Raw genomic sequence first — 144179 nt, forward strand, 5'->3', positions numbered from 1 at the left:
GACACTTGTTCAACACTACCGGCAAGTTGATTTTTGGAGGGTGCAAACAAAGCAAATGCCTTGTAAAGCAAAGCATTCTTCCCAGCAAACCCATTCCTTGGGCATGGGGAGAAAGACGAAAAATACAAGAAACTGGCAGGGATTTGAGTTGCGCTTAAACCTACAGAGGACCACTGTCTCCCTCTAATGTCCACCATCAGCCACAGTGGACAAAAGGATCTTTCACAGCAGCAGAGCCAGACCCCTAAGCACCCAAACTACTGCTCTGGGCTGTGCAGAAGATCCAGCGGAAGAACACTCACTTAATAGTCCATCCTATGTGTGGGGAATGGGAATTTAATTAATTTTCAGGGTCTAATTTTGGACACTGAGTTCTAGTTAGAAGTGCCTTAACAGAGTAATTCTCAATGCCAAAAATCATATTGACACAGGGTCTCTGACAGGACAAAATATCTCAAATTCCAGCTGAGCACACTGGGGAGGCCAAAGATACAGTAACTGTTTTGCAATAGGCCTGCCTCTCAATTTTAATTTTTAACCCTTAATACTACTGAGTCCTTGAATGTTTTCCAAGGAAGACTGCTCCAAATTTCCTATTTTGCCAGCCAGCATGGTAAAAGTGGATTTACATTTTTTGCTGACCTCTGGTAGGCTTGGATTGACTGTTTGCCCATCTAAAAACCTACCATCTCTTCAAAGTGCCATGCTAAATGCAAAGCTGTAGCTATATGTTGTAATTGCTGGTGTACTTTACCTACTGGAGTATCCCATATCTCCTGCTGGCAAAAACCAACCTCACTCCTGTGAAGGTGCTGTGGCTGTCTTGATTTTCCCCAGACAAGAAACAGATTCCCATCATTCTTTTTGACTCCTCACCACAGAGAAGTACATTTCTTTAACCTCTGTGCTTAATTTTGCACAATTTCACTTGCTTTCACCGAAATGGTGATGAGAGAACTCATGGATGCACATATTCTCCACAGGTTAAACTCTGCTATAGCAGGAACCCCAGTCACACTCTTCACACAGATTTATCGACCTGTCCAGCCTCAGGCTTCGAGGGGAAGAGGTAAACCTGTGATGTGTCTTTCTGTGTGTGTCAGGAGAGGCATCATTGCATTTTAAGCTGTTTGTCCATCTGTCTTTAATATGGCCACCAGTCACGACAGCCTGACTACAGGCTTGAAAATGCAACCATTTCAGCTTACCTCAACTGTCCCTGAGACAAGCTGTCAAAGGCCAAAACCACAAGTAAAAGCATTTCTTTGCTAATTTCTACAGTTTACTACTTAGGCCAATCAAAAGTAAAATCAAAAGGCATCTGAAATGGTGGAAAGAGCTGCAGGTTTTGTGTTGACTCATTCTGAGTTTGTTTGCACTTTAGTGATGTGCAAAGAGCACCAAGGTGCGTTGAGTGCCACAGGCCATTTTTGAGGCCTGTTTTTCTATGAATTATGTTTTCTCTATGTTGTATGTTGGCTTGTTAGAATTAGGATGCTTGTAAACCTGCTGACAAGGAAACGGCCAGGCTTAAATGAGAAAGACAGCTCTTAACAAAGGAATTGATGTGATAGGTTCTAACATATGGGTTGACTTAAATCCAAGGCTCACTGCGGTTTCAATAATGACAAACTGCCTTGAGAACAGAGACAAACCATCGTATGAGGGATGTTTTTGTAATGCAGCTGTAATTTTTCTAACTGCTGTGTGAACTGTAGCAGTTTTATATTAAATAGGTCCAAAATGCCTGAGGCCAGACCCTCAGCAGCTGTAAATAATTACTGTCATGCAAAGTGGTATTTTATACATGCCAGGATTTGGCCTGGCTCTAGACACACCACTGATTTCTCCTGCATGACGAGCATCGTATTTCATGTGTTACTGTATTGTGGCAGGGGACAAAACAGCTGCCTTGGGGAAACAGCTGTCTGTCCTCTTGTTCTTGTAATTACCAGTATCAACCCCTGTCTCCTCTGCTCTAGCTGCTCATGCCATGGAAATCATACCTTGCCTATGCTCCTGCTGCTGCTAAGCTCTCATGGGATCTGTGCCTATTGATTGCCCAGGAGATTGGAATCAGGGGGTTCTAAGAGCTCAGTGACAGTGTCTGAGTGATACCATTGTAGATGGGTGGCTTCTCAGCTCTGTGACCACCAGCCACTGCTGCTCCCTCCTGACATGATTTTCAGTATCTGTCCATACTCCAAATTGTCAGGAGTCAAGGTGTCTGGCTCTCTTTTAGGCCCCTGGGATACAAAGGCTTTCCACCTGCAGTGGTGAGGGCAAGAGGCAGCTCTAGCATTTGCAGTGACTGTATTCAAGCACTGTTTGTTGTTCCCTCTGCTTTGAATTTTTTTAGATATCACCCAGGCCATGCAAGACATTGCCAGTATAAAGCCCAGACAAAAAGGCCTGACAAAGAAAATTGCCAGAAAAAAGGAGCTGATGTCAAAAGACATAACCGACAGTCACTTGCCTGAAAGAATGTACGAAAGAACTTTGGAAGGTTTTGACCAAGATCAGATGGAATTTAGGCATGAAGGCTCAGTCAGGTGTGAACCTGAGCAAGAAGGATCAGAATTTGATGAAAAAGAAATGGGCCCAGAGGACGTACCTGATGGAGCCCAGATAAGTAAAGCCTTTGATAAATTGTGTAATATTATGAGGGAGAAAATAAGAGTCTACAAGAGACCAGAGGCTAAGTCTGATGCCCATCCCAAAGGGCGTTATGTGCTGGTGACAGGGGAGGAAGGCTATGAAGAACCATGCATCTTGGCCCCCTCTATCCCTGCTGGCGGGGGGATCACAGTTTCCACTGGCAATGGGAAGGTGATGAATGGGGATGATGTGGAGTCCATACCAGAGCTCCCAGAACCTGCGGAACCACCAGAAAAAGAGAAAGGGGAAATCTGTGAAAGGAGAGAAGATTTTGAACTCCCAGATAAACAGAGAGAGGAGGGGAAAGAAGATGTGCTTGAATGGGGGAAAAAAGCAAGAGGAAAAATTGAGCAAATCACAAAGTACCCAGACATCTCTGAGCCTGAGACAGTTACTTCCTCTGGTCTGATAAGCCCAACTGAGCCAGGACTCCTTCGAGAGACAGAATATGAGCGAGAAGATAAACAGGGCCTTTTGTTCAGGGAAGCAGCCTTACCTGGCTCTATGAGCTATGAGAAGGTGGAGGTGGTAGAGTCCATTGAGAAGTTTTCAGATGACAAAATTCAGACATATGAAGAGACAGCAATGATTGTTGAGACAATGATAGAGAAGACAAGCAAGAAGAAACTAGGTGACAAAGGCTCTTAAGTGACACATACCCTCTGATAGTCAATTTGTCTGGCATAGTTATTAAACGACTGTGTTTTTTTCCTGACCGAATGATACAGTAGTGAGATTTTTGCTGTTTGGTATGGAAGAGATTGAAACCTTGATGGCAATTCTGTCTGATGTAGGCTCACATTTGGTGCAACAACCATTAGCGCTCTCCAGGGCACATCCTATGCAACTCATTTTCATGATTAGAACACATGGGAAGAAATTATTATGACAGAGCTGCCTGGCTTTCCACAGTATCCAGGACAAATTTGCATATTCCTCTACTGCTCCTTCAACTGCTGTATGATCCCCCATCTTTGAGATAGCTGCAAATGTTAACTTGTGACATCTGGTTCATTTAATAAAAGTTTTGCCTTCTACCAAAGATACTCACTGTGGGTTTATTTTGCCTATAACGTTGACTCACAGACCCTACTTGTAAACAGATTCTACTTGTAAACATCACCTGACTGGTGTGCAGCAGTTTGTCCAGGGAAAGAGCTGGATACCTCTTAAATAACCTGTTCCAAAAATCTCCCTTTAAAGGTCTTTAAATAGCAATGAGCTTGGCAGACCTTTCTTTTTGGCAATAAAGACAAACTTCCTGTATTCAAGATAAGCTCTTACTGCAGATCTTCTCAGAATAAATCTCCCTGAAGGGAGATCTCCCTTACAAAAGCTATTATTTGTCCTTCACCAACACAACTGATGTACTTATGAATGCCAACAAGCTTTTGAGCAGACTGCAGGCAAATACTGAGTATTTAGGTATTTTCTTTTTAAGTATTTCCTTGGACTATAAAGTTTCATACTGCCACAGGATCTTGTCTCACTCCTGTCACCTGCAGTCACATGGAGCTCCACGGGATTGTTGGAATAAGCAGTGCCTTTCCACCTTCCCATGCCTGGGGAAGCAAAAAGAAACACTTGCAGCAACAACAGTCTTGCAGCTCCCAGAAACCTTCAGCTCAAGAAAATAAACAAAACCCCACAAATTAAAAATCAGAGAAATGTGTGTAAATGTGTGCGTATGTGTGTAAATAATGAGCTCTCTAATGTAAATAATGAGCTTGTATGTGTGTAAATAATGAGCTCTACCTAAAGTGCTCATACACCATTTAGGCCTCAGCTTTACCCTCAGCTTTACTCCAGGCACACGAACGATCACACTAAAGCCCAAGACTTACTGAAGGGTGGTACTAGATTAGTCTCTACAAATTTCTTGTTCAATACAATGCCAGTTCTCTAAGTTTTCATTTCAGCTTCCAGCATTGTTGTGCCTTTCTGCCTTTTAACTCCTGTCAGCTGCAAGAAAGTAAGGTTAAAAGCCATTTGAGCTGACAAGTCTGAGCTTCAGGAACTCCTCACAGCGCCCAAGGCTTTCCTTCAATAATATGTTGGGTTTTGTTATTTCATTCATGAGGTCCAGCACAGGTGTAGCATCTGATCTCCTGTGATTGTTATGTCTGGTAAAGTGTCACCTTATTCTTTGAAACAGGGAGAGGTGACTCTCACAGTCACAATTTTAGTCAGGACTTTTTGTTGATGCTGGCTTATTGGAATGCTGTGGGAGTTTATTCCAGACATGGCTTACTAGAGCATGTTCCTTTTCAGTTTAATATATTAGCAGTGTAAATAACTGCAGAGAAGGAATTTATCAATGCCTATGCAGGCTGGACTCTGGTCACCTGGCAGCAACTGCCCAGAATAATTGCTGCTGAAAGAATTTGACCGCTGAAGCTAAACAAAAAAACCCAAAAACCTATCCTCGTTGCAGCAATAGACAGTCTGTTTAATAATTCTGTCACAAAGCAGAGTATAAACAGGTTCAGGCAGTACCTGGTTGGAACTGGATATTCTTCCGCCTCTCCCAGTCCATCTGATTTCACTGCAATACAGTGAACCCAATGTTCAAAATACAAGAAGCCTCATTCAATAGCAAGAAGGCAATGTCAGGACAGCCTGGGTGAGGTGTCCAGTGTGTGAATACCTCCACCACCTTAATCCTTTTTGTGCAGTGGTGTCACCACTGGCTGCTGACCCAGACCTGGTTTATGATGGCTGTAACCCTTGCTCAGCATTTCAGTGTGGTGTAAGAACTGCTCCTAAAGCTGGTTTGATGGCACTTACTGCTGAAGGAAATTACATACTGCATTGCCTGGGTAGCAACCAGCAGAACTCAAGGACTAAGAAGAGGTGAGGGCCAGGTTCTGCTACAATCTGTAAACTTTCTGTATATTTGCATGAAATTTACATAGAAAACCATTAGTAGTATCTGGTTAATAGTGACCTTACTGAAGTGTATAGTAAATCTCGTAATTTTAGGGGCTAACCGCTACATTAAATGCAGATTCTCAATGAAGTGTTTAAATGCTAAAGTTTAATGGTAAAATAGTTGCAAACCATCTATTCAACAAGAGACTGGAATGAGAATCAGGTTTCTACAGGCACATTCTCACTTCTGAGGCAACCAGAACTAGATCAGGAGGTTCCCTGCCAGATTGTACTGCTGTAGACATGACAGAGTATTATAAAATGAAATGTACTTTCTGCCATGGAAACACAGGAGCTAAAAAGTACCCAAAAGTTATGAGGGGGGGAAGTAGAGATGAAAAGGGAAACAGGGGACTTAATGTGAATCAAAGTGCTCCAAACAGCAGAGGAAAAAAATCTGCTGTAGCATTTCCTTAGGACCAGAGCTGCTTATGAGCTGAAGTGCAAAACTAACAGCCTCTGTTCTTGATCATCCTCCTCCCAATGCAGCTCAGCACCTGCACTGCTGCTGCCTTTGCAACGCTGACCTTGGAGCCAATGGGTTTGAACCATGAAAATAATGCCAAGTAAATTTAAATAAAGCTCCTCCCAGCCTGTGGCATGAATCTTGTATGTGACAGAGTTTCACAGTTAACATAAAATACTTTATTTGTAATCTGCTTCTATCAAATCTTTATCTTCTCCATATCCAGTATGCAGGATACAAATTTCTTTACCCGTGTAAAAAGTAGAGAAGTAGGAAGTCATCACACTGAGAGCAGCATTTTACCTCCTGTGTACCTTCAGATAAGCAATGATGATAGGACCTGCCAGTTTATAACAGCTCTTTATTTTACTGATATTATAAAACATCACCTATTTTGCATCATGAGCTTAATTTTCCCTTTTATTATAAATACTAAAAAATTGACTTTCTTTTACATCAGCAATACCATAAAAACTCAGTCTACCTGGACATATTTTTGAGTGATCCCTTGAACCAAAAATCCCCAAGAATTTGAAGTAGATCTCTATATTGTATATAAATGTAATTTTATATATATAATTATATCAACATTCACCACTTTCACTCATTATTGTGATTTTTCAATTACTAAATTATGTCAGCATTATGAAAATATGGACAGCCATCTAGTTATTTTTCTGCTTTATATTTAATAATTTACCAGACAACTGAAAAATTACATGAATGCAATGGAAAATCATGTACATGTTCATTTATGAATTCCACATGGACTTTTCTTACTTCAAAACTTTTCCAGATTTTAGAAGTCCAGTAAAAACTTTCAGTAACCTCTTTGATCACATACACACAAAAAGTTACGATGTATGTGTATTATATCATACATAGCATATGTAATTCTAGACATATTTATATGCAAATATATGTAACGTACTCTGAATATATATATTGTATGATTTATATATATATTTAAAACACACAGAGAGTGATACCACAGGTGTGTATGTATTTAGTCATACAGGTGTGTACATAAATATATATATATGGTAAATTTTTCTGATGGGACTGCTACATGCAATGAGAAACCTGTGAGTAGTGTGAGGCTGCTTGGTTTGGCTTTAGAGTATAATTCACGTAGACTTTGAGTAGGTTGAGCTGTTTATTTTTCATTTGGAAAAGGAAAGAACAGAAAAATAAAAGATTGATAGTCTCTTGAATTAACATTATTCTATTAACATTATTCTCATACATTATTAAGTGAAACACATTCACCATAGAATCTTTGGGTTATGTTTTTAATTTGTTAGATAAATATTTACCTACTAAATGTGTTTCTACTACTATGCACCGGATCAACCAGAACAACTCCTATTAAAGCATCTTAGATTCATACTCTGCATATGAAAAATAACTTTAAAAAATCTGAAACTAGTCACTGCTAAAATGCAGATCTTGGATCCTGCAAAGATCTAAAATATCTGCTTAAAATTACCATTTAAGTAGGTCCACTGATGGGCTTTAGTGCAAGTGCCTAAATATTTGCAGAATCAAGACCCTTTATTTCTCAAAGGTTAAATTTGGGATGTCACACCTGAGAACATGTAGTGGTTGCTTCCATCAGTAATTCCAACCAGGGAGAATGTTATGTTTTGCAGCTATAGCCGGAGCATACTCTTGAGGGTGAGAGAAATGGACTTTAACTCATGTCCAAAAAGTCAAGGTGGGACTGACTTTAAACAGAAAAAACAATGACTGCCAGCAAATCTTCCCAAATGTACTACATTTTATTTCTCAAGAAGGCCAACATTGCATTACACTTTAATAACTTCAGCATATTTTTCTCCTTAAATATATTTGTATAACATAATACCAGCAAATATATAGCTTTAAAATGAAATTTAAATTAAAAATTGCTTTGGGACTGAAACTGTGTGCCTCAAATTTTCCCCACAGCAGTTTACTGGCAGCTGGGTTGCAAACCCCAGAAAACTGGTGTCTGTGATTGGTAATGCTGACACAGCCTCATTTTACAGTGCTGGAGAACATCTCAGTAGAGAGACCAGAAGATGCACACAAGCTGCCAGAAATCCAACAGCTCATTCCTATGTGCTTGCTCTGCTGTAAGATGGTAAATTGATTTAAACTGCTAAAATTACAGAACAAAACAAAAAACAACAACAACAACACAGGAAAAGAATCCCCAAAACAACCAAACTAAAAAAAAACTCTAGCAAAACTGGGATTTGTGCTTCTAGGAGGCCCTGACCCGGTTTGCAAATCACTTCTCCCTGCCACCCACCTTTGGCATTGCTTTGCGTTCCTTATTGTATATCTGTTGATCCGTACCTGAAGTGTGTATGTAGTGTAACTGTAGTATGAAATAAAACTCTCAAAAGAATTGGATTTCTGCCAGTGAGATTGGTGAATGTTCCTTATCTCTGGATTATTTCTTTTTGTGGGGTCTAGTGGTACTTTGGTTAAACCCAATGGAGGAAGTCCCACTCAAGTCAGTAATGCAGAAGGAGCATGTTCAAAGACCTCTCCAGACAATCTCTTTGTGATTCCCTCTCTCTGTCATTTTTTTAAAATGTGTTCAATTATCACCAACTTCCAGTGTAAAAATTAACTTTTTTAAAAATACAAACATATATCACAGAAATATGAAGGGAAAAGCCATTAATTTCTTTGCAGGTTATTACCTATTTGTATAACACAAAAAAAAGAAAAATCATCATTTACAGTCACAAACTGTACATACTATTTGGTGGGAGTACGTTTTTTGGCTTAGAGATAAAACATGGACTGCTTCAGTGGCAAGTAAAATAATTATTGACGAGATATATGACTTTAAAATCAAGAAAGGATGATAATTTGTCTAGAGAGACAATCATTGTAATACATCTAACACAGAGGTTTGGATAGCAGAACAGTGAGTAGAGGGGTCTGGGGAAGGAAAGACACTGTCATGCAACACAGCACTACTTCTTGCTCAGTATACTCTTCAGGCTTCTCTCCACTGCTTCATCTAACTCTTCTTCCAGCTCTTCCTTCTTGGACATGGCCAGCTTGGACTGATAATCTTTTACGATTTGGTCTATATATGGTGCACTCTGAGTCCCATGCAGCATCAGTGTCCACTCCTTCAGCACACCCCGCTGGGGCTGGCTGCCAACAAACCCAATCTCCAGAGCCCAGGTGCCTCGGGGGTCTTCTCCCCAAGTGTGAGTCGTCATGAAAGGCCATTTGTCAAAACCCACCTTGGAGTCATTATCCCTGGGGCGCCGGCTCAGCAAAATGGACTTTGTTCCCATTGGTGAGGTCATGTTGATGTTGAGGTCTCCTCGCCGAGTGGAATTCACAGTTATAACTGCCTGCACATGTTCAAGGTATCGGACAAAGTTCTCCTTCCCCTCACAAGCATCAGTTGTCAGTGTGAGGAACAGTTTGCCACTTGGTGGTATCTTTCTGTGCGTCAAAAGATAATTAAGCAAATTAAAACAGTACAATATGGCTTATGCTAAAAGTACTGGGCTTTAGTGCCTCACAGAAAAACACTGTATGATTTTCCTTATTAATACATGAAGAAGTAAGGAAATAATATAGTTGCAAACCTAGTCAGAAAGCAAATGTTCTCCTTTTAGAAAATTATACCAAAACCTTAATTTGAAAATAATTATGAAAGGTACACCTATAGAAAGAGAGAAGTAATAAAATTTTAGAAGCACATACTGCTTTTTAAGGACTAACATTAATGGTTGTCTTTACCTATCACTCCTATATTGGGCAATTGCATAATAATGTGCATACTCAGTAAAAGAACCACGAGTAGTCAGTCATGTCAGTTTCCTTAAATGACAGCAGCAAATGGCTCTCTGGTGTTGAAGAGAAAACTAAATTTCAGTGCAGTCATATTAAAGCCTATGTCCTTGTTCTGCTTTGGAAACCAGCATAAGCATGGGATGCTGGAGTTGGCTCATTTGAAAAATAGTTTTCCACAAAGATTTCCATCCTTGAACAGCTCCTGTACGTGAGTACATACACCAAGAAGCTGCACACGTTTACTCAGTTACCGAAGTGCTGTCTGGCCCGGGGGTGGGGAGACGAGCCTGTAAAGTGCCTTCTAAACTTGTTGGGGTCAGGATGCAACTTCAATTACCCACTGCCTCAGAAACTGGCTGGCAAAATACACTGAAAGTGTAAAAATGCTCTACATCTTCATGATCAGTGTTCTTTGAGCAGTGTGACATTTTTCTCTGTCTAAAAGAAATAATTGAAAGACAAGAATTACAGCAATCATTATGAAAGTGACCAAGTCACAAAAGAGTCCAGTCACCTTGTCATTATCTTGTCTTCCAGTGGCTTCTCCCTGACCTTAGTTGTGCAAAATGAGAATCTTTTTGAAGGGCATTGACTACCCTGTGGTAATGAATACCTTCTTTTCAAAAGAAATCAGCACCAGCTTTTTCCCTCTGCTAATGAAATACCACATTCTTTAAAGACCAGTGAAAGCATTTCATTCAAGCCTAGCTTCCATAAATTCTTTTCTTCTTGAGATGAGCTCCAGATATTACACTTACTATGTGGCTCAGGCCAGTCTCTGTCCCCCTTCCATAGAGTATTACCTTCTTGAAAGTACTTGCAGAGCAAAACATCATTTAGATCAAGATCCTCAAGGCATTTAAACACTTACCTTAACCTGAAAAACCTGTGTTGTTCTGAGTATTATGGAGCAGAAGTTGGCATAACATAAATATTGTATAGCTAAAACATTTGAGCATCTAATATAATATCCTTGAGATACTTATTTGACATGTCAAAGCACAAGAAAAATGCACTACATGCAGACAGATGTGAAGGGTTGTAATTTCACAGTTGCCATGTGCTTGCAGTTTCTCTGCATGGGAAGCCTCAATCTCAACTCAATCTGAATTCATGCTGTCTCACAGCCTTTTCACACAGTGGACAAAGCTTTGTCAAACATTGCTTCATTCCCAGAGATGTGACAATTATTTTATCTCCTTCAGTTAATGCGGAGGGACATCACAGTATGAGTCTTTTCTTCCTGTCCAGACTAAAGCCCAAAGAAGCAAGAGCAGTGTGTTCCCACTACATCTGCTCTGCAGAACGTTTGACAGCTGCAAAAAGCTTTTCTCTCCACATTCTCAAATACTGCAGTGCAAAAGCTCTCTCAGCTCTCTAAAAATACGAGAGTACACTTCTTCTCTTTCCCCCTTTCCTATTAACTAGGATCAAATAGTCTCTGCTTCACTAGACTAATTATTGTAGTCTAGGTGATTTTTTCTAAAGAAACAAAAAGAACCAGGGTTAATGGAAAAGCCTGACACAAAGGTGAAGAAGAGAAAGTGGATTTTCCACAGCCTTACCATGTGCCACTACCCAACTTGTGTATATACATATACATATACATATACATATACATATGCATATACATATACATATACATATAGTATGTCCATGGCATGGGAGCCAGTGGGAGATTATATATAGTATATTCACTTTTGCAGGTGTAGTACCTACTGGGAGATGAGCAGAGGGAACTCCTGTGTGCTCCTGTTCCTCAGTTAATGGACTATGTTTTCTTAAAATTTTGTATTTCCCTAAACCAGCCAGAACCCTTTTCAGGAAAAGTTCCTATTGCTAACAAATGTTTCTGTTTTAAATACTGGTTGTGTTCAGTACACAGTATATTATGTCTGTTAATTATTTCCTGACCTTTTGCTTAATTGACAATGCTGCTCTAAAACACACCTCTGTATCAACTACTCACCTTCATAAATCTATACCAAATACATACGTTATATATAAAAACATCTATACTTAAATAAAAATATAGAGAAAATACATAGAAAATGTTGCTTCAGCAAGCCAAACCAAAAGAACAACCCACTTATCTACAGCAAAAATGCAGAGTTTTAATTTCCAAAGAATCTCTGGAGATGCTGGGACTTAGCTAGCTATTTTTTTTACAGTGCAATTAAAAAAATGTACATGTTGCACTTCATAATGCTTCTCATCTCCTGTCAGTGACATTTTCATTGGGGAACACAAATATTACAACAGCACTGTTAATATATCGATGTGTCAGGCAATTGACAGCGAGACACCCTTACAGCCTACGGAAATAAATGTTCTTTCCTCCTCTAAGATGATCCCCATTTCAGTAAATAGAGCTACCTTAAGATAATGAGATTATTGTGCATTTAATTATTAATAAACTAGAGGTATCCTAAAACTAGCTTTGGTATTCTCATTTGTTTTTTACCTGTGAGTATGCATAGGACAGATAAATTAAAATTCAGAGCTCAGCTGCAGAACCTTGAATCATGCAAATTCAATTCAAGGTTGGGGGAAAACCCACTCTTTCCCTGGCTGAGCTATGTGCTAGGGTGGCATCCTAGTTTGTTTTCTTTTTCCAATAGAATAATGTTCACTTCAAAAATGGCACTGAAAAGTCAAATTTCAAATGGTATAGATATAATTCAAGCCATTATTAAGTTAGTATTTCAATTACTTAAATTAAAGTAATTACTAATTTAAGTAATTACTAATTTAGGTAATTACTTAAATTTAAGTAAATTCAATTACTTAAATTAAAGTAATTAAAGCTGTTGTAGTCAATTAGCATTCATTCATTCATTTGTTGACTCATTCACTTTAGCACATAAAGGTAAATCAGAAAATAACCTGACTACCTACCCTGAAATTAGAGAATTTAAGAGCTTAAAGCAAGCACAATTAAATGCTATAGTGCTCAGTGCTGGTACTTGCAGATGATTGCTTCAGTCTTCTGGAGATAAAATTGTCTGCTGAAGGATCTCAGAATGAGGTATGACCTGGCTGATAGATATTTCATGTGGCAGCAGTTTATGTAATTTACAGTGCCAGTCTCCCCAATTTTCATTTGGGGATTGGCTCTTTATTCACAGAAACTTTAGCACAAATATACCTGCGAGTGCCCAGGAGAAATAGATGTTGCTATTTACACTACTGGCACTAGCATACAGAATGGGCTATAGAATGTACTGCTCCAACAAGACAGGAACTGAAAAATCATATAGTTTCATCAAGCATTGTTAATAAAAAATGTTTTATCAACTCATTATTGGTAATGTTACGGTTTCTTAGGAAACAAAAAAAACCTCATTAAATTTCTTTAACTGTCTTTGTCAATATAATTTAATGCTTGTGGTCTCCCAGATGCCTGGAAGAAGCCAAACATATCCACCAGACTATTCACTTACTCAGGTTCCTGTATTGACCCTCCAACACAATGGAATCTCTCAGGAACAGTCTTCCAGTCTTTTGCCATCTTAACCATGGCTCCTGCATCTAGGACACCATAGCCAAACAAATGGTTGAACTCCAGTCCAACACCATTCCTACGCCACCTGTGAACCTCATCATGAAGCTGGTTCCTCTTGGAGGTGAGCACTGTCAGATGCTGCATGTCTCTCCATGTGAGATGCAAGCTGTGGAAGAGCAATATGAGAAACGAACATTACAGTATTTCCAAGCAGATATTAAAGAAAAACTGTGCTTGAGTAAGGCTTTGGGTAAAGTTTGCTTCCATGAATAACACTGAAATTGTAACTACACAAATATCAGTAACAAAGCTTCTATTGGTCCTTATATTGAGCTCAGTGGGAATAAGGTTTGAAGCATATAGTACTTTTCTAAATATGTTCTCCAAAATTGCAAAACCACTTCTGATTCAAACTATCAGCCTAAAAGAATGTGCTTTTCAGCTTTCAGTGCCCCAAGTAATAAGCATGTGTATGTGCTGAATGTACACCAGAACAGCCAATTACTGTCATTTGCCAAGGTGACACAAGACAGCTGAAAAGAAGATATGGCTTGCATCATTCTTATTGAGATCTTTTAAAAGCTTGCTCCATATCTTAAAGCTGTACTTTCTATTTCATAGATTGGTCTGGTTTGAGAGACATGTCAGTCTCTCAAACATGTGTATGAGCTGACAGACATAATGTAGGCAAGAACACGCTTCATGGGAGATTGTCAGTGACTCCTGGCAAGACTCATCCAGGGTGCACAATACAATTCAATACAGCCAGAAGGATATGGGAGACACTGACAGTTCCTTCTCTCTCCTGCTGCCTTCTCAGCAAAGCCTAGAAATTCTAGCGCAAGCCAGGGTTATTAAGTCTAATTCCTATTCATTATAATGGCAGAGTAATTCCAGTCTTTATGGGTAGCTCAAATGAAAAAGAATAATTATTACTGAGATATTTAGGTTGCAGTCCAGTTTAAATATTTAGTGGTCAAAAAATTCATTAAATTTAAATTAATAAAAATTTACATTTTTATGGCCATATTAATATTTTATATAGTGGCTGTCCCACTGAATGAATTTGATAGTAGAAGGAATGATCATCCAAAGCTTAACATTTGGCAGGTTTTTTACATGTATAAAACCTGAAAAATGAGACTTGGACCAAGTCATGTTCTGAGCACGATAGCCATTGCTCTGTTATTGTAAAATAACTCACAAATCTTCATTATTCTGCACTGTTGAAGGAAACTATGCACATAGTACTCACTTCATGCTGTGGTTACAGCAACTGAAGCTCTGTAACTAAGCAAATCTTGCCTCAGTTCATGAAAAAAAATTAACATATTGAAAGGAAAACTTTTCCTAATCAGTAGAGAAGAAGGTAATGATTTCAAGATATAAAAATGGTTCCAATGTCAGGAATACCATGGACATAGTAAACAGACAATGGATATTTATTCCTTCATGTAACAGAGCAATTACACAGCACAGAAGCAAGCTACCAGCAATGGGTTAAGGAAACAAAGAAAACATTCCACACCACCATTGCAGAAAAAAGTATTGAGGAACTGGTTGTTACTGTATGACCTAGGTGCCAAATACAGACAATCTGAAAAAGAGTTACACAACTCCAAAGAAGATCAATCTGCCTGTGGCTATTAAACAGACCCACTGCTGTCTCTACAAATCATGGATCAATAAAGCCCTTGTAAGATCATTTTAATCCTCACTTCTTGTCCTCTTCCTAAGCATCTGTCATTGCAGACAGTATCCTGGCACAAGATGAACTCCTGTCTCATATTACTGGGTCATTCTTATATTTTTATAGGCTGGGCATTTCACAGAGGACATGTGGAGAAATTAAAAAATCTCTTCCTCCAAACAGTGCTAGAGAAGTCTAATTCCCAGATGCAGAGGATGGGGAGGACACAGAGAGAGCCAGACAGCCAAAATACATCTGCCATGCAACTTTGGCAAGGCGGTTGCTCCATCTGCAAGTCACCATGCACGTCACTACTGTACAAGGTGGTTTTTGAGCTGGTTATTGCAGCCTCATGCCACAGATAGCAAACTGAAATGATGAACACCATTAAATAAACCACAGCCCCTCTCCTCTCTAGAGCCCATGAGGAATTTCTCAACAGCATACTTAGCCTCCAGGGCCAGGGCGAAGACTCCGGCTGCTTCAGGGGCAGCTGCAGATGTGCCTGAATGACGCAGGGTGCAGTTGCCATACAAATCTGTTGTAGCCTGCAATGACATTAGATGTAATTAATAAAACTAGATATCCTATTTTCACTGCAGCTACAGACTCAGAAAAATACAGAAAGTGGAGTTAGTGCCCTTGCTCTTTCATTGTATTTATGCCCATGCTCTGTTCTCTTTTCTAGAAAAGTGTATCAATTTAAAACCACAGTGAGACACATTTAGAGCATAAATGAAAGAGCAAGTCATCAGGTAGTAAACCAGTGGTCATTATCACTTAGAACCCATCTACTTCTAACAAACATGGCTTAACCAAAGGCCTTAAATTTGTTTCTGATTATCAAAAAGACTTGAAACTAGAATTGGTAACACTATTGAATTTATTAACATTTGTCCAACTCCGAGACCAGCAGCAGCACCAGGCTGCTGTCTTCTGTGCAGATTAGTCACTAGCAGAGACCAGAAAAAAACCCTCAGAAATGCATTTTATGGCAATAATTACGAAGATGCCACAGATCATTTTGGCTGGTATCATCACAGAGCTGACCGAAGACAGAAAATAGTGCTCTGTCTGCTACTGCATGTGGGCATTTAGGATTGCACAGTGTGTCTTGGGGATTTGAAACAGGGCCATGGAAAATGTACAACAGCTTTCTGCAAAAAATAACTTTGAGTCAGCATGCGTGCATTTTCCACTCTGTAAACTGAACTACTCTGAAGGTGCTGAAGAGTGATGATCATTAGTGGAAGAAAATCCCAAATACAATTGAACAGAACTTGCCTGTTTTCCAGCTGTAGGTATAGCCCTGCAGCAACGGCAGGCTCTGGTAATCTGAACCCCTATATATCCTCTGTGGGTGATTAAATGTCATTCTACTCTGTGCTGCTTGTACAGCAGAAGTCTGCCAGTACAAGAAAATATTATTTCAGATGTTAACTTAGATTTTTACAGAAACCTTCTGTCACACTGTCCTCCACAAAGAGGGCAACGGAACTTTGTAATCTGGTTTCTGATAAAGGAAAGCACCGCCTTTCCTTTGAAGCTCTAAAAGATGGAAGATCATTCTGTTCTCAGTAAAAATCCCACATCTTCTCAGCTGACAGTTTTGGCACCATCAGATACTGCAAATGAGAAAATATTCCTTGCAACAAAGAACCATCTGCTGCTCCAAAGTACACAGAGTTGCAATAGGTCATGCAGATAGATATACATCATGCACAAAGACAGCAACAGCAGCACAATAGTATCACGACTCACCACACCAGCCTCTGGATTTCTCTTTCTCCCATTACTAAAGGTGGAGGCTAAGGTTGAAGAGCAGCTTTCATCATACAGAGCTGTCCGTCCATCATTTATGGCAGAATTGATGGAGATTGTCCACATGCTCGATGCATAACCATCACAGTTACAGTCATCATAGCTGCCTCCATCTCCAGAGGCCCAGACATAGATGCTGCCTTTTCCACCCCGGCCCTGTGAGAGGAGAAAATCAACCCTCTGGAGTTAAACAGCAAATAGGAGATAGCAGCAACTTTAAACTTCTGAAGTGCTCAGGCCTGAACAACAGGCCCAAGCCAAAGTTGACTTTAGATGAATCCTGGAAATCGTGAACTGGATACTGTCTATGGTTAGCCATCTAACAAAAGAATCTTGCATACAGACTGACCAAGCTGCTTTAACATGAAACCGGCCGCTTTAAAAACTTTCACATGACCTTATGTAAGTATCTGCAAGATATGTTAATAAATGTATCATTTAAAGAAACCTTCCAAACTGACATCACCAGATGTTTTTTTGCAAGAAGCTCTATTTCCACCATGGCCTGCGCTCTGCCAAGCCCTGGTCCCTGTTGGTTGGGAAGTGTGTTATAAAAGCTGGAACACTTGATTTGCAGTGACTTTGGAGACCTCACTTAGGAGTGAACGGACTTCTAGGACCTCCCAGTTCCCTGGAAAGTTCTCCAAATAGCCACTGCAACAGACCCAATGGCTGTGGGTTCTGGATGATGGCAAAGTATTTAGGCAATTGGTGACGTATCTTTCTCAATCACTCTTCTCTGTCTCTCATACAGTAATTATTAGTTGCATTATCTTGCTTGTTTTGTTTGTTGCTGAAGCCAAATGCATAGTAAGCTTATTGTTTTATTAAATGTATTGTTTCACCTCTGTGTTGCCTCAGTATTAGTAGTAAAATAAGGCCATTCTTTATTGGTGTCCATGTCCTTTAAATCATCCCCATCAATTGGCAAAACAACTGCACATCTAATTGTAAACCTGAGCATCTATAAAGGAGAAATATGGCACAAATAAAACATATATGCAACTTCAGCTGTGATACACAGATCTATGCAGGTTATTAAATCCAGGTAAATGGCAGCCAAATCCAGTTCAGCAATCTTGTGTACACAAAGCACTTCCATTTATCACCTGGTTTGCTTCACACCCTGAAGGCTCCTGTGGTGCATGCCGAGACATTTTATGGATTCATTAGCATTTATGCCATGGTCTAAGTGCTATGAGGAAAAGTGTTTTAAAAGGGACATAGGTCATCTCACAGGCTGGGTTTGTAAGATCCAGTTTGGTTCAGACAATGGCTAAAAAGCTCTACCAGCACTATCTTCTCTCAATACATTTCTTTTTCCAAAGGTATGATTGGCTCAGAGTTGTTTTTCTGGCAAACCAGATTCTACTTTTAAGGAGGAAATAAAACTACAAGGCCTTACAAAAAATCTACAGAAAAACAGTCCCGCAATTATTCTGAGATGGATAGGACTGACTGAAGTTGAAGGGCTACTATAAAGGCTTGCCATTAATTAAACAAAAGAAATCCATACCCTCTCCCCAGCTTCTAGATAGGCAGGTAGTGGGAAAGGATCAACTCAGCTCCTTTTAATTCCATAATCAGAAAGAGGTAGGAGCTGTCTGAAAGAGAGTCAGATGTGAGAACTTCAACTCTCAGGGAAAGATCTGTGGTAAGGAACTCAAAGCTCAGATCTCCAACTGATTCCAGCACAGCCACCATTTCTCTCTATGTTTAGTTCAAGTAGTCCAACATTTACTTCCAAGATCACCAGAAGTCTGCAAGGCTAGAATTTAACACACTGTTTAGACGCACTGAGCAAAAGACTAAAAAATTTCTTCTGGTCTTCTCACTGCACAGCATGAAATGGAAGTTAATGAATATAAAAACGTAGTAACCTGCAGTAGCATTTTAATAGGGAACCTTTTCAGTCAGGATTTTAAATCAAATCTGAGCTCCCAGCAGTAGCTTCTATTTTTCATTGCACCCCACTGAACAGAGCAACCTCATTATTTCAAGCACGTTAGTGAGTTGCATTATAATCCACTGAATTGCACAGCAGGATTGCTGACACTGGGATATGTAACATCTCAGGACACAGATTTTCATAATAAAGATAATGACTATGAAAAAGCTCTCTGAAATCCATCTAAGAACTTCCACAAAGGCCTGCTATCAGTTGCATTTTAAGGGAGGAGGATACTGTTGCAAAAATATGTACTTTGAAGAACAAAATCATGCTAGCAATTTATTTTAAAAATAAAATTCAGTAGAACAAGACCAGTTGTGCCTTTTTTCTCTTGGACTTTTTCCATATCCCACCTTTTGCTCTGACTGCCATTAGTTTACAGGCCTAAACCTTGTCTTTGGACTGCTTTCAGAGGCTACATCCCAATCTTGCTGCCATCATGCCCACCTACATCACCACACCACTTTGCAACTCTGTACCTGCTTTGGACAGCCTCAGTCCCAAAAAACCAGGTGGCTGTCCAACACAGAAAGCAGGTGGCAGGAATAGGATGCTCGTCATATATGGACCCATTCTTAAACAATCTCCTTTCTTGTCATTTGAAAGGGAAACACTCCAATTTCATGTGAGAAATTCACTAAAGTGCTAACATGAATTTAACCTCAAAAGTGTCCAGCACACAGAAAAAAACTTAGCCATGCTCAGCAGGACTGTTTTGTGCTGCCAAGAATTTTACCCCATGAATGGGATTTGTAGCTGAATGGCAGAAAATGCATGTAACATATTGTGGGTGTGAAGCAAGAGGAAGTCACAGAGGAACTGAAACTCTGGGATGGGTTTTATGTATGCAATTACTGTAACTTTGAGAATGGCTTCACGATATTGCTTTCACAGGAGTCATATCCATAAGTGGTCTTAGTGTTAAAACCTACAACTCATCTCTTAATACTCTAATTTCAATTGCCTTTCCTTCCTAGCCAGGACTGGAAAGACAAGCCAACACTGCTGGAATAAACTGACAGCAGTCCAACTGCATTATTTGTAATGATGCTTAGGACTTATTGTTCACATGTCCCACAGTCAGATCCCACAGAGAGACTGCCTGCCCAGGCAAGCTGTTTGGTGGCTGTTCTCAGGAATCGTGTAGTTTACCAGGTAGAAATATACAGCTTCAGGAGAAGTAAATTTTCAGTTCTCTGGATAGTAGTAGTAATAAAACTGATCTAGTCTTCATCTAGTGGGCCGCATCTTTGCTCGTGGCACAGCAGGGGTTCAAGAATTAGATGGCCTTTAAGGTCCGTTCCTACTCAAAGTACTCTATGATTCTATGATAAGCAAGAAAAATAAAATCCAGTTGTATTAACTAAACATCATATTTAAAGTGAACTGAAAGCTCTTATTTGCATCTCAACCTTATGTGAACCTAAAAAAATATTACTGGTGTGACTCAGGCTGCTGTACATGTGGACCAAAAACGGGATGGAAGAAGGCAACAGTAACATACACTGTAACCACCAGAGGGAGCCTGAAGGAAGAGTCAGGAAGAACACAACACCAGGAAGGTTTTAAGATACATTTTAAAAGAGTATCTTTCCTCCATAATCTTGTAGAAACCTGCTAATTTCCTCCAAAAGTGATGCATGGCTTGGCACTCACCCTTCTGAGCCATCTGAAGATATATCTCACTCAGAGCTGAAAATGGATCATGGTGGATTTAATACCAGCCCAAGAGAGGCCCAGTTCTCAATTCAAGTTGAACCAGTTTTAAGTGTTTGGCAAGGCTATATGTTTAGTAATTCACAGACAGTTCCTGTGAAGCTCTCTTTAAGAAAAGAGCAGGTTTTCTATTTCCGGTGTCTTTAGTGGGAAGCTGCACCATGAGGAAACATTCCCTGAGAAATATTCTTACCCCTTTTTCTGATGTTCCATAAGTGCATAATCCTAGATAAATATCTTTTGTAAGCCACCTTGCAAAAGTGAGCTGGCAGAAGACTTCATCCTTTCTCACTTTATGTAACTAGAGGCATTACTTAAACTATGTTTTTCCCCTTTGTTGTTTTATTCATTCATTATGCCTGCTGGGCTAGTACCTGAGTCAGTGTTTCCTGAAGCTTTGATTGTGTGATTGTTGCATAGCCACCTATTGTTGCAGCCTGAATAGCTGCTAGTAAAGTCCAGGGTAAGGAAGCAAAAAGGCCCTTTGCATAATATCAACAGATGTTTAATTCAGCTGGCCAGTGAGATGTTCAGAGTCCCAGAGCACACACATGTGGAGGGTCCAGGTTCCCCTCTCTCAAGGAGCCCCCAGAGTGACCCTGGTCTCCGGGCAGTACTAAGATAAGGGCCAATCGGGGGATAGGGAGGGAGTGGCTCAGGGACACAGGAACAGACATAGGAGGAGCAGGGGAAGGAGCCAGTGGGGTCTTACGGGCTTTTGAGGGAAGCTTCTTGTGTTTCCCCAAGCCAGGGGATGCCCTCCAGGGTCTCCACAACTCCCCATTTTGAAATTATTAAGAAAGCTTCTCTGAAGGATCAACTGAATCAACACAAAATGACAAAAACACATAAAAGCACTCATAAGACAGTTTTCAAAATGCAAAAAACTCTGACTCCCCAATGTCCAAACAGATTTCTTAGAGCTGGCAGGAGGGATGCGGTGTGCGCTTAGTACGGTTTATCAGGAAACTGAGTCAGGAGAAGGTTTCTTCAGCAGGGAATGGTTCTCTGTCACCTGTGGCAGTGTTGTTGGCTGTTACAGACCCTGTATAAGGTAGTGTAAGTAGTGGTGTGCCTGTTGGAAACTCTAAATAGAAATCATTAACTTTTAAGAAAAAGATGGTTACTTTAGGGAAACTTTCCTTTCTTTCCCTCCCAATCACACTCCCTCTGGTATTACAAAGGAACTCTGTGGAAAAAGATTAGTGGAGTGAGACCATAGGTGAAGGGAAAGGGAGGTGGGAATTTGTGGGAACATAAAAAAAGAGTAACAGGACAATGGAAAGGAAAAGGGGAAAATGGGAGGGAGGTACAAATGCCACAGGAATTTTTTGGGTTCTATTTCCTTGGTAGGTGTGTGGAGGACTTCTATGATGTGGATAATATTTTGCAGGTTTGCAGTCTGGTGCATGTTTACTACCTTGCACTGGAACTCTACCAGGTCTTGCCACATCAGCTGCTTGGGGGCCATTTCTTCCTTGTATTATATTAAATTCCACAATTTCTACATCTCCTAGACTGCGGAGGTATTTCCTGGGGTTATTTTTTTTATAGCAGTCTTATGAACAAACACATCTTTGTTATCATTCCAGGTTATGAAACTGTATCTGTATTTGACATTGAACCATTTCACTGTCCCCAAAATGTTCATGGCAAGGACTTTTTTACCTTTGTCAGTGGGTTTGTGTTTGTGTTGGTGGTGCTAGACGCGTTGCTGGTGCTGGTGTGCCGCCGTGCAAAGTTCATCACACTCCCAGCGCTGGTGGCCACGCTGAGATTCAGCCTCTTCTCCTTCTCAGGGGTCTGTCTTGGTTGGTGCCTGCAGGCGCTGCTGGCATGGGGGCAGCAGTTTCGCTGCCAGGACTGCAGCTCTAAGCCATCCCCCGGTGGGGCTGTCTGCCTGCCCGGTGACAGCAGCACCCTGGGCCCGCCGGTCTTGCCCGCCTGCCCTTGACCCCCATGCAGCGGGCTGCCACGGGGCAGGCTGGGCAGCGAATATCAGCCAGCTCACTCTGGCCATGTGGAGCAGCAGTGGGGAGGCCGTGGGTTTTCTGCGGGAGCAGCTGTTCAGTGCGAGGGGGGATGGCTATCACCACCTGCTCCGTCTCGCAGTGCTATAGCAACCAAGGTAAACACATCTGTGGGAGGAAGCGTAAGTACCAGAGGGCAGAAGGGGGGACCCCACAGCTCCAGCCATGGGGTCTCTGCCATCTTGAGCACGTGAATGTGATCATGCGGCTGCGGCCATGTGGTGAGAGCCAACCTGGGCAGCAGGAGTAAACACGGGAGAACCTGGAGGAGTCTATCCTTGTGACAGGGGAGGAGGTGCAGGGGCACAAAGAGGGGAACACGGAGAAGGTGTTTTCAGCTGTTTTTTAAATGGTCCTCAAGATTCAGAATGCATTTCATCATAATATTAAATAAAGAACAGAATTCTCTCTTAGTTTTTAAATTTCCCAAATTACTTCCAAAAATTTATTGGTTTGGACTGACCTTGAGAAGTTGGGACAATAAAGAGAAAAAAACTGGGACAATTCCAGACAGGAAGTCTAAAATAGTGGTCTTATCTGTAAAATAATAAGGCTTAATTGGAACATAGTGCTTACTTACATAAAATAAAGCTTAATGCGCACACACCACCTGCCAGGTTATTCAGAGGACTTGCAACAACAGGAGAATGAGCTGCACAGTAGAGTGACGTAGATTTTGAGAATCTAAAATAGGAGGAGATTTATGGGAAAACATTGATGAATATGCATTAGCATACAGTATATAAGTTGTGTTTGGATCCTTTTGCCTCTTGTACGTGAGGCAGGGTGGGATGCCCTCCCCATATTCTGATTGCTCAATTTTTGCTTATGTTTTATCTGAGCCACTGCCAAATTTCTTTTTGTAACTACTGGATTATATTTGATTGTATTATAAAATGGCTGCTCAATTAAAAACTGCTGCTAAATTTTAAGTCTGTGAATTATTAAATTAGAAATATGGGACCTCATTTATAACAAGGTAAACTTCTTGTTCTGCATGGGTGAGTGCTGTTTCCATCTTAACCCAGTCTCTTCCCAACACCGGAGAGTAAAAGGAGGAAGGAACCAAAATTTCAAACTCACCACACTGGGGTAAAAAAAGCCCAAATTCTCAGGGTGGTCTAGTGCAGATGTTTGCTAGGAGAAGAGGTCTCTCCTAGAGACCTGCTCAGTGTGCCATTTGTGCAGTCTGAATAGCTGCTAGTAAAGTCCAGGGTAAGGAAGCAAAAAGGGTCTTTGCATAATATCCACAGAGGTTTAATTCAGCCACGTGGTGAGATATTTAACAGAGTCCCAAAGCACACACATGTGGAGGGTTTTTATTTGTTTTTGTCATTTTGTGTTGATTCAGTTGATCCTTCAGAGAAGCTTTCTTAATAATTTCAAAATGGGGAGTTGTGGAGACCCTGGAGGGCATCCCCTGGCTTGGGGAAACGCAAGAAGCTTCCCTCAAAAGCCCGTAAGACCCCACTGGCTCCTTCCCCTGCTCCTCCTATGTCTGTTCCTGTGTCCCTGGGCCACTCCCTCCCTATCCCCCGATTGGCCCTTATCTTAGTACTGCCCGGAGACCAGGGTCACTCTGGGGGCTCCTTGAGAGAGGGGAACCTGGACCCTCCACATGTGTGTGCTCTGGGACTCTGAACATCTCACTGGCCAGCTGAATTAAACATCTGTTGATATTATGCAAAGGGCCTTTTTGCTTCCTTACCCTGGACTTTACTAGCAGCTATTCAGGCTGCAACGACCTACTGCAGAGGTAGCTATACAGTACAAGTCAGCTGGAGGCAGCGACTCTTTGGCATCCCTGAACTGCTGCCCATTTTTTGTATTGCCAGGGTTTTCTGGAGCCTGCCTGCATGTTCCTGCATCCCTAACATCTCTCACTCCCCTGGCGCCTCCAGTTGCCAGGATGATTTGCCTAGAGCATTCTGGTAGCCTGTGACTTCTTGATCCCTTTGCTCCTTTCCTATACTGATGACTTGGGTACTTTTAAAAACCTAAAGCAAAATTTAGGCAGAAACACATTTCTGACAGCCAGCCAAGCAACCTTGATTTAACATCAGAGATACCTCAGAGAAAACATAGCAGGAAACATACTTGGATTGCCAAAGTTTGCCACCACACAGGTTTAGGCGCACAGCTACCCTGTTTGAGCTGAATGCCTTTGCACTTCTCCAGTTCCTTCCGAAAGCCTGGAGATGCTGAACTGTAACCCTGGAAAAGCCCAGCACAGCCACAAGCCATGCAGTTCAGGTGGGAAGAAACAGCAACAGGGTTATCCTCTCAAATTCACTACTGATGAAGGCCCTGTCCCTTCCCTGCTGGCCTAACCTTCTGGTATTCAACAGTGGAAGAGGAAAGGCTGTTTTAGCAGGAGCAAGAACTCAGTTCAACACTTGGCTACTGTGCAGAGGATAACTATCACTTGGAACCACACTTCCAACATACTTCTCCTTTTTGTGTCCCTTTCACATTTTGCTGCCTTTAATAACTGTCTGTCCAGTTTGTCCTAGCAGATTTCTGAAACTATTTGGGTCAAGTAATAACCACCAAACTCCAAGACTGCTGCATACAAGGCTCAAAAAATCTAAGACATATAATTCATAAACTCTAATAAAAAGGCTTTCTGTAACTTATTTTAGAATTGGTCACAGAAGAGTACTGAACTCACATATGCCAAACCATAATTAATTGCTTAATTGTTAATACCTCCTTTGGCTAAAAATAATGCTTGAGCCATTTTCTACATCTAAATTGCTGTTGAAATTGGATGGGCTTCTCTTAGCCAAGAGAAATACATGTAAAATTATATTTTTGGTGAAGAAAGGCAGCATTAGGTTTCAGGGAGGGTTCAGTCTAGCAGGGCAACGAGAAGGGAACTTGGAAAATCCTAAGGCAAAACCTTTTAATTAGCCATTTCTTTTTTGCTGGATGCTGGGCTGTGCACCACAAGTGATAATACAACAATTCTACAGGCCTAATTCTAGTATTGATAATATTTGCAAAAAAATCAATCTCATTCTCTTCTCATTATTTCTGAAGTAGATTATCACTCAGAAAGACTCTACACACCCAATTTACTCTTTAGCAGACAATGCTGGTCTCCCTTGCCAGCATTCCCAAGTGGTGTGATGAACTCTAGCATCATAGGTCCATCTGTGCTCCTGGAAGCATTGTGCAAATGTTGCCAGCTTGCATTACCATCCTTGCTGGGAAGCTAAAGCGTGTTATCTGCTGAGCTGTGGCACAGAGATTAGGCAAAAAAGCACTCCTGGGGGCAGAGTGATACAACAAAATCAGCATTTTCAGGCTACATTATTGTCTTGCCTCCTTAGAAAACATCCCTTTCAGATGACCAGGATTCAGAATTGCAAGCAGATACAACATGTGTGGGGTTTTAATAAGGTTTGATTTTATCTTAGATGAAAAAGACAAGGCATGGAATTATAATGCATATTTCAGACACAATGGCAATACGATAGTAAAGGGCTCCCAAGTTATAAAGGAGCTTGCTGGGCTTCCTCAAAAAGTGAGTAATCAGATGGTTGTCATATAACAAATTTTCCTGTCCTCACTTAGCTGTTGAACAATAAAATTATGTTAGAGGCATGTGGCATCTAACTGTATATACTTAATTAACATGATATTTTCAAAGAACAATAACACAATTTCTGTGCACTTGGAGAGAGGTAAATGAAAAATATTTCCTTTTGTTTTTTACACTGTCAATTCTTCCTTCATTGGTGAGCCCAGTTACAAAGCCATGATGTGACTATGAATTCCTAATACTGCTCCCTAGGTAATTTTTACTTGGGCATTGTTTTCTTAGGTAGAACTACACTAGGGTAGCAGTGATGTTTTCACCAGCACAAGCACAAATGGCTCATGTCTTATATATTCTGGCTGAGAAGGTGAAATTTCAAGGAATTCATTCAGTTCATGAGCAACCACTCACAACCTCCTAATATAAAAGTCTACATCTTAAAAATGCAATAGATAAGAGACCACTTTATTTGATTACTTCTTTTTGTTGCCTTAAATTCCAGTAACTGAAGCTGGAAAGAACTAGACTCATGAAATGGCAAATAAGAAGTGTTTACTGGACACTACACTACAACCAGGTTATACCATAAAATATAAGTGGAATTAGTCCTTAACCTAGGCTGCCTTTTGTGACTGTGGTCACAGGGGTTCTTGGGTGAGGGGAGAGACGATAATGTTGACTCCGTGTTCAGAAGGCTTGATTTATTATTTTATGATATACATTACATTAAGACTATATTAAAGAATAGAAGGAAAGGTTTTCCTCTCAGAATGCTAGCTAAAAATAGAATGGAATGAATAACAAAGGTCTGTGGCTCAGACAGAGAGTCCAAGCTATCTGGTCTGTGGTCGGCCATTAATTGTAAACATTCAAGATGGCCCAATCACAGACACACCTGATGCATTCCACAGCAGCAGATAACCATTGTTTACATTTTGTTGCTGTAGCTTCTCAGCTTCTCAGCAGGAAAAATCCTAAGAAAAGGATTTTCACAAAAGATGTCTGCAACAGCCTTTTCCTGTTTAAGATGACAGATGATACAATTCTGGATGCAAGATACTAAAGAACAGAAAGTCTCTATTTAAGAGAGATGTGTTGTCACAGGATTTCCATCATCTCTACCTCCTTCTCCAAGCCTTCTAACCCCCATAGTGGGTAAGCACAGCTCAGACAAGGGATATGTAAATCACACAGGATTGCTTTGTCCAGTCATACAATGCATACAATGAATGCAAGGCCCCCTCATTAGACAAGTACTGTAAACATACAACTTTCAGTCTAATCTTTGAAACCTAAAAGTTTTTAAAAGTCCTTTCCAGTTACATCCCAAATAAGTATTTTCTAGCAGCTCAAAGTTGCATCAGGTAAGAGTGTTCACCTGTGTCAGGCCAGTGCTGGTAATTGCCAAATACTTGTGGACCTTTGTGTGTATGAAACTCCTTTCAATCCCTATTCCCAAATTCTTGCTAATTCAACTGTGAGGTCACATATCCTTGCAGTGCAACCACCAATGTTCAGTGACCCAGCCATGCTGTTGACCACTGTCCTTGAACTAAAGCCATGAGATAACACAGGTGAAGCCAGATCACATTAAAAAAATATCTTAGCAACAAAAAGCAGCTTGAGTATCTTTCCCAATAACTTCTGATTCCATGGGTTATGCTGACACCCAGTTCATGCACACAATAATAATTTTGTGCTTAGCCTTGGATATAATAAGTAAGAGAGCCCATAAAGGAGTTGACAGTGTGATGACAGATTGTGTTGTCCTTAATTCAGAGCTGCCTCTATTAATGCTATTTACCTTCCAAGCGAACAGCCCACCAAAATGAAGGTATGATTAAGGCAAAGGCAAGAATGAGTTTAACACATGCCAAGAATGGATAATGGAAGAGGAAAGGTAGGAAAATAGAATCAGAGAATAGTTTGGGTTGGAAGGGCCCTTTTAAAGGCCATCCAGTCCAACTCCACTCTGCAATGAGCCAGGACATCTTCAGCTAGAAGAATATATATCAGAAATAGAAGACATGTTGGCCTTAGTCCAGCTGGTTATAGTTGGGTGGCTTCAAGACATAAAAATAGACATATAAACTTGAAGTTTCACAGTTTCTGCAGTTTTTATCATATTGTCATTATCAGGCGACTAGTTATCCCCAAATCTCAGTAGCTGTGGAAGGAGAAATTCTGAAGGATATGAAAGTGAGAATGGAGATTGTGGGAAGGATGAAATACTTGGCAGTGTCCTCTTTGAACTGGGCTCCCAAGTGTGGTGGCAGCAAGGCAAAGATAACCTGTGTTTGTCAACTCAATTAAATGCACATCCTGTGTAAGAATTCTGTATCGCTCTTACTTACTGATTTTTATTTTATTGCATTAGAAGCAAGGATATTAATCTTGCTCCATGCAAGAGCTCTTATTTTGCCTTCTAGGACATTTGGAAGTATTGCTTTTAGTTTAAGAATACATTTTTATTCTCAGCATGTTGCTTCCTCCCCACCAATATTTCAGCTTCGTCATTAAGTCATGAGCCATAACTGGTGAGAATCAGCTCTAGGCTGATAAAAAGAATTCCTACATTTTTTTGTTTCTCAGTTTACAAAAGATACTTTTTAATAAGATAGGAGGGTTACACTGAGAAATAATAATAAACTAGATTTACATTTTTAGTCAATAGAGAGTGTGATGCATATATTATAGACCTAAACTAGGTAAAAAGGTATTACTTCAAAGGCTTGTTAGTCTTCCTTTACATGCAGCCAGCTCTGTAGTGGGTTTTTCAGAGCATCATGGAGAATATCCAGCATCAACTGACAGCTTGAAATACCTCTAGAAAATCTGGCTCTTCAAAAAAACCAAATCAGAACAAACTATACCCGAAAAAACTGTTCTATTAGGAAATGTAATGAGCAAAAGAAGGGTAGATAAAGCTAAGATCATAACACAAAGGGAGTTATTTGGGGCAGAACTGTCCCATCTTCTGTGCACATACTGCCAGGAGATAGCTGGGATACTGCCACTACAAGGTTAAGTGTAATTGTCTCAAGACAGCAATATTTTTTTTTTGTAGAATCCAGTATAATTCCTCCTAATTCTCCAACGGCCGAGAGAACTGGTTTACTACTGCAGGCTCTCCTGTTAATTTTATGTCTCCTGATAAAAGAGACACATGTCTCCTCATAAAAGCAATCCTTGCCAGAGCACCGATCACTGTCACTCTCTCTTTCCTGAGACTTCAACGTAAGTGATCTCAGGGCCCCTTTTCATCTTAATACTGCAAATTATTTCTTGAAGAGAATCACAAACACTCCTGAAGGCAAGGTATTAAAAAGGTAATATGACCAACCCTCTGAGTATAGGACTCCAACCAAGCAATGAAACAGAGAAGAAAAATCCCTACTCTGATATTAAACATTGAAAGACAAGGTTAATTCCAGTGCAACTGCACAAATTAAAGCATAGGGCAATATGACAGCAAGTTAATTCAAAGGTATTTTTTATACCAAATTACAAAAAATCCCCATGATTATGATTTAAAAACTGCTTCGCTTGAAGGGTAAAATAACTCTAGTTCAGTTTTCAATCTTCCACTTTTTTTGCTACTTTTACACAAGTTCTCCATTGGATGAGGACAGCACAGAAATTACATGGAAACTTTTCTGTGTTCAAAGTTTGTATCTGCTACAACCAACATAAGTGGAAGAGAGATCAAGCAACAATAACACATCAAGGTGCTGCTAGAATTGTCATACAGTTAAGAAAGATTCTCCTCAAGACCAAAGTGTTTAAGGGGATCTTTATGGAAACACTAGATAAATGAAAATCACAAGAAACACAGCCTGTGTAAGGTGACTTCAGAGGGACTCAACTCATCAGAGGTTTGTACAGTTTATACTAAAAAACTGAGTAGACAGAAGGAATTTTTGACAAGTCTTCCAGTGTTCTTGCAGTACATTGCCAATTTTATGGGTGGAAGCATGAAGACAACTGTAATCCCTCTGTTACAGGCAAAACATCCGAGGGTCAGCATTTGAGAAAGCTTTAGATGCTTCACTACTTGTCACAGCGGTAGATTGAATTATCATGTCACAAAACATGGTAAACAGAATGTGCTGCTTACAGTGAGCTGGTGATGAAGAGTGGGAGAATCTGGCACAAGCAAAAGGAAGAAATAATTTGAATAGAAAAGTAATTGTGGAGCTCCCATAGAAAACCATCGCAGATGTTCTGGGTAATTTCAGGTCTTGTCAATACAGAAACCAATCTACAACCAGCCAAGGGGAGGAGGCTCATTCCCTAGAGCACCAGGGGGCACCCATGGTTGTCTTGGCTGCCTGACACTAAAGAGGTAGAGATAAAGCCATGCAAGGTTGGTTTGTCTGGGCTAATTTAATTTATTTTTGAGCTGTGGCACACGCATTTCCTCCAACCATCTTACAGTGTACCGGTTAAACAGATGACAGGCTGATATTGAGTGCCTTTTACAAAGACCACAGACTGCTCCTAGAAGGAGCTGGGAATGTGGGAATAAACAAGGAGTCTCCTGGATGATATTAGTCCAGGGACATCTGAATTGCTGCAGCTCAATCACAGCTATAATAATGACCATATAATGAGTAACCAAAGAGACACTCCAAATCCAAAAAATAATTAAATTGGTAACATGCCAAAACAGAAAATGCAGTGTCAGTGGCTCAGCTGACATATTTCAACCTGGGTTCAACAAGTTCAGGCTCTTCCATTTTGACTGCAATGGCCTATGAAAAGCATCAGTTAGCAGGCTAGAGATAAACACAGTATGCTGAGACTATACAATAAAATCAATACCAAAATATTGCAGAGTGAGCATCAAAGGAACCTTGAAATATGGCTAAAGTTTGATAATTTGTGCAAATGCATTGTGTTCCCAAGTCACTGTTTTCTGCACAAGCATGTACACACCATTCTGCCCCAGAACCCAGATTATTGAAACTGTTACCTTATTCACACCATCTGCCATTGCTTGCAGCGTTAACTCTCTAGGTCCATCCACAGTCTTCCCATTATCAGTTGGTCCCCAGCTGGCACTATATATATCTATGATTTGAGGCATATGACTGATGGAGGAAGCCTCAATAATGTCTGTCATAAACGGCTGGTCGAGCATTCGAATACCTGTAGTTTTAATCAACATAAGCATGAAATATGCACTACCCAGCACAAAATGTAATCTTGCAGACGGCCACCAGTTACAGATATTTTAAGTCACTGGCAGTTTTACCCATTCAGTAATTCTACACTTGACATTCCCATGTCACCAGGGTGTGCTTACCCAGCAGGATGCCAGTATTAAACACCCAGCCACCAAGGCAGCACAGCCCAGACAGAAAAAGAACTTTATTGTTAGCTTTCTAATTGCACCATATTTTCCATCTAATCTTTGAGAACACTATAAAAATGACAGAATTCAGCAGTCTTAGAAATTCAGTGCTTAAATAATATCAACGGCATTTAATATAAGATTCTGTAAGCTAGCAAAAAAGAGTAAGGTCCCCTCCCTCATCTAACTTACATTCAGTTTTGTGTTCACATGTCATTAGTTTTTCAAGTAATTTTTCTATTTATTTGGGTGCATCTCCAGAATTTAATCAGAGGAGGGAAACATGCTACACAGCAATTTCCTGGAAAAATATCATTCTGTCAACAAGCAGATGCAATAGCAAAATATGGCCAGCATGTGGAGGAAAAAAGCAAACTAAAACCCACTTCCTTTAACCTATATTGCAGCAGAAGTTAAAGAGTTTAAATGATACAATCTTAGGAGATGTCAACTTCATAAAACCTTAAAGTGTTGACTCTAAGTGAGCCAGAGTGCAACAGACAGCAGTGCAAGCCCTTACACCCATCGTACCTCACACATAGGACAATTCCAGTGACAGCCAACCTGTCACTTGGTCTCTGGATGAGACCTGAGTAACCAGGGATTCATTCCAAGCATTATTTATATCCCCAAGTTGAAGTTCAGCTTTTCCCAATGGCTTAGGACAGAGACTGGGCAGAAATCAGTGCCAAACAGTGTGAATGGCAATAAGGACCCTGATTTAGAAGCCAGTGACTTGACTATATTCAATAAAAAACCATTGTGTTTCAAATATAAGGCTAGAAAAAAGGTGGTATAAATTTCAAATAGAAATCAGACCAAAGCCAGATGTTCTTGATGGGCTAACTCAAGCTAACATGAAGTCAAACTCAATTGGTGAGAAATTGCTTCCCATACTTATAAAATGCAGATCTACAATCAACTACCCATTCATTCTGCAAACATGACTCCAAACCATGACAGAAGCAGACCCTCAGCTTTCATGGACTTCCAGTGCCATGGACCACACAGTGGTGTTGCCAATGCATATTGTCCTCAGGCAGGGAAGGCTGGCTGGCACTTCCAAAAACTTGAGGGGATTTTAATGCAAAGTGGACAAGCACAGAAGATTATCTGTTGGCTGTTGGTCACCAGAAATATTGTCAAACTTCTTGATTTTTAAGCAACCAGCTTGCAGTTGTAGAGTTATATGAATAATACAGACATGGTCCAGACAAAATCCCATGTCTCAATTCAGATTCCTCGAAGAGTAGCTCTTGAAAGAATGTAAATTTTGTGGAATGTCTCATCCCTGAAGGAGATGTTACCTTTCCTGAAGAAAGGAGATATTTATTAGACCTGCCCAGCCAGTTACTAACTCTCGCTGATATTTCTTGAGTAAGAGCTTAGCAAACATTGCTTGGTGCTCTTCTCTGGTGGAGATTCAGCTTTCAGTCATGTAGGTGACAGGTGAAATGTGGCCTTCCTCAGATTCTCCTGACACTACAGTAAAACAGGAACTGGCCAAGCAGAGCAGCACTGTCCAAGTACACACACTGTGGACCATCACCAAGAAGCAATGGGTGATGCTCTGGTGTGGATTAGGGAAAGTAAAGTGAAATTCATAGGTATCTATCTCTGCCTGCTGTACCTCAGTTCTCATCATGGAACTGTCTTAAGAGTGGGAAAAACAGGATTTCTTCAGATTCAACTAAACTGACACATGGTGTGGAGAGCCTAACTCACTCCAAGCACTGTATTCAGTATATATGTGCATAGAAGAACTTGTTAGAAGTAAAAATACCCAAGGTGTGGATGTTGAGTGCACCTGTTTCATTCTCCGCATCTGCTTCTATCACTTTGCATCACTGTTAAAACAGAGGAAAACTACAACCACAGAGATAGACAGCTCTGCAGGTCCTGCCCTGTGAGAGCCTAAAGAGTAAGAGCAGCATAAGATTGGCCTTTTCAAATGGTTTTTAAGTGCAGCAGAAATTGATACTTTACCTCCTGCAAAATGAGATTCGGCACAAACAATTCTATAGGTATGCAGGGAAGAAGCACTGAAAATCAGCATACAAACAGGAGCTGGTATATGAAGGAGCAGAGCTGCTCTTTAGCACTGTTATTGAAAAGCCTTTATTTATAAGGCCCTTGATTGAAAAGGCAAAGCCAGGGAGATATTTCTCTCTCCAGCTACTGTGAAAAGTAATAAATACATGGTCCAGCACCAATCTGCAACCCTTTTGTGAGCAACACCCTCTGTCTCTGCAGGAGGAGCTCTGCCTGAAGCACAGTGGGCTATTTGCACCCTGGATTGCTACCATACCTGCCACCTTGGAATTGTACGCAACTCCCACACCGCAGATGTTGTTGTTGGCAGCAGCAGACACCTCTCCTGCACACCTTGTCCCGTGGCTGTGAAAAGGAAGGCAGAGAGACCAGATGAACCCCAGCTAATGCACGTGCTGAGCTGAGCTGGATCACTGTGAGCTTGTTTTGCCTCAGTCAGCTCCCAGTGCTGCAGAGGAAAACCATTCAATGCAAAACTGTTGAGTGCTGAATACTGGCACGTGTTCATTCCTTGCTGAAGCAGGCAATATCCAGTTTCCCCTCCGCAGAATGAGTGAGGCTTGCTCTGAGGTTAACATGTATCTCTACACTGCATTTAACTGTAAAGTTATACAGGCCTTTTCATTTTAGCTTGTGAGACAGGTTCTGCCTCATTAACAAATCTTAGTAGAAACAGCTCCTGACAGAACACCATAAATACAAAAATCAGTATTAGTTCCTTTATTTTTGCATCTTGACACCGTGACACCCATTACTTTCAACCTTATGGAACAGTCTGGCTGCCTTTTTGCTGTCTGAACATGTACAAAGAGCATATCCCTGCCCACAAAAGAAATGCTACAGGAAGAGGTGGGTGCAATACCAAGCTGGAGTAGGAGAAGTGAGCCACAATGGTCACTGCACTCCTCAGCAGCAGAGCTGCACATGGCTGGCCAGGCGCAAAGCTGTGGGACCTAAGGCACATGCATCCCTCATCCAGTGCCTGATTCCCAAAAGAGCTGACAAGGTGCTCCATCTCACAGAGCAATTGCTTTCTGCTCAAGTGGGAAAAGTCTGCTCTGATACAGAGGTCCAGGTTTGGGGTGACACATGGTATTTCAATAATACCTGGTGTCTATGAAGTGCTTTACAGCTCTTAATAGAGACTCTTTAGCTGTAGTGGCATTTACTGGCACCACTGGCAGTGGCGCCTGCAGGAAGGGAAATTGCATTTTCCTTTCTCCTAATTCATCCTAGAAATTAAACTCAAAAGAAAAGAAATGCAGATAACATAACCTAGTTTTTTAAAAAAAGCATAGCAGCAGGGAAATTACTGAAACCTGTGCTGCTGTCAGGGTTTTTTTTTAGTCTAAGATGTTGAATCAATATATGACTCCATCCTATGCTCACATCAATCCACTCTGAGCATTGAAACTGGCACTGATTCTACAGCATACTAAGAATTCATGCAATTCAAAATGCTGTATTATAAAGGTTATACTGAGTATAGATGGACCATCCTGGGAGGCAGCAAAACTGTTTTAATCATCTTTTTTCCCTCTCTTTCCCTTTATGGGTGTCTGGCAAAGATAGTGTAACATTAATAAAAAGATAAGAAGCAAGACATACTTTTTCCTGCTCTACTTAGGAGAATATATTTTTAGAGGCAGTTCCATAAAGAGAGATGACAGAAGATCTCATCCGCTTCCTTTTACGAAGGGGGCAGAGAAGACAGAAATACAGATTTGTTATTCAGCTGCTACAGAAATTTCTATCAACAATCAAACAACAAGATTTTCCCTCATGATCTTGCTCAAGGAAGTGTGACAGAAGCACAACATTCATTGGTAGGTGCTAGCAATGCTAGGCATTCATTATCTAGTCATCTATGGGCCAACTACAAGGCACAGAGAAGAATAAATAGCTTTGTTCAAAATTGGTTTGACTAATGCTGGGGTGCAAAACATCACTGATGCTGCCAGATTACAGTGAGAAAAACTGTATTAGGACCTTCCTGACAAAAAGGTTTTACCAGAAGGTCCTCTCCAGAGCAGTGGCCCACATAATGGAGACTGTAAACAGGCCTATTCCAGCAGCTCAGAGTTTCAATATTGTGCTGCTGACTAGAGAGAAAAGAAAAAAATCACGAGTTCATGGAAATGCATTTGTTTGAATTATTAATGGCAAATAGCAGACTTTTCCAACTCAGACCTATTTGCTGTTCATGTATCATTGATAAATCTTTGTGGTTTCTATGAAGTGACTCATGTCAGAAGAACAAATCACAGCCTTTCTCTACAGTGTTCACCTCTTCTCTATTTCAGTATTTAACATCGGGGAATAAAACACAAAATATTTTCATCTGTGAACAAGCTACTTCAAAGGTAAACCATATATTCGCAAGTAGAGCAAGTCTTGCATAAACTTTATGTAAGTGAGCTTCACTGAAGCGCTTGAAGTTAGTCAGGGGCACCTGGGACCAGAAACAATAACCCCTGCCACATCTGGAATGTTTGAGGTCTATTCAAAGAGACTTTGGCATGTAACTCTCCCTCCAGGGAGAGTTTACTTTGCCAAACAGGTAAGGACAGCAAAATGGGCCCCACTATAAAATACTTGATAGCAGCAGAATCAGTGTTAATGGGACTTGGCAGAACATACCCAATTTTATGAAGTTCCACACTGAAAACAACAAAAGCTACCATTACACACTAAAGCTAATTTTAATTCTCTTCCTCTCCAGAGCTAAGTGGTATCTTTCTGCTAAAAAGATCCTTCACATAAATAAAGCAAGAAAGTCAGCAGACCTTCACAAATTAGAGCCCTAGTCTTTCTGTGACTTTCCATTCACTAACTGGATTCATACTGCTTTAAAAGTGTCAGAGGTCCTTTCACAAAATGAAGCAGAAGTCTCATTGAGATCTTGCTTTGGCCGAAAAATTGCAGGACTACAAAGAAGGATATCACAGCTCCTAACTCTTTTTAATCCATTCCAGGAGGCCGGTACCTGAGGTAGAAGCACAGCTGCTTCTTTGTTGTGTTACTCTGACAGAAATACAATTGATTTCTTTAGAAATAAAAACAAAAACCCCCATCCAAAACTAGGAGACCATCCAGTCACCCTAAATCAGAGATGAAAACCACATCAAATAGGCCTGAAATATTTTTTGATAAGCACTCAGTCTGAGCCCTGAAATCTTTAAAAAGTTTTCAACAAAAGTTTTTTAGCCATCACTTAGAGAACAATCTAAAAATATACTTTTCTGGAGCAGCAACATCATTTATAAACTATAAACCTAAAAAAATGACATTGTAAATAACCTCTAATTTTCAAGCAGCAGTGAGACTGCAGTGTCTGTTCTGTGATGATTGAATTTAGCAGAAAACAGACATTTCACAAAAATGCAGAATTTCTTACACAATCCAAAGTGAAGAGCAGGCTGCCCACAATCCATTTACCTGTTAAACCAGTCATCTGTATAGCGGGGATAGGGGTAGGGATCATTGCTGCTGAAGTCATAGCTGGCTTTGGCATTCTACAAAACACAAGGAACACAGAAAATCAGCGGAAGAACAGACACGAAGCGAAACACAAATTGAATGAAAAGCTGAGAATCAATAGCAAACTTCATCCTGGGAGATGTATCTGGACAGAAACCAGTCCCTACAGTGCTGTGGCATTTCCCATTTTCCACACCAGCAAGCCTAGGGAACAATGCTTTCTGGCATGCAAAGCCTCCTGTAGACAAGCATGGTCAATTGTGAGATGGTGTGAGAGATCAGGTTACTACTGGGCATCAACATCAACACTTACATGAGTATTCAGGTATTAAACTACTTGCTGTGGCAAAGCAAAGGTTAAATCCCATTTTCCAAATGGTGGTGGAAGTGACAAGACACCTGGGTCTTCCAGAAAAGAAGTATTCTTGAAAACCTCCTTTGTGACACTACAACAGTAAGATTTCTAAAAGCATTTCAATGCCTAAGAATGTACATTTCTCAAAATTCAACTGTGAAAACTGCATTAATGGCCAGCACATATACCCGAAAATCTCTTTGCATATTTTCTCATTCCTTTGTCTGAACAGCTTCACAAATGTGGCTTTCAGGCACTTCTCAAAATGTCATCCCATGTCTCTATATATTTTCTATATAAATCTAATTTATTCCTGACTTGTCCTATCAGCAGTTAAAGACACTCAGCAACTTTTTCAGATGAAGCAAATAGAAAGTTTCAGAAAGTCAAGTGCCATCTCCTTTTTTCTCTCTTGATGAAAAAATAAAGGGTGTCTGAAAATTAGGCTTTTAAAATATTTAGCAGTTTCCTCTCAAGTGTATGTTCATTGAGTTTATGTTTTAATAATCATCATACTCAAGAAACTGAATTATGTTAATTCTCAATTAATGTGTACTTGTATTCCATTTAAGATTTGGCTGAGCATGCTATTGAAGATAATTTGAGATTTTTGCATGAATAGCTTTGCTCCTAAAAACATTCCCTTTCATCTGAATTTCAGTTCCTGATATACAGGAATAGACATCCCATTGGTAGCGCCCAAGTTTTGGATTCAAACCCTTAAACTCCCAAAAACTTGTTCCAGGATGAAACGAGAATAACATTGCCTCTGATACTTAGAGGGCAAAATTAAGTGTCTTTCAAGTTATTGTACAGTGGCGTTTTTTGGGTGGTCGCTTCAAAGCCTGGTTGCTTATATACAGCACAGACAGTAAATATTTTGCAGCATTTGAATGGAGCAGAGATTTTCAGAGTGGCTCTCAAATGACTTAATGCTGTCTTCCAGCTCAGAGATTAATTTCTTCTTGAGATCCTTACAGATCTCTCCATATCTCCACGCTAAGGCCCTGATTTTTGGCCCGAAGATGCCTTCCAGTCATGTCAGCTATAGCTACAAATTCTCAGTGCTTCTAAGTCTTTGTGCCCAAGTGTCTGGGTAATTTGCTTATTTTAATTACCCCAACTGCTTATACAGCACTTCCAATGGCAGAGGTTTGCATGAGCTAAGAGTAAACAGAACATCACTTTTCAGCCAGGGAAAAAAGGGGAATTTGACATTTGTCTATAATTCATGACTAGTACTGAGAAGATGGACAAGCAGTTATTTTTTACTACTTCTCATAATTTAAGAAATTTACATTACTGAGAGGGAGATTTAAAAACATCAGAAAACAAGTACTTTTCCACAGAATATTTAATGAATTACAAAATTCACTGTCATAGATATCACACAGACATACTGCCAACTTCATATTCACTCAGAACTTCTGCTTCTGCTCTAAAAATATTGTACAAATGAAGATCTACACTCAGTCATGTGTCAACTGTGTTTTATTTTCCCATTTAGTAGAAATGCAGTCCCACTTACATACTCTAAGCTCAAAGGGGGTCTGGTAAGGTTGACTTTTCAGGACATCATCAAATACGCAAGCACCTTGTAGCAACCACTCTTGACTCTAGAATTCCCCTGTGCACAAATTAAGGCTGAAAAGTCCTTCTAGCTGTGCTGGTGTACCACTCATGTTCATAGCAGTAACAGACAAAGGGATTCCAGCCTGAACGATTCAGACACCCTACAGCAAACTGCAGCCCTACTGCAGACACCAGGTAAGGCAGCTTATGGAAAGATACCTTTAGGCAGGCCATCAACCAAGTTGTTTAGCCAGATCATTGAGCTCTCATTTGCTTCATTTTGGATCACAGCACTCATAGAAAAAAGATAACTAATGGAGGGGGAGCCATCAACAAAGGGCAAAATTAAGAAGTCTTGGAAAGAATGAGCAATTTATCTTCATTAGGGTCTTTGAGGAAAGACAGTGAGTTTCAGCATTGTAAAGGAGTATTTCACACACTATGGAAGCAGTGAAATGGATAATGAAACAGCAGAGAGAAATACAAATGGACTGCTTCAAGTTCCTAATTTAAAGATTAAATCCACAAATACCTAAGCCTCAGCTTTTGTTAATTATTTTTAAGCAAAACTAAGAAATTAAACAATTTTAGAATTGTACCACAAAGGGAACTGCTTGAGTGGACAGCTTAAATATTTCATTTTGTGTTTTGCGAAGTGAATATTAAAATCTGTGTTTTGCCATTGTCCTCCATAGGCTGGAGTCCCCAGTGGGCAGCAAGGGGGAGTTTATTGCTAACATGGAGAATTAATTAGCATAGGAATCTGTGAGGTTGCAATCAAACCCAGTGCAGATGAGGATCCACAATAGCATGCTGAAATGGGAAGACTTTGCTTTTCCACTCTGGTGATTCAGTGCCCTGTTTTCTTGCCAAACTAGTCTACTGGCAGTTCCTTCTCTTAGACTTGAAGTGTTTACCACTTGATTTTCAATATCCAAGGTAGTTCCCTGGTTTCCAGCCTTGGGGAGAACTTGAGCCTCCAACCTCAAGCACTGGTCTGGCCTTAGACCAGTCAATGGCACTGGGTGTTACAATGAGGTGAATCTAATCCCTCATGTTCAATCAAAATCAGTTCATTGCTGTAGAGTGATTTGATGTTTATCAGTCACTATCTATACACAACTAAATATAAATATTATCTATTATATAATAAAAATGCTATTACAGAGAGGAATGGGATTGCTCTTGAAGGAATATCTCTATTTTTGCTTTCTAACCTCTACACCAAACAAAATACTAACAGAAGAGTATCAGATCTAAGGATGAGACCCTTTCAATAATTTATTAAGTAATGGCTTGTATACCATGACAGAAATAGATTACTTTTGCCTCTGTATAAAATTCTGCTTTCCTTAAAAATAACCTTAGACTAAAATTTCCCAAAGAATTGTCTTGTACCTTTTCAAACACATACAGTAAAATCATCTGTGCAAATAATTCATAATGCATAATATGACACTAACAATAAATCAGTTGTCCCATGAGTTGCTCAGCACTGTAATAAAATTATGTACCTTGAATAATGCAGTAAGCCCATAAATTTTTGTCTTACTTCAAAAGCTTCTGCAGCGTAATTCACATACACTTTCCTTTTTCTCTGTAAGTCAAGAAATACGCCTATGCTCACATGCTAGTGCAGGAGACAAAGCCACATCCCACTGGTCACAGGCTGATTCTATTAATGACATTAAAGTCCTGCACTAGATCTGAGGCAGCAAGATACCTTTTTTTTTTGTTTGATTTCTTTACTGATCCAAAGAGAAAGCAAAGCCATGAAGTCCAATTGCAACATAAAACAACTCAGGGAAACTGTACTAAAAGAAGATCATATGGTGGCAAAACGAAATTCAGTTTTGTACACACAGGCTTAAATAAATGGAATATGCTCACCAAAAGGTGAAAGAGGAGACAACATATTTAACCTAGGAGAGATGCTGTAAGGCTAAAAGATCATTAACAAAAAACCAGAGACACTGCTGCTAATTCAGCCATTGTACAATAAGCCCTCTCCTCTCTGCCATGGGAAGAACACTTTTATTTTGGTTTGGTTTGTGGGGATTTTAAAATGGAAATGAAAAAAGCTCTGTAACTTTTTAAATGCCTCTGCCTCTTATGAACTAATGTACATGTCCTATATTTCTATCCAGCAAATTCAGTGCTGTTTTGAAGACCAGGTAAACACCAAGAATATATCCACAAAGTAATGGGTTTTGTTCAAAGATATTAATCTTAAAGAGCAAATTCACAACTGGTGACATTTGCCATGTCTCCCCAGAAATTGCAGCCTTTTACCCACTTCTTATAAGTACATCACAAAAGTAAAAATACTGAGCCAGACAACACAAGCCAGATATTGAATAAGACAGCAACACACTTCTCTGCTGTTCTTTTCAAAACAGCCACAGAATAATAAATCAGAACATCATTTGAAATTGATGGGAGTTGTGTCGGGTCCGGAATAGTATCTGAGGTGCCTGTAAGCGCTCCTGGTATTCCAGTTCCAGTTATTCAGTACAGGCTCTACTCAGTCACAGCATGAGCAAGTAAAGAGCTCACCACAACAGTGGTTTCATTTTGTAGTTATTTCTGAAAAAACCTTCAATTTCCTCAACAATCACCAAGCATCTGGGTTAGGCCAAAGGAAAAACTAGGGCAATTATAGTCAAAAGAAGTTAAACTGACTGCAAACAAGTTTCTACTGCTTCATTTACAACAGTTAAAATTGTTGAGCTTATAAAATGTAAGAATTCTAATAATCCAGCTTCAGAGTTTATAGGAAGACAGGTTGGCTGTCCCCCACTTCTTATCTAACAACATACTTTGCAAAGCTGGAAGTTTTTCAGTTCTTAGGTTTAAAAGCAAACAAACAAAAAGGCAGTTGAAAAAAAATGGAGTCTCACTTTAACATTTGCATTTCTCTTCATTAAGGTAGCATTATTTTTAAAGTTACAGTTATGAAGACAAATAGCTTTGCTGAGGTCATATCACATTGTATTCTTTTTCTATATTAAACAGATTTCTTTGTCAAGTAACTGATGATCCTTTCTACATATCACTTAGCACTAAAATGTCACACAATCACTTATTTTACTTTTACCAAAATAATGGCCTTCCTATTTCCCCCGCGGACAAAATGAGAAAACCAGCATTAGTTCCACTACTGGCTGATGCTACCCAGCATGTGAGCATCTTTAAAAAAAGGAGTGGAGTAAACACACTTTTTATTTCACACAGGGTAAAGCAAACAGGCAGTACAGCAGTGCTACAGATCTACCACCCAGGAAGATCTAAGCACAGCTATTTCCCAGCTCTGAAGAACTGGAAACAAATCAGAAATTAATTCTTAGGTACCAAGATTGTCAGGTGTTTTCCCAATCAACAAAATGAAAGTCCAAATGTATCCAGCTAATTGCCATCTAACCCTGTGGCTGTTTGCTAATGCTTAGCTCAGACATGTATAGTCAAACAGGACCAAAAAAATGGGAATCACAAAGACTCAGAGAAAATGTTACGTTGGGCAGAATTTTCAAGAGGTAGAGAATTTTTGCAATCAATTTTTAAAAATAAAACCAGCTTATTGAAATACCCTCCATTACTTTCCCCTGCATCTTTACCTGACATAGGGGAAAAAAACAAAGAAATTGAGGCAGACATGAGACTTTACTAAAAAGAAGCAGCCAAATTAATTTCTGTTTATAATAAAAACACTGCTTCATTATTCACCTCTTGGCATTCTTAGCCTGCTCCACAATTTTCAGATTGATGGGGAAAAAACCTGAAGCACATCACCAGTTGTTAATTGCTCAGAGCCAGAGCTCTGAAGGTAAAAGCAGGTTAGCCTACAGAACTGAAACCTATTTCTGCTCAGTCAAACATTCCTTAATTTTCAGAGGGGGTGCACAAAAACCTTTAAGCTGTACCTACAATACACAAAGGAGGTATGTTCTTAGGGAGTCATAAGGCCAAGGCAATAAAATTAGTAAAATAAAAATAAATTAGGCAACTAGTTGCTGTTAAAGATTTTCAGGGCAAGTAGCAAATTTAAAGCCTTGGGTTACAGAGTGAACTCCTTGGTTTCTTTAATTCAGGGGGAAATTAAAAAGGGGGGGGGGAAGGGCAAATAAGTTGTTAGAGACATGAGTCTTTGGATTATTTTAATAGGAAATACAAATTGTACAATGACTTCTACAGAAAAATACTCTGAACACACTTTTCATCTAGTTTTAGCATTCCATTTTATTAAAAACCTGGCCCACATTCCTCTTCCAATGAATAGTTTTCCTCTTCAGATACTTTGATTATGCATTAGTTTGACCTACTGAAGTTGAAAAAGTAATAGAGGTATAAAGCTGGCAGCAGAGAAATGAGGTCCAACTCCATTATTCTTAGTTGTGTCCCTGTAAGTAATAGCTGACAAGCCCATCGCTACATCAAATACGTGCTTGCTGGGCACTGAGCTGCAGTAAAGGTTGTGTTTGCAATGTTTTGATGGCAGCCAGCACTTAGAACCTCTTGGAAGGATAAGCAGGAAGGGATGGGGAGCTTAACCATCTTGCTCCTGCCCATGAGCCCAACATTAGCAAAATCTGCCATGGATTCTTCTCATCAAACATAGCAAGATCCAGATCACACCCAGCACCAAGGTCTCTTAAGCGGCATGTGGGGGATTAGGGGGATTTTTTTTTTTCATCACTGTAAGAAAACCTATAGCTCAGAGGCTGCAATACAAACTCAGCAGTCCTTCAAGTCAAGTAATTTAGCATGACATGGTCTAGCAAGAAGTGGTCACTTATGCTGGGAGAGCCAACCTTTCCCTGCTGCAGTGTGTGATCAGCAGGCACTGGCAGCCACACTGCAGAGTCCAAAAAAGCTGACAATTATCAGCAATGCTCACTGCAAAATGCAGCATTACTGGACTTGTGGTTGCAATGGCACTCAGAAAACAAATATGGCAGGTTGTTAAAGATGACCACTTATAGAGGCTACCAACCTATTGTTACAGAATGGCCAAACTGGAGCTTTGCAAAGAGGGAAATCAAAGCGGCTTAGGTGGTTTGGGGGGATGACTTACAACAGAGAGACCTGGTCCGTGTGGGTTATGGAGAGGGGAGGACAGGGAAAGCTAGTCTGGTGATGCAGAGGAACTGAAAATGAAAGCAGACAGGACAGAAAACTGGTTGGATATTTTCCTTCTCATGAAAGGCTTCTCAGCTGACAAGAGAACTGTTAACAACCACACAGCTGGTGTTTCACCTAAATTGCATGAATATGTGTCTTAGGGTGACGTTATGATGCTTTTATCCCCATTTGTGTGTTCTGTTTATGCTGGATATTATGTTCTGTGCCTTCAAGACTGGCTCTGGAGAAAGAGTGAAAGTTTTGTTTTGGTTTCTTATCAGCCTGCTCCCCCATGGCTGGCGGGACACAGAGAGGGGCAGTACATAGTGCCTCTTTTGCTTTTTGCTTTGCTCTTGCTTCTGCTTCGCTCCGGCTTTGCTCTTGCTTTTTGCTTCTGCTCATTAGTTAGTTTAGCTAAGCAGTCTGAATTTTCCCTGGACTTTTTTCTTTTGCTTTCTTGGAACCACTCGAGCCTGCTCTGGACTGTGACATGGGAAACACCAAGAGTTTGCACCTTGTGGCCTGCAGCAGCTGCCCCCACACCGGGTGGACTGATAACAGAGCTACCACCCCCAAGAGAGACTTTCTGAATTTGTCATCTTTTTCAGAGTAATGAAAAAGTTTTGTCATCTGATATTGTTCATTTTGTGTGTTGGGGAGTGCTGTGCCTGTTAAATAAACAGGTTCTTTCCACTTCTCTCCAAGGAATCTTTCCCGAATCAGTTGGGGGGAGGTGCTGTGTGGGTGGGCTTTCTGGAGGGGCCCCCTTTTGGAGGTTTCCTCCCAAATTTGCCCTAAACCAGGACAATATGGAAGATGAATGAAGACATAAAAGTGACATTGTAGATGAAGCAAAAGGAGGTGAAAATTTCAAAGAAGAGACTCAAAAAACATAATGCAAATGATTAGCTGCATTTCTTTTGTCACAAAAAGCAAACACAGGTTGATGTACAATCCTTAAGAGTTAAAAGATTTTGAAGACCTATTGTGTGTTATTTCGGTTTTAAGCTGACCTCATTAGTATCCCAGGGAAGAATTATAATGTGACTTAACACCTGTCAAGACATACTGGGCTCTCAGGAATTTTAATGCACCAATTTACATTTTCTGGCATTAAAGTTAGCATTGCTCATTCCATGTGGAAATAGTACATGATCATTCCAGGTTCTTCTGTTAAAGATTAGTATATTTGATCATAGCTAATGTATTCACAGCAATTTGCTGGATGTTAAAATTTAAAAAGTGTCCTAGACATTAGATGACTGACAGAAAGATCCTCAACTACATCTGTCAGACACAGTATCATGGTTGACTAATCCTGCAAATGAGTTAAGTGCCACTGAATTAAAGTGATTTCGTTTCTCATATGAAGGAATTCTAAAAATCATCTGCTAGCATTGAAATGATGAAGTCCTTGAACACAGCACAGTCTTCATCCTCATCTTTGTACATATTCAAAGATTCACCTCATTTAACAAAAATCGGAAAACGATTTGTCTGAAAAACATTTCCAAACATTCCCAATCTGCATCAATGTTTACAAGTAAGGACAGCACAGGGAACGTGTGACTGAGGTATCCTCTAGCATACACATTTAAGTTTCACCAAAAAAACAGCTATACAGTACTGGAAGTAGCCAAAGTTTCATCTAATACAAGCTCCCATTCCACAGGAAAACATGCTATCCCAGGCAGTTATGTTTCCTACGCCCTTGGTGTCTTTATTTGCTCTGCTGAAGTCTATGCCTCTCACTGCTATGGTTAAAAAATAAAGGCAATGCACAGTAGAACAAACTGCAATTTACATAATCTGTCAAATTGCTGATTTTAACACAAAAAACTACCATTGACTTCAATAGGGCCAGCATTTTATAAGACACTGTGCACTGCCATTCTGTTCTCTGGTAAGAGATGTTCATTAAGCATATTGCTTTCTGGAAAGAAAAAGAAATTGTGAACATTATACTTAAATCAAAGCAATCTGAAATAAGGCAGGGGTTTAAAAATATCTTAACTACCTACATAGCTGCCAAGAAATAAAATATTAACATGAAGAACATAAATGTAAATAAATAAAATCAAACAATGCAAAGCAAATAACCATGCCAAGATGAAGTGCCTGTAGGCATGATATTTTCTGAAAAATCCTTTCCTTAGGATTTTTTCTCCTGAGAAGCTGAGAAGCCTCAGGAACAAAATGTAAACAATGATTAGCTGCTGCTGTGGAATGCAACAGGTGGATCTGTGATTGATCTCATGTGGTTGTTTCTAATTAATGGCCAATCACAGTCCACCGGTCCAGAATGTCTCGGTCAGTCACAAGCCTTTGTTATAATTCTTCTTTTTCTACTCTTAGCTAGTCTTATGATGAAATATTTTCTTCTATTCTTTTAGTATAGTTTTAATATAATATATATCATAAAATAATAAATCAAGCCTTCTGAAACATGGAGTCAACATTCTCATCTCTTCCCTCATCCTAAGACCGCCACGAACACTACCACAAGTGCCAGGATGGAAAAGACCGAATTAATTTCAAATTAACCAAATTAATTTACAGGTAGAGTGAAGGAGAGGTGTTGAAAGTATTGGTGAATATCTGTAGCTTTATTTACTGTATCTAGGCCATTTTGATTTAAAAAAAAGGGCACGACTTGTAAATTCCAGGTCTCCTGCACTCTTTTACTTTGCAAGACTGGCTTATCCAGATGGTATTGGGGAAGATGAAACAGGAAAGCATCATAAATATGATTGCCTGGCAAAAGATTTTGAGAATATAGAAACTATAAGCAAGACTGAAATGAAAGCAAGCTTTGAGGTACCTTACTTACGGAACAACTGGAAACAATGGTGTGGCTGGCTGAAAGTAATCCCCTTTTGCCTGCAGATCTCTGCCTGCAGACAGGTCCAAGGGTCAGAGCAGACCTTAGTAGCTTAGCAGAAGGGGTCCAAAGAGTAGTTTTTAGGGTTTAAAATGAAACACAGTATGATAATGTAGTGATTCTTATAGGCGGTATGTAAATGCTATAGGATTTGTATATTGTACTAGATTGGTTAGTGAGAATTAGAATATTCAACACAGAGGAAGATTTATTGTATTGTAATGGGAACCTCTCTCTCTTACCCTTTTGCTCTTTTACGCTTTTGCTTTCTTGTCCTTTTACGCTCTTACCCCCTCATGCCCTCTATCCCTCTCTTCTCTCAGGCCTGCTCCAAGCAGCGGCTGGCAGCTCCCAGCAGAGCCCTGCACCCAGGGCCTTTGCAATAAACCACAAGTTCCACGACCTGGCTTCAGAGATCTCTCCTCTCCATCCTTCCCAACCGTCCTACCCCACGATGCTCCTACAAGAGGACTTGGCCAAAGCTCTCCTTTTAAAAGTTGAAAGTCCAGTAATTAAAAGTGGGATTGTGACTTTCCTTGTCAAAATCACCACTGGGCCCAAAAAACTCTCCCTAAACCCCATCAAATTTTGATGAAGCTTTGTGAGGGAACAGTGCTCCACATGCACCATCTAATTCAGACTTCCCTGGTGATACCTTGGTAACCAAAAATAACTACAGCATGAATTTTAATTAAGTTGCATCTAAATGTTGGTGGATATTCAGGGATTTCCACACCGGTTAGGGTCTTAAAAAATATCAGCACCTAAATAACTATTCTTTGAGAAACAGAAAATAAAGGCTTTCAAATGGAAAAATCTTTAAAAATTGTTTGGGCCATTTTCAATGCAAAATGTACTACTTTCATTTTGGGGAAAGGAAACCTCTTTTTTTCAATTTGTTGAACTTGACTTTAAAATTACATGGTGTTCACTGCCTCCAGGGACCATGTGACTGACCCTCTTCTCCCAAGTGCACCAAGCACCAGAGTGGGATTTGATTGCTGCTCTTTTAATTCAGCACATTCTGTCAAATATTTAAAATTATGTTGAACTGATTCAAAATAAAAATATTTCACTTTCAGTTTCCCATGGACACTTTAATTTTATAAAAAGGCTTACTTGGAGAAACCCTAGAGAGAGACACAAGCCAATTCCAAAAACATCATCTAGAACTGATGCAGAAATTTCATCTGCTCTTTCATCCTTGTGCATTTCTCATTTCAACAATCTTCATTTACTTTCCCTAGATGATGCTTTAAGTGAAAATTAATACTAGTGCTTTATGATTAAAGTGATTAGCCACCTTATACTTTCTCAGTGTGCAACTGATTAAGTGCATTGGTTATAGAGAAAAATAAACGCTGCAGACAATGAGTGCTTGTTAGCTTGCACAGTATGTATTTTTGGCACCATCTCACATTGCTTGCACACCAGGCATGTATTTAACTTGAAAATTATCCCTTTCAGGTGGTTCTAATATAGAATAAAGCAGGAAACTTTTTGCAGCATACATTGATCAGAAAATAATAATGGTCAAATGCAACTACAATACGTGAGTACTTTTTGATTCCAAAGAACAGTGTTTTGAGGCTATTTTATAGCCAGCATAAATCAGTGCATCCCCCTGGAGAGACCAACATCAGTGGCATGGTGCCGACACCAGCTGCCTGGATGGTACTAATCACAAAGCCCCAGGTCTTGTCAAGCATTCAGGGTCCAGATCTCTAAAAATGGGCTTCAGCAAAGCAATTCACATAACAACTTTCAGTGGAAGAGATACTGCTTTCAGCTGCAAACACAGCTCTGTGACACAAATCATCTCCCCTGAGGGCAATCACATCTCCCTCACAAGTCACAGCCTCTTTTGCAGAAAAAGCCTCTTTCTGTGCCCTCTGGCCACATGAAATAATCCAGAGGAGAAACAGCCTTTATGATAAAGCCCCGATCTTGGCCCTATCAACTGAGTGATGCAAGATGGTCCGGGAACTCAGTCCCTCTGGGAGACAGCGTCGGAATACCCAGTGAGCTCGCAGCCACCGCAGGCTACCCTTAGCAAGCTCAGTGATTGTCAGCTCTTTAGTGATTACCAGCTTTCTTAGGATTTCAACTCTTTGCTTGATCCCGAGGGCGTCTTGGCTGAGGCCGAAGCAGATGTGAGAGAGGAGAAGGAGAAGTCCTGGTGGTTCCACAGCGATGGTTTATTGGGGAGTCTGTGAAGGGTTCCAGCGACAGTTCTTCTTCTGTCAAATGGGCTAAAACAGCCCCTTTTTATAGGGTATAGGGGGATCCAAACTTGTCCAATAGTAGGGGTCAGGAAGAAGTGGCCTATGAGGTTACATAGATAAGCTATGGGGCGAGGGGTCAAAGACAGGAGCTTATTTTGCTGTCTCATTATGACTCAGCAGTTCCTACTGTTAAGTCTCAATCCTCCATGGAGCTCTCACCAACTCCATAGTTCTGCTACAAGCCTTTACATTCTTTCTGCCGTTCCATCTTTTTGATTAAGTGGAAAGCTAGAGATTACTATTACAGAAACTTTTTACCTTTCATTAAATAGGAAGACACTGACATCTCCTTTACACAGGCTTCACTCCCCCATTGGCAGTGCTCATGTTAAGCAGCACTAAGGTACAGAGCAGAGGAACTGTACAGTCATCTTATTTAGACTTCAATATACAAGCACCAATGACATGTCCCTTTAATAACAGTTACTGTTGGGAGCAGGCAAAGACTGTTTGTAGAAGCCCATTATGTTTTCCAAGATTTGAAGCATTTTCTGTATGTGACTAATTCAGGACACCCCTCCAGGTACACTGAGAACCTTATATGCCTGGCTGATATGATCAGAGAGGGCATCATCTCTTTTTTAGCCTTTATTATGTTCTGAGGAAAAAAACCAAAACAGATTGCACAGAGCATAGAAATGAGCCCAGAAGCTGATCCTGCACAGAATAACAGAAAAAAAAATAGCTACGTCTGAAAGAGAATTTAATTATTTTCCCGGTAACTTCTAATTTTTTCCAGTGAAGCTTTATTGTCACACATGTCCTGAGTAATCATATCTAAATTCTAAAATAAGCCCCTGAGCTGCCAGACACCACCTGAGCAGCATAAACAGCCCAACAGAAGGCTACCAGTTTTGACTGCTAAGGCATCAGTCAGCCTCGCATTTTAACACTTGATCCACCCTTCCATCCTGGCAAAAGAGAGGCTTCATTCTGTCTCAGCAATTTCTTGAAGCAGATTGTGGCAGAAATTTCATTAACAGCCTTCATCCATCAGTGTTCTAACTGAATCTTCAGTGCTAGCAGAAGGATATATTGTGAATTTAACCCAGGATTTGTTTGATCATTTTTAGGTTTTATGCTAGTGTTTATTTTAGAAAACCTATTAGCAAGACCCCAACTCCAAAGCAACACCAGAAAACCCAAAAGAAACCAACCAAGCCCAAATCTAATTAGTGATGTGCTGAAACAAGTTATTATATTTTTCTATAATAAATGCTTTTTTAACATTACAATTAAAAATAGATGCTAGCAATTACAGTCAGCACATAGAGTTTTCCCATAAAATACCTTTAATGTATCAGAAGTAAATGTTTATTGAAATGAAGTGTCTAGTGCATGTGCTGCATAGCCCTTTGAAATGCAGCAGGAAATGCAGTCTGTCTCAGAGTCTTTTGAAAATCATGCCACAGGAATCAGATTTCATAAAGTTGCCTGATACCATACACTAGGCCAGTAGGAACCTGACTCTCCCATGTTTACGATTCCTGAGGATTCCCTGGGTTCATATTAAGTGCAGAGACACTGGGAGCTTTTCAATCTCTTCAGAGTGTTTCCAACAAATTTTGCCCTGAGAAGGGACAACATTGTCCTCCCCACCAGTTACATGTGGACTCTACTGGACTCGAAAAAAATCAGCTGGGATTTAGGGGTGGGGGGGCGGTGAGTTACCAAGGCCAAAGCAGTGTGGATCAATAAATGTTAGTGCAGCTTTGTCAGCTCTACAAAATCCCACAACTATGCCCTAGAGATTTTTACTGGAGATACTAATGGTTTGTAATGGTAAATCATTGTGCTCAGGCTCATGGCTACCAGAACAGTTTGCTGGTTCTTTTTGTGTTGCGCAGGGAGGCCAAATCATACTCAGAAATTCATGGTAATGAAGGAAAAACAGACTTTCTAAAAGTAAGAAGATGCTTTGTGCTGTTGCTATGCTTTGCTGTACATATTGCAGTGCAAAATTTATTGCCTGTATTATTTCTTATTCGTTTTGTGGCTGTAAAGACTATCCAATGGTGTTTTTGTTCCTCTAGCAAACAATGGCAAATGCAGCTCAGAACAGAAGTGGAACATTTCCCTGCTTCACTGCTTATGTGATAAGATAATTATTCCAAAAATATGCTCCCACTGTCAGCAAGGCAAGGGGAGCTGTTGCGGTATTGGCTGGAGATAAGTTATCAAAAGTGATGAGAGAAAGACTGCTTTCTGTTTGGAGATGCTGACAAAGCAGGAAGAGAAGACAGGTAAGGCAATCTGCTGTTCATATCTAAATGAGAAATTATAGATGACGGAAAACTTTGACTAACCCTGAGGTAAATCCAAAAGTCTTCCCTCATTCCTTACATATGGCCTTTCCTGTGTACAGTTTGAGTGACAGTGACAAGGACCTTAGAAGATAAGACTGCACCATAAGGACTTGTAGTACAGACAAGAAAAGAGAGGAGGTTTGGGCAAGGCCAGCAATGAACCACTGCTCAGGTTGATGCTTGTTTGTACATGTTACATCTGTGAAATTCTACAGAATTCAAAATCTTTTCAATTCCTATCTATTACTAAGAATTGCTGCTTGATTCTCATTGTACATTTATCAATACTTGGTAAAAATGTTACCTATTCACATAGTCACCTCCAGTTTTCCTACAGTGTTTTTCTTGTTCTCTCTCTCTTCCTAGGTTTGTTGAACCAAGCTTTCAGCTTCAGGCAGAGTTCAGACACTGAAACCAGCAATTTTTCACTCCGAGCCCGAGTGTCTTGGTGGGATCCTGATTTTTCTAAGTTCTGCTAATCAGGGACAAACCCACTTATAGGAGATTATCAGCTCCCCACTACTCTAAGTGGGAAAATGCTGCTACACTGACCTTCACCAGCAGGCAGAGGCCAAGGATAAAATACTGCAATAAAAGCCTGGTATCAGAGAGAGCTTAGCTTATGTTTCTGTTTGTGGTACAAGAAATCTCCATTTGCTTAGTTCTTTCTTTAAAATAGTTTGCTATGTCCATCCCCAAAAGCTGCTTTTTTTCCCTTTTATTAGACATATCTCAGATGCAGCCCCTGTAACTTGACATTTCTTTCTCACTCAGATGCTGTATCTTGGAGAAATCAGTCCTGAAAATTGCTGGGTTTATATGTACATTATCATTTGAGAGCAAACCATGGTGTAGATTAGGCCCCAACTTTTTAATTATCAGTTCATAATGAAGAGCTCTCTTTGTGGTGAAAAAAATAGTTTCCTGAAGGTTTCCAAGGTTCCCTGCAGGGTTTCCAAGGCTTGGAAGAAAATACAGATCATTCGACAATGAGTGTCTCTGCATTCACAGTGTAGAATGGAAAATTCCAGCTTTGCCATAACTCCCTGATCCCAGAAAAGCAAGTAGATATACTGCAGCAAGCCAGGAGGCAATGGTGGGAGAGCAGTCCACCCACACAATGAGCAGGCACATGTCTTTCCATGTATATAAAGATCATTAAAACCAGAAATGGATGATTTAAGCAGTAAATCTTAAAAAACTACAAAGAAAATATGGATGGAAGTGCACTCCAAGTGCTAGGTGGAAATTCAACATCTTAAGAGAAAGTACAAAGTTTTCTTCCTCAGAAAGATCTTTTTCTTCCCTGACCCTGCATTTCATCTAAGTGCTAACCTCCATTAAACTATTCAAGCAAAAAACCAGAAAGTCAAAATCATAAAAGCCAAATTAAAATGAGGAGCCAAGGACAAGGTTTTACACTTGAAAATGCTCAACTGCCAAACCTACCACCTTTGAGAGACTTTCTAATTGCTCCCAATTTTCCAAGCAAGATGTACAGACACTGCCAGGGTATGCAGCAGGCTTTAATACAATTGAGAAGCTTTTTATTTGCTAAAAATAAACTATAGTAATTCAGAGAAAGCTGCCCCAAAGTGCAGACATAGTGAAACACCAAGAATGTGATACAGGAGTTTTACAAAGATGACTATAATTGCTATGTCAGCTTAAGAGACTCATTTCATTGCATTTTTACATCTAAACTGATATTTTCTTCAGTGGAATTTAAGTCCTCATCTTTAGTTCATGCCCAAATTACTACCTACTGGGAAAAAGACCCCCATGGCCTCTGAGAGACAGCAGAGGCTGCCAGAGCAGGAACTCCTGGGACTCAAGGAGGACCGTGCAGCCTTGCAGGAAGAGGCAAAGTACAGGCAAACCAAGCCCTGCACTTGCTCTGCTGTGGTTGGGCAAGGGAGATGATGGCAGGTTTTATCAGCAGTGTCCTCACTTGGACAAAGTCACTCCTGCACAAATCTTTTCAGATCCTTGTTTCAAGTCAGTTTTCTCACAAGTCTTCCATGACTGCCATTAAAGGTATGATGACCCCCATGTCCAGACAGCTTTTCTTTACAATTTTCATCCCAGTATCTCTTGACACTCAGATTTCTCTCCAGCTCCATTACTTCAGGATTTCCACCATCATGTCTGCGCACTGCCCTTCTCTGTGTCATTTTCCACTAATTTCCACAATATTCACTATTACCACTCTAAAACCAATATATTTCTGCTAAACCTGACAAATATTTATAATTAAACACAAAATATTTTGGACTATATTTATCATTAAACACAAAATATTTTGGAATTTAAAAAGAAAGCACTGTATTACAGCAGAATCTAGTTTTTGTTTGTGGGCATGATACTAATTTCACTGTTTACAACAGAACTCTTGTATCAGGTATATTGTGCAGACTTTTTGCTTGTGTACTTGAAACATGATTTTTAGAAACAGAATATCCCCGCATACTTTGTCTACACCTGCTGCTGAAAAGTCAATGTAGAGCATGTGCTTTGCCCACATCACACACTAGAACACACGCAGAGCACAATTTCTGAAAAAAAAAAAAGCCTGCTTTTTAAGAAATTAATTATTTCTATCAATTTATGGGAACATCCTACTGAGTTACTTCTCTTGGGAGAGAATTCTGCAGTCAGAGCACAGGGTTTAATTAGGTGGTATTAAAGCCAGTTCATAAGGAGTGAAACTGGCTAATCTGCATTCTGTGGTCAGCTGTTTCCCAAATGCCTTCTCCAAAGCATTCTATATCCACTTATTATCTACCAAATGTGCTTTGCTACTTGCAACACAAATAGATTTTCATCCTCTGTGTGTTACTATGTTCCAAACTGCCCGTATGCAAAAATAACTGTCTTCCTCATTTTGGAGCTGTTCTATCCAAGTGGCTGACATTTTTTTCCAAAATTTCCATCTCACCTTGTTCCTCTTTTCACTTAATTGCAATTGCAAACTAAACCACATTGTGCAGCTGAAGCAGCCTGGCCTTCCCTCAGGAAGGGACCTGAAGATAGGAGTGCTAGTACCAATGGAGTGTTGGAGGGAGACAAAGAGTTAAGAAATGCAGGAACACTCTAGTCCAAAGGTCTGAATTCTGAGGTAGATTTGAGGAACAATCAATTTGCATAGCATGTGCTGAGAATACACAATCTGCCCTGTACATGCTCTGAAGCACTGGATCAAAACACCTGGTATAAAGGAATTAAACTGCTCCTGGAGGTTTCAAAGGCTAATACATGCCTTGCCACAGCCCACAACGCCATGGCTCTCCAAGTGATAGGGGCATTCTGCATCTTAATAGCAGGACTTAGAGAACTCTAATTCACAGGTTACTCATTTCTGTCCTAAATCCAATATTGCAAGCTGCAGCTTATTTAATGTGACACAAGACTGTCATTTCTCCACAAAGAGCCTTGTCACATTTCCACTCCTTGCATAGGTAGCCCCATTTTTGGTCTGCTTCTTTCAATGGGAAATGTACCATCACTAAGATCAGGAGTCCAGCTGTACTGCTGTTCTACTCCCTATTTAAAATTTTGTAGCAGAGACTATAGTAATAAGAAAATCCACATCTTACAGAAAACATGAGCATGAACTTACGTAGTTTGATGCAAGATCTGGATGCAGATAATCAATTCCTGCAACAAGACAATGACAGAAGAGAAACCAAAGGTTAAGAGATTCAAAAAGGATTTTCTAATGATCACAGAATAAGATTCCTTTACAACCATAGGGAAATAATCATGGTGAATAATGCAACTGATTGAAGTGAGATTCCAGTTTTCAAATGTGGACTTCTCAATAATTTATGTCAAAATCCAGATGCCATTTGAAAAAGTGAGCTGAATGACAAACTTTACTGTTTTGTAGACTAGATCTTATTTATTTATAAGGTTTAAATCACAATTTATCTTTGTATGAGTTTGGTCATCTCAAGACATACCAAACTAATAAGATTAGTAAGCACTGGATCAGTACAGGATAGAAAAATGAGTATTTTTAACCAATGTAAATTAAGTAGAAAATTACCTAGAGTAGACTTGGGGTGATCACTAAGGCAAACATTTCAGATTATATGCATGAAAGGATTAATATTGGATTAAATAATTTTAGCAAATATCTGTGTATAGGCTCCACATTTTGGTAACGTGCTAAAGATTCTAAGTGTGTAATACTCATTCTATTGTAATAGAATGATAGAATGGCAATAGAATAATAGAATACTCGTTCTATTGCATGGCATCTTTCTATACATGGCAAATGTAAAAATCCCAGTGGATGGTGTAACAAAGGTGGCAGATCTACACTTAGCTGGGATACGATGACCTATTACAAAGCCAGTTAAAACATATAAAGCAAAAGCCACCAATCTCATGCTACATTTTCATCAGCACCACTCAATACTGTTTTTCTAATCACTTCCCTATTACATGATCTATTTCATTTGCAAGGAGAATGCCACATCATCACAGTTTTTCTGATGGAAAGATTACTTCTCATTCTGTAAGGTCCTTAGCATTAGATTTGCCTTAAGAGACCGTTGTTACTGATCCAAATGGCAGATGGACAATAAAAACCTCTATGAAGAATCCTGTTATCCAGGCCATCTTTTTTAGAGTTCCTAGAAACAAATTATAAGGCAAATTACTCCCTTCTGTGAAAGCTGTATCTGATGGACCATCAGTTTTATTGACGCAAAGTTCAAATAGTTTGCCATCATTCCCATGACAGTCATGCCTTGCTAATCTGAAAGCCAGGTCTCGCCTCTGTGAGATCAGTGAAATCATGACACAAGAGGTCATCTCTTGGATGAGATTGATCTTTCACCAATACATAAATCAAGTTGCTCAAGACTTAATCCAACCTGGCCCTGAACACCCCTACAACCTCCCTGGCATCCTGTTACAGTATCTCACCACCCTCATAGCAAAGAATTTCTTCCTAATATCCAGATGTCTGAGTCTACTTTCTTACTTCCACAAAAACCTTGCCACAGGAGTAAGCAAGTGAGGAACCGAAATAAGTAAGGACAGATCTCAGCTGACTCTAGAAAACATATGTTGATACAGACATTTTATTTATTTTTAATTTTATTCAGCCTCATTAAAGGAAAACATTCAAAGTTTATTCCAAAGAGTGTTGAGAGACTGCATGGAATTCCTTTACTTCAGCAAGAACCCATAAGTAGAAGAGCTGTAACTTCAACTGTACCTTTTATCTTCATCTTTCCTGAACTTAGTCTGAAACTAGCAATACATCTAATATGCAGATCTTCACTGATATTCAGTATGAAAGTGTTTAATTATTTCCGCTATCAATGATGACTGAAAATAATGTAATCCAAAAAACATTTTCTTTGGTATTTTTTGTACAGCAATTTCTTCCTCCAGTCAGTGCCTACAGAAATCAAGGGGAGTTTCTCCTTAGGTTTAATAGTCATTACAGCGTGACCTGGAAGATATCTGAATGATAATTGCAAACTATTTCTAATGCTTGGATATCCATTCCTCAGTACCCCTATCTTTGTATCATATTTTCCCTGAAGATCTCAAAGGATTTACAGAGGCTGGAAGTCTCACCACTACAAGTAATTGATTATTACTTTTTAATCTTTTTTTTTAACTTCAATTAAATGAAAAAAGTCTACCTAAAGGATTAAATTAGTACTCAGTCTTCACTTACCATCATCCATAATTCCTATGGTTACTCCCTTCCCTGTGTATCCCAGCTCCCATGCTTCAGCTACATTAAGGTCAAGTCCAGGAGTCCCATCTGCTTGACCAGTGTTAATCTAATACATCAGTGAAAAAAAAAAAAGCTTTTTTTACTTGACTGACATATTTCCACAATCACTGGTTCTTCCTTTATGCCTTTGCATGCATCTTTGGTACAGAAAACATATTCCATATGTTTTTGGAGTATGCATCTGTCCATAATCATATCTACTGCAATAATGCAGCTGTAAAAAAAACAACCAAGCAAACAAAAACAACAACAACAAAACAAAACAAAACAAAAAAAAACCAAACCAAACAAAAAACAATTAAAAACCACCCAACAACAAAAAATACCTGACAAAATCCAACACTGGCAAAATTCAATTTTTTGTGGTTTATAAGATTTGGTTAAACACAGAATCTTTTGGACCCCAAAAAACGAGTTTTCCATTTAATATGTCAGCCAGTGGATCAATCTAAGAAAAAAGTTAGAACAACTGATTTTACAGAGGACTTTTTTATGAGCAGGACATACTTTTTCTTGAAAGCAGAGATCTACTGTATAGCTTCCTAAATTTTTGTCATTTTTATCACTGCAACATTTTGATTAACTACCAGAAGGTAAGTGATTTAATCCTCACTTCAGTTTATCGACTCATCAAGGATAAAATCTCATCCATGCTAATGTGCCTCCAATTCATTTGATAACTATTGCCTCAGGAAGTAAAAAAAACCTGCAGCCATATTGGGTGGATTAATGAAACATAAGAAATGGATTAAGAGGAAGAAACATCACTCTTAAGCAAAAATACACTTCTTAAGTTAACAAGGCAGTACTGTATTTACTGAGTATTTAATCATAAATATGTTGCAACAATAAAACTGGCCAGAACTACTTTGTCAACTTTTTAAATTAAAAAATCATTTCAATTCCAAGTAAAAATAGAACTTTTCTTTCATGACTAAAGACTTCTCACTCTAAAAAAACTGACACAAAAACACCTGAAACAATTAAGCAAAATACAAATTTCCTTTGACATTAGCTTAAGCCAAAATTCACCCATTTTCAGCTCTTCTTTTTTTGCCAAATTATATTCAAATTTACATAAAAAAAGAAAAGCTTTAACTTTTGCTAGCAAATACATTTAAATTTTTTGTTATAATTCCATAACAATATTTTACCTAGCAACAACTCAAAGACATGATTCATATGCAGTTCTAGGGGTCACATCAGCACACCAGCAACGCCCACACGACATCAATACAGTTCTCTTTCAAGCCTTCTAAGGATCTTTCCATTGACTGAAAAGAAATTTATCTCTTGAAATGTGCTGGATCTTCCCAATATAAAAGGAGTACAATTAAAACCAACACAACAGAGCCTTGGATCCATTCCCAAGTCCTGCATTTGGAAAGAACTGTTGGAAAATAATGCAACTGCGTAGAATGACTTGAATGATTTAGTTATGATTACTGTGATTATTTCGTTATGATTACTGTGATTTTCTCTCAGAACTTACCAGGTACCACTGCTTTGTAAATAAAGGATCATTCATGTTGATGTCAATGTCATTGATGTCTCTATATCCTCGCTTCCTTCGGATGAATCCCTCCTGTTGCACAGCTTTTCTCACCTGGAAGGGTTAATTTTTACATCTTTACCTCAGCATTCTTGACACATGTAAAAAGCTTATTTTTGACTTGTTTTCGTGAGTGATAAGGGTTATGAAAACACACTATTTGTGTCATTCATTTGCAACTTCTAAACCAGGGATTGATTCCAGTCAGAATTTACAAAGAGGTAGAAAGCTCCAGGACTACTGCAACAGCTGTGAGGGGAAGAGACTCCCACAGAGTGACCTATCTGGAGAAAAACTCAGCTTGAACATGTTTTAGACACCAACCAATCAGCATAAGAGTGAGCCCCTCTCCAGGCATCATTATTATAATGAGTCCTCTTGTCACAGTTGTATTTTCCATTGCCACCAAAATAGAAGCTTAAATTATTTAACAAATTCCAAATATGTCACAGCTCCAAGCTGTAGACATTTGTCAGAGTGAGGAAGCAGGTCTCAACCACACTTCTACTTTTCCAGATTTTTCTCCAGGGCATTATAAGATCATTAGATAACCTTTCCTGGTTGATAGGGAGGAACAATCTGATTATTTATGCCACAACATTATACAGGAGGTGAAGGACTCCTATAGAGGCTGTACATGTGCTGGCAGTCTTGTAATTTTATTTTCATCCAAAAAAATCTATCAAAAAGAATCCCCCCGACTCGCCTTTTTATAGCAGGACTGGACACTGCCAAAGAAATTTTCTGGGAGAAAAAAATCCGGTCTTGTGAGCTTTCATCATACTTCTGAGGCTCTCAAAAATGTCTTGTAAAATGATCTACTTTCAAGGATTATCCTTGCACTAAACAAGTGATAAATAAATATGCTGGTAAGGAAAACTATACGGCAAAAAAGCCACTAAACTGACCACACTGGCTGAAGTATAGGATATGAAAACACAGGTTATAAAACACAAGTCATCACAGATTTTCAGAAGTCCTTTTCTTTATGCACCACAAATCCACAAGACATTTAAGGAAGCACTGTTGAAAATAAGAAAAGTTAAACATGCAAATATCTTTGGAGGCAGGAACTTCAAATGTCAGACCATAACCATCTTATTCGTACCCAAGTAAAAGAGCCTTCCTAAAGGAAACCACTCAGTGGGTGTAACTGGAGTTGTAATATTAGTAACATATTCACAGACCTTGCAAAGGTGCTGTCAACTTTGGCATACTTATTTTGCACTCTTTAGCCTAACACCTGACAACAAGACAGCATGAAGAGTACTAACATTTAATTGAAAAAAAAAAAAAAAGAAAAAAAAAAAAAAGAAAAAGAGAGAGAGAGAGAAAAAGAAAAAATCTGACCTAAGAGGAATTAAAATGAAAAATTATTAAAACCATTAAAATCATTAAATACAAGAAGGCAGTAAGACCCCCTAACAAATCTAATAACTCAGAGAACAACTTTTACATGTGCGACTTTGGCATTTCAGATTAAAAATACATACATATGAGTTACACTACTGTGTCATAGCAACCTTATATATATAGTGTCAGTCAAAATCAACACAGGAGAAATTCATCCAAAGGTTCAATCAGATCTTAGGACAGTTGAATCATTCTTGGAGGCATCTTTCTGTCTCAGTTAATTAAAGCATGAGCATAAGAGACAGTGCTCAGTGAGGTGTCTGTGACAGAGGTGAAACTGGAATCTAACTGATGGGGGCTAAAAGCTATTTTCCTCACATCTCTATTGTTTCACTATAACCCCGGAAACGTAATACTAATTCACAGAGAGTAGGATAGGGCACAGCATGGCCCTAGTGAAAAGGCAGTGTAAAAGGTTTCTACCAATATACTTGTATGAATTTTACCTCCTTAACTAAAGGCATCGTTATGCTTGCCCAATTATCCCATCATAAAAAAACCCAAACAATAATAACAGTAGTAGCAATTTTAATTGAATAGTTAAAATAAAAAATATGAAATTGGATACAATACAATTTGATTAAAATAAGGGAAAATTTAGTTCCAATAATAGTGCATAAGCAAAAGATAACCGCGGGGTACGGAGGGCAGGGTTCTGGGCCCCTTGCCACATCACGTACAAGCTTGCCAAGTAAAGATTCCCCCTTTTATGCCATGTGTAAATACCATCTCCTCCCATTTTCGGTTTGTCATATCTCTATCTCCGCCCTCATTACCACCTTTACCGCACATATGCCACCACTCGGTTTGGTGGTCGCACCAGTCTTTGGGGGGTCATCTGATCTTCATTTCGCAGTCTTCATCTGCGTCCTTTAATTCACCTTTGGGTTACACATGCGCACCAAGCCAGTACAATGTAAGCCAAGACTAACGTATCACTACATCTACAGATCAAGGCAATAAATCCCTTATAATTAGCATTTTCTGGGACCCAACCATGTTTTTGCTCATTTTTAGCAACTGCACCTTCGGCTTCTTTCCTGTGGTCCTCGAGAACATCTGCTGGGAAGGTGGGAGATGGAGCCCCTCCTCTCCCTCTCTTCTTTGGCATTACAACTTTAAACTATTTTATTATTCCCAAATATTAATTACAGTATCAATATTGACTACTGTTTCAATTTTTATCAGCATGAATCATCCCTATTTATCACAGCATCAAGTGGTAATATACTGAATCAGTTCTTTCACTTATATGTGTGCTCCCAATACTTGTGCAGGTTCATTAAAAGTGGAATGGATTGAAAGTAAAGAAAAAATCTAATATGAAATAACCTGGTAAGAGGACAGTGACTAAGCAGGACCCATACAAGGTGTACTTCATGGCACCAGGTCACTGTACACAGTAAAGAAAGCTATAAGCACAGTGTTTGACAGCTCTAAGACAAAGCTCAGTGATGCTATGGAGACAGAGCAACACGTGTCGCTCTGCCTCCCCGCTCCCAGCCTCTCCCCTGCCTCTCTGCTTGCCACTGCAAACCCCAAGCTGTCACCAGAGAACATAATTAGGAACAGAAGACAAGCCTCATGCAGAGGGATGCCAGAGAAAAAGATTTCAGTCGTTTGTGCTCCCATGTAAGCTTGCTGGCTCTGCAGGACCTGCCTGCATTAAGGCACTGAATTAGGATTAAGTACAAAAGGATTCCTACCAATTAAAAAGCAATGCTGGGGAGCCCTGGCTTGTCTTTTAAGACAATGGAGAGGAAGAGAGAGAGCAATTTGCAGAAATAGCACAGGCTGTTTTCCCTCTTCAGTATCATCTTTTTTGTCTGATTTGTTCCATCTTCACAATACAACATGGTGTATTTTTTGTATAACATTATAATTTTCTGAGACAAGGGAAATACACCCCTCAAAGAGGCATAATTTTCACTGAACTGAAACCACTCTGCAGGCTGTTTTCTAAATGTTTCACTTGGAGAAGGGGTAACAGGATGCCACCATCCACAGACAGAACACTCTCAGAAATTCTGGAACCTCCTTTTCTCCACAAAAACAAAGGGAGTTTCCTCATATTTGCAAATAACAGTAAGTAATAAAATTAAAACTAGAAAAGATGAGGCATTTTTGTGGAATAAAAAAAAAAGAGTTGAAATTTTTGGAAAAGGTCTTGGTAGCTTTTTCCATGAGCTACAAATTGCCTTAGTCAGCTGCCTCGCAGCATGATCTTAACCAGCACAAGGTAAGAATTAGCCTTTTTCCTTACAAAGATATGTTTAGAAAGCAATGAGCCCAAGAACAGGTAACATCCATATATTACAGAAAAAAAGATCCCTAAAAAACAAATTTGGAAAATGATCATGCAAATCCAGTGATCTGTGTGGAAAACTGCCCATTTAGGGCTGCACACAGCTGACTCAGTAAAATCTTTGTCTTCTTGCTAACTGGGCACCTGTGTTAGAAAAATGCACTTTTTTTTTCCCAAGAAGGAAATTTCTGCTTTCATATGTAGTTTAGATCAGGAGAGGGACTGCATCTGATTCTACTTCTGAAAGAAGAGTAGGCGTCCCCAGTAATACAAAGGCATTAAGTACCATACCAAGGTTTCATAAACACATGCACGAAAGAACACGTCTACATGTGTAACAGTAGCAAAGTGCTGGAAAACATTCTCATCTTGTAACATGCACAATCCCATCGGCTTGTGTGACATTCAGACTTGGAACCCAGCCCTCATTCCCACGCACAATGCAACATCAAACCAGCTTTTAAATCCTTATTTCTCTAACTGAAGCAGATAAAGCAGCATTTATAGGACAGGCTTTGGATAACAGCCACTAAATGATTCAAGCCTGTGAAGTATGATATTTATTAGAACCCAGTGAAACAAAAAGATTTTCTTACAAATATAGCATGAATTTTACCATCTCAAAATTAGGTTTATTTATCCACAGTAACAGCCTTTTGTTTATTTCATTCCTAAGTAATCTCTTCCTTTTTCATTAGGATACAAGTTTAAGTACAGATCAGAACCTGAGCATCTACTTTATTAGCATAAAATTAAATTATGAAAAATTTATTAGCTGTGTTGTAACCAGAATGAAGGTCATGTATCAAAGGTAGCCCATGGATGGCTTTATTTACAAGGGAAAAAAGGTTTCTAGTATTGATTTTCATTATACTTCTGCATGGTGCATACAGTCACTTGGATGATGATAAACCAGCAGGATACTGCATGCAAAACCAATTCACAAAATAATCAATTGACTGCAGTACTGCTCTGGAAGGGCAAGGAACTGCACCACTGTACTATGCTCTCCGCTCCCATGAATGCCAAGACAATCAGCTCCTCATTTTAAAGGAACAGGGTTAATTGCACCAATGAGATCCTGCAGTTAAATGACTCTGTTATATTGAGCATAAATGACAGATTTGCTAAATCATTCATACCAGTGGGTGTACAAAAGTGAAACAGTACCTACAGCTTGAACCTCTAACACCAAGAACTTCAAAACAGGAGAATTTGAGTCAAATTCCAGAGGAAGAAGGTGGTCCCAACTGATGACATCAAATAGCATGTTGGGGGATTTAAAAACCAACAAGCACATAGCAGTGAGTTGATGAATCAAAGGAAGTAATGGTTCCTTTTTCTCTAAAGCCTCAGGGTTAATACAGGTCTGTTACTGAGGGTGAAGTACAGAAACCAATAGCCTGTATTTTTTCAAGAAGTCAGGCTGGTGGCTGGAGTCAGGCCCTATAAACTGTACTAAAGATCAACATCCCTTGAAGGTGGTTTGGGACAGTGTGTCCAGATGCACAAAGGCATCACCAAACAAACCATCTTCAGATAGTGGAACGCTGTACTGACTGTTGGCAGCATTAATTTCTCATATCCAAAGAAACATGGTGGCAACAAAAGAGAGAAGCAGAAAAGTTCAATTGAGACAGTGATCAGCACATCCAACCTGTTGGAAAACATACCAGTTTAAAAATTTTTGTATAACTTTAGTCAAGGGATTTTGTTTGCCTTTCCCTGGGGAAAAATAATTTTAAGTTTCTTTCCAGGGCATTGTGCCTCTAGATAAGGTCTGATAAATTTAACATCTCAACAGACTGGGAATAGCCCAAAAAAGAAAGAGCCACCAGTGGCCATATATGAACATCTACCCAAGACTCTACCTCTGGCAGAGTTGAAGACATCTCCTCCAGAAAAGACTGGTATGAAAATCAAATAATGAAGATGTACTTAACATCAGAAGCAAAGAAATATAGATACAATAGGACACCAAGTACTAAGAACTACACAACTTTAGACCAATGAACACTGACCCAACTTGTTTCTATGAGTTTTGACTGTATAAAAAAATCTGAAAAATCTAGTATTTGTCATGTGTCATGGAATGATTCTCTCTGCAGAATCAGGCTATGCATGGATGATTTCTGTGATACATCTTGGCCAAATAATAAAGTAACACCTTGACTCTCTAACATTTAAAATGTTGTTAGACGGTTTTTGTTTTTCCCGCTATTTCAGTGACAAACCCTTTAGCAAGCTATGAGAATGGGACAGCATGTCCCATTCAGCATTCACAAGCTCTTAGGGGTGTTATTCATAAATGACATCCCTTTGTGGCTAAAGCCAATACTAAGTTACTGGGTGCATATTTTCACCTCTGATTTCTAAATTCTTAGACAAATATGTTTATTTTACTATCCATTCCATCTGTATCATGAGAGGTGTATATATTAGAGAAATACAATGTCAGAGAGGATCACCCATCTCGCATTCTACATCTCTGTTAAAGCTGCTAAGTAATCCATTTTTGTGTGACTCTCCACTACAAAATAAAAGTAGTAACACTGAAGCTCCTCACTAGCAAAAAGAAAAGATCTACTTGAACTGCAGCAAGTCAGATGAACAAAGCAAAACTGAATTACTTTCAAATGGCGATGGGGACAGCTCATTTCTATAAATGAAATGATAACCAGGGATAAAGAGGCTGCTAAACACTATTCAGACAGTGTACTGGGTTTGAATGGCCAGGTTTTAGCAGCAGTGCGGCTGCAGGGCTGGCTTCTGTGAGAAGCTGCTAGAAGCTTCCACCATGTCTGGCAGAGACAAGCCCTGGCAGCTCCAAAGACAGACTTGCCACTGGCAAGCCTAGGACAATCAGAAACTGTAGTAATGCCTCTGTGATAACACAATTAAGAAGAAAGAAAAAAAAGTTACTGTGCAGTTGCAATTGCCAGAAAAGAGTGGGGTGAGAACATATGGGAGGAAAAACTCTGCAAACACCAAGGTCAGTGGAGAAGGCAGGGCAGGAGGTACCCCAGGCACTAGAGCTGGGGGGATTCCTCTGCAGCCTGTGGTTCAGACCATGGTGAGGCAGCTGCGCCCTGCAGCCCATGGAGATCCATGGGGATGCAGAGATCCACCTGCAGCCTGTGGAGGAGCTGGGAGTGCCTGAGAAGAGGCTGTGACCCAGTGAGAGGCCCATGGAGAGAGGAGACCACGCTAGAGCAGCCTGTCCTTGAGGGACTGCATACCATGCAAGAGTGACCCCACTCTGCAGTGATTTGGGAGGACTGCTGCCCATGGGATGGACTCACACTGCAGCAGTTTTCAGCAGCTGCTTATGAGATGGACTCAGGCTGGAAGTTTGTGGAGAACTGTCTCCTGTGGGAAGGCCCCTAAAGTGGCATGGAGAAACAATTCCCCCCTGAGCAACCAAAGAAACCACAGGTGATTCACAGGAATGGGGTTATGGTCAGTGAAACTGACCAGTGACCGTCTTCCTGCACTGCTGGAGTAGAAGGTAGAGCTGGGAAGGAGGGAGGGGTGAGGGAAGGTGTTCTTAAGGGTTCATAATCCTGCTCTGATTTGGTTAGTGTAATAAATTCAACTCATATCTCTACCTACAGCCTGTATTGCCCATGATGTTTGATGAATGATCTCTCCCAATCCATATCTCAATACATGAACCCTTCATTATGTTGTATTTTCTCTCTCCTTTCCAGCTCTGGAGAGGAGTGAGCAGCTTTGGCACACACCTGGCATGTGACCAGGGTCAACCCATCATACACAGCAATGCAGAAAATTGATGCCATTTGTTGTGACAGATTTAGATCCATCTGCTCAAAGTTTTTGAGCCTGTTTCGTGGCCCAGAAAGCACAAGCAGGGATATTAGAGGGCTTGTGAGTGTCACTGACCATCCAATTCTTACTAATAAAAGGAGAACTGCTCCTCTCAAGCAAACTAATGACTTCAAAGGCTCGCATAAATCTCTCCATACCTAGCAACAAGACACTGTTGCTAAACGTAGATGTTTCTGGAGAATTATTCATAACAATTTCTCCAAATTTCTCCCCAGCTGCATCCTGGCAAGTGTTTTGTACAGGGACTTACCCTATAGCAAAGATGTAGCAGCTACTACAGCATAAATCCTGTGTTAGAGAAAAATCCTTAGAAATTTGGAAGTTTATCAACAGAACTTTCCCTACCACATCTAAGCAAAGGACACATGTGTCACAGACACATTTTATGAAAAATCCTTTAATTAGGAATTTTTCTCCTGAGAAGCTGAGAGGCCTCAGGAACAAAATGTAAACAATGATTATATGCTGCTGTAGAATGCAACAAGTGCATCTTTGATTGGTCTCATGTGGTTGTTTTTAATTAATGGCCAATCACAGTCCAGCTGTATCAGACTCTCTGAGAGTCACGAGCTTTTATTATCATTCTTTTCCTTTTCTTTTCTTCTGATGAAATCCTTTCTTCTAGTCTTTTAGTATAGTTTTAATATAATATATATCATAAAATAATAATTCAGTCTTCTGAAACATGAAGTCAGATTCTCATCTCTTCCCACATCCTGGGACCCCTGTGAACACCACCACACACAAGAACCTTTTTTTCTTCATTTCAAATATTTCATTAAAGGAAAAGTGCATCTCCTTCCATAAAATACTTGTATCACTCTTTATTTATAAATGGTTATTTTCACAATGATGAGCACAGACAACATGAGAATTGCTTTGATTTACAGAAGTAACACTCCCTGTAAAATAGCTCTTTTTCATTATTTTTAGGCATCCTTCTACGTTGCTTTTACTTTTTTGTTACTAGTTGAAACAATGTCACTGGATATCAAGGATCTCCTGGGTATTTTTATCATGACACTTGGATGTTCTGGACTAGTTCTAGTTTTACCCTTTCCGTAACTAGCCCCATTTGCCATCCCAAACATGTTTTAAGCTTACACAGATCATCAGCAGATATGTAAATGTGTGGACACTAATGCTGTCCCTCCAGTGATCCCTCTTGGCATGTCTCCTAATTTTTATTTGACTCCAGCTTATGTTCCCCGAATTTTTCCTCTGTCCCTCTAAACTTGGTATGACAATGTGTCACACTTGTGGGAGAACAAAATAGGAACAAAACACTGTACAAAAAACTCTAACAAAAGACTTACTGATTCATTCTGCATTAAAACCTGGCATAGCTGGGACTGCTTATTAACTTCTCTGCAAAAATCATGGATAATCCTAATATTAGAGGTAGAGCCGTTTAGGAAACCACCCCAAAAGTTCATTATTGATCAGACAATAGTAAAATATGAAGCTGAACAGCCTGAGTTCAAAGGTTTCATACAGGCAAATAACTTTTCTTGATGAAAACACAACTTACAGGACTCCAGTTTTAACCAAGTTCATATGTTTTTTAAAAAATACACAAAAACTTCCATTCTTCTGCCTTTTTTAATCTTTTGTTTTCCTGATATTAGTTCTGCTCTTGGTAAATAAGGAGCTTTTGAAAATAAAAGAAGAGGAAAGGAAATCAATATTTTTGTCCATTTAGCAGCCCTCTCACAGTTCAGAGACATTCAGGATACGGAGAGTAAAGAGACAAGGAATCAATGCATAAAAGGAGACTGTAGATCATAGTCAACCCGTTCAGCTAAGCAATCAATAGCTCCTCCAGCTTCTACTTTGAAATGCAAGTGAGCTGGTCAAGCTGCAATGTAAAATCAATGCTGAGTATGGATGGTCTACAATAGAAAATGCCAATTTGGTAAAACAAATTTTCATAGCATCATGCCCTCTTTGCCATTTTTTTTTTTTTTTGTTTTTTTTTTTGCCCGGGATACAATTTATTAAGTGGAAACACTGATACAGTGGAAAAAGCCCTGCATATCTTGATATTCTGTGCTCTGCCTCAAGAACAAGCAAACTGGTTCATACCTCTCCTTTCTCTTCAATTGGACAGGAGAAACATATCAGGATCTACACTATCACAGGTGCTGGCTATTCTCAGCAATCTGTTTCAAATTTTTTTCCCACTTCTTAGACAAGCCAGCATGAGAGCATTTCTGAAATCTTAAGAAGTTTCCAGAGGAATGTAAAACTTCTTCTTATTCTACATAATACCAAAAAAAGACAAAGTAAAGTATATTTTCTTCCACATTTTCTTGCAAGATAGCCATGATAGTCACTTCAGTTACAAAATCAAAGATCTCTGTAACAAAGAAATTCCCTGGAGTTGGGCTATAACTATACATTAGTCTTTCCAGTAAATTTGCAGAGACTGCAAACCACAAGGACACTTCATCGGCAGCTTATGGGTAAATTTTGCACTTTGCTGTCCCACCAGTTATATGGGTCAAAGAAATGGTCAGTCTTTCCAAATCAATCAGAGTAATCACCCCTTATGTGGGTATAAACAGCATGCCCAGTTGCAGAAAATAAAATTGGGCCTTTTGTATTTAGGTCATTATCAACTGCAGATCCTACCTAGCTGCAAAATTAGGAGAACTGCAACTTGCAGAAACTTTATCTTATATTCCTTTGCCAAGTACTGCAGATATGAGTTTCCTAAAACATTATGATTGGAAAAAACCAAACTTGCCTTCTTCTTCTTCCTCAACAGCAAAAGTCTTTTTTAGAGTGATTTTTACTTATTACAAAGAGGACCACCAATCTTTGAGGTGATAACCAGAGTAGGTCTAAGTTATATTTGCACCCTCTCTGCAGTATAAGAAGGGTTTTAGTTTAAATGGAAATCAGGCCCAGATCACATTTGACATTGCAAACCTTTTGGCTGTGTCTGTGCAAAGAAGAGAGATGCTCATATGATGCTGAATCTTCTAATTTAATTATTCACTCTGTCATCACTTGTAACTTTGGACCATTTCTTATACCCCAGGGTAGTCATCTAGCAATGGACTTCCCACCTACTCCAAAACTCAGTGGTCCTATAAGGAGATATATACTACACAATCCACCTTCATATAACCACCTTTTTAGTGATTCCCTTAGTACAGTAGCTACTTCCACACAAGCAATGAATATCTGATACATCTCAAGAAAACAGGAGTGCTCATAGGCTAAAGATTACTCTAACTGATGATTTTAAGTTAATTTATTTCACAAAGTAAGTCTTCAGATATGTAGGACTGTGAGAAAATACCACTTGGAGAAAAATCAGCTGAATTTGGTTTTTATGGGAAAACTCAACTAAAAGGTGAAGTTATTATTTTTGTAGAAATGTCCCCTTGACTCACCCAACACAGAAGAGACTTCTTGTAAATGTGTGAATATTTGTGCTAATGCCCAGACACATGTGGAGTCATAAAGCACGACTTGAAGCAGCTTCACCTCTAACTTCATGTATTTCCTTTGTAAAGATGCAAATTTGCTTTATAGACTTTGTTTCAATATATTCCATATGGATGGATTAGAAAGGCTTTGCAATACACCTGTGGAGGTAGTTTAGGGAAACTACCACTGCCCCTTCCATTTTCTTTAGCAAATCTCAACCTAGGCTTACTCTTCCTATTAGCTATGTCAAGCCTAGCAGTATACTTAGCAGGATGAAGTCTTAAAACTAAGTCTGCAGCATATGCTGAAAAATCACCCCTTGGTCACCAAAGTGATGCTCCAATTAAAAGTCAGCTTCTGACCTTACCTATAACTCATCATACTTTCACTTCATTCTCCAAGTGGGAGCTTCCTTCCCACTCAAATTTAATCTAAATAGCTCATCACTCACCTTGGACCATCGGCTTGGAAAATTATAATATGCATTTTCTCTCACACAACTACTGGCATGCACTACCCTTGCTTCTATGTTACAGCAAATCCTCCCTAATGTCTCATTGAAGAGCTGCCTGTTGCCCTGTCCTTTATTTTATTTGTTTCGCTCTTCATCTGTACTCCATTTCTAAACCACTTCTGAGTCAAAAACCCAGACACTTTTAAATAGCTGACCCCTAAATCAAAGGACAGCATTCAGTCATGGTTACCATAGCAGGACCTGTATGGGACTTCCCTTGTGCCTGGAGCTTAGAATAAAGGTTTACTTCAGCTTCATCTGCTCCTTCTGAGCAGCTTGTCCCCACTGGATCCAGAGGTAGGAAAATTGTTACCAGGATCTCAGCTGAAGAGCAGCTTCCAGACTTAAAACGGGATCACAGCCCTGGGAGAGAAGGCAGGCAGACTAGCGTCAGTGATGCTGTCCTACATGCAGTGCATGAACTCAGCTGAAAATCAATCTGATAAGAAAGTCTGAATTAAAATAATTATTTAAAACTAGCTGTCAGTCCTCAAACCTGGAGACAGGAGGCGTCAGTGAAGTAAAAGTTGGCTCCACCATGCAGAATCCAGGCTTTCTCAAAACTGGTTTCAAAAAGCACACAAAGTGCCTTCTGATTGTGTTTTCCTGACTACAACACTCAGAGTGTCCTGCAGAATGTAATTATTCTCTTTCGTAACCTCTTCTGCACTGTCACTGCTCAATACAATTTTTCTTTTCCCTGCTTTTCCTGCTCTGCGATCAAATGATGCAGCTTAAAGCTGAGAACAGCTGTTTTGGCTACCATGAAAGGGAGCACCTCTGCACAGACAGGACACCACACACCCCTCCTCCAGCAGCTCCTGGGGTCCCTGCCCTGATTTGGGTCCTCACTGTATCATGCTGACAGGTTGCTGGAGGGATTACAGCCCACTGCTGTCAACACTTTCCAACCAGGTGGTAATGACAACTGCAGAAGATCCATTTAGCTTTAACAAAGAACAAAGGCTATTTTTTTACAAAGCTGCCTGCCTGGAGTGATACAGCAACAACTGCCAAAAGAAGTCTCAGCTTATTCTAGTATTTAAAACCTGTAATACTTAAACTTCAATGTTCACATGAGTGGTAGTGATATATTAGTGAGCCTTTCTTGACCATCCGTAACATCTTCAGAGGTCTGCTGCTATTGCAGCGGAAACAAGATAAAAAACTGCAAACCACTGATTTTCCTAAAGAGCTGTCTAGTGGATAGTACATGGGCTGCACAATGTCTTCTCTGAGGAAATTTCATAACTAGAAGCCAGATACAAAACAGAAGCCAGTCAGTCTTTTGACAGAGGGAAAATGGCAATTATGCTGCTGCTGACATTCACACATCTGCTCATGCAACCAAAAGCAGAGCAGTTGCTCACAGCTACTTAATTACCATAATACACATGACAGAAAAGACATGGGAACTTGCTCCCATCCCTGCCTTTCCCAGCCAAGTAGGAAGCTACTGATGATTGAGCTGTGCAGGTTGCAATTGCACTATTTCAGTGCCTAGATTCAGAGGTTTATGGATCCCCATCACCAACCACATTAACAAAATCAGCAGAGGTTTATGTATCACTGCTGTACAGCACTGGGTTAGTAGAGCATACCTGCCAAGGACAGGCCATCTGCCACACATCAAAACAGAATCATTTCTAGAGAACACTTTCTGTAATAAGAGGAAAGGTGGGGGGAAATGACAAGTAAGGGATTGGCTTACAAAAAGGAAAGAAACAGCCAGAGTCCTATTGTTCTGGCCTTTATCCAAACTAGTTTTTGTTTTGATACTTTCAGAGGATTGTACTTGATCCTTGTCAAGACATGTACATCAGAATCCTGTCTTTTAACTGTCAAATGTTCTTTTTCAGTTCCAGCTGATGCCTCAGATTAAGCTTTTATATTGTTCAGATTCTGTACTGCTTTAGTGTGTGGGTCTGGGCTTCGTATTAGGGGATGGTAAGCTCTCTTCACAGAGTAGGTACATAAAACAATTCCTTCTCTAACTGGGAACCAAGGACAACTGATCCGGATTTCAGGTCCAAGAGCATAAAGAACACGGACTTAAGAGAGAAAAACAAGGATGGGACTTCATGGACTAAAGCTGCAAACAGACAATTAGTTCCAATATGCTAATGGACCAAAACTTATAAAAGTGTGAGACCTTGTGACCAGTCATCCATTTTGTGACCATTTTTAGGTTCCTCTTGGGTGTAGCCCTGGTCAGGCTCTTGTGCTGCCCAAAATGTATCCACTGAGGCCTTTAATAAATACCTACTTTATTCTTTAGCTCCATCTAGTCTGTGTTCTAGGTCAGCCTTCATAAGGCATCACAGCCTTGGAGCCTGCAGAGTGCAGTTGCAGGGCTTGCTGGTGCCCAGGGATATCCACATCAGTGCACTTTCCCTACCTCATCCCAGAATCCGGGATGAGGATTGGCATCAATTGGCACAACAGTACCATTCTGCACCTGAACTCCTGAGCTGTCCAGTGCTCAGCCTGAGCAGCATATAGAACCCATATGCCCCCAGCAAAAGCCTACAGTTCTTTCCTTGAGAAGAGAGACACCAGATGATGAATGACTTGGCAAAGGGATCACATCCCATATGAAACTGTAGGCAGGAGAGCCAACACAGTGAAGTGGTGAGGACACACGCAGCTGGCCCAAGCATAACAGAGCCCACAGGGAAAGAAAAAACCCGTGAAACTGAGACAAGCATTAATATGCTGAGTTCATCACAGAGGAAATTCTCCTCAGTGACAACACAGAGACAGGCAGCACAAGGCATCTCCATCACTGGAAGTGTTCAAGGCCAGGCTGGATGGGGTTTTGAGCAACCTAGTCTTCTGGAAGGTGTTACTGCCCAGCAGGGGGTTGGAACTAGATAGTCTTTAAGGTCCCTTCCAACCCAAACCACTCTTTGATACTAAGACAGAGAAATGTGGTCTGAATATTCTTAATGGGTTTTCTCAAAACCCGCTTCAGCAGAGAGGCTTTTTACATCCTTGCCCATGTTTTCCAGCAGCCTGTCCTACAGACTGCTGGCCAAGCCTCTCTCTAAAGCACATCTGCAGAATTAATTTTTTTTTCAAAAATCTTAGAGAGAAAGGGGTTTCTGCCTTGATTTTAAGGGATCAGGTCATCCAAGTGGTCTGAAGTTGTCACAAGCCTCTCTATTTATTCACTGCCTAGAGCAATGAAAAATGGTTCCTGAAGAACACAAAACTCATTATTAATTGCAGTTGCATGTGCAACAGCAGGGATTTTGGTACCAGAATTTTTCCTAGTTCCCACTGGGTCAGAGCAGAGGCTGGTTTAAATGAAGTGATAAAATTTTCATCCTGCTGAAAATTCTATGAATGATTGTTGCTTTTTTTTGCCAGGAATGAGGAAGTATCTTTTCAGTTCAATTACTAGCATAAAATAATTAGACTTTAGGGTATATTTTGCTCCCAGTACCCATACATAACTTGCATTAATATTAATGGGGACTCCTCTATTCACGCTCATTGAAAACAGCCCATACCTCAAAGGACTGAAAATAGCAAAAACATATTTAGGATTTAGTCTATCACCAAAGATTTCCACAGACTCCCATAAACTGCTGTCTTCATTGTATACTTCTTTCTCTTCCTAGTTTATTTCCAATGAGACAAATGTTTAGCAGTTCATAGAAGAAAATAATTTGCTCAGGATTCTCACTGCAGGCAATCAAAAATGGGCATGCAAATTCTATGGAAATTACTCAGTTCAGACTTTGAGACCAAATTCATGTTATGGTTTCCACAGAAAAAAATTTAACAGAAAAGCTTCCCTCATGAAATTGTACTTCTTTCATATGAGAAGTGATGAATCTCTGATTAATACTAACAGTGCCTGCTGCACACGCATTTAGGGGCTCTTCATATTTCCAAAAAGCCAGAATTAATTTGTGTTATGGCAAGCACTCAAGATGTATCTTCCCAGAGCAACAAAAAGGAGATTTAGGAAAATAGAGGATCTGCTCTAATCTTGGGTTTCATTTTGCTCCCACGGTTCTCATCTCAGTTTTCTTAATGCCCAGGTGTTGTAAACACTACAAATGGCTGTAAGCCAACTTCTGCTTTGTTGTTGTTGTCGCTGGGGTTTTTTTTCTTCCAGACAGCAGATTGGGCATCTCAGATCTACTCCTACTTACCTCTGCTTTGCTATATGACCTTTTGGAAAACTTAAGGTCCTCTTCTTCCCGCATTTATTTCCAGCATTTGTGAAATACATATAATCCATATTTGTAATGTGCTTTGAAACCTGTACTTAAATATTGTTTCATTAAATACTATAAAAGACTACAAATTATTTCAGATGGACAGATCATTTCAGTGGCAAGTGTTAAATCACTGAAGCAGTCCTTTTCTCACTTTTGTCTATTCTGTAGGAAGACAGAAAGTATTTGGGAAGATTCATTTGACTTTCTGGCTCCCACTGAATTATTCATTGTTCGCAAGTCAAGTAGGCAATTCACCTTGCACACACTTCTCAAGTGCAGTGCTAATAAAAAAAATCACACTGAGTTGATTTTTCTGACAAACAACATTTCACGTAACCAGCTGTCCTTAAAGAAATACATCCTCTCTCTATGTAAAAGTGTTCAACATTCTACAGTGAATAGCAGGACACCAAAAAATGTTAGATTGATTCAGACTCCTAAAAGCAATGTTCTTTTTTATACCTTTCCATTTCAATCTGAAACTTGCATTTCTTTTATACATTTAAACTTTCTTCCAAACCTTGCTGGCACATGAAAACAAAAACACTTTATCATTAAAATCCAAATTCACTTAGAGAGCATATGGCAACTCTGACATGAAACAAAAAAAAATTGTCCCTATGGGAAGTTGCTCGCTCCATACAAAGTCTTCATCCTTAGGGATAACAACCCAAACCCAATCATTTATATCCCCTTTTCCAGGTTTTTCATCATCTTCTCAAGTCTGGGCTTTTTAGTTTACAGTAAATTATAGACTATGAGTAAAACTCATTCTCCTTTGAGGGACGGCACCACTCAGCTTGCATCATCTCCTCAGAACAGGAAAGTCTGCTCTGACTGAACGAAATCTCAGCCTCCTTAGATGTTTTCAGAAAAGGCAGAGTGAGCTGAGTGCCCCTGGATTTGTTTGTGAGAAGCTCTAGTCCCTCACAGTGGCACTGCTGCCTCCAAGTTTGTTCTTAGCCATCCAGAACCAATTAAGAAGACAAGTGAAGTAAGCAGCAAGCTACCCAGGAGAAGGCTGGCTGGAGGAATCCTGGCTGATCATCAGATGCTTCTTTTGGAGGTTGTCTTCCACTAGCTATTCTTCCTTGAAACATGCATGAAACATACTTTTCACAATCTAGAAACTGGACTCAGACCAACAGAAGTCTGGGATTAGGATGTTCATTTGGAAAAAATAATGAAAATGAAGAAAACAGCCAAAAATGACCATGAAAAAAATCTGGAAGGTTCCAACCAGAAACTCTGAAACAAAATGAAACGTTTTTTTTTTTGCTAAATAAAATAATTTGGTGTTACATTTTTTTCTCCTGATAAAGTATTTCAAACATGAAAATGTAGATTCTACTTCCTTGTGACTCACTATCAACAATATGAGTTGAAGTCTTAAAGGTATTTTTTTCCTTGGGAAAACAGTAATTATAGTTAGCTGACTGTCCAATGGAAAAAATTCCGTAAGTTTTTCTTATAACATGCCCTGCACAACTTGGGGAAAGGCCCTTTAAAATTATAAGATATGTACATGGTTAGAGCTGGAAACAGGGAAATAAGTTTAACATGGATATTTCCCTTCCTGTTTTCAGAAAATAAACAGACCAATAGCAATGAAGGGAATCATTCCAAGAAAAGCTCAAGTTCCAAAAGAAGCAAAACATATTCCTGCAGTGTTACAGACTCCCCAGGGATCCCCAAACAAACTGCAACATATTCCAATGAATATTTTTCCAGGAGAGCATTCCAGTTGAGAAATGAAAATAGAGAAAGCACTGCATAATTACATTAGTATATCCTGGCCTAAGATATCCAGCATTTTTGTCCAAATTCTGCCAGTGATACTTCCTGGTCCAAGGGAGCAGGGCCAGGAGATAACTGAAGTTTTGAACACAAGTTCAGCTTGTTTTGAGTTGGAAAAAAGAACAGCTAAAATGGTGCTTATAAGGTTTATAGAAGGTATCTCATTTTTTTAAGTCACAGTGCAATCACTGACTACATTTGGTTTTTCCAAAGCATGAAGTAGCTACAGCCAATAGCTCCTCAAACTCCTTGTTTTGCTGGGAGAAAATGCCTCCAGACATAATAGCTCTGACTTTGATGGAACCGCAGGGAGGATGAAAGCAATCCAAAAGCTCTGCAGGGCAAGGCTGGGTGAGCACCAGAGAAAGCAACAGATTATGGGCTCTGCACTGAGTTTACCACATTTGCTGGATGACAAAGTCAAGTTAGATAGGAACAAATGTAATCAATCCCTCAGACTCCATGACAAAACACAGGGCACCTCCTCATCCCAGTGGCTTATTTTATTTTTCAGGTTCTTGATGCAGACACATTTAATGTATCTGTGCCTCCTCCAAAGAAAAGGAATAGGGGTGTGAAGAGCTGGCAAGGAAGAAGAGAACCAGATATTAAGGCTAACTGTAGCACTGCAGTGTTACATAACCTAAAGCTTGACAGTAATCAGCTCAGTGACATTGCTGTGAGACCAGGAACATAATAATAATTAGATCTGACAATTCTGGTTCTTCTGTGAAGACTTCATGTCTGCAAAGCTCAAGGATCCCTTACCATATATTCCTCTGTATGGAAATATAATGCTCAGAATCAAGTAAGATAAAGACTATGAAGACAGACAATTTACACTGATGACATATTAAATCTGTACCTACAATAAGGGCGTACTTCTTTTCAGCACTCAGAGAGTAGGAAGCTTGCAACGTAAAACACAAAGCTGTATTTTCACAGAAATGTGGTCATTCAGGTATCATTCCTTATAAGCAAAATTGCAATATTTAACAGAGTCCATTTATAATAGTATGGAATTGATACTTTACAAATAATTAGAGAAAATATGTACCATAGAGATGTTTAATATTTCTTAGTCTTTCCATGGTGTTTTGTTCTACCTAGGCCTGTTCTCTCCCTCAGTATGGAAGTTCCCAAGGCCAAGAAGCATTTATTCAACTTCACTAACCCATGACATACATATTAGCATTTTAATTATTATTGGTTATTTTGAGCTTTTAGAGGCTGAAAAAGCAGAAGTCCAATGCAGCATCAAATAACTACTGCAGCAAGCTACTACTAAAATAATTTAGAACTAAACCTTTCATTTATTTCCATTGTATCTCCAAATACTGCAATCAACTTTCAGTGACCTCAGTAAAACCCCTTTTTGTATTCATGGAGCACATCGTGCATACAAACAGTAAAGTAGGTTAAATGGCATGAGTGGATGAATTACATAATACATTTATTGTCTGATTCAGTAGCATATGCCATTAAAGAGACTCTTTTAACTTAAGTCTCTTAGAAGAAAGGGGGTGGGATTTTCAAAGCCACAGCCCTGTGACACAAGCCCTGGCACACCATGCTTAGATACCCCAAAACACAACACCAAAAAGTATTCCAGTCTTACATTGTTATTGATTTAACTGCACACCCTCAGTCGCACCACCTTTTATTTACTGCCAATGTCATATACATTAAATGGTTCTGGTCGTATAAGTGTACACACAAGAAACTCCATCAACTGTTTTAACATTTGATTTTAACACTGATTTTCTGACATCAATAAAGAATGGAAATAAACTTGTAGTTTTGCTCCATTCTAGACCTATCATCTCACAGTCTGGGTACCATATATAACAGATACAATATTTTACTAATTTTATAATCTTCTCAACTTGTATGTTAAACAGTATATTTAAAATCTTTTGAAAGGTAGTTTTCCAGCCTCTGTATTTTCTATTAGGCTTAGAGATTTGCCCAAAAGAAAACAGAGCCCAAAATGTTCAGTTGCATTGTTCCTGAGAAAGATTTCTTAGCATACTATTTACTTGTACAGGAGAAAAGGAAGTATAGCTGAGTAAGACACACTTCCTAAACTGGAAGAGAAGCCAACATTGAAGACAGAGCTGCACATGGCAGTCTGAATCCTATCACAGCTCTAATGTTGGTAATTTGGTCATTTTTGAACCCTCACGTATTTTGCACTCATCAAGCACCAGCAGTATGCCTATGGATTCCTGGATCCAGTGAATGCTGAGATATTCACAACCTTCAGTGACTAACAGCCATAACACAACATACAAACATTAAACTAATTAAAGTAATTAAATGAGTCATAACAGCTCAGCATACCAATGCACTGCATTCCTTTTTCAAAATCAAACCAAACTTGTCCTAAACCAAAGCAAAATTCTGCATCACAGTAGGTTCCATGTTAATGCAAAGCCACTGGCTCATTCTGTCCATTCTTCTCTACATTGTACTAAAAAGACCCTAAATCATACAGCCTCACCACTGCCACTGCATGTATTGTAATATTTAATGGACTCTTCTGAAAATCCTAGGCTGGAAACTGCACAGACAAATGACAAAAGCAAGGCCTGCACTATGAAACAGAGATTCTGCATCAGGCAGGAAACAAGAGGAAAACAGGAAAAGGCAGAGGGAGACAGGGGAGCGACACTGCAGTCAGGAGAAAAGACATCAACAATAAAGCAGAAACTTAACTAATGCAAATGCAGCAAATTACAGGCAGCAGAACAGAGGTCAGATGTGTACAGCTTGTAAAAGTACTGAACTTCCTCATGGTTACAAGCCTTTTTGAGAAATAAAGCTCATTCTATTGCCTCACCCCACGTATCCTGTTCAGCAACACGAAAAAATGATGCAATACGTGACACGAAGCAGCTTCAAGGGGTCACCTAAACCGTCCCAGAGCCACAGAGAGAAATTAGCCACATCCAGCTCAGCCATGGTCACTGTCTAATCTTGTCTTAAAACCACCAACCATGCAGACTCCCCAGATCCTGGTGGCACCAAGACTACAGTACATCACTGCTTTTATTTTTCTTTTATTTTTGGAAAATTCTACAATAATCTCCACAGTGATGCCTTTGACCAGCAGTCTATCACCCTACAGTACATTCACTTCCATTTTTTTCTAATAGAAATACTTCTAGCTTACCCTGTAATCTCAGTTATACAGTATTTTCATAAAAGACATTCCATGTTTGAGTTTGATGTCATTTTGATAGTCTGTTATTTCATTGTGTGCAGCTAATGGCACTTTTTCATATAACAGATATAAAAGATTTTCCACATTCTTTAATGTTGATGTTGATCAATTGGGTTATTTTCTCCATCTTTCTAGTTACAAATCGATATATAGATCAGTTAAGATTAGCTTTTACATTGTGCGGGACATAATTTTCTCCAGTTGAAACTGTTTGAAATACTCAATGGTGTTGTGATATTTTACTTTAGAATTGTATTGCATATCACAAATGCAATATACATATGCAGTCCAAAGATGGGCCAGTGATGCCACACAAGATCTGAGGAATTTAAACTTAGAAACTGTGAAATTCTTCAGCACATGCTCAACACCCTCACACTGCAGTTAAGAGGACTTCCCTATCATTCTAAGTGACAGCTTAAGTATCTGAATAACTCTAGGCCTCACCATTTTTTATTTTCAGAGAGTCCTTTTTCTGAAGACAGAAACCGATCATATAATAATTGTGATACCTGAATTAAAGAGCAGCTAGGTGCTTTACAGCTGGAACTCCCACTGGTCAACTACACAAAACAGAGCTGGATGGGGCTTTCCGTGAGCAGTTAAATCCAGCAACCCTCTCTGGGCAAGAACAGAGTATACAAAGGCCAGGGACAACAAAAATAGGACTCCCTCAGATTCAGTTTTCAACAGGCAATCACAGGGAATGCAGCAATCACTGTCTGCAGTGACAACAAGCATGCTACGTACATAGTAGTCACAAACCAAACTTGATGCCTCACTGAATTTCTGATACATTTCTTTTGACATTATCACAAAAGCAATTTAATGACCTAAAGACTAGCTTATCCTCTGCATTCTGGAGGCAGAGGAGTACCCCCGTACTTATATAAGCATTGCAAGAAGGGCAGAGTAGTAGGAAAACCTTTTTCCTCACTTAACAGACACTTAAATCTCCTCTTTGTAGCCCTGATGATTTCTCGTTTGGAATTACACAGTTCATACACCATATGTAGCATATTTCCTGCAATTATTTATCTGTGCCCTGCTGCCTGTATGACCCTTTCTCTTTCCATGTCTGAAGTGAGGTTGAATTCTACCTTCCCAGAAACGGACTCTGTGTCTGAGTTTTCTTGTTGTTTTTTTTTAAACACTGTGCTGTGACCTCTGCTCCTTCTTTCTTCTTGTGTTCTCAGATAATAAGCCCATATATTTCAATAACGACCCACCAATATCTGCAAAGGGTCCAATGACCATAGAAGAAAAATGCCCATTTAAGCATTAAATTTTCTCAGCGATAAGACACACACAAGATCAATTACCAGATGACATACAGATGACTCAAGTTCCCTCAAAAAATTTGTCGTTTTTTCTTGCAATGCTGGTGAGCTGGCTTAATTATGAATTAGAAACACAGAATTTTCAAAAACTGCCCTGAGCTGTGTGGGAAAGCAATATAAATACAGTACAAGATGGTATCAACCTGAAAAACAGTAACAGTAGCTGGTAACAGCACCAGAAGAGGCCCCCCACTGTGAACAGGTACAAACTCTTGGAAACTCTTCCTGAAACACACTGGATAAAGCATAAGACAACTTACATCAGAAATGATAACCCAGGGATCCATTCGTGGAAGTCACTGCCTGTTTTCTGCGCAACATGCTTCACTTCATCAGGACGGCTGAGACAAAACTTTCTTCAGTACTTGTGTGCAGTGCAGCTTCAATGAATAGTGTGTAGGTTTGAGGGTAGGTTGGGGTTTTTTTCAGTATTGGAAAGAAGACATTTCCTCCCATGAGTTTTCCTTGGCTGTTCAATATTTAATACAGATACTCAAGCAGAGCTTTTAGATTACCTAATGCTCTGTTTCATATCAAAAGGTAATACTGATGCAGGTGTAATGCTGCCCTGTAGACTCATAAAATTATGGCAGTTCCAAATTTCTCCTGAACATAATCCTACCAGAATACCAGCACCATGACAACAGATATCACAGCAAAATGCTAAATAGATTTTACTGGGAAGTCTGTCAACCTCTACCATCTGCAGCATGTATTTACATAAAAGAGACAAAAACATGAAGGGCTTTTTGTCCCGCCATTCTGCCATCTCTCTGTCATAACACACACAAACCTCCCTGCATGGCAGAGAACTGGATGATGAACCTGAAGCCTCCATCTAAGATTTGAGAGAGGATGGCAAGTCTTAGGCATTACATTAATTTATACCATGCTTAGCTCCACAGAAGCCAAAAGTTTTGTATGATTCTGGGATCACTGCTGTGGTGAACTGTAAAAACAGTGCAGTTTTTCCCCTTCACTCACAGTATCAACAACAGGATTACAACAGGGAACTGGTCAAGTGATGGCCCCTTCTTCTCCTGCTGCCCTTCTGCTTTCAGGAGCAAACAAGCTTTCTTCTAAGATGGAAGAAGCATCTTGGGATACCGTCCAAGCTTTTTTTTTTTTTTTTTTTTTTAACCACCAGGAAATCAAACTGGTCAGGAATCTGAGAAATCAAGATGTGGGGCATGGAGCAGGAGGAAAAATGCCAAGAATTGCCATTTAAAAAAACCTAATTGTTAATTGCTCTTATTGCTTTACTCCAGGGACAGAATGTTATTTGCCTTCAGTAACAGAAGGCTGGAGAAAAAAGTTACACCTCCACAGCAAATACAAAGGTCTGAACAAGGGAAAGCTCCAATGGCTCCCAGTCCTTGTGTCCCCAGAACATTGCATTCCACACTGGCTGGAGAACTACAGAGAACTGAAGAAAACTGGGTTTTCCTGATCTTATCAGGAAGATTTTAATTTCTGCAAAGGGGAAGATTTGTGCTGACACCTAAGAGAGCAAGACAAAAGGCTCCACCTTTAGCCCAGCTCAGACCTGTCACTAATGCCCTGGAAAAGGCCCTGACGATTGACATACATTGTGCTGCCATTGCTAAGGGCTGCTGTGCTGCTTCTTTCCAAGCTGTCATCCATCCCCCTTTCTCCCTGTTAAAGAGGAGCCATGCATGAAATATTAAACTCTGGCAGCACTGGACAACCCCTGCCTGGGAGTGGGGCAGAGGGCACTTCTACATTCACAGGTTGCAAGGGTCCAATCACAAATAAGTTCGGAGATTTCATCCTGGGGCCTTTGGGGTCCAATCTGGCTAGCTCTGGATCCCTGGCGCCACTCAATCTCACAAGGACTAAAGTAAAAGATGGGAGGCGCTCTTTCTCCTCGGGATGACCATCCCATGATTTATTGTGGAACTCCTCTAAGAGGGTCAGGGAGAGGTAAAAAGAGGTCGACTGTGTGATGGTGGGAGATTTTAAACCCAGACAAAGGGGGGTGGAGGAGAGGAGCCACAGCCAATGGGATACAAGCGGTAGGAAGGGCAAGGGGAGGAGTAACCTGAGGAGAGACCACCACCACAGGGGCTTTGGGGAAAAACAGAACAAACCATGTGATACAAATACTGTTGAGTGCAAAATACTAAACCCAGTGCAAGTCAGACACATTAAGGGGGCATATAAAGGATCTCAGACAAGGAAGGGATTAAAGATTTTGATTTATTCAATTAAAAGCTTAAACCCTCTGCATTTACAACCCCTTTCTTCTCCTTGTCCCATGAGACAAGCAGTTTGGGAGTACTGCTAACCATGGGCACCTGGTTAACTAGTCCTGGAAGAAGCTCTGTATCCACTGTGCATGGACCAGAGCTGCTTTTAGGGTTGTCTTTTAAGGATGCCTTGTCTCACTCCAAAAAAAAAGGCACAGTCTCTCCTTCGGGACATCTGTCCCTCCCAAATTTTTGCAACCCCTGGGGCCGAGGGGTACCCACACTGAACCCCCCCTGGTTCTGAGGCACTGCCTCCCCCTAAATGCAGTCTCTGTGTCACAGGAAAAAAAAAATGGTTCCATCTATGGCCACACAAGAAAAGTCCAGCCAAAAGGCCACTCCATCATCTCTCCCCCCACTCAAGAGTCTTCTCCACTTCCCTCATGGCCCATCCCCTCTTATCTCATCTCTTATCTCTCTTCTCATTCAGCTCCAGGAGGATCAGCATTTTTGCAAGGTTTCTATCATGCAGGAAAAGGGTTAAAAATTTCAGTCTCTGCCTGTCCCAGAGCTCCTGCATTCCCACGCTGCTCTGGTCGGGCACCTTCTTGCCGCACTGCCCCCTTCTCCTCCTTGGCCGGCTGCTATCACATTCTGTCGCTGGCTCTCCCTTCTCTCTCCTGGCGGTGGGGGGGGGCTGCCCGATGTCTCTTGGCGCTCCTCCACCCTTCCATCCTCAAGATCCGACCTCTTTCCCACAGAAGTCCCAAAAGAGCTTGCCAGGGGTGCAGCTCTGGTTTTCAATCCCTGTGTGTTCTCAGAGGTGTGTCCGAACTTCTGTGGCTACACCAGGTGCCAATATTAAAATATGAGCACCTACTGGTAACCAGAGCATATCCAAAAAAAAAAATACTTCCTGTCAATGTGAAACCATGACAATATTATAGCTTCTTTCCTGAGCAGGATTTATCTTGGCAGCTGTGTGGCAAAAGTGACTGTGTGGGAGGAAAATGGTTTTATATAAAACTTGGAAAAACCAAAATAATCTTTGAGAGAAAAAACTATGTTTCAACCATTCTCTTCCGTGGAAGACTATTTCTTAACAGAAAATAATCACCAACAGCAAAAAATACAGAACTATTAATGAAAAAGGTAACAAAATTACCATGAATTTTTTCTTTTCTTTTATTTATGTGACCACTTTTTAAAATGTTTACATAATAATATAGAGGAGACCACAGCTGTATTTATAATACAGGAGACCAGAAGGTAAGTCAGCTTTGAAAGTAACAATTAAACTGTACTGGGTTTGAATGGCCAGGTTTTAGCAGCAGTGCGGCTGCAGGGCTGGCTTCTGTGAGAAGCTGCTAGAAGCTTCCACCATGTCTGGCAGAGACAAGCCCTGGCAGCTCCAAAGACAGACTTGCCACTGGCAAGCCTAGGACAATCAGAAACTGTAGTAATGCCTCTGTGATAACACAATTAAGAAGAAAGAAAAAAAGGTTACTGTGCAGTTGCAATTGCCAGAAAAGAGTGGGGTGAGAACATATGGGAGGAAAAACTCTGCAAACACCAAGGTCAGTGGAGAAGGCAGGGCAGGAGGTACCCCAGGCACTAGAGCTGGGGAGATTCCTCTGCAGCCTGTGGTTCAGACCATGGTGAGGCAGCTGCGCCCTGCAGCCCATGGAGATCCATGGGGATGCAGAGATCCACCTGCAGCCTGTGGAGGAGCTGGGAGTGCCTGAGAAGAGGCTGTGACCCAGTGAGAGGCCCATGGAGAGAGGAGACCACGCTAGAGCAGCCTGTCCTTGAGGGACTGCATACCATGCAAGAGTGACCCCACTCTGCAGTGATTTGGGAGGACTGCTGCCCATGGGATGGACTCACACTGCAGCAGTTTTCAGCAGCTGCTTATGAGATGGACTCAGGCTGGAAGTTTGTGGAGAACTGTCTCCTGTGGGAAGGCCCCTAAAGTGGCATGGAGAAACAATTCCCCCCTGAGCAACCAAAGAAACCACAGGTGATTCACAGGAATGGGGTTATGGTCAGTGAAACTGACCAGTGACCGTCTTCCTGCACTGCTGGAGTAGAAGGTAGAGCTGGGAAGGAGGGAGGGGTGAGGGGAAGGTGTTCTTAAGGGCTCATAATCCTGCTCTGATTTGGTTAGTGTAATAAATTCAACTCATATCTCCACCTACAGCCTGTATTGCCCATGATGTTTGATGAATGATCTCTCCCAATCCATATCTCAATGCATGAACCCTTCATTATGTTTCCTATTCCCTGCCCCACTGGGAAGGGGAATGACAGAGTGAACTGGCATGCACATGGCATCATCAGCCACTACAGAAGCAAATCCCATGGCTCTGTTTTCCTTTAACTGTGGTGGAGCAGGAGAAGACTCAATTTCCCACCCTGCCTCTACTGTACTAACAAACAAGGCAACACGAAGTATCTCCGTATTTCTGACTCACCTTTCCAGGGCAATCACATTGATAAACATACCCCTAGCCCTCACTATTAAAAGCAAAGTTTGGTCTTACAGAAGCTGGTATTTCCCCTTACTCACAGGGAAGACTCTCTAAAGGTCCCCTTGCTCTGAGGCTGTGTTGTGACCTGAACTTAGGAAGCTACAGATTTTGACATCAGTGTGGATACCTTGTTTCCAGTCTCTGCAGCCAGTACATGCTCCTCCATGTCCCACTCAGCTCATGGACTCCTCCACTCCCAGATCACTCAACCATCTCACTGACTCTGGGCTTTTGTTCCAGCCTCTCCCACTTATTCTCTCTTCACATTCACACTGATGCCTGGTCCCATACTACTCTGGCTCCTCACAGCTTTTCCACCGAGGGCCTTTATCCTTGCTGTCACCACCTCCCAGCTGTGTGTGTGCATGGATCATGGCAAGGGCTACTTTCCTGTCTGCAGCTCCAGGGAAAAGTAGAGCAGCCCCTTAAATGAAGTCTTCCAAGGACAAAAAAGTCTAATAGCTGACCTTTTGGTCTGAGACATTTCTGCTAAAGGAATAAAAAAATAAATGCACATGAAATTGCAATTTCATGTGAAGAATGCTGGAGATGTTGCTGCAATGCCTTAGCTCATTAAGAATTCCAGCTTAAAGATCTAAAAATAGTAAAGGGAATATCCCCTCCCTGCAATTCATTTGGCACCAAAGGTATGTAAGCTAAAATAACAAAATAGAAGTGCACCTGGAAACCACAGAAATTTACAAATGATGCAAAAGAGTCAAAGCAAAGCTCTCCTGGAAGGTTTTCCATACCTCAAATAATGTAATTTAAACAAAAGAGCTTCCATTTGAAGCAGTTCAGTTCACTGTGGAATTTGCCACCTTGACAGTAAGGATCCCTGAAAGGACAGTACTGACAGCAAAAAGCCTCATGCACCTGCACTTTTTTCTTGAACGGTTCAATAGGACAACACACTATGTGACAACACTACATGTACCTTCATCCACTGCCAGTACTGCTCCAGGCTTCAGCAATATGAATCTATTAAATAATGTTAAAACCATTGTATTTGAGAGGGTTCTCCAAAACAAAGAATAGTTCTTGCTGGACTTCTAGAAATTCAGTAACATTCCATTTCCACCTCCTTGACTGCAGTGATGTTTATCACACAACTGCTGTAATGTTTGTAGCATAGCTCCAAAAGATTTTGGTTCAAATATACAGTAAATTTTACACAACAAAGCATTTTTGAGCATTTTAAAAGACATGCAGATCATGGAAATGATGCAGTAACCTGTCTGCATAGTGCTGCGACATCTGTCTTAGACTCCTGAAAAGCTGACATGGATCCTCAAGGGACTTCCTTGATTAAAAAACATTAATTAAATGAGTGAACATCTGTGCTGTTTTCCAGCTAGTACCTAAAATTAGCTGGGCATTGTAACCTCCTTAAAAGTGAGAAGTATACAGAATAAGTGCAGTCCACTTTCTCACATTTGGGTAGGACCAAGCAACTTTTTGCAGCAACATTTACCATAACGGTTCCTGAGTGATTTTTCTAGCCTTTTGGTGGTAGTTTTCTTCCTGGCTAGCCTGAAAACAGGAACATTTTATTCTTGGCTTCACACATTAACATATTAACCATGACAGTGCTGACATTTGTTGCTAAGTAAAATTGATTGTAAATGGTCTAGAAAGCTGCCATTACATTTAGAAATAGCTTTTAGAGTTTGAAATTAAATACTGTCAACACAAGTCATGTTTCTATTTATAGACAAATTTGAAAGGAATTTTTATGGCTTCACATAGAAAAGAAGAAGGAAGACAAGACTAATTTTTTTAATTGCTCTCAAACTGTATTACATAAAGTAACTGACCTATATGGTATCATAAGAGCTCAAGGACTATTCAGGACAGGCTAGATGAGAAAATGTCATTTTACACATGGAGATGAAACATTGCTTCATCCCCCTTCCATTTTCCAGTGCAAACCATGAAGTCAGAATTCACCCAGGCTCATCCTTTTCCTCATATTGCAGATATTCTCAGATATTTAAACACAGCTTTATTCCCTGAAATCAAAGGAGGGAGCCACTGACATGCAGTAGCACAATGAGGCAGAGATTATCAGGAAAAATGAGATTTCACGGCATGTGACAAGCCAACTGCAAGTATAGAAACTGCAAGTATCAGATAACTACAAAAGGGACCACCTCTGAACAAGAAGGCAGATTCACTTAAGCTGCTCTTAACAGCAGCGCAGACACTCAGTCTAGAGGTATCAATGCAAGAGCCAGTCTGGAATTAGTACAGGAGCGCTCAGACATTAGGCTGCAGTGAGAATTGGTGGTTTCCTACAAATATCATAGGTATTTGTAAAATTTTCAGAGACTTACAGAAATATTTATTTCCAAAGAGCATATGGAATGACTGCACAGTGACTGTACCCAGCCACTACTTTCCAATACTCTGACTTGTGTGCTTTTTCTCTTAAATTTCCTCATGCATTTTCTCATAAGTGACTTTACAAGATTGGGTGGCTCAGGGACAGGAAACACCTCAGGACATTTGCTTTAGTATCCACTAATTGTAGATTTTCCACAGTGATTTACTTTCTGATCTCTGCTTAGTAAACCAAACAATGGAAGCCTGTGAATTTCTGTTCAAGGCAGGTTTGACACGTCTCTGCCTTGTAATCCCTCATCTGTCTGTTTCTCTTTAGAGAAGGGGACCAGGAAGAGGTACCCTTAGAGCACCCAACTATCAGCATTCTGGGATAGAGCAATGGAGCAGGCAGCACCTGGAACCAATCTGGTTCCCTCACATGGCTCTCAACTACAGAAGTGACAACCCATGAGCAACCTAATTGGACCTGGAATCACTTGAAATTTCTGTAGAAGCAGGAAAGTTAAGCTGGGAATTCATCAGATCTTTCTTGCTCTAGCGTCACAACAATTATGATCTTATTTTACCTATTTTCCTCTTCTTCTCAAGTGTTTCATTGTCACAGGTGTTCCAGTAACACAAATCTGGCAATCACATTCTGTCTGGAATAAAATTGTTTCACACTCTTCACCACTCTTCACAGTGCAGTGAATTGACATCTTAATGAAGGATTAAAAAATAATCTATTTGCTGTCAGGATATCATTCCTTAGGCCGACCTACCTTCTTTGGGCAGTAAATATACTTTTTGTGCTACCTGGTCCAACTTCAGCCCAGAATCAAACCAGTGCATATAAGGAAAAAGAATTTGTCAGTGCCAGCTCATAGCTTTCTGCAAAAGGGACCGCCTTTTCCTGTCTGAGAGGTTTATGCTTCTGAAAACTAAGCAGACCGTTCACAGACTGCAAGCAAGAGCCTCTAAAAGAACTACTCAAGTTTGACAGCTTACACTCTCCTAGTAACTGGTATTATACTATTCTCTGAGAAGCAAGGAATCTATGGCAGTTGCTAAGAAAGTGCCACCATTCATACCACAAGGTATTCAGAGCTGAATAACCCATGGGTAGCAGGATTCGTGGAGAGGACAACCAGGAGATATACCTCAGATGTCTTCTCCCCCCATTACAGAGTGCACAGGGATGTCCTGGAGACTATGGCATCACTGAGTCTTACTGGAGAGAGGACACATCTCAGAGAACGTATGACTACTTCTAACAGTGAAATAAAAATAAAAGCTGAGGCTATTTGGGAAGTGTATGCATACAGAAGTCAGCAAGCTTAAAACAAGCATTGGGGGAAAAAAACCATAATCATAGCCATAGATCTGATCATCACCCTGATCACATAAAAAAATGGTCTGTGTAACAAAGAAAAAACACTTACCCTGGAGTCCTTTTCCAGACGAATTTTGTGTTGAAGGCTGCGTCTTCTCCTGGCTTTAGCAAGACCATTGTGATAAAAGAAGTATCCAGATTCTAAAAAAGGGAGCTGAGGAAGAAGAGAGGAAAAAAAAAATAATGGAGCTATTGGCTGTTAATAAGAATGACAAGAAAACTTTTACCTGTGAAGTGATTCAGGAATCTACAACAAGACTTGTGAAGAGTAATACCAAAGAGCCCAAATCACTTGAGAATGCCACTTTTAAGTTATTTTTGAGAAGTGCACCCAGCAGCATTAAAGTTGTTTGCTACAGGTTTGCAGCGCATAACTTCATTTGGATGCACTTGGTACTCTTTCCACCTTACATTTAAGGTCAACAGTGTCAATATTTCTGACAGACGCCCCAGATCACAAGAGGAAGCATTTCTTATTTCCTGAAAAAGCCAGAATAAAAGAACAAAATTAATTGCAAAAGATTTGAAACTCCAGAGAGCATCTCTCACCAAGAGAGCCTTATATAAATGCTTTGCTGAGCTGCTGTAACATACTCAAACTGACACCATAAGATGGAAGGCAGAAAGCAAAGAGATTTCCACTTTCAGAAAAATATGATACTTGGAGTTTCTTCTGAGCACCCTGAAATGGAACACACAAAGTGTATTAGGAAAACAGACAGCTCGGTGCTCAGGTGGGAACAGTGTTCTGCACCTTTAATGTCCAAGACATTTAAGGAGCAAGCAAACACCTCTGGAGGGTTTCCCATCATTAAATGCACTTCTCTTCTCAGGACTGGCAGAGAGCAACTGGAAGGCTCACAGACATTTAGTTTTTAGAAGGCTAAAAGACATAGTGTTAGGAGAACACATTGCATTTCCAGCACTTAATTAGGAAGCTCCACTTGAATCTCAAGTGATCAGTTCTTTCCCCATTTGAACTTATTAAGTACATTCTAGTTGAACATTGAAATCTAAGCAACTAACTGCACATTTTTAAACTAAGCTAGTCCTTGTAAAAGTTGGAAAAAATGGTTAGGAAGTTACACATTAATGCTATGAATACTTCAAAGGTTTGACTACCCTGCCTGTAAAATATCTTTCTAAAAGAGATATTCTAGAACAGCTATGACAGCCTGTTCCTTTCCTTTTTATTATCTGTATTTCCTGATAAAATAAACATCTTAGCAGGAGATCAAAGTTCTTTACTGAAATACCAAAGATGACGTCTAGATAGAAAAAATGTTGAGAAAACCTGGGCTGAATACAGGTAGCGGCATCATGCAGCCATAAAACAGGTTCTGTTCCTGTTTACACATATATACAGTGCATAAATATAAATTACCTTCTATGAAATTACCTCCTGTTTCAGTCAATCTATCACTATATCTGGTACACTTCCACAAACATAATTTACTATACATGGAAAGTAGTGTGGAAATAGAAGATGGTGAATTCTGAAAGTCTAAAATCTGGTAATTCCAAAAATGAGTAGGCAAGTTTGGATTTTCTTTTTCTTCAAAGTACTTCTTTGTGTTAATGGAAACATTTACTATCAATGAAATGAAAGCATTTAATTTTCATGTTAAAATTACATTCTGTATGATATATAAGCATGAAGTAACTTTTTAAAAAAATCAAAGCATTCTGTTCCGATAAAAAAGACCTCTTTTAAAGTGTTTATGAAAAGTTAAGGAGATTTCATCAAAATCATTATTGTTCCCTGGAGCTGATCTGCATGGCTGACTGGAAAGCTTTTCTGGGTGAATAATCAGAGTATTTAGCTTCAGCTCCACACACTTGTGAAAAATACAACAGATGAGGCAGAAGGAGAAAGAAGAATATGAAAGCTCACAGTAAAGGTCACCAAAGTCTCCTGCACTTTGTACATATCCTCAGAGTCAGAGCTATTGTGCTGGTTTGACCAGGAGGTGGAATTCTGGGATGCTGTGGTCAAACCAATGGGTGCTCCGATTTTGATATTGGCACCTGATGTGGCCAGTGGGGTTTGGACACACCTCTGAGAACACACAGGGTTTAAAACCAGAGCTTCGGCGCTGGGAGTTTCTCTTGGGACTTCTGCAGGAAAGAGGTTGGATCTCCCTCCCCCGTTCAGCTGCTGCTGCTGGGCAGGGGAAGGGCAGCCCTGCAGTAGGCCTGGGCCTGGACAGAGGTGGGGGGTGAGGAGGCCCTTGAGGACGGAAGGGTGGAAGAGCACCAAGAGACATCAGGCAACCACCCCTCCCCGCCAGGAGAGAGAGAGGGAGAGCCAGCGACAGAATGTGATAGCAGCTGGCCGAGGAGGAGAAGGGGGCAGTGCGGCGAGAAGGTGCCTGGCCAGAGCAGCGTGGGAGTGCAGGAGCTCTGGGACAGGCAGAGACTGAAATTTTTAACCCTTTTCCTGCATGATAGAAACCTTGCAAATGCTGATCCTCCTGGAGCTGAATGAGAAGAGAGATAAGAGATGAGATAAGAGGGGATGGGCCATGAGGGAAGTGGAGAAGACTCTTGAGTGGGGGGAGAGATGATGGAGTGGCCTTTTGGCTGGACTTTTCTTGTGTGGCCATAGATGGAACCATTTTTTTTTTCCTGTGACACAGAGACTGCATTTAGGGGGAGGCAGTGCCTCAGAACCGGGGGGGTTCAGTGTGGGTACCCCTCGGCCCCAGGGGTTGCAAAAATTTGGGAGGGACAGATGTCCCGAAGGAGAGACTGTGCCTTTTTTTTTGGAGTGAGACAAGGCATCCTTAAAAGACAACCCTAAAAGCAGTTCTGGTCCTTGCACAGTGATGAGAGCACTGGGCATGGAAGGAAGATGTCACAATGGCAAAAGGACTTTCCAGGCGGTGCTGAGTGACATGGAAGCACGCGAGGTTTCAGCGTGTTTCCAGGGGAAGCCTATGGGGCAAGAAGGACTCCTCTCCTCTTCATGAACTGAGGATTGAGTATTCTAAAGGGTGGTGCTGGACTGAGAGTTGGTGATTTGGGAGAATGTATTGCATTAGGAATTTTGGTGGGGAGGAGGAGGAAAGTGCTTTTTGTAAGGTTTTAATTTTTTTTCTCCTTATAGTTTTTTTCCCTCTTTTTCTTGTAGTTTAGTTAATAAAGTTTTCTTTATTTCTAAGCTGGAGCCTACTTTGCTTATTCCTGGTCACATTTCACAGCAGACACCAGGGAGAAGGTATTCTCATGGGGACACTGGCTCTGTGCCAGGACTAAACCATGACAGCTATGAAAGTTCAAATTCTGTCTGGGTTTAGGTAACTGTTTTAAAAAGCAGATTTACACTTAAACTTCTCTCTGACATCTTTATCAACTGGGTGATCAGGCATTTACATAATCCAGAGTTTGGTAATAGTTCTGGCTCTCCAGGAAAAGGCCCTTCCCCCCACACTTAATACATTACTCTATGCCTCAAAAACATGTAGGGGAAAAACAATCAAAATAGGCAGATTACAAGTTACAGCTTGAATACCATCCTTTGCTGTCTGTGGCCCAATTAGTCTTCTAATTCTCTCCACTAAATCAAGCTACTTTTCTTCCTTTCATTTTAGTATCAACCATTAAAATCAAATCCAGTCAAATATTGATCTTGATGTTCTTCCTTTAAGGATTAGACTAAGCAATTCTGAACATATCTGGAAATATATAATAACAGATATTTGCTATTTATTTTCCATATAAGGTTAGTCTCTAATACTTCTTAGCACGAAGCAATATTGCATATAGTAACCTTTTAAAGCTGGTGTATTCAAGTTTGACCATAAGCAACTACAATTAGTACAACAATGACTGGATTTATGGACAAAGTTATAAGATTGACTAAGATTATTCCACTCTTTCCACAGTTATCCCAGTAATCTTTGAGGAACTTGGATATTTTACGATTCACATGGTTTTTTCACACAAGAGCAATTAAACCCAGAGTGAGACACCTAGGAAGGCAGCTCAGTAAGCCAATACCTGAAAAATTGTGATCCAGCACTGGTGATTGTGAATAATTAATAGCAGAAACAAAGCAATTTTCAGGAAGAATCTAAACCCTGCAGTAAATCCTTGAAATCAATGAACATACATTTGGGAGAAATCAGACACCAGGGAAAGGGCCTAAAATGTCAAGCTTTGAAGAGGATTTTCCACTAAGATCTGTGAATACAAGGAATGATTCAAACTTCCAATTCTGAGGGACTCCTACTACCAGGCCAGTAACTTATGGGTCCCAACCAAATGGAGGACACAACCAGCTCACAGGAGGATTTACATTCCCATTGTCACCTACTCCAGTAAATGTCTTTTGATGTGGAGCTATAGCCAAAGAGCAAATAATGCTATATAACACAAACAAACAGTGCAAATACTGAAATGAAGACAGATCTCCTGTACATAAAGACTTTGAAGTGTCATCAACAGTATCTGCTCTGTAATCTTGTAGCTGTAAAGCTGGAATTGTTATGGAGTAAAATTACTATTCTGGCAGCAGCAAGCTCAGCATGTACCATGGAACAATAATGCACTCAGCATCGTGGCTCAGGTCCTTTTTGTAAGACAAAAGCAATGCTTTCTGCCCTCAAAAAAAATTAGCAATTAAGTAAGATAACTAATTACTAGAAAGTACTTTAACATTCAAGTGAGGAGGATTATTTAGAAATAGGCCTAGTTATTGCCTTGATGTATAAATATTGTCCATTACAAGGCACAACTGCCAGAATCTCAGGAATTACAAGCACTTCATTACTTGCAATATTTGTATAACAGTACTGGTGGAAAATGCATATGAGCAAAACCAGAATCACAAATACAAAACAGCACACAGAGCAAAACATTTTATATGCACCTGTCTCCTTCTTTTCTTCATATTTGCAGCCTCCTTATGGTTATTAATAACACTTTCTGGAGCAAAAATGAAATGTCTTTAACCCTCTTCCTGAAGGATGTGGACCAGAAAATAACTTTTAAAAATTCAGTGATCAACTAAATGCAGCAAAGTAAAACTCTTTCAGTGGAAGAGGCTTAACTGAAATCAAAATAGACTTGATGATCTTAGGGTCTTTTCCACCCTTAACAATCCATGATTCTATGAAGACTGCCAAGATGCACCATTTGGTACAGAAAGAAGAAGGACAAGTTTCAAACTGCCCACAGTTTTAGCACTAATACATCTGAGGTTTCTTAGCTGTCCTCAGGCTACTGCTGAATTACAGAGGTTGAGGTGTAATTATTACTGAAATAAAAATGAGTAAGTTAAATTCATGGTTCTCAACCATTTTGCACTCTTCTCCTTACAAGTCTTTCCCCAGAAAGAAAAGGGAGTGACTCTGTGCTGCCCTAGATGCCACTACTGGGAAGATGTGCTGTAAACATGCAGCTACAATTCTTCCCTGCCAGGCCCAAGCATTGCTCCTGAGAAATGTCATTCCCTGGTACTAAAAGGGAGAAAAAGACAGTCCACTGCTGAGCCCTCAACTGCTCTGAGAAGGAAAAATCAGGTATAAAGTAGCCTGTTTCTCAGAGACACCTAGGATGATCTAGGATGGGGCAGCACATAGAGACAGTACCCCAGAGCTGATGGCTCCCATCCCATCTTGTCTACCTGACAAAATCAAACTGCTCTTCTTTCTTAGTCTTGCCTTGAACAATATGCACAGTGACACCAGTTGCAGTTTTCCCTGCCACAAAGCAAAGAAAATCAATATCAGCTGCAAAGCAGTGCAGAAGTTTAAAGAAAAGCCACAGAAAGACTAAAATCAGATACTGTTCCTCATTCTAAAACTGCAGCAAGTGAGACCACCTTGAGCAGAAAACAAGCATCGGCATCTCCTGACCAGAGAAGCCCAGCTAGCAAAGGTATTATGAAGCAGCAATAAATTTTTAAGAAAATTCCCAAGTCGAATTAAGCTGCCAGTGGCATCAATATTTTATCTGGCTCTCAGGGAGAGGTCCAGCAGTCACTGTCTGTCAACTAGTTTTAAGAGGTCATATAGAATACAAAATAAAAGATGAACATTGGTTCCAAGGCTTATCTTTAATTTAAAATTTTACTGGCTCCTTGTCTTTAACATTGCATTCTACTGGCTCACTACAGAGCTCTACATACATTATGGTGCCCACAAAAAGCTTAGGAACAACCTGGATTGCCCCCTCTTATTTTAATGGGAACTACCTCTGCCCAACCTTCCCATACTGCCTTTCACACTAATGCAGAATACCTACAGCACTCTGCTAACTTACGTGCATAATTTCCAATGATTTCTCCCCAATACTGTAATATTCTAAAATCAGTTTACTTTAATCTTTTGTTAAGGTTCCTCTCCCAAATTACTAATGGGGACAATCGTCTGCAACAACTTTCTTTTGAGCAAAATAATTTATAAATACAAGAAGGGCAATTTATAGCAAGTTATCACCTTCTTTGGTCACCAAAATCAGCATAAATGGATCTGTCAGTGAATGGCATTCACAGAAAGCACTAACTCAGCCAGGTGGACACAGACCCTCCTCAGAGCTCCTTGCCAGCCTTAGTATGAATATGTGGCCATGGATGTGAGAGTCCAAACACTGGTGCTAAAGGAAAAAAATATATACCCATCCCCCAAATAATAATTTAATATTTTTCTTTTTTTAAAGAAGTATTACACAAAACATTTCTCCCCATAGAGTCCAAGCACTGCCCAAGCTTATCCCTCCTGACTTTGAAAGGAATCATAAACTGGCATAGATGAGCTCCTTCATCCCATTACTGCTCAGTAAAAAAACCAACAGAAAATATGACCTAAACCCAGTACAAATAAATGTATTTGGAGCCTTTGCGGGCCCCACAGGCCTCACACCTTCAGTTACCATTGTAAGTGAAGCACAAGAAAGTACCTCATAGCAGAAATTAGAAACCTTTTTGAAACCTTTTCATCCCAGTTTCACCAAGAACTGAGGATGCTTATAAATATTCAATTATAATTTTTAAACTCTCTTGCTCTAATTTTTGCCCACCCCAACTAGCATTAGAAATCATTTCACCTTTAAATACATAAATGGGAGCTAAGTCTGAAGTCAAAAACACTCACTCACTTTAAGGATAAGGGCCATGTAAGAGAAGAGCCAGCTAGAAACACAGGCGGCCTCAGGCACCGAAATGACACAGAACAAAGCACAAACATGAAAGGATTAATTCAAACATTGGTAGAGAAATGTGAAATAGCACAGAAGACTAAAGCTGCAGCAGAGATCACCCAACATTAAATCCAGTCTACTGTGTCCCCATGGCCCCAGGCAAGGATTCATACTTGCTCATTTGTGTGCTATAATTGTGCTGAAGGCACAAAATAAGGATTTCCATTGTAACCAGAGTTCTGCACAAGCTCCAAACAGCCCCAAGGACTGGCACAGTCAGGCCCAGGTGCGAGTGCTATGATTCAGTCTTCCAGCTCAGTTCTCCTTGTACCTGTGTCCTAGCCAGCTGCCTCCACCAAAGTCTAATCTGCTTCTCTCGGCAAATCCGGCAGGTGGAGGTGTTATAGCCATAGCTTCAACACTCCCAGAAGGTACATTTCATATGAAAACATCATAAGATCATCCTTGTGAAATCAATTTAGTAACACAAAGTGAAAATTTCTCTTACAAATTAATTCATAAATGCTTGTCTTAGACATTTTCATGTGTTTTCAGCTCTGTTTCATATAAATATCCAACCATCTTTTAAAGGAATCAGCAACTGGTGGTGGGAATAAGAAGGGACCAAGACTAACTAGACAGATACAAAATTCAATGGTAATATTTTAACACACATGATAACAAGGCCACCTGCTAGTGTTATTTAGAATAGTGGGTATTCTGTAAGAACACAGCAACACTGCTTAGAAAGTTCTATTACATCCTCTCAAGCCAGTAGAAGTCATTTCCAATGGTTTCTCAAAGGTTTCCTCATCTCCACAGCAAAATATTTTCTCCTCTAGAAACAGTGTAAAGTCAAAAGTGATGTCCAAAGAATTTGTAGAATATGTACCTTATGATTTTATTTTATTCAAAAGGATAAAACAAAGCCTTTTGTCTAATCCCTCTTGCATGCAGCAAGAACAAGGTTAAACAGTCTCCTCAATAGCTGGACATGAGGTGTTTAATAAAAAACAAGTAAATGGAAGAAACTTAACCAGTTGTGGACTGCGTTTACAATTACATGTCAAATCTGTCCACATGGAATTCATCTGAATGCCCCGCACAATTCATGGCAAAAAAAAAAAAAAAAGAGGCCCTTTCAAAGCATGATCCACCTCACTTCTCTGAGATGGCCATGCTAGAATACAAGCAGAGCTGAGCCCCAGGAGCTCTTCCACTCTGAAGTCTGTAAGAGAAGCACTGCTGTTCAGGTAAATCAATTCTGATGTTCAATGGCTACTGTCATTTTCTCATCAGTTTTGTTGTTCGATTACCCCACCCAGTGTTTCCAAGCACTTACAAAACACTGCTCCATAGGTTTGGTTACAAGTTTGTGATACTAGGAATTTGATCTGCAATTGAATGAATCACACAGGTGTAAGGTTTTACTGATCTGTATCATTGTTACGTTTGTCACTGAAGAGCTCCATCCTGCAAGCACATCAAGACATCAGTGACAATACTCTGGATTTGCTGATAGTTTTATCAGTGAACTGAAGAAGTCATTTGACACTTTAAAAATGGCTATTCTAATTTATAGGAATGGATCTGTGCAGTTTATCGAGTTTTATCTGTTACTCCCCAGTAACTGTAAACACCATTATCAAGTCTACCACATGCCCTGTGGTAAGTAGGATACCTCCCAGATTTTGAGGAGAATGTTGTTTATACACTAGACCTCAAATTGGACTGTCTGGGTTAATCCAGATTGTCATTACCAGGAGTAGGTGATTATTTTTGTTTGGCTGACAGGCTGAAATAAAGGCTGAACAATCATCATTATATCCTCGTACATAAATGGGGTGGCTGTGGGTGTGTGAGCAAGAAGAGCACCTCAGTCAAGCCCTGGGAACCAGAAAAAATTCTGGAGTTCAGCACCAAAAAAGTCACTGGGAGCATCTACCAACTGTGTTGTTATTTTTAGCAGCAACAAACGACCACTGGGAAAAGGAGGAAACCTCTCCAATCATTCAGTTACACAATTCCATTACAACCACACAAAGATCAGCTCAACACACACGTAATTTAGAATAATTAAGTAAATAAGATTTCATGAGAAGGTGAATCAATCAAATTTTCTTAAAGCAAGTATGTGTTACACATAATTTTTTTTACACAAATTGGGAGAATTTTACCATCCCATTAAAACAAAACAAAAACACTTCCACCCAATGAAAACAAAACAAAACAATAACAAAGGAATACAACAAAATAGAATAAACAAACACACACACCCCCAAACCTAAACAAACAAAAATGAGAAGACAAACAGAAATCAGACTCCAGACATTCTTTAGAGACAATTAGTCAGTACTTGACCCAGTTAATTAGCCATAACTCATTTAGTCTGAGGCAGTCATGCTGTAAGAATAAAGGGAGGAAAAAGGATGGTAATCCAGAAGTGGCTTTGCCAGTTCTATATTTTATTAACAAAGATGAATAAAATTTTGGCTCCAAGTACCTGTCTCCTGCTCAGAGCCATACCTCAAGGTATCCTGTCACTTTTTTGATGTTCTGCTGTGTTTTCAAAGCATCTCTCAAGATGCTAATATTGTGTGTAAGTTTACACACCTCAAACGACCTTCTCTCCAAGACCATTCAATCCATGACCATTTCCTTTGCTATTTCCCTCTCTGCTCTTGCTTAACATGGTAGCAACTCTGCTCTAGGACAGAGCCAGAACTAAATTTCCAAGGACATGAGTATCTTCTTATATTAGGAGAATCTTAGGCAATTAGAGCAGTAACATTCTTGTTTCAGTTGCCTCCTATGTAAAATGGCATATGCCTATAAGTACTAGTTTAGTTATTTTATTTATTGATAGGATTCACTTAATTAATGTTTGCACAGCATTACAGACTGTAATATGGAACTCTTAAATGTAAAATGCCAAGTGCCATTGCAAACATATATTAATGGGTATATCTACACATGTAATATATCTGTGAGAAATCAGGCACCTCTTTAATAACAAATATTTGTTAAAGGTTGTAATATATTTAAGCAATATTGAGCAGAAATCTCTTCTTCCTATCAGTAGATCTTCCTTAGAAAAAACTCATAAAAAACATTTTGATTCAGTTAGATTCTGCAAATTTAAATGGCTATGGTATGCCTCTGAGATAGATCAATATTGCTGAAGCAATTAGCACTGCTTATAAAAGGCCACTTTGCCTCACTCCTGATTTACAGCCAACCCATCTCTCCTTTTAAGCATGCAGCCAAGCAGGCTGACTACTATTGTCACACAGGAGCCTGGTGTCACATCAGCTTCAGAAACACAGAGATAAAAGCCATGAGCTAAAGTTTGCTGTTTAAATAACAACATTCAGATGCAGCATGCCCCAGACACAAAATGCCAGTACTTAAACTTCACCGATGAAGAAGGCAAAAGACGTTGCTAAACACTAAGATCCTGATTTCCAGTAAGGCATTTGGGCATTATTTTTAAGTCTACATTCATGTAACCAAGTGGCTACATAAACATTTGTGCAAGTGCTTAGCTCATGCAGCATCTAAAAGCAGAGTCAGGAACTTAAGCTTGAACGAAGTAGACGGATAAGAACAACTCAGAGCAAAATTAGTTGGTTACCGATAAGAGTTATTCAAGAAGGCACGGATTATGTGAATTACTCTAATGCAAAGATGCTAGCTCTTACTGACACTTTAACAAGATCTGACCACTCTTGCAATTCAAAACCTTTACTCTTTCCTTTTTACTTCGTGTCTGTTTAATGCTAGGCTGCCAAGGAAGAGCCAATAGACAGCAAGTTCTTCACAAAGAGGTTTCTGTTATTGCACCACACTGAAAAAGTCTTCCAGTTGCCAGAGAAGCAGTCAGATCCTTCACAAAAATATATGCTTCATGGGAGAGAAGTCCACGGGTTAGAAACAAAACTGCAACATTAAAGGACAGAAGCACAGGAGGGTCACATTGTTTCTCTTTTTTTTTTTTTTAACATAAGGTAGTATGCTTGAGAAAAGCAGGGGAAGGAAGCCTCAAGAACATTTCAACAGAGCCTCAACATTTTCAGCAGAGCCAAGAAAAGAAAACATTTTGGAACACTGCTGTTTTCCTTATTTTTGTAAAGTTTCTTGATTCTGCTAGGAGGAAGTCATAGACACTAGCCTCACTACCACAAGATCAGGTCAGAGGAAAATCCTTTACTCACACAACCACAACCTGGAGAGAGCTCCTGTTGACTCTTGACAAAAAAGCATAATGGTCACTTCACAACAAGGAGCACCTGCTCTGAATGGGATCAAGAGCTCTGTGGTAGACAGAAAAAAAAAAGGATGACTTATACCTAGCAATAATGATGAGAAAGGAAAGCAAACACAGCAACACCCAACACCACCCCTTACCCTTCCTCCCAGGGCCTCCCTCACTGACCTTTCAAGCATCTGTGAATTAAATCTTTTACTGCCAATTAATAAATGATGGAAGTCTATTGCTGGCAGAAATTGTTTTCAGTCCAGTATGTGCTTGTATGTTATCTTGCTCCTATGACATTAGTCAAGCAAGAAAAATGTAGGAAAGGAAAATTTTTCATCCTTTAGAGCTTGAAAAACTGGTTTCTCTAGCAAGGTATAATATATTTTACATGAATAATAACCATTCAGATAGAAGGGGGGAAAGGGATTTCACAGAATCACACTGTTTTAATCTTCATAAAAAGAATGAAAAATATCCACTAGCTTTTCTGACATGGTTCTATTCTGAACTATATCTTAATTGTAGGAGAAATTGAATGGTTTTACAGTTAAGAGATGAAAAGTACATTTGCCTGTGAAGTCTGGGGGTTTAAATGGCAATATAAAAATTAAAAGGTGGAAATGCTGTCAAGATGATGATGTCATAATCCACAACCACCATTCCATCAATGTTAGCAGCCAATTCTTCCAAATGTGTAAATGTGTTCCAGTTCTGATTTTGAATACTTCACTCAAATTCTGAACTGCCAGTTCCACTTTACAAATGGCTCTAAGTAACTTCTGAACAGCTAAGTTCAACTGAAATACCGTTCTAAAATTAATTGATACAGGGAAGCATAAAGTCCCCATGGGACTGATGGGAATCCAACTGTCATGGTTATAGCTAATTCACCATATTTGGCTGCAGCTAAAAGCCTTAAAAAGAAGCTTTTGCTGCCCTTGGTGTTGCATAGTAGGTGACAGAGGCAGTACTCACCCACAGAGCACATTTCAGAATCACACTCCTCCGTTTCACTGGCTTTTCATAAAAAATGAGTAGGTGGAAAGAAGGATCCTTTGTCATCAGGAAAGGGAAGGCTATATTCCACCTCTTTTACTATGCATACAAGGAAGACTTACCTCTTTGGCTCTAGTTTTGTATCCAACAATCATCTGAAACAGCAAATTTCTCTACATAATAATAATATTTAAATATATATTTGCTGTGTTTCAGGTTTTCATAGGTTGATTCTTTGGCTAAAACTTCTCTGACATATTGCCATCTTATTCATCTCGTAAGCAAATAATTTAGTTCAGTCATGAGTATCTGGGATACATGTGCCAACTGGTTTGATGTAAACACTGAGGTCAATATTACCATTTGCTTTCTGTGGACAAAGTAGTTAAGAATGTAACATTTCCACAGAAGTCTTGTTTAAGAAGGTAGGTAATATAGGACAATGTCCCAGTTCACTCCTTGTGAAAGAGCTGTTACTACCCAATTTATTTATTTATATCACAGTGTATAAATGGAGAGAGTGGCCAAGCTCGTGATTTCTTTTTTAAGTCCAAGCTCCTGCTACTTGCTGAACAGAGCCAGCGCAGCTGAGTTACACTGCTGAGCTACTGTCATAAATCTATGACCAAACTGTATTTCACACTGCTTGATAAACTGTGCTTCATGGCCACTCAGAACCTCATGCAGTACACACCAAATGCAGCTTTCTCTGGGATGCTGCTTTGTCACAAAACACGGCCTGAGCCTGCTGAGCTGAAATTAAATCTCCATTTCAGCAGCACAGGGTTTGCCTTTTCGATGAACTCCTGAGAGTTAAATGCAGAGTTTGCCTTGGTTTACAAGAGCAATACACTAGACTTTGACAAATACTCGAGCAGTTCAGCTTCCTCCCACCAGAGGCTATGGATGGATGGAAGTGTTGAGCTGCTCACTGCAATATTTATAGCCGCCATGCAGCAGCATCCTGTAGAGACCTGACCCATTTAATTATCTGAAAAAGTTGAAAGAAAAAAAAAGAAGAAGAACAGGGTTTCTGATGACTGGAATAACATTGCAGGACAAAGGTAAATTTTACATCTATTAACAGCACTGAATTTGCTACTACCGCTCTCACAGAAACTACCCATCCATTCTGTGGACTGGACCTGCACAAAAGGGTTTCTCAGCTATAATATTTTAGTAAGAACTGACATAATTTATCATTAATTTTAACAATTTGGCTTGATTTCCAGTTCACAGAATATTCTGTGAGCATGGACATTTCTCAGAACTTACTAATGGAAACTATCTACCAGATAAACTCTACCTACGCTTTGGCAACTACTTTGCAACTGCTTGATTACAAGCCTTTGAAACTTGAGTTGCATGTCTCAATTTTAATTTAACAACTCCATTGATGGATGAGGTTAAGGGTCATATGCAAACTTCTATTTAGCTGCACTAAGCAGTAACTATTACCAGCATAGATATTCCAGGGAGTCAAGAAGCTCTTCTGTTGCTGTTGCTTTTGCTTGGTTTTCTTTGTTTGTTTGTTTGAAATCAACACAGTTTTCTTGTTAAAAGCTCCAGTGGAAATTAAATTTCTGCTAATATTGTTCTCCTACACTGATAGCAACAGCAGTGCAATTGGGTTTGTTTCCCCACTTTAACCACATCAGTATAGTTACAGCAGTAGAAGTTTTCCTAAGAGTTGGCAGGGTCTTATTGTAGGTGTGACGGGGGTCACGCACGGTAGGGACGGACGGAGATGAGATCTCTTTGAAGCTAAGTCGTATAACTTGTAGTTTATTACAAAGGGCGTGGGTGCAGGGCCCTGTTGTGAGCTGCCAGCTGCAGCTCGGAGCAGGGCCGAGAGAAGAGAGGCTTAAAGTGTAAGAGAGTCAACGGCAAAGGTTTAAGAGCAGAGAGCATGTAGAAAGGAGGGGGTGAAGAAGTGCAGAGGGAAGACAAAGAGACAAAGAAAGAAAAGGGCATGAAGAGGAGCGCGAGAGCAAGCAAAGAGATAAGGGAGAAGAGAGATAAGAAAGCGCCAAAAAAGAGCGAAAGGAGAGCAAAGCTCCCATTACAACACAATATATCATCTTTAGTGTTGAATATGCAGATTCTCATTAACCAATCTACTACAGCATGCATATCTTATAACATTTCCACACAACCTATAAGACTCACTACATTACCATACTATGTTTACGTGTTAAACCCTAAATCTTATTCTTCGGGCCCCATCTGCCAAGCTGCAAGGCCTGCTCTGACTCTTAGGCCTGCCTGCTTGCAGAGGGAATTGTTTCCTCCAGGGGGGATTACATTCAACTGGTCACAACTAAGGTATCTCAAAGGTTGCTTTCATTTCAATCTCGCTTATAGTTTCTATATTCTCAAAATCTTTTGCCAGGCAGTGATATTTAAAAGGCTTTCTTGTTTCATCCTCCCCAACACTTATATCTTGTCATCTGGCATGTTATGTGAAGAAGATAAAAGGCTATCTTTCACCTTCACACAACAGTTGGATTTCCAAAAAGATAACAAAAATTCAAACACCTTTGTCCTTTTCTGAAGGAGACAAGCAGCAGACCCAGTCTGCTGGGACCATTTGCCTGCTAATAAACAAATGCCAAGCATGCCCAGCACTCTGGGCTAGATGGCAGGAGATCGATTAGTACACAACATGTTCCGGTATGCTGGGATCACAGCATTCAGGGAATGCTGTCCACTTCCTACAGGTTTTCTCCTTGACACTGGCAAAACTAAATATATTGTAAATGAAAACCAATAATTGCATATTTCCCCATTGGGCTGAAGCATCAAAAAAAAAGTGTAAAAGAACTGCACTTGTGATGCAGTTTCTGGGTCTCTACCACATGTTCTGTTTTGCAAATGGGTCCAAACAATATGGAATAAATAAAATTAAAAATGCAGGTAGCTTTATAAACTGAGAGAATTCCACAACTCTGTTTATTGAGCTGTAGTTCAGGAAAAAAAAACCAAAAATCTGTAAAGGTAAGGTTTAATCTGCACGTTTTGCTAAGAAACAACTACAGCACATATTCAAAACAGTAATGAAGCAGTTACAGTGGGGATCTACAGTAGGGGAGACTAACCCTATTGTTTTACACTCAAACAAGTGTAAAATCTGACAAGGTAGTTATTTCATAGTTCAAAGAGAACACTCACCACCAGCAAACAGTCTGAGTCTCTAGTAGAGAAGGAGCTTTACAGAAACTGGGTTAGGGATGTGCTTGAGTCTGTGATTTACAGATATTCTTGATAATTTACAGCTTTCATGTGCATAATTGATTACATTTAAGTAACAGGAATTATTTTTTTTTGTTTGTTCCAGGTTAGCTAGTGGTTGCTCCTGGAGCTGTTTACGCATCAAAGGCAAAACACAAAATATTAAAGTATTAAAAAAAAAAAAGAAGCAAACATCTATTTTCCACATTTAGAGGTTGATCTGCACAGGAGGACATATTAAGGTTTTAGTATGTGCCTCCCAGGATGAAATGTTCAGGATCTTGGACAGAAATCCCAGTAAAGTGCTCTCAAGGCTGTGAACTCATTATTCTGCCTCTTGATCTGCCTTCTACACCACATCAACTCCCACCTCACAGGCTCCCTGCCTAAATGCAGGGAAGTGGGTTGTGCTGCAGTAAGAAATATAGCTTCTTTATCTGTTAAGTTTTGCTTTTGATAAGTCTGTATTTATGCAAGGTAAAGAAAAAAGAGAAAAAAAAAGCAAAACAAGAAAACCTGAACGCTTGCAGTGTTTAATCAAGAAATTACTGGTTGGTTCCACAAAGCCTGGTCCTCAACCAGCAGCCTCCTAAGCAAAAAACAGCAAGCAAAGCAGTCACAGCTGTGACAGGTAAGACTGAGTTTTGCAAGATTTAGAGGGATAAGGAATCAGGTGATACAAGGTAAAAATGCTTTAGGCAGCATAAACATAAAATTCTCCATGTTTTCAAATCCATGTTTAGTTCTTATTTTAAAATCTGGGGCCACTAGCTGTTTAAAACCCTGTTAAAACGCCAATGTAAAATATTTAGCCTTTTAGTTATGTTGGCATTTTGTGGACTTTCTCAGTCTCGCTGTTGTTGATGAAATGGAAAGAGATGCCTAAACTCTTATCTCCAAAGAGAAGACCTTTCTAAATACATCTTCCACCTCTCCTTGCTAGAAATTAATTGAAAATTGCAAGCCAAGATCAGAAAGCAGCTTTTTTCAGCCTGCATTAAGAAACGTACTCTGGTGACAACCACACCAACAGGCAAATAAATCAAATGGGGGGGAATCAATCAAAACAAAAAACTTGTTCTTTTTGCAGTTCTTACAATATTAGGGGGGCATTCTCACAATTCCTGAATGCTCAGAGATAGTAAGACTAACCATTTTAAGAAAGAGTATGTTTTATCACAGTATCTCTTTCACCAGAAATACACAGAATCAATTTTAGCAGGTAAAAATGGACTGAAAATTCGCAAATATTAAAATAAGAATCAAAGAGCGCAATCAGCATTAGAAAGACATCTGTATTCAGGATTAATTCAGGGAAGATTAAAGAAAAACTGACTACTCTTTTTGACACGTTAGGACCCTAGACCTAAACAAAAGCACCTGTTTATCTAAGTACCAAGCCCTTCTCAATCAACTAATCAAGCATGAATTTAAAGCACATTTAGCCTACCTGACATCTTGTAGGGGTTTCAAAATGATGGTAGGGAGCATGGCCAAAGAATCAATTAGAAAGCACATCATGCAGTCCCTAATATTAATCTTAAAGGCAATGCTTTCTCATGTATTTTTACAGAAATCTGCTGTTAAGTAAACGTAGTATGCACTTGCTCAGAGATTCCTTGTTATTGGGGGAAAAAAAATGCACTAAAAATACATAATTTAAAAACCAGCTCCCATAAAATCATGTTAAAAGAGATCTGTGATACCCTAAAGGCACAAAAGGAATCTTTCTCATATGAAACTTAAATTCACATACATTAAAAAAGAAGAACCTGCTCTTGTGTTCCTACACTGCACTGAAACAAAGGTGATTATTTTCAGACCATGGCTCCTCTCCAATATGGGCAAAGTTAACTGGATTTGTTTTAAGTAAGTAACTCAATATATCATCCTAACAGCATGTGTCATTGAAGTAGCTAAAAGACCACTTCTCTTAGTGATGTAATTTGGGAGTGGGGGGGTGTGCTGGTATTTTTTGAAAATTTCATTAGACAGCATATCTACACATAGTAGTTTCCCTCGAGAGCTTCCCACTAACAGCTCTGCACTTCTCTATGTGGCCACGTTCAACTTCCTGCACTGTCAATATCACCATGAAAGCTGTCTGCAGACTGTAGACTGCTAGACAAGCCTGACAATAGCAAAGCAGAGAGGAGATTCTTCAGCTGAAGAGAACTGAAGAGCCACTGGCATAAATGATACATGCTTCTACTGGCAGCCAATTATCACTACCCAAACCCTGTTAAGAATAGAGATTGCTATCAACCTCTCACGGATTATCCTCCAACACACCCAAACCCTACCAACTTTTCCCCTTCCCTAAAATTACTGCCTTGCAGAAAGCAGAGTGCTATTTCCTCTTACAGCTGGGGAGGAGGGGTGGCAAGCTTACTGGTTTTTCAGGGATTGGCATAGTATAACCAGAAAACTTCAGACAGTACGTGCTGAGTACAGGACCCACTGCAATCACCTGCTGCCCCACGCCATGAGCACACACATACACCACACTATGGCTTTGCTGGGCTTCATTCCTAGAGACAGAGACACCCGTGTCCACAGCGTCCCCATAGTGAGTCCTGGAAAACAGGTACTCTTTCTCCTCTTGCACACTCAAGGGACTTCCCTCCAGCTCATGTGAGCTACAAGGCTTATTTCCATGTAGAAGCTGTATGTCTCCTAATGGGGCTGAGGCATCCTGGGGACAAGCATGGTAGAGGATTCGAACAGTCCAGAAGCTGCATTTCTCCATCCTACAAAATCCTCTTTCTCTTCCTGTCTCTTCCCCACTTGGACCACAGGATCATTTGAAAACATCCAGCAAAAGTCATGACAAATTGATCTAGGCAGGAACATACCCTTCTATCCTCATAGGGCCTTATCAGTCAGATAACCCCAGGAGAGGATGAAGGGAGCACAATCAGGAAGAGACTAGAAAAGGAAAACTGTTAACCAAAAAGCTATCTAAATCTCATATAACAAAACCTAATGCACACAATGAATCCTTTCCCAAATGGATCAGCAGCTGTCACTATCACAAGTCTGTGTGCCTAAAACAAAAGCATCTTATCAGAGAAGGAATTAGCTGTGGTCACAGCAACAATAATCTTGTCCTCATTTCTCTAACAAGCTCCCACTGGAGTTGAAACGAGGCAACCTGAGGGAGGGAGTCTCACTTGATATGTTTTTTTTAATTTTAATTTTTAAATCAAGGCTTAAAGCCATTTCACTCATTCAAGTTCAGGGTGGTATTATCATTCATTTCCTTGGATGTAGGACCAGGCTGTCATTGTATAACTGCCAGGAAAATAAAAAAACCAAACAAGCAGCAGCAATACTCACAGCACGCTTTCCTTTCGCATCCCTCTAAGCAAGTGTGCCAAGAATTGTAACAACCAGGGCACTCTACCAGCCTCTCCCTGTTTTCACACAAGGTCTTACTGCACCCTAAAATATTTAGAGATCTAATTATTACTTGAATGGAAGAGATTTCTAGCAGAGGTGGATGCTCTAGGAGCAAGGAGGGGACCTGTCATTCTGGCTACACTTGATTTCCTAGAACCTCAGGAGCAAAAACAACGTCCAATGGCAACTGAAGTTTCCCAACTTACATTTTTAGTGAAAAACATTCACACTTATCATAGGGTCATCCTATTTCTCTAGGAGAATAACAGGAGTATAAAGAAGCCCACCAGCATCAAAAATTGAGTGTCAAAACCCCTATGAAATATTCTATTAAAATTGTGTGCAGGCTTCTCCATGGAGATGAGTCTTTCCTTTTCCCGTAGGTGCTCCGAGCCCTTCCAGGGGCGTTCGCGAAGCCCCAGGTGGCAGCCCCAGCCCCGCAGTATGGGAGCTTCTCCATGGCAGGATGTTTACGTAGTAAGTCAAAAGGCACGGAGTCACCATGTGGGAAACTCCGCTCTCCCTCCAAGATAACCACCCTGCTGGGCCAATGTCGAAGAGCACTTGCAATTGCTCTTGGCACCGCTATTCCTCAAAGCCTCTCGAGAAGCAGGAATCCCTTCCCGCAGGTGAGGGGCGGCCAGAACCGCGCCAGGGCCACCCCTGCGCAGCCGGCATGCCCACGGCACGACACTGCATGCCCTGAGCCCAACGTGAAGGGCACCACAGAGCTCCGACCCTGCGCGGGGGGCTTACCTTCCGCACCCCACCGAAGCCGTGCTCCGCCGCTACCCGCTCGGCCTCTGCCTGGCCCCCGTCGTGCAGCTCCACCAAGAAATGGTTGCTGTAGACGGCACCACTGGCTGGGGGGCCAAGGAAGTGCAGGAGAAAGAGGAGGAGGAGGGAGCCCCGAAGCAGCGGCGGCCCCGGAGGCATGGCCCCGTGCTGCGCACCCGCGGAGGTAGCCCGCCGGGCGGGCGGGCGAGAGGGGAAGCGCCCAAAAGATGGGAAGGGAGGAGGACGAAAAAAAAATTAAAACAAATGAGCGCAGCAGAGGCAAGAGGAGAGCAGCGCGGAGAGAGCCGACCAGGCGGTCTGGATGCGCGTTCCACGGCGGCCGAGGGGCAGCATCAGCCGAGCGGGGAGGGGGGGGACGCACCGCGCTGCCAATCATGGAGGGGAGGATCGCCTCGGCCCCCCTTCCCTCCCAGCTCGCGGCTCCCGGAACAGTCGGCACGCCTTCCCAGCACCCCACCCACGCTTCACTCCCACCTTCCACAGTCCTGCCCCTGAAAAGCCGCGTCCCCCGATTGCACCCGCACGGCGCACGCTAGCCCCCTCCTAGCTCCAGCCGAGCCCAGCCGAGCCTGGACTTAACCAGCTGCTCCTGCTGAGCGGGAAGGTGGCCGAGGGGAGGCTCCGAACCGGGAGCCTATACGCGCGCAGGGACTGGAGAAAGAAAGACTTTGGCAAGGCCCTCACCCGCCGGGACTGGCGCCCAGCTTCTCTCTTCGACCCAGGAACACAAAATATCTGGAGTTACCCCAGACCTACCATTCTAGCCAGAACCCTGCACCAGCTGCTCACAGGGCCCTCTGCAACCTGTCCTGTAGCCCTTTTTTTACAAAAGCAAAGGGACAGGGAGGTAGTTAAGCAGTGATAGTGCAATGCCAGGGGAAAACCTTAGGTCCCGGCTGAGGGCTCCTCACTGACTCCCAGTCTATACTGCCAGGATGCTCAAGAACACAAAGGTGTCCAGGCTCCCTGAGCAATCCCCAAACATTTTTCAGGCAATGACTGGCAGGAAAGTACCTGGGCCTTCCCTGTGCTGAGACAGACAAGCATTGAGAATGTTCCGTGCACGGGTGGGATTGCAGAGGTAGCAGCACCTAAAAAGAATGGGAGCTCAGTTCTGTAAGTAATCTGCCATCTGCTATGATTGGAAAGGAAAAGTACAGATTATGCAAGTTTATGGCAAAGTATAGTTTAGCTTTTTCCCGCAGATACATCTGTTAATTTGTCATACCAAAGGTCAATCCTTTGATGGATGGGTCCCTGAATGATCCCCTGGGAAATACTTGGGACACAGAAAGCACAGTCTTCTTTAAAACAAACAAAATTATAGCTTTACTGTAATCTGTCCTGCAAATGGTCAATTGGAATACAGATGTTAAATAAATCAGGGAAAACAAAGGAAAACATCAAAAATCAGAAACAAGGCTCTTCTTCCATTATCCTAAAATGCTTTAGAAAACAACAGAAGAGCTGACTGCATCATTGTGAATCCAAATGAGAATTGGCTTGTCATGACAAATTATTGATTTCCTTCCTCTGGATAAAAGAAATCCCTATTCAAACAGAAAGGAAATGACAACTTGAAGCCTAATCCAAAGCCCAGTTACATAAACAGAAGTGTTGTAAATGAATGACTGATGTTTAAAAAAAATCAAACATGAAGGAAAGGTAAACCATGAGAAATAGCACAGTCGAGAAGGAAAACAACTTTGCAGTCTCATAAAGAGATTAGTATTAGTGTTGGTAGAATTCATCTTTTAGATGCTTGATCAAAGAAGAGGCAGTTACTAAGAACAACTTTATATATTATTTCTTTAAACCAAGTTGTTTGTTTTCCTTAATAGTCAGCAATGCCTCCCCTTACAATATGTTTCCAGTATTGTGAAATACAAAGTTGTGTTTCGTGTCAGGTACAAACAGGCGATGTGTGTAGTTGTGAATGCGAAATGTGTGGACCCCGACAATGGGAGAGCTGTGAATTCTAATAATAACTGAGGAGAATACAGCATGGAAAAAGGCCTTTGAACCTATCTGTTGTTTGCAAATTAACCCTAGTTGATTTATGAGCATTGGAATTAAAGTGTTAAAGATGTTGCTTCTTGCCTGCATTTAATCAATAAAGAGTTCTGCAATAATAACCTTTTGAAGAATAATTTTAGAATATTACTTGTATCCTTGAAACTATAGCTCTGGAATATATATAAAGGAAATATGCTTATCTCACGCCTTATTGAAGCAGAGAAAAACAGCTTGAGAAAGGAAGATGAACATCACCTCAAGGGTTTATGGTTTCGACCAAAGGGAAGCTGGACATCACTGTTATGAGATTTATAGTCTCTGCAATTAAAAGGTGGACACACATCTGGGGAGCTGGACCCCACCAGATGAGAGTCATCTTTCTTCTTTCAGAAACTGGATCGTCACCATCTGGGGATACTCCTTTGAGATACATCCTGAGAAATTAAAATCACAATAGTGTATAGAATTGTGATGTAGTAATTTGGAATAAAAATTGCTGATGAGCAAAAGATTGGTAATAGAAACTGCTGAAAAAAAAAATTATGAGTACCCCTATAAATACCTGTAACCATCAATTATCGGTGTGCAGTTGGAGAGAAAACTTCCCCCACTGTACCCAGCGCTGTATTGCTCATACTTTACCATATCAAATAATAAATTGATTGCTGCTTGAATATTGGCCTAGTCAAGTTTCTTATTCATAACAGTATCAAAGCATTTCCAGGTAACTTGGGGCCTTTGAGCTCCTGGATCAGTTATACCTATTGGTGCTCACTTGACAGCTAGCAGAGACCCTGCTGGTTTCCATCCACAACTGTTCCTTGGTATCAGAAACAAAAGGAAAATGAAAGTAGGAGAAAGGCATTTTGTCTGATTTGAATTCCTGTACATAGGTTTTTCTTTTCCTAGAGGTCTTCCCTGGGTTGACACACCTCTTTTTATTTTGGTGCCAGTCCATAGAAAGAGGAACACCAATAACAAAGGCAATGGAGCAGCCCTCCTCGCTCCCTCTTACCAGCAAGGCAAGATCCTGCACACATTCAGAAATGAAGATCATAGCACAGGTCTGGGTGAGGGGTGTGACTGAATCATTCTCTGTGCATATTCTGACAGCCCCAACTGCCACCTGTCAGTACTGCTCTGCAAGCTGGTGCCATTAAAGGGACATTGTCAACAAGCGAGCACCCACTGTCTAGCTTGTAAACCTTATAATGACAAGCTTTGATGGCTTTGTCTGTGTGATGTTAAAAAATAAGTTTGTTTTTTTTTTTTGAAGGATTAGTTTAGGAAAGGCTGATTTAAAAAGTAAAATCTAAATACCAAGAAGAGAAAATTCCACCAAAAGCAGCAATTTAAATAAAAAGTCATTATGTTGATGACTACAAAAGTTTAAGACTAGACAGGACCACTGGGATTTCTAACGTAGTACATTATATTAACTGTAGGGCTTATTGGCATTAATTCTTGCATCTGGTCTGTAGTCCTTTTTTTCCTTAACATACAAACGTTGAATTAACAATCAAGACTGATTTATTACAGCCATTGGGGAAATGTTCCAATGACTGCTTACAGTCATTTGTAAAAAGTTTTATCTGTGCCTTTCTTTAAAATGCTGATCAATCCTACACTGACTTCTAGGTTTTGCTCTTAATATGAATTTTTTCATGGAACTGCTGAACTGTTATTTTCTCCAGATGACTTTTAAGATTGTGATGATAAAGACATAGAGTTAACACTACGTTCAATGTCTTCCTGTAAGGCATATTTTCCATCCCTTCAACCATTCACATAAATCTTTTTACTTCTTGAATTGTGAACTGCAGCTGCATCAGATATTTTTTCAGCAGAGGTCAGGCCAATGTTAAATGGATGTTACATCACAATTCTATTCTTACTGGGTACCCAGTCTTTCACCAGCTGAGGATTTCATTCAGCCTACATGCTGCCGAGTCTTCCTGATGTGCAGCAATGCTGATGCTGACTCTCAGATCTCTCATCATTCCCTGAGCGCTCTTCAGGACAGGTCATTGTATCCTGCATGGCCAACAATCTTTGTACCTAGATATTTATGACTCTACTTGGTCAAAATACATGTAATTTACGTGCATGGAGCTTTCCAATCAATCACTTGGCACTAATCTCTTTTATACTTTATGGCTTTCTTTAACCTACTCACTTTATTAGTAATGAGTTTATATTGATGTACTGGATTAGCAAGATTTTACAGAGATAATTTCTTGGCCCCAGTCCTTTGGAACCTCTGCAGAATCAAATCAACTCTAGCAATGATTCCCAGTTTGTAATTATACTTAAGAACCTAGCATTTAATCAGTTTTTAGTCTGTCAGAAAGGCTGTTTTAATTTTTGTATCCTATTTATTTACTGATATGTCACACAGTATTAAGTGTCTCCCAGACACAAGCAATGTCATAGATACAATGGATCAAAAAAACTACAATTTTTTCAATTTCATCAGGTAGTTCAGTAAAAGAGACTAAGATTCCCCCATAAATTCTGGCTTGTCTAACACAAGGCAAATAAACAACAATACTAGCTTCACCAGTGAAAACTACAACAGTGCTTAAAAAAATTGATATAAAATTAGTTTAAAAATCCCAATTCCAAATGGATTTCTGATTACATTTTTAAACAACCATTAAATTACTACAATTACTACATAGTGAAAGCCAACTTGCAATTGGCTTTCACTATGAGCTCAATGAAGTACTAACTTTAAAGGATATGTTTCTTTCCCTGAGGGCTGCACAGCATGGCGCCATCTGTCACGATCCGTCCTCACGATCCGTCCTTAGGAACGGGTTTCATGATGATTCGTGGATTGATCTCAGGGTGCAAAAAACCGACATGGCACAGGGGATTTGCAGTAATAATCAAAACAAATATACCTTTATTGAATGACCACAGCAAAATGTGATGGAGGGATTAAGGGAGAGAAAAAGATAGAGAAAAGGCAGGGGGGGGGCAGGGATATAGCTACGATGGTTTTCTGAAGGAGAATTGCTGTAGATTTTAAGTATTCCTGGAAGCCCTTGAATTAAAGAGGTCGTAATTTCAGGCTTTACAAGTGATTGCATTGGTGACTCAAAACTAGGAATTAATTTCTTTTCATGAATCATTTGCAGGCAGCTGGCTTTGTGAATGTTTTCCTGGAGTTGGTCGGGGGTACCAACCAAAGGGTCTCTCCTTTCCAAGGGGTTCAGCCCTCTCCCCAATTATCTGTGTCCTGAGTTAGGGACCATGGGATGCATCTGTCTCCCATTGTTAAGAACAACCCATGTCCCCAGCACCCACCAGCTTCTTGTTCTGACAAATGAATCTGATCTCCCTGATGAGAGACACTTGACACGTGTTCTGTTTCAGATTTGTGGGGGAGAAGCCCATACTGCTTTGCAAGTTTTGTTAATTCAGTAGCAGTGTATGGGATTTCTTTAGTGGTTATGTGCAGGTCAAGATCTTCATTATTGATATAGTTCATTCTGTTTTAATTAGAGGTTTTATGCTATTACAGCATAAAACAATTTTTCATCAATTCCCACAATTTTTCATCAGGGCTAATTCTTTTTGAGGTCAATTTTGATTGATGTGAGGAGTTTCCTTCTCCTCTGCCTCTTTTGAGGAATCAGTTTTATGTGAATTTTTAACATGTTCCTCCTTTAAGGCAGCTCATAATAAGTTATTTGCATTTCTTTCTTCATCTAATTGTTTTTGCAAAACTTCAACTAGGTTTTGGAGGGAGTCTGTTATAGCATTTTCCTCACTTTTTCACTTAAAGCAAGTTTCTATAGCTGCTGTGAGGCAGGCTCCCAAGACTGAGCAGAGGACAGTTTTATTGTTGACCAGTTTGAATTTTGTTTCATGTTGCAAAGAACATATTCTATCAATATCATTTTCTAAGGTAAACCAATTGCAGTTTGCCCATTCTTCTCCTCCTGAAGAAGGTGTGGCATTGTATTTAGCAAGCAGAGCATAAAATTCAGCTTTACCTTTTACACTGAAGATTTTAGTCATTTTGTGAAAGGACTAAAGCTACACCAGGGAGTTAATTGTAAACTTAAGTTACACAATCACACAGCCTTTCCTGTGTCCCCCTTTGCTGCCCTGGGTAGTTGAAGAGACAGAATCTGCCTGGGAGGCCCTATTTGGTTACTTCAGGAGTATCTCTTCCTTCCCAGATAGTCCAGATACACACTCACACACACACAAAACAGTTATTTTGTGAGGGAACAAAAAACTACAACAGGGAAATACTGATTTAAGTTAAACAACCACACAGCTCTTGCTCTGTTTTCCCTTACTTCCCTGGGTAGGTGAAGGGACTAATCTGCCTGGGAAGCCCTGCTTAGTTGCATCAAGTTGCGCCTTCCTTCCCAGGCAGTGCAGATACACACAAACACAACAGAACAGATTCCCCCTTTTGCACCAAGAGATCTTTTTGTGAAATTCCGGAGACAGAACCCTCAGTTGAGTATGGGGTATTGCTTTTAACACCTGCAAAACCCCTCTGCCTACCAGAATCTTGTCCGTGACGCCAATTCAAATGTCACGATCAGTCCTTACGAACGGGTTTCATGATGGTTCGTGGATTGATCTCAGGGTGAAAAAAACCGACACGGGGATTTACAGTAATAATCAAAACAAATATTCCTTTATTAAATGACCACAGCAAAATGCGATAGAGGGATTAAGGGAGAGAAAAAGATAGTGAAAGAGAGGGAAAGAGAGAGGGGGATATAGCTACCAAATGTGAAGATTAAGTCCTTTGGTCCAGTCCAGTCGAGGATCTGCCTGTTACATCGGGGAGATCTCAAAATCTCTAGCTAACTCAGAGGTTTTTATTATGATAATTCTATTGAAAATTGCGGAAGGGGGGGGGGTGGGGGGAACAGATATAATAAAGAATAGCTGTAACAGGTAGTCTATGTTCTCAGCAGTAAGCAAGAGCCATTGTCTTCTTGGTCCCACCTGCAGTGGTCACACCTGCAGGCAAACATCTCACTTTGGTCAGCCTGCCTCCCCCACACACCTCCCCTGGGTTAGAGGTTTCAGTCCCTGTCCTTGGAAGGAGGAGAGAGGCCTTTTCACATAGGGGTTTCATGTCTCACTATTTGATGGAGAGGCTTCTTACATCTCAGTTTGTCTGATACAGTGGTTGTAAAACAGGTGAGGGTCTTCTGTGGAAGACCTCCTGAAACTCAGGAGAAGTCCACCCAGGCTGAGAGGTGGGACAGCTTCCAAAGCTATTGTTGCAAAAAGGGCATGGTGCCCCCTTCTTTGGGCTCAACGTAGCATACAGCAAACAACACCTGCGAAAACAATAACTAACTAACGCTCTCAGGTCTCAGGCATATGACTTTCCCCTACAAGATCAGCAGACAGGAGGGGTCTTGTTTTTTCAGTGGTCTCCCTAATGACGATCGTGAGGCAGATGAGGGGTATTTCGGACTGACTCTCACACATGCCAAGAGACCAATATGTCAGAGGAAGTTGCAAGAACTCATTTCCTTGCTGTGGAAGTAGCAGAATCCTAAGTCTAAGATGTACATTGCTTTCATCTTTAATAATTCATCCTAGCAGATGCATGAGCAGTAGTGCTCTGAAGAGCTGGAAACAGAGCATTGCAATAATTTAATTGCACATTATCAGAGAACAAAACACATAAGCATCTTTTGGCACAACTCTGAGTCTTCCTTAAACCTATCTTTCTGAAGCTGTGAAGTGAGCATATATGCTTTAAGTGGACTCTGAAGCAGGCTAATACCTACATTTAGAGGAACAGAAATAGGATTAAAAAGGCTTGAGATTTCCAAGGAAAGGAATTGAATGCCTAGTTTAAAAGGCCACAATTGAAAGAAAGTGAAACAGTATCATTTGACAATTTTATTTAGGACAGACCTATATGAATAAAAGCAAGAACTAGAGAATATAGAGGAATATAAAGCGTATATTGTCTGTGTATCCAGAACACAGGACAACATGCATAAATGAATGTACAGAATTAAAATAATAGAGTGAAATGCTATGAGGAAATGCCATAGAAGTTGAGCTGAAAAATCCCATGCTGAGTTGGCCCACTACAGCTACAGGCTCAAAGTCACTTCAGGATTCTAGAAGCTCTCTAACAGTGTGTCTGTCCACTATCATTGCTGTGGATCATCTTATGACAGTGTATAAAAGCAAAATTTAATTGGTTTGTTTTGATAATGAGCAGCATAGGTATGAGCAAAGCAGAAACCACAGTAAATGAGTTCAGAGAGTACAGCTACCACACACTTTAGGCTGATTTGGTAATCAGCCATGACTATCTCAAAGAAGATTTTCCTAAAACATATCTAGGCCATTTTAGTACAATGATGGATGGATGGATGAGTTACCTCAGCAAAGCCAAGCATGATGAAGCCAAGCAACAGCAGTATTTCTGTGTGGGGGTTCTAGATTAAAGAGCTTGGCATACATCTATCTTAGATGACTTCAAAATCATTTTCCCTACTTAAAAATACTTCTCTGACCATTTCATTGTTTTATACTATCAAAATATTTTATTACTGTTACAAATATATTAACAATGGAAGAATTATTTATGGGCACATGATCTGTTGCATGTTATGTTGAATGATGTTACCGGAGAGAGATGGCTACAGCAGGGACTCCATCTATATCTAAGATATGTGGGCCCAGGAAGCTTAGCAGTTACCAGGCACAGGAATTATGACCAAGGATAAAATATTTTGTGCCATCACCATGTGAAACTGCATGGGCCTTTTAAAGTTAAAAGACACTTGGAATCTGAGAGTTATATAAACTTTAAGTTGCAATCAGAATCTTTCCAATACACTTTTATCTATGCAAGTGTCAGAGTGAACATATAGTAATTTAGTGACATGATAATGCAGATAGTAAAGAGTGTAGTTTTCAGCATCCATTGCCTGCAGGCCAGCAGGGCTGCAGGCAATGAGCATGGGAAAGGGAAGGTGTAATTACCTCTTCAAGCAATTTGGGTTTTCTTTTATTTATGTTCCCAGACATGAGGACCAGAGGGGCTATTAAGCAACATGGTACATGACAGGGAAGTGAAAACTATTGAGATAACCACTGAGCATAATTTCCTACACTTCCTTAATGAGGGCACAATCCAAAACCAACAGAGAGAAATAGCTTACAGGTAAAATACACATCTACAAAAAAGGAAAATTAAGCCCTTTAAAAAAGGGTTTGAGGCTAGGCCTGTTCTGAAAGCATCAAGAGACTATGGCATGTACATCTGTTTTCTAAATAGGAATATGATTATCCATGCACAGAAGTTGTTCCTTGAATCCAACTCTTAGCCACTGCTTAATATCCACGTAGACAAATGTTCAGCTTAGGCAGCTATGGCAAAGAGGTACTAAAATTCATGAAAATATGTGCTTCATTTATTTTAAGAGGATATGATTGCTACCTTTGCCAGACTAGTATGCTTTTTCTGCTACTGAGTCTTTTCTGAAGACAATCTGTCTGGAAAAATAATGTCTGTGCAAATGATCTTAGAGAACTAGAATTGCTCAGCAGAGTCAGTTTGGAGCAGATGGTCTCAGTGACATTTTAGAAGATAACAATGGGTGAGAGAAAGCTTCTAAGCAAGACCTGGAAATATTAGCATTTTAAAAAGCCAAAACAAACTAAAAGCCAACAACAGACTTAGGGGAAAGGGTACAATAAATATGAGGTAAAAAGATGTCTGTTGACCATATGAATGAGTGGCTGAAGGAAAATGACTGGATATGTGGAGTTAGGGACAGAGATCATGCATCATAAAAAACACATTGATAGTGGAATTCAAAACAAAACATCAAAAGATCCAGAAAGTTGGTCTCCAAGAAGTCCACCCACAGAGGTGATGAAAGTTTCTTCAATTACTAACTAATCCAACTTTGCTTTGGGAAATTCCCAACTGTGTCTCAAATTCATTACAGAAAGGCTGAGAAATAGAATGCAGTAATTACAGTTTTCAACTTTCTGAGCCCTTGACAGAGAGGAATGGATGACAACATACAGGTGGAGCTCTTCAGCTTTGGTAGAACATTAATAGTAAACATTTGCGCAAAAAACAAAACAAAACAGCTGTCCCCAAAAATACAATTTATTGCAATCATAACTCACATGTGGTCTTGACAGTTCCATGACAATTTCTGGGGGTGCTTGATTACTAATAAAAAAAAATTTGAAAAATCTTGTATTTTAGACTTCATTCATTCAAATATGTTATGCTTCCCACAGAAGGCTTGATAATTTTTATCTTAGCAGTTAACAATCATCTATATGAAACATGATATGTTTACAGAATTTTTTTATTCCATGCATTAAAATCTCAGACTTTGCTTCCAATCAAAAATAACAACTCAGAAGAAAATCCATAATCCATTTCTTAGCATTTGATTTTAAAGTAAAACCAAGAGAAATGATCACAAAAAAGTAACTTATACAGGCAAGAATGAAAAAAAAAAAAAAAGAAGCTGTCTTCACCTGAGCTAAAAGCTCTCTATGAACAGACTTAATTTTTGCATTCATAAATCAGAGATGTGGCACCATATATCCAGATGAATATAGGTTTCTTTCAGGTTTGTCTTTGAAATTTTAACTTTCTAAAAGGCAAATTAAACTCTTCCACTACTAACTTTGTTCTACTTGTTAATAGGAAAATAAACATATCACAACTTCTTTGTATAAATATCCTTTTGCTGGAACTTACAAAGTATCTGCATTTTCTATTGTAAATTAAAGCCTTGCAGCCCATCAAAAAGTACAGACAAATGCAAGTAAATGATTGCCATCCTCTGTGCTGGGCAGCTTTGATCAACTTTCTCACAATTCAGCTGCCAAGTACTACCAGAGTTAAGGTGCTTGGTTGATGACTGAGGTGAATTAGTCTGTGATCTTCCTTGTACCAATTTCACACACCCGCAGTTCACCTCCCACCCTGGAAAAGCCTGCAGAGCAGCAGCTTTCCTCTCATGTCAGCAGGAATTAAAAGAAAATCCACAAAATGGCTTAAAGCATCACACCAAAATATCAGTTTTAAGTTAAGAGATGTTTACCCTGGTGAAATTAATTTCCTTCGGGATCTCTGCATAGCTACTCTCGTTTTGTCATGTTTGGGAGCCTCATTCCTAGCCTCTGCCTAAAAACTTTTTCCTAGAAACCAGTGGTGTTTTTACGCTCCTGGTAGGTAGGCACTGAAGCTGGAATGCAGGCACAACCTAAAAATTGTGAAACGAAGTGCAGAGGATGCTGCAGACAGTCTAATAGAGATACTGACTTGGGAATTAGGAGAGTCAGTGTGCCATGTCCCAACGTGGTAAGATTGAGGTTAGGCTGCCACCAGCCAACACCCCAGCCCTTCTGTCACCAGCTGTGCTACAAAAAGCTGTTTGCTAGAGGTTAGCAATGGGAAAGGCAAAGGGAGAAATGAAAACTCTGCTTTTCCCCTTCAACTCATATGTGGTGTAATGATTACTGAGATTGTTTGGACAAAGAAACTTAATTCCACTCAGAGGTTCTGAAGTGCTTGTGCTGTAGACAACAACAATAAACAACCTTCTGAAAAGAAAAATGGAGGATTTTCTAAAAGCCAGGCCATACAAAGTTCACTGAAATTCAGTGGGAGATGAATAATAAAGCTGTCTATTTTTTTAAATTCTCCTCTGGCAGAAATAATTTTGTCTGGAATTTTAAAATGAAAACAAACATCTCTATTTCTCTACCTTTCCAAATCATTAAGTGTATGCGTATTGTCACGCTAAGCAGTATCATGGCTTACTAGACAATTCACCAAATAGCTACTACATGTTCAGAATTTAAAAAGCAAATTTTCAATAAGAAAGAAAACAACCAAAAAAAACCCCCAACAAGTAAATCACTAGGAAAAAAACATTACTTGGGCCCCAAACGCCTCTCCTGAGGTGTTTCATCATCATTCTGTTCACAAAGAAATGTATTACCTGTTACTATTTCTTCTGTGAGAGAACTATAATGAACACAACAAAAGCATGTGCAGGCTGTGCTCAAGAGTTCATTTCAAAACTACTGGAAGAACCTGGTGGTTGGTTAAATCCTTATTTCACTTGTAGAAAATAAAGAAGCCTGAAGGAGCTGATGAGAATGCAAGTCTTCAATATACACCTTACTAAGGGAAAACTGAAATTTCTTTTATTGTGTCATTTGGTTTGGATATCATTTTGGTTTTGTTTTTACTTTGCTACATGATCAAATTTCAAAAAGTGACAACCTATTTTCCATCACCACAGATTTCAGAAAGTGAAACCCTATTTTCCATTACCATGGTGGTTTCAAGGGGGCGGGGGGGGGGCTTTCAAGAGACTTCTCAATAATTTTTAGTTCTTTGCAATCCTTATCTCTTGCTGGGAGCAGATCAGCATCAGTGATTAATAGGAAATAAAAGGTCCGGTTTTTAAGACAGGTTTGCCTTTGTATGCACATCTTACCCACTATATATGATAATACACTGGTCTTGCAGAGCCAAGGATCACTATCTTTAAAAAATGAAAGAAAGCTCTCCAAATGTGCGTTGCTGTTTTGCCCAAAGGCTTGTTTTGCCAGGTTCTTTTAGTTCAGGTCACTCTCAGGAACCATCTCTTTGAAAAATGGTGACAGCCTCCATGAAGAAATTAGGCAGAAGGATCACAAACATAATGAAGGGCATCATGAGAAAAAATAGTCTCAGTAGGAAAGATATTCTGTTTTCTTATGGAAGTGCATAATGTAGAACAGTCCTACTAATTTTTCATTGTTAAAGGATCACAGTAATGCATTGCAGATATTGAATAGCTGTTTGTATGACCAGAAAATACAAAAATGAAAAGAAATTTGGGAAAAAAAAAAAAAAAAAAAAAAAAAGGAAACAACCAGAAAAATGAGCACTGGTAAAAGAAAGCCTGCAATGTTCTATTTCCAATGGAACAGTCATGGATCTTATGAAATTATTGTATAGACTCCTCTGTGTGATCAGTGCCAAAATATGGGAAAAAATACTTCCTTATAAGCTGATAACTGATATAAGCTGAACACTGAAAAAAAGGATTTTTTTTTTTTTTTTAATAAGGAACAGATGGTCACCCTATTCAAAGTGTTGTGGGATGAAAATTTTTCACTATCAGGCATCAAAGGCTAAAAATGGTCAAATTCAGATGCACACCCACCTGCTAAGTAGTGGTATCAGTAGCCAGCCACTAACTGATATAAGACAGGAGAGTGAGGCAAGAAGACCCCTCCTGGTCAGCTCTCCCTGCTGCTTTTGGTAAGATATGAGCCATAATTGCAACTCCAAGCTGGTGCTGAGCAAATCCTCTAACTGTGCCTCAAGGCGGTTCTTTGACACCCAAGTTTAATGCTAACAAGTGGAACTGCTGAAAAAGTAAAAAAATAGAAGAAAAAAAAAAGAAGCCTGCAAAAATTAAAATTTATTTGTTTCAGGAGATTTAATTTTAGCACTAGGTGGCATTGCTCTAAATCTTTTACTGCCACTCTCCTGAGCTCTTCACTACATGAGTAATACTTTTAACAGCTGGTGAAATACACAGGCCTCACTGAGGTGGCACCAGCCACACAGCTCAAAATGTGCTCAATGCGGCAGGCAATCTAGACAATAAGAGATTTTGTTCTGACTTCGGTTTCAACTCTTCTGTTTACCACTGTAAGAACAGACACAGTCAATAACCAGAGGTTCAGTTTCTCCAGCTGAAAGACTCAGCCTAACTCAAAGCTTGTATGAAACAATGCAAGTTCACTACGGTGTTCCTCCCCTTCACAGTCACCCTCAAAAATCTTTCTGCCAGGGACAATACAGTGGGTTACAGCTCATCTTCATGCACTACATGACAGCTGTAAGACCAGGGCTATTTATCAATTCACTGCACTACTGGGTTGACTCATTGGCCTGTACAATTTGAAAAGCACTTTTTTTGAAAAAATTTTGAAAATTTTTTGAAACAATTTTGAAAAGCAGGTTTTTTCTTTTTTCACTAGAACTATTGAATTGTATGTGAAAGTTATTAAAGAAAAGTCTAGCAGCATGAGAAGAGTAAAAAGAATGGATTTCTAAATACGAAGAAAGTTTTCAAGAGCATGGAACTTAGACAAGTCCTCAAGCTTCCATTTTCAAACAACCTTAGCAAAATGTCCCAAATTGTTCGAAAACTCCTGAAATCTCATTCTGACTTAACCAACCAAGTCTTAGGTACTGTGTTTGGGGATTATGACCCAATGGACGCCAGCATCATATCCCAAGGTGCGGGTTTTCAGGGTCCTGGCTGCTGCCGGGAGCCCCGATTCTGGGTGGGTGTGGGCAGACCTCCTGGGCGTGTCCCGCTGGGGGAGCGTCTCCGCCGCTAGCACACACACAGTCCCGGATGACGAAATGACGGAGCGGCCAAATAAAAGGAGGTCTCGAGGGCTCAGGTGCTGTTCCAACAGGCTTTAATATAGGGAAGTCCGAGGGTGCAGGCGGGGAAGGAAAGAGGGGTACAGCCCCAGCGGAAGAGAACCGGAACCGGGGTGCTCGAGTCCCGATCCTCTGCGCGACCAGGGTTTTTAAGGAGGAAGGGTAGGCGGGATCGAGGTATGATTCAACCATTAGGAAAGGGGTACAGAGGAGGGCTCAGGGTGAGATGATTTGGGGTACGCCAATAGAAAAACGGAGAGAGGGTGTTCTTAGGAGAGATCCAATGAAAAAGTGGGGAGCAGGGAACTTTCTGGAAGAAAGGGAGTTGGTTACAGATGATTGATTGAATCGTCCCATGGTGTCCCAACTCCATCCTCTCTGTCCCCTCCTCCCACACCAAGGAGGGTTTAAAGCTTTAAGGAGATAAAATTTAACCAAGTCCAGAAACGCAATGCTGAAATCCCATAGGCTGTAACCACCTAAAGCTCAGACTGGGTAAAAAGACTGTTCACGCACTTCACATTCAGGAGCCACTGGATAAAAAATAAAGTCGGGTCTTGGAAAAGTGGTTAGAGCCTAGAACTCCTCACTCTTAGCTGAAAACCGCAGGCACCAGATAATCATGACTTGTCCAGTTTTACCTTTTCAAGGGGACAAGTGAGGACATTCAGCTCCTCAAATAAGAAATTCAGGCATGTTTTCTATCTCAACTGCCTCATCTTCAGATCTATTGCTAGATTTTTCTCTTCCTTTCCAAGACAAACCCTTTAATAAAATGTACTTTGAGGCCCAGGTGACACTGTCTGCTTTACTGATTTGACAGGGTGATTTGTATTTGCCTCTGTTTCAACAAATCATGCAATAAAATCAGCAGCAATGACCCTTCCCATTTTCCTGAGCTAGACCAAGAAGTCAGAGCAGCACTGCAACTAGCGAAGCTTCTGTTCAACAGATTTTATCCTGGGAATGAGGTGATTTGTAACACTGAGCATCACTGAGTTTTAGCAGAAATACATTCCAGCTTCTTTTAAACCATTTCAGGGCAAAGACAGAGTGCTCTTCAGTAGAAGAAAACAAGACCGTCAAAAAAAGTAGCTATTTTCACTTTCAATACTCCACAAAGTTAACTTCCGAAAGTGAAAGAATTTATATATAACAACCTTTATCTCCTTTACATTCTACCTTATGTGCCTTCTCACACCAACAAGCATGCACACAAACATCTCCAGCTCTGAGGAACAAGATACAGCCCCACAGAAGCGGGTCAAGGATTCTTTCCCCACTGTCCAATCCCATACAGCCTGGGCTTCATTCACCAGGTTCTCCAAAAATTGCCTGAAGTCTTTTTAACTGGGTAGATGGAACCATTCAATCAGATTGGTAACTCTCATGTGGAGAGTTTAGTTCAAGCATGGCTTAAAGAAAAAGGCCATGAAGCCATGCAATTGAGAGAAAAGTAACAGGTAGTTGTGAAGCAGTTCCAAAGCAGTTCTCAGCCTGATTTCTATAAACAATTAGACTCTCTCAGGCATCATTGTATAAACAATAAGGTTCGCAGGCAGTCTTCCCATAACAAGCGAAACACCTTCTCTGGGAAAAGATGGCACCCTGGGAACAGATATGGAAGTTTTGGGAACCTTTCATATCACAGTGGGAACACTGGTTTTATTTTGTGTAAACAATCAATGGTATTGTAAAACAAAAGGTGTGGTTAGAGTTTTCTCTGTTAGCCTATCATAAACCTGGATTTTGGAATATGCATGAAGTTCGTTAACACTATTATTTAAACTGGCTGATCGATCAATAAACTCGAGTCCGATGCATCACAGGATGGTCGTTCTCCCCTCATTTCAACACTCTCATCCTTCCAAATCACTTGAGCTCTAAGGATAAAAACAGCTTAGCACTAATGTTAATTATTGTCTTTATTCTACAAAGGCCTTGAATACGGATAGAAAATAAAAAAAAAAAAAAAAAAGAATAAATGTTTTCAGCTCTATAACTGAATCAGTTACATAAAAATGAGTGAACTTCCCTTATTCTGGCTGTCATGAAAATGTATCAGTTTCTGAACCCTTTAGAAAAAGCAGAAAGAATTGTGTGCTGTGCTGTCAGCTCAAGATACATGGTACATGCCAGTGTGCTCCTTGCCTAAAAGACACCACTGATGTCCTGATACAATATTCCTCCTTCTCTCCCTTCTTTACTGAAACAAGACCCTTGATAGGTACTGCTGGGAAACAGCTCCTCCTTTATGAAGGGTAAAGGGTTTTATTTGTTTGGGGATGGTTCTTTTGTTCTTCAATTTTCACTTTCATCCAATCACATAAATGACATCACATTTCCACTCCTGTTACCTTGCAAGTACCATTTCTTCCTGAACTGGCCCAGCGCAGATGGACCAGTATCATTCATTTGTTCATACTTTGAAAATCACATCTTGAATCACCCTGTTTAAGAGGTGACTATCACAGGTTGGTGCTGCTCTACAGACATGGGTTAATGTACCCATTATGCCATTGGGGGACAATTCAGCAGTCTGTTAATAATCTTAAAACTGAACAGTGATTGCTAGTAATATATTAATCATCTTAATAAAAGTACCCGCAAATCCATGATAAATGATGGTCCTCACAAAAAGATTTAAAAAATAAAACCTATGTAGTGATTGCACACCCTTAAACAGGAGTGGTTAAACACAAGAATTCAGAGACTGAATTCCCTCCATTCCAGTGTGACATCCACTTACATAATGGGAACATATATATAAATTAGAGATATCTAATTTAATCAGGTACCCAGTATTGAAACACTTGCATTAAATGTTGTAAAGAAACACAAGTGCTACATTGGTTCTCTCCAGAAGCAACTGACTGGAGTCTATAAGGATTCTAATTTTTTGGCAGAGAAACAATATTTTCCTTCTCAAGAACCGAGTATTTGTATTTATTCTTCTCTTCTTCAGCTGCCTGTTTAATGTCTGGCATTTCTCTTCTCAGGAAGTGATTCTGTTTGTTTCTGTAGCATCCCTCATGAGAGTCTCAACAGGGCTGAGCACTGAAAGGAAAGGTCATCAGGAAATCAAAGCAGGAGCGGGCTGTGAGCTGGCACTCACAACAGTGGGAGAAGGATATCTTTGTGGCTACAGGCCACAAAGCTGCAATGGGCTTATGGCAGCTTTCTTGACCTCCAAGGATTTGGCTAAGATGTCAGATCTGAATTTATTTTATTGAATGTATGAAGAGAAGTGAAACAAATGCTAGGACTGAGACTGACTTCAGGAAAAGTGATACAAACTACAAACTACTAAAATCATATAAACTACTCATACATGTCTAAAGGAAATTATATCTTAAAATCAGTGTTTGTTGCAAGGTTAAATAGCATCTGAAATTGAAGGACTTATTAGGTATTTTTCTGCTGATAGTCATTGGTAATTGTTAGTTACCTAATATTTCTGACAAAAGCAGGCTTTCTCTGTAGTCAAGAATTTAATTACTTATGCTGGGAATATTTGGAATAACATAAATAATTCTGGACACTCAGATTCAAGAAAGATTGAGATTGCTGCAGGTATTAAAAAAAAAACCACTTAAGACAATCATGGAAACCAAGAGTCAGCCCAAACATTGCAAAGTCCAGCTGGGTTTTTTCAATCAACCAAAACAGAAGAGAAGGGATAGGGCTGATCTTAAAAACATGATCACAGAATCACACATCTAAGGGAAAGCACTGACAAAGAAGGGGGATTTAAGACCAGGCACATTATTGTCGTAAAAACATATACTTATGGCAGGATACCACCTGTACCTTTTGTACTTAACTCTACCAGTTGTGACTACATTAAACCAAGGACAACTGAGGGCAAAAATCCAAAAATATATGGCAAGAATATCTTGACCTGACCTTCTCTACAAAACAGCAGAGGATACCTTGATCCAACATAACAACTCAGGTTCTAGTTGTACTTTGGGGGTCTCTTTGGAAAGGGTGGAAGTCTCAGAGCCTCCCTAAAGAAGAAACTGAGCTGCAGCTCCCTTTTTGAACTACCTGTGATCAGTCAGGATCCGTGTGCTGGTCTTCTCCTTTTTCAAAGCCCAGGGGTGTCTGGAAGATGCAATGGTTTTAAGGGCTCAAAAAGCTTCAGGCCTGCTCCCATTTGGGTGTGGCAAGCGTAATTACACCCTACCAGTTGGCCCCTGCATACTGCCCAGGAAAATGTAGAGATGGAATTAATGAGGAAAAAGTGGCAAGATGCCTGAAGAAAGAAAGTATGAGACTGAGGGAAAGGAAAAGCAAGGAGAGAAGGCAATGGGAATGCAGAAATAAATCAAGGAGGCAAAAAAGTGGAAGATTGATAAATCAATGAAAATTGAGAAAAGAAAAATGTTTGGAAAGAGACACATAGGGAAGAGATAGGGACAAAAGACGTGCAAAGCCCATGTGAGAAAGCCACTGCGAGAAATTGCTATGGGAGATTTAAAAACTGATCAAACGTGTGAACAAGATGCATATTTCTGTCACAGAAAAGAAGAAGCCTCCTGTTTGCCCCCTTCCAGGCAGCTTCCCTGCAACAGTTTCCATTTCTGGTACAGCTGCCCAGTGTTCATCTCCATAGGTATTGATTTTAATATTTGACATAGTATTTTGCAAAGCAACTAACACCAGCTCTAAATAATCAGCTAATTATTTAGAGCTGGTGTTAGTTGCTTTGCAAGATACTATGTCAAATATTAAAATCAATGCTCTGTACATCAGGAAGGGCTGGAATGCAGCACCTTTTCAGCACAGCATCATCACAGTATGCCCTTAAGACTCTGCAAACAAATCCAGCTGGTGAATAGTTATTAATTTATCACACATTTCCCTAGAGCCACAGTAAGATTTAATCCGCTTACTAGATTCACCACACAAATTCCTGAGAGGTCACTTGAATTGCATTTAGTTGTTGCTGGAATATGGAAATGTTGAGGTGTAAAATGCCTCCATCCCTTACAATAAAACGAAATTACTTCATTGCCGGAAAAGGAAAGGTGCTGCTTCAACTCCATCAGATAATACAACTTCTGGTGATGTCAACAGAATTGTCTGAAACAATGGAGGCAGAACAGTGCAATTCTGCACTGTAGTAGTCATCTCAGACAAGCAGACTGTGCCCAAGTCTGCTTGTACACAGTCTTGCTGATTCTACAGCAGGACTGCTTATGTGAACAGAATCTGTCAGCAGCTGTCTTAGGTATAAATCTGCAAATTTTCTACTCATAAGCTTTCAACACTTATTTGTTTCTGGCTTCCAAAAGTTGCCAAAAACCAGAGAGAAACTGTACCTTCTTTTGTGAAATGGAGAATAGTAGCAGTCGTTCCAGCTGCAGAGCTGTAAAAAGAGAATTGTGTTAGACATATTCTTTCTGACAGTATTTTTACAGGAGAAAATCACTGTGACTATGTGTAATTCAAGGTCACTTCCTTAAAGATGATAGCTGAAAACAGGCTGGGTTTTTTTTGAAACACACAAAAATCCTTAGGAGAAGAGAGCTTCTTTTATAAGAGAAGCTGTCCCTATCTCAAAAAACACTTCTTAAAGGTCCATTGAGACCAAATCATTCTTGGGGTATCTGCAACCACCCATTTGCACACACTATGATTCTCTTCTAGCAGTCATCCCTCTCTCATGCTATTCTATCGCTATGAGAACACCACCCAAACTCAGGTCTCTCTTCCTTGAAAACCTTTAATCTAGTGCAGCTTTAGTCACTAATCTGTTAATACTTTGTTAATTTGTTACTAAGGATTACAGGGACCCCCCAGTCCCAACTATCTCTGCCTGATACACGCTCTGCTGCTTGTATTTGAAGGGCTACTAGAACATATTTCAGAAACAGCTGTCTAAAACAAAGACAGCATTAAGACATATCTGCAGATACTAATGGCACAGTATTCCTTGGCTCTTCCTGGGGCTGAGATGGAATCAGTGATGTCTTTATCCATGGGCATAATGAAAGGAAATTAAAGATTTTTTTAATTTTGGCTTCTATTTTTGCAACAGAACTAATACAATTACAAATAAAATTCATACATGTACCTTATAAAAACAAACACATATATACCTTATAAGATACATATATGTAGCTTATAAAAATTTATAAAAATAAAATTTCTAAAATTTAAAAACTTATATAGATCATTTCTGTCCTTCTCGGTTTGTTAATCTCAATCATGAAAAATCTACAAAAAGTGCTTTACAGAATTAGGTTCCCTAATGCACTATGGTGCTCAAGCAGGTTGTCTTTGCAGAGAATCAAGGATATCAGTGGCAGCAAAAATACTCTCTAAGTTCTGAAATATTTTTATGAGAACAATTTTAATTTAGAAACCAGAGCACATACTTCTGCAGAGATGGAGCAGAAACAGTGGGCAGGTAAAGTCGTTTTACCTTGAAACACACTATGACCTCATTTCTAAGTCATCTTCCAGTCTTACAGTTCACCTACTTGCCTTTTCCCCTCTGGCACTGCAGACCCAAGAGCAGAGTTTTAAAAACACTGTGTGTCCCAATGTTAATAGCAAGGAAAACATCATGGAGATGGGATAGGATACTGACAGTAAGTATTCAAATCTGAGTTTAAGGTCCCAAAACAGATTAAATTTACCACTTATTTTGGCTGCAGGGTTCTTGACTGATCATTTAAGTGCTACATTGCACTTACATGTGCAACTAACACCTAGGGCTTTCAGAAACTTTTCTCAGAAGAGATCCCATGACTAAGGAAGGAAGTTGACTCCATAACTCAAGGCACAGTCAAAGATAATACCTGGGGGAGAGCTGGGACCAGTAGTCGCTCCTCCACAGGGTGAACAGTGACCATGTGTCACTGTCAGACATATCATGCACCCACCACCAAGGTGAAGTTTATATAAGAAAGGCTAATGACATCTGAAATGCTAGAAAAGGAAGTGCAAAACTTTGTGTAAAGGAAAAAAAAGCCGAATCATTTCAGTAGCCTTTAATGTTTATGCCATAGAATTTGAGACTTTGCACACAGCAGGAGGTATTTGACATTTTCCTCTTCAGAGATTAGCACTTCCAGGTATTGATTTAAACTAGGATTTATACCATGACTACCATTTTTATGAAGGCATAATAAGAGAGATTAGCAACAAATTGCCAGGCACACCATCCTTAATCAGCTGCAAACTGTTTTCATCCTAAATTGCAGGTTTGTCAATAAAAGCAAAATGTTCATAACTAAGTGAGGTAGCAGGAAAAAAGCATTCAGCCATATTTTGAATACAAATAGCCACTGAGAAAGGGTACCATCAGAGAGCTTTTATCTTTTCTTTTTAGCCTGGAGTAGATTAATAATTCATACTCATCTTAAATCTTATTATCTGGTTTGGATCAAAGTTCCTTCTCAAGCACAAAGTTCTCCCCACACCCTTTAAAGGACATGGGGTCTGTCTTAGCCTGTCAGAAGGCTACCGGGAAAACTTCTCATACCCAAGTCCCTTGCTGAACACAGTCCCAAGTAATGTGTATCCCTTTTTTAATCCACGAGTCTTCCTTTCGAAAAAAAAAAAAAATAGATTTAAAACCACAATATATAAGGAGAAACCCCACCCAGATCTGTGTAATACAACCTGAGGACTGAATACATTATTAAGAAGAATTTTCTTTTGCAAAATAGAAAAAAAAGCCTTGCTCCTTTTGATTGTCAGAAAGAGTTCGGCACATACTTTGCTCTCAGTAAAATTTTCACAGGTGCCTTTCAACATGCCTTGTCCATCTAATCAGTTCTGAAAATCCTAATTTTGGCTACTTGGCAGTAATGGAAACATTTGCTAGAGCCTGGTGTATTTTAATAACAAAGAATAAAAATTGAAGGGAAAATATATTAAGTTTTTTGCCTTTCTTCTAGTTACTCAACCCCTAAATTAAAAGCAGGAAAATAGGTGCCTCATTCACTGCTCAGGTCTGCTTGGAAATTGGTTACCTGTTTAGCCTGCACCATAAGATTTTAAATTATTATTAGAAATTAATTAAATTATTATTAGAAAGCACCAAAGGTGTGATGGTGTTCACAGGGGTTCTTGGATTGGGGAAGAGATGAAGATCTGACTCCATGTTTCAGAAGGCTTGATTTATTATTTTATGATATATATTACATTAAAACTATACTAAAAGAATAGAAAAGGTTTCATCAGAAGACTAGCTAAGAATAGAATAAGAAGGAATGATAACAAAGGTTTGTGGCTCGGCTCTCTGTCCGAGCCAGCTGGGCTGTGATTGGCCATTAATTACAAACATCCAACATGAACCAATCACAGATCCACCTGTTGCATTCCACAGCAGCAGATAATCAATGTTTGCGTTTTGTTCCTGAGGCCTCTCAGCTTCTCAGGAGTAAAAATCCTAAGGAAAGGATTTTTCATAAAAGTTGTCTGCAACACCAAAGGTTCTTGCCACTGAATAAAATGGATTAATATTTACAAGAATTATATTTTTCTTTATAAAGCTTAATCTTGGCATAGCCTTATATCAATGGCGCCATGATAGGATAGAGTAGTTTCTGTTGAGGTTAGGTTCAGGCAACAAGCAGAGCAGGTTTTGTTCACTTTCTGCCTTCTTAGGACAGTGCTAGTCCCTATGAGGCATAATTGATGTCCTGAATGCTAAAAACCTTTGATATCTCTTCTGTTCTGTCCACAACCAAAGAAAATTTCACAACTGCCTAGTTAAGGAAAAAAATATTTTGAAGCAGCTGTCTCTCATTCATACTATCTTTTGAGTTCATGTTATTGATACAGAGATAATTGAAAATTCATCTGTTGTAAAAGGAAAGCAATGGAGCCAAGAAAGTGGGGGAGCTGTCATGGTGTATGGGGGATCATGATGGATGTAGAGACCGGTCTCAGCTGGGCCTGCTGCATTTCTGCAGTGTCTCCAAAGCTATTCCTCCTGTAAGCAGCCAACTTTGGAGCTAGATTTCCTCTCATTCTTTGGTGAATTGTCACAGAGGCCACGCTATTCTGGGCTATTTTTGTCACAGAAATTGAAGAGCAAGAGAAAAGAGGAAGGACTGGGACAGAGCCTTGGAGCCTTAGTGGGCTGCTTCAAAGGGAATCACAAAGGTGAGGCACAGTCACACCTGTCTTCTACCCCAAACAGCAGTTTTGCACCTTGGAGCAGCAGCAACCAGCTTAACTTCTGTCATGGTTTCACCTCAGCCAGCAGTTAAGCAACTCACTGCCCCACGAGCAAGATGAGGGAGAGAAGGGAAAGGTAAAAGCTGGAAACTCGTGGGTTGAGATGAAGACATAGTTTAATAGGGAGAGCAAAATTTGCTGCATATGCAAGCAAAGCAAAACAAGGAATTAATTCAGTGTTTCTTATGGACAGGCAGGTGTTCATCACATGTAACAGTTCTTGGGCAGACAAACATCATCTCTCCAAACATCCCACTCTTATTCCTTCTTTCCTCCACTTTATATACTGAGCATGATGCCATTCAGCATGGAAAATCTCTTTTGGCTCTGTGTAAGCCCTACTCAGCAATATCTAAACTATTTCTATATTTTCAGCCCCATGTTCAGCAAAAATCCAAGACTCAGCTGGACACTGCGAAAAAAGCTAACTCTACCCCAGTCAAATCCAGCACAACTTCCCAGGCCTCTGGCCTAAAAGTAAGGAGAGGGAACACTGCTCTATGGTGGTTTTAACATTTTTTCTATAAGTCTATAGTTGGAGAAAATTAAAAAAGTTTTCTCCAGTGGGAAGTACTCAAAAGAACAATGTCAAAATGCAGCACACCCCCATTGCTCACTGGGACAAATTTATGATGTCTGAAGATCTGACCCTGACTGCTTTTCTCATTTCTCTACTTCTCAATCTATATTTAAAATGTTACCAAAGTCTTATCTTATGAATATTAATACTATTGTCATTCACTGCTAAGGCTGGGCTAATGGATGGCAATACAAGAAATCGGCTAAGTAACTCAACTGTCAGTTATAGCTCTCTGAAGCTATCCTGGTAATAATAAATGTTGTCAGGGATGTTCAAAAAAACCCATCACAAAAAAAAAACCCACCCATATTTTTTGTTCATTATACAGGGCTGTACTGTTAGTTAGGCCAGATTTTAAAATACTACATTGGACTTTGAAAATAGTCTAAGATAGCAAACCAGCCAGACCTATAGACTTAATCCAGTGGGGTAGAATGTCAATGTGCTTGGACTCCTGATTTCTTACATTTTTGGTCAAACAGTATTAAGAGACAGAAGGCAACGCTTTTTCAAGGTCCAAATGGTAGCAAAATTGTCAGCCCTTAGTGATTGACAGTATGTTAGAAGTCATCCTTGCTTTTGCCTTGCCCGCTCACAAAACAGTTGCCTGGAACCTGTGATCAACTAAATGCTTTTACTTGCTTGAGAGAAGCATTTACTTCGGATTGAAAATCAAAATCCTCAAGTCATGAAAACAGAGAGTCTAATAAGGGAGAAGTTGAACTAGTTTTGATTAAAACTGGCCAGAAATATTTAAATTTTAAAAATTCCTCACAAAATTGAAAGATGAAAGAAGTTTGGGGTTAGGGGGTGGAAATGTTTCACTTCTACATAGCAACATTCTATGAAACAGAAAGGAAAACTGGAAAGCATACTGAGGAACTACAGGAAACACCAAGAAGGATCCCAAAAAGTTCTGCTCCTTGAGTCCTCACTCTCTAATAGCCAGTTATAAGTACTGACACCACTGAGTTTTCCACAACCAGAAACCATCCAAACATTTTGAACCACAAACTGGGCACAAATCTCTTCCAGAACTGTCAGGTATTTTTGTGAACTAGGAGAGGCTGAAAGAGCTATTCTGTCTTGAATAACTGGAAAGCATCTGAACATCCTCTTTTAACCCCACAGCACTGCAGTTACTGAGCCATCCCAAGATGCAGAATTCACACATGTCAACACTTGTCAGTTGTATATTTACCAAATCTTGTCAAATATAGGTGTATATCTCCCCTTACTTGGGAACAATATAATACCAATATTTTTCTTGTGCCCTGTTCCTGACACAGGGAGGGTGCTGAGCAGTATGATTTCCACATCCTTCCTGCAGCACTCTACTGCCATTTCCCAATCTCTTAAAATGTCCTTACATTAAAGTTTCTTGAGTTTCCCTTTTCCCACACACTTCTCCCAGGAATGCATGACTGTACTTCAGTGTTTATGTTTCAGTTACTGACCTCTGTCATCAACTCTGCATGCTCTCTGCTGTTTGATGAAAATGCATTTGCTTTCTTGTTGTGCACAACTTCTAGTTAATATACCCCCAGACCAGAGAAGCCATCAATGAAATATTAATTTGTTCTGCTGCTTCAGTTATAGCTTCTGGCTGGGCCTCTAAACGAAAAGGTCCCTAATCACAGGAATGGGTTTATTACACTTAATTGCGTGTCTTACTCTGAGTCATCAAAATATCTGATGTCTCTGAACAACATGAAAATATTGAAGCCAAGCAGGAAAGGCTAACAAAAGATCAAAAAGCTCAATGCCAGCTCACACTGCCTCATATGATTTAAGAGAAATAGAGATTGAGCAAAAAAAGCCCTAGAGTCCATGACGTTGATGTTGTGCGGAAAGACATCTGGGGAGCAACTTTGACTGCTTCCACTTGGGACTCTTGTGTCTTTTTCAGTAAGGGATATAAAGCAATTAACCTGCAGCCTCTGTGCCTTGGCCAGCTCAAGAAAAGAAGGAAGAGATAAGCAGAAAGTTTATCATACCTAAAATTTATGGCATATGAGGTTTGTCAAGGGAGCCAATTTGAGCGAGCAAGTTTTGAGGCAAAACACAAGGCTGAGAATCATGACTGTGAAAAATGCGGATTCTATGATTGGCTTTTCGTAAATATTAAAATGAATATTATATGTCTTGTGTTAGAAAGCAATGCTGTATTAATTCTCTTAAGCAGTGTGTTAAATATAGCTTTGGGTATAAAAAAATGTTAAAATAGAAACTCTGCTATGTAAGATACTTTTTTTAAAGAAAGGACTTGCAGCGAAATAGCAGCCACAGGACACCTAAATCTTTCAGAGAAAAAGAGCTTATTGCCCTCTTATAAAAAGAAACTAACTTCTTCCCGCCTTGAAGGCGCTGTTAGGATTCAGAGGAAGAAGTTGACAATGACCAGACAGAATCCTGTGTTTGAATGGAATTTATGCATCATGTATGAGGTGTATGAATATGCAACAGGCTATTGGTTTTAAGGGTTAATCCTTTGTTAACAGGGGTCCTTTTTTGGGCTCCTGCTGCCCAAAAAAAAGGTACCTGGACGTCCATAACTCTTTGTCTCTATTGTCTCATACTGTCCTTATTCAAATTGTCCAAATTATTATTACTCTAATTGTATTACTAGTTTTATAACCATTTTATTACTATTAAACTTTTAAAATTTTAAAAACAAGTGATTGGCGTTTTTCCCAATGGCAGTGGGATTTTATTCCTATCCTGGTCCATGGAGAAAAAAAAGACATTTTCCTGTTTCCTTATTTATCTCTTGTCTGCTCTATCCACTTAAACAAAAATGCTTTGTGTGCTTGCAAATTGGCACCCTGTTCATGAATAAGTCTAGAAAATGCACCATGCTATAAATAAGCATATTATAAAAATTATATTTGTTTTGGGAGGCCACTTCACATTGGGTCAGAGAAGTCATTCCTGCATGCTTCACAATAAAAGCCATTCCTGGCACCACCGCGCAGAGGTCCGGCGAGACACCGCGCCGCCATCCCGCCACCGCCAGCCCGCCGGGGCTTTTAAGATCTCCGCCCGCAGCTGCCGGCTCCCCCACGCCACGTGGCTCCCACATGGCTCTCGGAGCCGCCCGCCGGCTCGTCGGTCGCGGCAGCGGCTCCTGGAAAGCGGCGGCAGAGCAAAGCTCGCCCCCCCCCCAGCCCGGAGGCGGCGGGGGGGGCCCTCAGAGCAGGCGGGCAGTGCGGATCGCAGAGCCCGAGCAGCCGATGCCCTGGGGCACAGCAGTGGCGAAAGAAGGAACCAAGGCCCACCAGTTTCTGCGGGGGAGCCACCAGACGAGCAAGAAGCAGTCTTCAGCTTTGCCCGAGCCCTGCACTTCCCCAAAACTGCTTTCGTCAGTTCTGTGACCTCCTTCCTCGGTCTTTCTCTCTCCGCCCCTCGCTGCTCCTTCTCCCTAACTCCGTCCCTGACCCGCCTTCGTCTTCTCAAACCGCGGGGAGTCCACTCCGTCCTGCTGAGCCCGGCAGAGCAGCCACACGGCTAAGGCTCAACATGGGTACCGCTGTGTGAGCTGTGGCTACATAGCCTAGAGATACAACATAGCCGCCACCACGTGTCAGCCAAGATTACTCCAGCTACATAACACGGCACCATCTTCTACTTCTGGTCCCCAAAATCCTTTTCTTCCCACTTTTTCGCCCCCATGCTCCGCCCCTTCCCTGTCTCATGAACCAATCCCCCCTCCAACTCCTGGGTCCCACCTTCCGCCTTCCAAATCACACAAGGTAGAGCTAGAATCAGAGAAGAATCTAAGAAACAAAAACCCAAAGCTGAAGTAATTTTGTAATACCAGTTTTAATAGCCTTCTATATTTCGTTGAATTGAAAATTCTACTTTATGATCTGCTTCTCCTGTTATTCCAAGAGCAGGATAATATCCTTCCCTGCAATCCATACCCCTTTTTTCCTTATTTTGGGTAATTCACCAGGAACAAATCATTCGAAGGCGCAGGGTATCCCGAAAAGGTTTTTCTTTCACAGAGTCCCTGGCTTCCTCTAAACCTCCCCAATTCCCAATCCCTACCCACTTGTTCTAGCTGAAAAGAGCTTGTCAGCTAGAACTTTTATCCTGAAACCCTCTAACTTTTTTATCATTCTTATCCTGTCCTCTCTCCATTTCCCTCCCATCCCCATGAAGTAGTTTTTCCAATTATGCTTTTCTAGTTTAAATGTGTGTTTTTATCACAGATTGTCCTGTTTTCAGTTTTTAGAAAGCAGGGATCTGTCTGGTCACAAGGGTAGATCCAACGAGAAGCAGTTTTCAATTGTTTCTTTAATAGCGAGTGTTCAGATAGCATTAGACTGCTGAATCATAATCACTGTTGGATTTATGCTGTCCTCAGTAGCTTCTGAGGGCGACTGATAACCTAAAATGGTGTCTGGGAAAGTATTTTGATGGTTTTTATGGTGAATGCTCCCTGAGTTTAGGTAGTAGCTGAAGCCAAATTTTCTTTTTATCTTTTTGTTTTTCTTTTAATGACCTAAAACTGGGGGTATTCTGGGTTAAACTGGTTGGAAAGTGAAAGCAGTGGTAAAACTCAGATCCAAGGGTGAGAATCTGAGGCCGCAAACCTGCCTGGAGTCCAGGGGGCTCCAGGTGGTTCCCTGTCCCTGAGAGGGGGAGCAGAAGTTCACACCTGTTGTAAATAAGAAGCTTGACTAGGCCAATATTCAAGCCTAATTTATTAATTAATATGGTAAAGTATAAGCAATACAGCGCCGGGTACAGTGGGCGCTGTTTTCCCTCCAACTGCACACGGATAGTTGAGGGTTGCAGGTATTTATAGGGGTACTCATAAGCTTTCTCGGCAGTTTCTATTCCAATTTTTACTCATCAGCAGTTTCTATTCCAAATTTTTACATCACAATTCTATACACTATTGTGATTTAGTTTTTCTCAGGATGTATCCCAAAAGGACTATCCCCAGATGGTGGTGGTCCGGTTTCTGAAAGAAGAAAGATGAATCCCATCTGGTGAAGTCCAGCTCCCCAGATGTGGGTTCACCTTTTAATTGCAAAGACTATAAATCTCATAACAGTGATGTCCAGCTTCCCTTGGTTGAAACTACAAATCCTTGAGTTGATGTTCATCTTCCTTTCTCAAGCTGTTTTTCTCTGCTTTATTAAGGCACGAGATAAGCATATTTCCTTTATATATATTCCAAAGCTATAGTTTCAAGGCTACAAGCAATATTCTAAAAAGGTTACTATTGCAAAACTCTTCAAGGATTAACTACAAGCAAAAAACCAACATCCTTAATGCTTTAGTTCTAATACTCCTAAATCAACTAAGGTTAATTGCAAACAAAAGATAGGTTCAAAGGTGTTCTTCCATGCTTTACTTTGCTCAGTTATTATTAGAATTCGCAACTGTACTGTTGTCGGTCTCTACACATATCACAATCACAAATACACACATTGCCCGCCTGTATGTACCTGACAAGAAACACAGCTTGTATTTCACACACCTCAGCATAAAACTGGGGGCTGTGGTGGTCCGAAAAGCCAGTTGGAAAAAGTTAGACACCATTGGACCAGTCACACTGAAAAGGGCAATTCCAAAACTCTCATATGAGCTTAATGCCAAAGGCTGAAGCCCTTTAAGCACTCGCCCATGCTTTAAATTTGTTTAAAATCTGCAATATAGACCCACATAACCCATTTACTATAATTAAATGCTCATTTTATCTTTGCTGCCTACCACAAAAACAAACAGGTCAAATGGACTGTTTAAAACCTAATCGTCACTGCAGTTGTGTTTATTTTTATGCTGCGAAACTGTGTAATTACTGCTTCATTTTTTAAATTGTTAATTGTCATATTTCTCTTCCTCTTTTCTTTCTAACGAAAAAAGGGTGAATTGTGGTGTTACATTTTATTTAAAAGGTATGCTAAGTCTCACCCTGTTAGGATCTATAAAATTAGAAGATTTTGAGAAAATGGTAAAAAAGGCTTCAGATAGCAGATTTGTGAACATTGTTAAGGCAGCAGAAAAAGAAAATAGTAGACAAATGTGTAGAAATAAAAGACAGTTTTGAGTTAAGACCCTAAAACCAACAAAAGGTTTTTGAACAATGACTTATGACTATTGTCAGATGTAATTCATATCTCTTTCACTGACTAAGCCTTCACAGCATTAAGTTGCTGTGCTGTAACATAGCAATGCTTAGAGTCAGCAGAATAGACCTCCAACAAACAGTAAGCAAAAATTTTTTAGTAGAACTATGAAACGCAAGTAGTAAATGACATGAATATGAAAGTTTCTTTTCGAGTCAACAGAGAGGGGAAATTGTTAGGATCCATAAAATTCGAAGATTTGGAGAAAATGGTAAAAAAGACAGGCCTCAGACAGCAGATTTGTGAACATTGCTAAGGCAGCAGAAAAAGTTTTCTAAGCTGTAGCGCAGACGTGAGAAATAGAATGAGCCTATGTGATTTGCCCTTCTAAGTTGCAAAAAGTATATTTGAAGTATACATTTAGAAGGTTAATATGAATGAGTCTCTGTTCTTTGTCTCTTGTAAACAAACCATTGTGTTAAAGAATAAGTCTCTATTGTGTTAACTACAGTTACGTGTACTTCATGTGATTAGATAGAATTATTGTCAATATTTTTTTGCTCCATGTGTGATTAGATGAAACTTAGACTGAGATAGCTTTATGCTATGCTGTAACGTTACGTTTCCTTAGCATTCTATTTAAATCAGCGAGCTGTTCACATCTCTTGTCGCCATTGTCATAACAATGTACTGAAACTGATGTTTGAAATAAACAGATCACAGCACTAGTTCCAGTGTCCCATCCTGTTCACAGTTGTATACAAATTGCCGACAGCAAAATCACCCCTCAAAAATGTACAGTTTATTCCAAACCTGTGATCCTCTCCTGAAGTATCATGTAATCTCATGGGCCCAAGTCTTAATCCACACCCACTTTGAATCTCCCTGTTAAGCTGTGCAAGGGAGATGAGAAGTTCTTGGCTCCTTTTCTCCCTAGGCTCTCCCTCTCTCCCCCTCCCTCCTCATTCCCCCTTCTCCCTCAGAAACTGTGCTGCTCCCAGCGGTGGGATCCCCAATAAACCCTCATCTAATTAGCACCCTCAGAAGCCAAGTGGAGTCTCCTTGCCTGCCTGCTGCTGCCAGCCAACATACAGTTTAGGGGGCCCCCTGGGGACTCCCCATGGATCCCCCAAACAAACTGCTACACACTTCTTTTTTTAGATCTGGCTCATTTCTTGACATGCCACCAAATGGTAAGTCAATACATTTTAGATGAAATTTAGTGCCCACATTATTGAAGTAAATTAATCTACAAACAAAAATAAGACCTACTAAAAATATGGGTTGAAAAGTATGAAAAAGTACATTAAACAATTTATCCAGATCATTAACACTCTTGCAAGATTGTGAGTAGAAAACTGAATTACAGACTCACAATACATTCTCAATTCAAACCCTGGATATATCACCAGAGCAGAACATATTGAATTTAGAGCTAATCTGATATAAATTGTGCTGTCCCTCTCGGGACAAAGAATTCTATGACATTTGGAAATGGCTGTTAGTCACGCACCATGCATTTTTCAGTAGCATCTATTTGAAATTGGTATTATTACATGTACTTGAGGAGATCTTTGCCTGGTTTGGTTTGTTATTTTTTCTTTACAGCGGATTCTATAGCATAAAGCATACATTTATGAATCTGAATGTCAATGTGCTGCTATTTTCACAGGAAAACTGCCATTACAGAAAAACACCAAAAACCCAGCACATGTCCTTATATCATTTACCTTCATACCTCATTCCCCTGGCGCACTGTCCACAGCCACCCTTCTATTTGGCCAAGGGGCAAATCATCGCCCATTGACCATTCCTGTTCCATCTGAAATCTCAGTAGATGACAAGGCACCTGTGTCTACTGGGCAGAAGTGGTTGGTGAGGACAAACCCATTATGGGATGCAACCTAATGTGTGAAGCAGACCATGTCCACATGGAAGGGTTGCTTGACACAGGGGCAGATGTGACAATCATACCTGAAAGGTTGTGGCTGTCACTTTGGGGTTTACAACCCATGGCTGGTAAAATCCAAGGTGTAGGAGGAGTCACATTGGCAAAGATATCAAAAAGCGTTGTGCAAATTAAAGGACCCGATGGAAAATTGGCCAGTGTCTGTCCATTTGTCACTGATTACAAAGTTCCCTTGGCGAGAAACTCCCATGTCCCAGTGGGGGGTCAAATTGGTCATCCCTTAGACACCGCAGGATTTTCAGAAGCAGCCACTGTGGAGTGTCCTGCTCACAAGTTAACATGTCTGGATGACATACCAGTCTGGGTAAATCAGTGGCCACTCAGTGGCCAAAAGCTGAAGGCACTTGAGGAGCTTGTCGAGGAGCTAAATTGGCTAAAGGACGCATTGAAGAGACAACTAGCCCTTGGAATTCCCCAGTCTTTGTAATAAAAAAGCCAGGGAAGGACAAGTGATGGCTCCTCCATGATTTAAGAGAAATAAACAAGGTAATTGACGACATGGGGTCACTCCAACCAGGGATGCCTTCCCCAACAATGCTTCCCCAAAATTGGCAATTGGCTGCCCTGAACATCAAGGACCATTTCTTCCATATTCCCCTACACCCGGAAGATGCGCCACAGTTTGCCTTCTCAGTTCCAACCATCAATCAGAAGCCCCAATGAAGTGCTCCCACTGGAGAGTATTGCCTCAAGGCCTTAAATGCTGTCTTTCCATCTGCCAGTGGCTTCATTGTTTTCCCTAGTGCATGCCCAGAAAAAGGAGGCAATTATCCTACACTACATGGATGATGTGCTTGTGTGTGCCCCTGATGACATAATACTCCAAGACACACTTGACCTAGTGGTTAAAGTTTTAACCTCTGCTGGATTCCAACTGCAGGAAGACAAGGTTCAGAGGATGTTGAAGTGAGGGGAGAACGACCAATCCTTTGATGCATCGAACTCAATTTATTGATCGATCAGTCAGCTTAAATAATAGTGTTAACGAACTTCATGCATATTCCGAAATACAGGTTTATGATAGGCTAACAGAGAAAACTCTAACCACACCTTTTGTTTTACTACACCGTTGATTGTTTACACAAAACAAAACCAGTGTTCTCACTGTGATATGAACGGTTCCCAAAATTTCCACATCTGTTCTCAGGGTGCCATCTTTTCCCAGAGAGGGTGTTACACTTGTTATGAGAAGACTGCCTGAGAACTTTATTGTTTATACAATGATGCCTGAAAGAGTCTAATTGTTTATAGAAGTCAGGCTGGGAACTGCTTCACAGCTACCTGTTACTTTTCTCTCAATTGCATGGCTTCATGGCCTTTTTGTTCAAGCCATGCCTGAACTAAACTCTCCACAAGAGGATGCCACCTTGGAAATACCTGGGCTTGGAGATCACTGTGTGGACTGTTGTTCCACAGAAACTGGAAATCAAGAGAGACCCCAAAACCCTAGCAGGTCTCCATTCCCTGTGTGGGTCTTTGAACTGGGTCAGGCCTTGGCTAGGCCCCTCCAACAAGGACCTAGCTCCCCTTCTCAATTTATTGAAAGGGGAGAGAGAGCTAGCTTCTCCCAGGGAACTGACCCCAGACACAAAAACCACCATCCAAAAAGTGCAGAAGGCCTTGGCCAAGAGGCAGGCTCATCATTATCAGCCCGAGCTGCCTTTCAAATTCATTGTTTTGGAAAAGTTACCACACTTACACAGGTTGATATTCCAGTGGATCAAAGGGCAGAAGGATTCACTCTTAATCATAGAGTAACTTTTCCTCTCCCACCAGCGATCCAAAGCCATCACACAGCCACGGAAGCTGATAGCTCAGCTGATCCAGAAGGCCAGGGTAGGATTGCGTGAGCTGGCTGGTTGTGGCTTTCAGAGTATTGACCTCCTGGTCAAACTTTCTAAGGATGGAAGGAATTCTCGTGAGAGGTTGACCAAAGAGACGTTAAGAGCACCTGCTCCGGAGCAATGCCAGTCTCCAGCTATCTCTGGACAGCTACAGTGGACAGGTATCAGTCCATGCCCCATCACACAAGCTGTTTAACGAGGAATTCCACCTCACTGCTCCTGAGAAAAGAAGTTGGAGGTTACACAAGGCACTTACAGTGTTCACTGATGGCATCCCACAAGTCGGTCATGACTTGGAGAAATCATCAGACTCAGCATTGGGAAGCTGATGTTGAGTTTGTAGAGGGGTCGCCCCAAGTCACCAAACAGCCTGCAGTAGTGAGACCTTTGAGAAGTTCTCGCAGCCAATTAATATGGTTACCAATTCAGCCTACGTGGCAGGAGTAGTGTCCAGGGCGGAGCAGGCATTTCTCAAAGACGTCAAGAACGAGCATCTCTTCAGGTTTCTCTCAAAACTAAGTTATTTAGTTTCGCAGCAGGAGCATCTGTTCTATGTCATGCATGTGAGGTCACATACTGATTTGCCAGGCGAGATCGCAGAAGGTATAATCGCAAGACAGACTCCCTTGCCGCCCCAGCAGAAATGGCACGCCTTCCAGATGTCTTCCAACAAGCAAAGCTAAGTCATCAGCAATACCATCAAAATGTGTCAGGTCTGATCCATCAGTTCCAACTAACATGGAGTCAGGCTCAAGCCACTGTGGCCACCTGTC

The 144179-nt window shown here is 40.2% G+C and overlaps 2 protein-coding genes across 3 annotated transcripts in view; one reads left to right on the forward strand and one right to left on the reverse strand.

The window, feature by feature from the left end:
- Window positions 1-3700, forward strand: part of BFSP1 (beaded filament structural protein 1) — a 17537-nt gene extending 13837 nt beyond the window's left edge. Inside the window, exons 7-8 of the mRNA XM_058020666.1 lie at window positions 984-1069; window positions 2360-3700. Of these exons, the coding sequence (XP_057876649.1) occupies window positions 984-1069; window positions 2360-3306 (1033 nt within the window). The 3' untranslated portion in view covers window positions 3307-3700. The remainder of the gene's footprint in view (window positions 1-983; window positions 1070-2359) is intronic.
- A 3019-nt stretch (window positions 3701-6719) lies between these two features.
- On the reverse strand, window positions 6720-109701 carry PCSK2 (proprotein convertase subtilisin/kexin type 2). 2 transcript variants are annotated; one of them, XM_058019422.1, is made up of 12 exons: window positions 109215-109700; window positions 89478-89582; window positions 58790-58903; window positions 57235-57343; window positions 55153-55190; window positions 36975-37051; window positions 33793-33881; window positions 31104-31279; window positions 16828-17043; window positions 15514-15614; window positions 13315-13542; window positions 6720-9517 (listed from the first exon to the last, which is right to left on the reverse strand). In XM_058019422.1, the coding sequence occupies exons 1-12, from the start codon at window positions 109392-109394 to the stop codon at window positions 9031-9033; spliced, it is 1920 nt and encodes a 639-aa protein (XP_057875405.1). In that variant the 5' UTR covers window positions 109395-109700; the 3' UTR covers window positions 6720-9030. The 2 variants fall into 2 exon arrangements, with proteins under 2 accessions (XP_057875405.1, XP_057875406.1); XM_058019423.1 differs by lacking the exons at window positions 31104-31279; window positions 33793-33881; window positions 36975-37051 and having other exon boundaries at window positions 109215-109701.
- Window positions 109702-144179: the final 34478 nt, after the last annotated feature.

The sequence above is a fragment of the Melospiza georgiana genome, chromosome 3 (assembly GCF_028018845.1).
Source record: "Melospiza georgiana isolate bMelGeo1 chromosome 3, bMelGeo1.pri, whole genome shotgun sequence".
In the NCBI taxonomy this organism is placed as follows: domain Eukaryota; kingdom Metazoa; phylum Chordata; class Aves; order Passeriformes; family Passerellidae; genus Melospiza; species Melospiza georgiana.

What these genes read in the sequence shown, in the direction of transcription:
- PCSK2 (XM_058019422.1), bottom strand. Translation starts at nt 109,394, where the DNA reads ATGCCTCCGGGGCCGCCGCTGCTTCGGGGCTCCCTCCTCCTCCTCTTT. An exon ending in GTCTGGAAAAGGACTCCAGG is followed by an intron (nt 58,904 to 89,477) that starts GTAAGTGTTTTT and finishes TAACCCTTCCAG; the next exon opens with GTGAGAAAAGCTGTGCAACA. An exon ending in TGGCAGATGGTGTGAATAAG is followed by an intron (nt 17,044 to 31,103) that starts GTAACAGTTTCA and finishes CTCCTCTCACAG; the next exon opens with GGCCGGGGTGGAAAAGGCAG.